The sequence below is a fragment of the Sminthopsis crassicaudata genome, chromosome 1 (genome assembly GCF_048593235.1).
Source record: "Sminthopsis crassicaudata isolate SCR6 chromosome 1, ASM4859323v1, whole genome shotgun sequence".
NCBI classification, from domain to species: domain Eukaryota; kingdom Metazoa; phylum Chordata; class Mammalia; order Dasyuromorphia; family Dasyuridae; genus Sminthopsis; species Sminthopsis crassicaudata.
Genome location: NC_133617.1, coordinates 682,062,788 through 682,206,966, shown reverse-complemented (window position 1 = coordinate 682,206,966; position 144,179 = coordinate 682,062,788).

Sequence of the window (144,179 nt, the reverse complement as noted above, 5' to 3'; positions counted from 1 at the left end):
TGTGGGAAACCAGGTTTCCAGAGTCTGGAGAATCAGGTGGGTGAGACCAAGTGGCCCCTCAAAGGTCAGAGAAATGCAGAATACTTATTACATCATTCCCCCCTCAAGCAGTCACCTCAAATTCATTTACGGCAAAGAGACGAAAAGATCTCATCTTCTGGGTCTGCTTCAAGCTGACAAGGGCTCTAGAGCTTTCCTTATATTCAATGGGGTTTAGGCCAGGAGGGAAGTATGAGATCTGAAGGTGGCTGCAACATCTAGGGAATGTTTGGTGCCCAAGTCAGTTGTCCCATGATCTTCAGACTGAACAAGTAGTTGGAAGTTCGTAGCTTGGAATCTGGAGGAAACAAATCTCACAAGCAGGTTAAGAGTGGGGTGACATCCTGGGTGGAGATGGTGACATTTGGGAATGGGGCCTTTGCAAATAATGCAAATAATGTGGGCTACCTTGGGGATGATGATAGCTCACCGAACTATCCTGAATGAACCTACTGCCCAATGAGCTCCCTAGCCTGAAAGGCTAAGAAGGAGTTAACACCCTACTGGCAGGGCCCATAGAGTGACATCAAGAAAAGCCAATGAGAAAATGCTCGGAGCAAAGTTCTCATCCTTGGAGTGGGAAAAAGTATGGAAGAAGATTAGAGTGAGAGAAAGGAGGGTGAAATTGTCTGTATCCTTCAAAGTGAATTCAGCGGTCTAAAGAGTACCTTCAGGTCCTCTATGAAATCACAAGAATATTCTAAAATATCTGAAGGATATGTAATAGAAGCAGAATTTTGAATTCAAGAAATATGAGTCCAAATGGGGAATCTTTCCAGTTTGACTGACTCTGGAGTAGTTAGAATGACTTTATAATGTCATTTTCACTTTATACTCAGAGGGTTAGCACCTTGAGGTTTCTGATATTTCAAGAACCATGTCCCCTGGATTTACAGGGGAGGCAGTCAGAGTCTGAGCATTTGTAGGTTTAGGGAGATACTCATTTGAGTATTCAGAAAGGGCTTTTTGGACTGCACTTGAAATTCCTTAAAGAGCTGATAAGTATTGGAAGCTACAAGTTTTATTTGGACTGTGGCAATTCTTTGTATATACCTATTGAATATGCTGAATCATATATTATATTTATATATCCTGGATAATAAGTAAGAGTTAGAATGATTGCATACAATTCATTCTGCTGAGTGGACTTAAAAGGAGTTCTGACTACTATCTTTATAGTTAAGTCATGAGAGTATGCAACATAAATGTTATGTTTGCATGCATCTGTAAAGATAGTTGGTCCTTTAAGAGGAGCCTTAGGAACCTTTTCTTCAAAAATCCATTGCCAATTATGTAATAGCTGGGTTATCTTTAATGGAGACCCCTGTGTAAAATTTGAAGCTATGGCCAATAAAATTTGCCACTCTGGAATGGTTTCACAGCATACATTAATTTGTGCATTGGTTAAAAAAAGAAGAAAAAAAAAGATGTATATCTTGTCAGGTCTTATCCCAGATGATTGTACTGCTCAATTAATAACCTTTAATAAAATTCTAGCCACAAGCACTGGATAAGGAGTAAGGTTTTGTTCTGGTTGTGCTGGGAAGTTCACCCACTCTATCACACTATCTCCTTGATGAAGGATTGCTGTGGGTGCCTCTTTTTTAGCAAAAACTGTTATTTCCAAGGGTTTATGAGTGACTCTTTCAACCACATTGGATAAAGTTAGTTCAACTTCTCACAAAGCCTCTTGAGGTTCTTTTGTAAGCTGGCATGGTGAGTATAAAGCACTCTCTCCCCTTAAACTGTCATGTAATGGTTGCAATTGATAAGTAGTCAAGCCTAACACTGGATGCACCCATTGGATATAGTCCAATTTCTGAAAGTCATTTAAGGTGTTTATCGTCTCTGTTCTTAAGGTAAATTTTTGTACTGTAAGCACCTTAGGGTATACTTCATGTCCTAAATATTGAAAAGGAGCTTACCTTTGATTTTTTTCTGGAGCTATATGCAATTTGTATTTCCTTAGTGTTTCTATGGTCTTTTGTAGACATGCTTGTAACATTTGTTTCTCAGGTGCACATCCCAATATATGATCCATCTAATGTAATGACATTACTTTTAGAAAAGTTTTCCTTACTGGAGTAAGAGCAGCAGCAGCATACATTTGAAACGTAGTAGGGTTGTTTTTCACTCCCTGTGGCAAAACTGTCCATTCATATCTTTTAGAGGGCTCAGCTAAGTTAATGCTGGGCTCTGAAAAGGCAAACCTTTTGATATCCTCCTTATCTAGAGGGATAAAATAGAAACAATCCTTAATGTCTATAACCCAAAGAGACCAATCTCTAGACAACTGAGTAAGAGATGGAAGTCCAGGCTGAAGAGTTCCCATAGTTTCCATCTATACATTTACTTTTCTTAAATCAGTCAACATCCTCCATCTTCCTGGTTGATAAGTCACACATTGTCTACTTGTATTAGTGACTGGGATATTATCTACACATTCCCCAGTTTCCCAAATCAGTGTATGGATGAATACTGTTTTATAAATATTCTGAAAAGGTGAAATGGTCAAGCCTACTTGCCTGGAGGCAAGGGATCCATTGGCTGGAGAGGAACAGATTTCACCTTTCCAGGTGTTATCTCAGTAGTCCCACCTGCATACAACTCTATTCTCCCCAATTGTAATCCCTTTCTCCCATCAGATTGCTTCTTGGCTGATTGGTCATGTCTGAGTACTGAACTTCTAAAGACTCTTTGAGTGTAGCATTGACTGCCATCATGCCCCAAGTATTTTCTGTTTTGGTCCCTGGGCCTGGGCTCCCCCCCCCCCCCCATCACATTTCCCTGAATCAATCCACATTCAGAGCCCAATGGAAGCCTCTGTTTCATTTTGAACATGGTGTTTTGGGTCTTGTTCTCCCTCTTTGTTTTCTCACTCTGTTTTTGCCAACATTGAGCTTTCAAACACCCTACTTTACCATACTGAAAGCATTGATGAGTCTCTCTGGAAGTCCCTTGCTAAAAGGGACCCTGTCTTCCTATGTTTGGATCTTGGGAAGTCTCCAACATAGCCTGGTTATAAAATGTATTTGTGCCTATAGTGTCTTATGATCTCCTCTAAAGGAGCATCCTTGTGTAGTCCTAGTATAATTCTTTTACAAACTTCATTAGCATTTTATTTAGCAAGTTGCCTTATCATAATTTCTGTTGCTGCATTTTCACCAATGGATTTGAATGACAGCTGACTGCAGACATTCCACAAAATCAGCAAAGGGTTCATTTGGACCTTGTGCTATTTTTGTGAAGGCTTCTCCTCTGTCCTGTTTACCTGGGATAAAGTCCCATGCTTTGATAACAGTAGAAGCAATGTGCTCATATGCTGATATGGGGTATTAATCTGTGCTGACATGCCTACATAAGAACTTACACCTGTTAGTTGATCACAACTGATTGGTGTATTAACTCCAGTTTGTCTATTTCATTGGGCTTGTATCCTACAGAATTCACTATATTCAGAAAGCCACAACAAGTTTTGTCCAGGTTCTAAGCATGTCCTTCCCATGGATTTCTAGTAACTAGGAGTTAAAATTTCATAAGCCAAATTCTGTAATAACATCTTAACAAAAGATGATATAGCCCCATAAAAAGTACAAGTTTTTTTCAGGTCTTTGATGATTTTTAGAATAAAAGGATTGCATCTTTTTCTTTCTTGACCTGAAGAGTTAAGCTGTTCTATCACAGGATAGATTTCTATTCTCATATCAGCTATATTCGGCCCTTCCTCTTTGGCTTTAAGTAGTGCCTTTTTCAATCGAGTCATAGGAGGGGGTGATTGCCAGGAGGGAGGTGCTGGTGATATCAGTGCTCTTTCCACTCCTCCTCCTCCCTCTACCCAGGAAGGTGAAGTTGATGGGGAAGGGCCAAGAGCCTGCCTGTGTGTAAGCAGATTTGAAGCTGGGCTGTAAAAGTGAGAATCACCATGCCTTTCAAGTTCACTTAACTCCTCATGCCCTCTGAAGATATTTGAACTACCTTCTCTAGTCTCTTCTTCTTTCTCCTCATACTTCCTCATCTGGCTGTTGTTAAAACTTTTTTTTCTAAAGCTTGCAGGATTCTTTAAGGCCAATTGTATCATGTTGTGATATAGAATGCTTCCTTAGAAATTGAATCAGTACCTTTATCATTTTAATATTCCAATTCTACCACTTTCCAATTATCTGCCTCTATTTCTTCCTTGAAGAACCAAGGGGACGTGCATTCTAGTGTATACACAAGTCTATCAATCTGCTCCCAAGTTACAAGCAAACCTTGCCTCTTTATTAGTATAAGTATACTTTCTATAGAGCTCCCTCAGGGTGGGGGTGGGAGTGAGGTGGGGGAGAATATTTTCCTAATATCTGCACCATTTCAGCTAGAAAACAAAATTTACTAGTTTAGCTTTTAACAAAGTTAAGTTCCCTGTTTGTCTATTAAAATACTCACTCTATTTCCTGATCACAGGGAATTCTTCAGTGAAATTAGGGACCTTGCTCCACATACTGGGCACCAAATGTAAAGTATGGGCTAGCTCCCTGAAGGGCCTTAGGGTCAGTCAGAGTCAGGATAAATTAAAGTACTTGGTCTTTAGGGGGAGAAGTGAAAGATCTCTCCTGGATTCTGGAGTGTGAAGTCACCAATCTCTCTTTTCCTCTTCCTGATGCCAAGTGCCCCTGGTCTCTCTGCCTCCACGCTCCAATCCTTGCCTATGATTATCTTAACACCAAACATTCAATAAGCACCAAATGTGAGAAGAGCCATTTATCCAAATATATGTTAACGTAATTATTATTTCACATCTAATAGGTCATTAGCCTTAAGTGTGTTGTTGACTAATTCAAGCATACCTTTTTGGCGTTTCAGCACTCTACAGTAGTGAGCAAAAGAAAGCTTGACCAAAGCCCAAAATCCTGTTGAAGGGCAGGGAATTTGTGGGAGCAACATGTCCCCTGTGGGTAGTCTCCACTCCACTGCCCCTCCTGGTGCACTTGCAGCAAGGACTGGAGGTGGGGAGAGTGAAGGGAGGGGTCTTCCTCCAAGGAAAATTTAAAGCTTGATGGCTCTGTCCATTACACCTGAAGCACAAACTCCTATAGTTCCCAGGTATGAAAGCAACTTAAAATTTTGGACTGTTCTCCATTTCTTATTTTAACTTTAGTTTTTCAAATATTGAACCATTCCTGGTTCATTACAAGTAGAAATCTTACTTGATCATGGTGTATTAATCTGCTGATGACTTTCTGTAATGTTTTTGCCATTATTTTATTTAAGATTTTTGCATCAATATTCATTAGGGAGATTGGTCTATAATTTTCTTTCTCTGTTTTCATCCTACCTGGTTTAATTATCAGTATCATGTCTGTGTCATAAAAGGAATTTGGTAGGAGTCCTTCATTCCCTATTTTTTCAAATGATTTATATAATATTGGGGTTAATCTTTAAATGTTTGGTAGAATTCACATTAAATCCATCTGGTCCTGGGGACTTTTTCTTTTTAATATATATATACATATATATATATATATATATATATATATATATATATATATATATATGTATATATACATATATATATACATATATATATATATACATATATATACATATATATATATGCATATATATATATGTATATATATATATATATATATACTTATTATAGCTTTTTATTTACAAAATATATGCATAGGTAATTTTTCAGCATTGACAACTGTCAAACCTTTTATTACAACTTTTCCCCTCCTTCCCCCCATCCCTTCCCCCAGATGGCAGGTTGACCAATACATATTAAATATGTTAAAGTATAAGTTAAATACAATATATGCATACATGTGGGGACTTTTTCTTAGGAATTTAATTATTAGCATGTTCTATTTCTTTTTTTTTAAATGGGACTATTTAAGTAATTTACTTCATCCTCTGTTAATCTGGACAATCTATATCTTTTTAGGTATTCCTCCATTTCAGAGAGAGACAGAAAAAGAGAAAAACCTCGATACAAAGGAGAAGACCTAAGAACAAAATCTGCAGGAATCATTGGATTCCCTAACACAAGATGAGACTATTGCAAGACTTGAAAACCAGAAAGAATCACTGGATTCCTTGAGATGAAAAATTATTGATGGGACTATTTCAGGACTTCAAATCTTGCAGGAATTGTTGGATTCTTGGCACATGAACTAATGGACAATAGATTCCTTTTCGACTATTTCTAGGACTTAAGGACATGTATAAATCTTCATGTGCTTCATGTTATTTGTTACATCGCTACTAGCCTGTGCTATATTGCTATATGCTTATGTAATTTATGTAATTATGTGTAATACCTCCCATATTGATGGATGGATGTATACCTGTTTTAAAAGTGAATGCCTTTAGAAACCCGCTAATCTGATTTTATTTCCCATTTCCTTTGGTGTTTTCATCTCCTTTCCTGAAATGTCAGGGAGGGCATGATCACCTTCTTTTTTGGGGTTCTCACCTCCTTGAGAAGTCAGGGAGGTCATGATAACATATATTCTAAATCAAAAGAAAGCAGGAGATGTTAAGATTCTTACAAGGTACCAAGACAGTAGAATTGATAGATACAATAATCTAATTTAGCATGGTTCAATATGATGGATCTGATCCTACAAGGAGATGTTATGGGCCAGAACTTGAAACAAGGTTCTAAGTGGAATTGATGAGATAATGATTCTCTAATTTACATGTACTTAGTACTTACTATAATGCCACAAGATTCACACCTTTAAGAGAGCATATATAAGGAAGAACTATCAAGGCCACTAATGGACAAGCCTTAGAGTCAATTCTCTATATATTTTGGAAATGAGCCCTTTCTCAGAACCTTTGACTGTAAAATGGGTAGCAATTTTAATGGAAAAATACAACACAACATGTAAAACAAAGGGATTGTTCACAAAAGTACAGTGAGAGAAGAATATGAACCAAAACTAGAGTTCCCTTAGGGTGGGTCATTTTTCAAGAGCAAATATCTTATCACTACTGCTTCAAAACACAGTGCAGAAACTTAGGAATATTTTATACATATAAAATTTTATATATATATATATATATATATATATATATATATATATATATATATATATATATATATATATATATATACATACACATATACACAACACACATATATATGTGTACATGTATATATGTGTGTACATGTATATGTGTATGTGACTATATTATATTCAATTATATACATGGTGTGTGTGATTATAGGTGTATGTATGTATCTTTATCACTATGCATATATCATCTTAGAACATATCTCTGTAGCATATATGTTTATTCCCAGGGCTTCAGTTCTACTTTTATTAATAATAGTGAAAAATAATAACAATGCCAATTATATACTACTTAATGATTGGAAAAGAAATTTGCAATCATTATCTTATTTGATCTTGAAAACAGCATTGGAATATGTTCCATTATTATCTCCACTAACAAAAAGGAAACTGCAAATGTTTAGTGACATGCTCAGAGTCACACAGTTAATATATCTGAGTTTGAACTCAAGTCTTTTAGGCTTTTCATCTGTAATATTTAAAAAAATTAAGGAGAGGAATGTTGATAGTAAAAAATAATATATATTTGTCAATGGAAAGAGTTGACCAGATGACAGAGTGGAATACAGAGACTGGACAGAAGATAAAACTCAAACCTTATATTCTGGATGCTTCAAATTCTTGAATGATACAGAGAGAATAAAGAATGAACAAGCAAAGGCATGACATATGAATCATAAAATACAAATCAGAATGGACAAAAGGAAAAGAAATATTGAGGGAGAAAAAGAAAAGAAGTACATTTTAAGACAAAAAAATAAGAAAAGTACTACAAAAAAGAGTTTGAAAGAAAGAGGTGACAGATGACTATGGACTACTAATTTACACAGGGAAAAAGAAGGGATAAATAAAATTAATAAGTAAACAAAAATAAATTAAAATGAGAAATGATGTATTTAAGAACATGATATAAATTGGAATATGAAAAATAGTCAAGCCAAATGAATGTCAATAAAGGTAATTTATAGGGACAAAGGACCATGAAGTTGACAATAAAAAGCTCAATACAAAATAAATAAAAATACAAGCCAAACAATTATTTTAAATGTAACTGGACTAAATAATCCAATAAAACAAATTAGAGAGTTAAAATTGATGAAAACAAAAGCCAATTTATTATATACAAGAAACAACTACTTAAAGAAATAGTGTTGTGCATAAAAATAATCTAACAAAGGACATATAATTGAATGAAGCACAAGTAAAATTTGCAATGTGTCTGGTATATCCCAAAATATAATAATTGTGCATAACCTATGAAATAAAGCAAAATAATTCTAAGTGTTAATAGAATTAAAAAGGGAAATATTTAGTGAACCAAATGCAATGAATCAATTTCAAGATAAAATAGAAATATTCAAATTGATCTGCTATCTGAATACATGAAGGATAAATATACTAGATTACTAATAGGCATAAGCATTAATTGATGGTGACTTAATTTTCACTTAACAACTGGACAAATCTAGTGAAAAGTTTAAAAGAAATGACTTCATATAACTAAATTAAGTTTGAGAATTCAGAGCTAAGAAGTTTATGGTATATTATGAATGAAACATTAAAGAATATTTGTATTCTCATTACTGCCATTTATAAACATTAAACATGTACTAAGGCACAGAAGAATCATAAATACATGTAAAAAGTTGAAAATTTAATATATCTTTAAGAAATCTTGAGAATAAAATAATTGCAATTATCCAGAACACAAGAAAAAGATATAAACTTGAATGAAAACATAAAAAACATATGTAGCATTAAATATATAAAAGAATAAATCATACAAATAATATCTGCTTAAAAGGGAATGAGAAAATAAAGCATTTCTTTAATAAAGTTAAAGCAATCCCAAAGGAAAATTATATAACAAGTGATCTTACTTGAACAAACTAGAAATTAGTATAATTAATTTAAAATGACAAAATCAAAACTTTTAAGTTTCTACTCTGTGTCAGGCTAAGTGCAAGATGCAAAGAAATAAAAGAAAGCATCATAGTGTCTACACAATTTAGTGGAGGAGAAAGTGTAAAAAGAAAACAAAAAGAAGAGGGGAATTTACCATGGGAATTATTATGTAGTCTTGCAGCCAGGATGGCTGAGGAGGTATGATTTTGATTTGAATTCATATTACAGAATGATAAATTTATGGAAATTATCATATCTAAGAAAACCGAGATGTAGGAAATGATAAGGATAATTCCCTGAATTTTTCTTAAATTATAGAGGATAAGAGAAAAGCTCACACATGTCCATGTTTAGCCTCTCCAAAATAGGAAGGGAAGAATGCCAAGGGCAGGGTGAGATGAGAGTTTCAAAGTTGGTTTAATGTTTATTAAGATGTATTTCCGATGAAGATGAAGTTGAGAAAGTTATTAAAATTTAATTAAAAACAAACAAAAGTAGATGTAAACTAAAACACAAAAGCAGAAATGAAAAAAAGTAATAAAGAACTGTAGAATTAGTAAAACTGAAAACTAAATATTTTTAAAAGATTAACAAAATAATGTGATGCAAAAAGGACAAGGTTTAATAGATAGTTAATATGATATGATGAGAAAAAGATAAAATCTGATGTTAGAGAAAAAACAAAAATGTAAAAATACTCCCTAAAAATGTAAATCCCTTAAATTCTAATTGAGCAAAATAATTAATAGAACCTACTCTGTCATATGTCATCAAAACTAAGGATTTCAAAAAATAGAAAGACATAAAATATAACACACAAATTAAAATTATAGAAAATAAGTCTTATAGTTCCTATACAGGAATTACTATATAAATTTAAGGACCATGCATAAGTGAAATGGCAGGGCAATTCTCCAAGAGCCTCCATAGCTGTGAATTATAACATCTGAAGAAGTTGCAAAGCAGTCTTTGCTAATGCAGATGCTCCTTGTGGATGGGGAATAAATAAATTGGAGGCAAGAGAGAAGAGGAGAGAGGTTGGACAATGCAACTGCCTCTCAGTAGAGAGGTCAGAAAATGCAACTGTCTCTCAGTCTCCTTGTTTCATCATTATCCGCTCAAATGAAGAAATCCATTCTAAGGTCTGAGTTAGACCTCCAGCAATCACTGACAGGTGGCTCCTGTATCACAACAATATAATGTTAACTAATTTCCAAAAATAACATAAGATTATTGCTGAGGTAGTACAAAAATATCAATGGGTTTTCAGGTTAATTCTATAAAAAATTGTCTATTTATTCTATTCAGGATGACTTCTGCAAAGACATAGAGATGGGACATGAAAAACCAAGATCTTGCAATAGTAAGTAGTTACATTTTAATAGACCATAAATGGCCTCCCACCATTTTCATTTTCCACAAATTCTCTGAAAAAAATATGTCATTATCTTGGGTGAAATTATTAATTGTGTCTATAATTTGCTGTTTCACCCAGTCATTTTTTAAGATGAGATTATTCAGTTTCCAATTACTTTTTGGTTTCTTTATCCCTAACTTCTTATTGAATATAGGCTTTATTGCATTGTGATCTGAGAAGAAGGCATTTATTATTTCTGCCTTCCTACATTTAATTTTGAGGTCTTTATGTCCTAATATATGGTCAATTTTTGTATAGGATCCATGAACTGCTGAGAAGATAGTATATTCCTTTCTATTGCCATTCAGTTTTCTCCAAAGGTCTATCATACCTAGTTTTTCTAATGTTCTATTTACTTTTTAAATTTCTTTCTTATTTGTTTTGTGGTTTGATTTGTCTAAATCTGAGAGTGCAAGGTTGAGATCTCCCACTATTATAGTTTTACTGTCTATTTCTTCTTGCAAGTCTCTTAACTTTTCCTTTAGAAAGTTAGATGCTATACCACTTGGTGCATATATGTTTAGTATCGATATGGCTTCATTATTTATGCTACCTTTCAGCAGGATATAGTTTCCTTCCTTATCTCTTTTAATTAGCTCAACTTCTGCTTTTGCTTGATCTGAGATAAGGATAGCTACCCCTGCTTTTTTGGCTTTACCTGAAGCATAATAGATTCTGTTCCAACTTTTTGGCTTTACTCTGTATGTATCTCCATGCTTTAAGTGTGTTTCCTGTAAACAACATATTGTAGGGTTCTGATTTTTTATCCAGTCTGCTATCTGTCTCCATTTGATGGGAGCATTCATGCCATTCACATTTACAGTTAAAATTACTAATTCTGTATTTCCTGCCATCATATTATCCCCAGATTATGCTTTTTCCCTTGACCCCCCCTGAACCCCTTCCCCGATATTTAATTTATAGAACCCACTTGTGAGGCGCAGCCCTCCCTTTTTTTAGTATCCCTCCCCCCTCCCTCCAAGTCCCTTCCCTTATTCTCATTTTCCTTTTTCCCTTTTACTCTCTCCCCTTTTAATGAGGTCAGAGAGAATTCTCTGAAAAACAAATATGTCAATTATTTACTCTTTGAGCCTCTTCTGATGAGAGTAAGATTCACACAATGTTTCTCCCCCTCTCTAAATTCCCTCAGATATGGTATATTTTCTATGCCTTTTTCCTGGGATGTAGTTTCCCTCTTTTTATCACTCCTTCCCCTTTTTCTGATGCTACCCCCTTCCCTTTACTACACCCCCCCCTTTTTTATATCAGTGAAATCAAATTATTCATGCGTACTTTCTATATATATCCACAACAGAGTTACAGTTCTCGAGGGTTCTGTGTACCTTTTTCTGTTTCTCTTCAGTCTTATGGATGTAGATCATATTTTTTGTTTAAGTCTGGTTTATTTCTTAGAAACATATGGAATTCCTCTATTTCATTGAATGACCATCTTCTTCCATGGAAAAAAGATGCTAAACTTAGCTGGGTAGTTTATTCTTGGTAGCAATCCTTGATCTTTTGCCTTTCAGAATAACAGGTTCCAGTTCATTTGATCTTTTAATGTGGAGGCAGCCAGATCTTGAGTGACTCTTATTGTGGCACCTTGGTATTTAAATTTTTTTTTTCTAGCTGCTTGCAAGATTTTCTCCTTTGTGTGGTAATTCTACAGCTTAGCCACAATAATCCGTGGTGTTCTTTTTTTTAGGGTCTATTTCAGAAGGAGTTTGATGAATTCTTTCGACGTCTATTTTCCCTTCTGTTTCTATTATCTCTGGACAGTTCTCTTTGATAATTTCCTGTAAAATAGAATCGAGGCTTTTTTTTGGTCATAGTTTTTGGGACATCCAATGATCCTCAGATTATCTCTCCTAGATCTCTTTTCTAGGTCTATAGATTTTCCCAGTAAGTATTTGACGTTTTTCTCCAGCTTTTCATTTTTTTTTTTTTTTCTTTTTGTTTTGTTTGACTGATTCTTGGGTTCTCAATGAATCATTCATTTCTATTTGTTCCATCCTGAATTTTAAGGAGTTATTTTCTTCATTCACAGTTTTTAGTTCTCTTTGTATATGCCCAATTTCGTTTTTAAATGAATTATTTTGCTCTATTGACTTTTTTCCATTTCCCTAAGTTTTTTTTAGAGAATTATTTTCTTTTTCTGATTCAGAAACCCTATTTTCTTGAGATTTTTTTTATCTTTTCCAATTCAGAAATCCCTCTTTCCTGTGATTTTTTTAACCTTTTCTAATTCACAAATTTTGTTTCCCTGCATCTTCTGTGAATTCTTTATTTTTTCCAACTCCAATTTCAGAACGTTGTTATTCTCTATCATAGCTTCACTTTCCTTTCCCCATTTTTCTTCAAACTCTCTTAATTTTTTAATAGTCTCTTCTAGGAGAGAGTTATGTGATGGGGGGAAGGAATCATTCCCCTTTAGGCTGTTATCTGCTGACTCTCTGCTATTAAATTCCTCAGGGTTGGATACCCACTCTTTCTCTGTGTAGAAAGAATCGATCATTCTTCTTGGCTTTTTACTCATATTTTAAAAATCTTTTGGGGGTCTGTCCTTGGGGCAGGAAATTATTTATTTATTTCTTTACCAGCTTCCTCCCAGACCGGATGGATGCAGCGGCTCCTGGGCCTGAGTTGAGAGAGAGCTCTGGGAGAGAGTTCCCCACCCCATCCCTGGAAGTGCCTCAGAGGTGATTAGCATGGCAGTGCTTTGAAGCCGCTGTGTGTCCTAGCGAGTTCCCTGAGGTTTAAGACTGAACAGTAAAGGTGACACAAATCCCAGCCAATGTGTCCCCTGGGGTGTGGATGTCAGCAGCTGATGTGAAAAGCCCCTGTGCTCAAACTGGAAGTGTCTGCCCAGAAACCACGGTCCTTATTTCAAAGGTTCCGCTTCCCTGGGACTTTTGTGGCTGAGTTTTACAGCCTCCAGCTGAGCAAGGCACTATTTGTTGCTGTGGAAGGAAGAAAGGGAGAGAGGAAGGGAGGAAGGAAAGAAATAGAAGTAAATGAGAGAAGGATAAATAAGAAAGGAAGGAAGGAAGAAAAGAAGAAAGGGAAGGAGGCAAGGAAGGAAGTGAAAGAGGCAAGAAAGAAAGAAAAAAGGGAGGAAAGGAGGAAAGATAAAATGGCAGGAGGGAGTAAGGAAAGAAAAAAGGAACAAAAGAAGGGAGGAAGGAAGAAAGAAAAAAAATTACAGTCAGGAAATTTGAGTTTAAATTTGTGACTTGTCTACTGTGTGGCTGTTTCCTCATTTATTTGAAATTGATGATCAATTATCTTTCAGTTTTAACTCCATAATTCCATTATGCTACTTATATGATCTTTTTGATTATATACAGTGATATATATATATATATATATATATATATATATATATACATATATATATATATATGTATATATATATATATATATATATACATATATATATATATATATGTAATTTGCTGTCCCTTTAAATTTTGTTTTTAAATCTTCTATGAATAGAGAGAAAAATAGCCTCCAAAGCATTTACTCTCTAAATAAGTGTTTTTTCAAAATAATTGTAGATGCTAAGATTTCTATGTGACAAGCTGTTATATATTGGAGATATAGGGACACCAAATTTTTGTGATATTGAGATGAATGTAATTCATTTCATTATTGAAATATGATCATATAATCACTAATATGCTGAGGTGGATTTGAAGTGAGATTCAGAAATTCATTTGAGGTAGATAGGAGATGAGATATAAAGGTTAAAGGAAAGATTTCAAAACTGTAGCATCTAAATTCAATGTTGGAAATGATAAATACCAGAGTTGGCTAAATACAAAAGAATTAATTGAACAAAAATTGTAAGTAGATAATGAGAAAAGTCACAATAAAATAAAACTATTTTGGACACTGCTTGGTGAGATATAAGTATATATCAACTCAAAATTGGAAGAATCTATTCAATACAGAAACTCATTTCTTACCATTTTCAAATAGTTCCCAACAGGAAGTATAAATGCAGGTTTACAGTTTAATTCGTGTTAGTTGTATTGACAACAAGGAATTTCCTCACTCAGGCACTGCCTTACAATATAATTTCTGGATGTGCTCATTCTCTGTCATGGATACTGAGGGCATTAATGGGGAAGGGTGACTGAGAATTATTTTTGTATAATAATTTATTATAATAATAATTATTATTACTATATTTGTTTTAATACCTGTAGTAATATTATCATTATTCCCTTCTTCCTTATAGCTAAAAGTGGCTATATTTAAGGTCTAAAATTATTATTTTTAGCAACTACATAAATAGAAATGTATTGATGGGAGTTCAGGAATTATAATACTTGAAGAAAAAATATATTACTGCAATAGGGTTATCTGTATGATCATGAGAAAATTTGAGGATAATCACATAAGTGGGATTTTGCTCTAGGAACCTTTAATTGCTAGTGTGAGAGTTCTTTGGAAAAAGTGCTTCAACTTACAGTGAGTAAGTAGCCACATGCTTATGTGAAAGGTATAAGTTGCTACATATTATGGACAAACTATCCCAAAGACATGATACATACAAAAAACCTGATAATGATTTGTTAAGAAGATAATATTGTCTGGATGCTATGTTAACTCTACATCAAACACAGGTATTACATTGTTCTTTCTTAGCAAGGCTATGGTACAACTTCGTAGGAACTTTTTCATCCATACCTGTGAATTTTAAAGGATTTTTCACCTTCTTTTCTTGACCAATATCTTATCTAGACATAATTCTCTGAAAATGTGTGTGTGAGGAGAAGACAGATGAATTCCTTAGCTTGCTCTTACCATCTGCTGTATTGAATAAATATTGCTTCATATTATATGCTACTTGGCTCCAAATGTCTCTCCAAGAAAACACTGATAACTGACTCAATTTAATTCAATACATTTCAATACACATTCAACATTTATCAAGCATACATATGTTGGGTCCTAGGCTAAATTCTCAAAATAAAACTATCTTTTCCTTCACATAATTTGCATTCTACAGGAAATCAAATATGTGTAAATAATACAATATATATAAAATAAGTTTAAAAAATATTACTTGGATAGATATGAAGGGCATCACAACAAAAGTGATCAATCGTATATTGCAGCACATGAACAATTCTATAATGTAAGTTAGGAATTCTACTAGATTTACAATAGTCAAAAATATAGCATGTTACAGTATATAACTTTCAAAATTTGGAATCTGGATGACTTGAATTTAAAACCTGCTTTTGGTGTTTTTTAGATATACCACTGAGCAAGTGGTTTCTAAACATCTATAAAATCACAAACATAACGATAATAATTTCTTAACAACATTATTGTGAGATTCAAATGATACGTTTGTCATTATCTAAATTTAGCCAATTAAATGTCTATTTCTAACTGGCTATTTGAAACCCATGTATATAACCCCACCACCTAATGGAAAGTAAATTTGTTAATTCATTCACATGTGTTATAATCAGAAGATCATTATCGTTACTGATTTGGAGAAAAAGTGAAACTTAGAACTTGTGTGTTTTAGCTTTTATATTTTGCATTAGGAAACCATGGCTCAGATAAATGGCTTGCCTAAGGTCACACAAACAATAAATGCCAGAGCAGGACTTGAAATTAATTCTCTTCTCTGGACTATATGACCTTAGAGACTCACAAATACAACTAACTTATAAAGTATAAAGAAATAGACCTTTAAGAGTAAGAGTGGGATGACTAATGTACTTCTGAATTAATATAGGTAGAAATCACAAGAACTAGCTTCAAATCTAGCACTGATGATCTGTCCAATGATTGAGTGCAAATGTGTGTTTTCAACAATATCTTTTGTTAGGTCAAGCCTGAAGGCAATTTTGTCTTTTATTACAGAAGTACTAAATTAAAAACAATACTTTTCAGCTCCAATTTTAGCTTTGTATTAGTAGGTATTAGTGAAATGTTAAACTAAAAGATTCTTAAAGAGGATCCCATATAGCATTTTGAAGCAATGGTTCAATATTGAGGAAATGTTATTGAGGCTTTTCTATCAGACCAACAAATCAAAGGCAAGTCATTTGTTGAGATTACTCAGTATTAATCATCTGCCTTTAAGCTTAATGAAATATTGGTTACTGGAGCAATGGAAGCAATATTGAAACAGACAAAGTGAAACTGTCACACTATATCAGATCTCTAATTCTAAGATCCTTTTAAGCCAGAATTAAAAATGAGTTTGACTTCCGTGAAAAAAAAAGTAGAAAGTTTAGTTTATAGTTTTCAATATTAATAAAAACTTTATATTATTTTATTTTGTTTTTATATATTCAGCAATATCTATGCTGACAATGAAAATTACATCCATTCTTTAATATAATGATGATTTCAACCATCATATTCGCATAATTAATATTAAATTTAGTCATTTTTCAAGTCTATTGAACCATATTGAATTTATAAGTAAGGTTTCTTTTATATACAAAGATATTTTATACTAAGTCTTAGTTAATGCAACCTTTAGCTCTTCTACCAAAATAAATTAATATATAACTTCATTTATTAGTTTATTGTGGGAGCAATGAAAAAATACAGAAATTTTCATTGTGTAACTTAAATCCCAAAAAGCAAAAAGAAGAACATTGGCACTACTTAGTTATAAGGGTTGTCACAAAGATGAGAAACTTAATTCTTATTTTCTAGGCAGAAATTCCACTTCAATCCCTCTGCACAGACACAAAGCACCTTTTAAATAACAATGTATTTTGCCTGAGAAAGTCATCACAGAACCAAACCTCAGAGGCTATTTAATTCAATTCATATTACAATTAAGATTTATCACAATTTTAGAACTAAGAAGAGCCTTAAAGATCATCTGGAATAATTTACTCACCTTATAGACTGGAAACTTGAGATGGAGAAGTGAAAAGTCCAAGATTACAGAGCTAATTAATTAATTCATTTCAATTCATTTGACTCATTATTGAATAAGAATTTATTTGCACTGCATTATATTGTCCTATAACGTATTTCCTATAGTTAGTTATTATCTAGCTAAAACTCCCAGTTTGGAGTAAACTTTTATTTTTGTGGGCAGCTGCTACCACTTTGAGATAGGTCTAATTGTGACTTGTTTTTGCTCTCAGATGGAATCTTGTTCTATATGAGCTGTAGCCATTGATCCTGGTATATTTTAAAGGCATTTTAAAAAGTCTAAATTAATGGGATTTGAGGAATTTATTAGTTAACAAACATTTGTTACATATTCACCTTGTTCCAGGCACTGTGATAAGCCCTAGAAATAAAGAAGCAAAATATAGTCTGTTCCCTTGAGAAACTCATAGTCTAATGGGATAAGAACAAAAATATGCAAACACACACAAACACAAACTTTATATAGAATAAATAAAAAATAAATAAGGAAGAAAAGTACTGAATTGACAGGAATTAAGAATGTTCTCTAAGGAGATAGGACTTAAAGAAAGCTAGAGAGGAAAGAAGACAGAGAATGAAGAGGGAGATCATTACATATATAGAGCATTACCAGATAAAATACTCAGAATTGGACAGTGTACTGTCTTACTTATAAAAGAGCAAAGTGGATATTATCATTAGATTGAGGAGTACATGGTGAGGAGTAAGGTATAAGAAAATTGGTAGTGTAGGAGCCAGCTAAGTTTAAAGGACTGTGAATGACAAATAGAATTTTTTTTTTTTTATAGAGTGATATAGATTGAATGATGTGTGTGTGTGTGTGTGTGTGTGTGTGTGTGTGTGTATCTAATAGTAACCAAAAACAGACCAATGTTAATTTGGAAAGAAATATTTAGTATAATTCCTTTAGAAGCTTTGCTGGACAGGCAGAGCCAAGATGACAGAAAGTAGACAGGTCTTTATCTCAGCTCTTACTAGCTTCCCTCAGATCAGCACCACATCTGGCCTCCTAATTGGTTTTGGAGTGACAGAATGCATAAATATTTGGAGTGTAATAAGTTTCAAGTAGAAAAATATATATTTTTATTATTATAGCTTTTTGTTTACAAGATATATAAATGGGTAATTTTTCAGCAAAGACAATTGCAAAACCTTTTGTTCCAACTTTTTCCCTCCTTCCTCCCACCCCCTCCCCCATATGGCAGGTAGATCAATATATATTAAATATGTTAAAGTATATGTTAAATACAATATATGTATACATATTCATATAGTTATTTCATCAGAAAATAATTTGAAATAACTTCTGTTTCAATCAGGCACAGGTGTAGCAAGCAGAGTGCAGGCACAGTGCAGAGACCCAGGGTAGTGTTGTGTCTACTGCTGGGAATCTATCAGGTAGCTCTTAGCCAAAATACAGCAGTGTTACCTACTTAGTCTTAGGTTGGAAGTGAGTGGATCAGCATACTAACTGTGAGACAATCAACACAACTACAAAAGGCAAATAGTGTGCACTGAACCCCAGAATAACATGGAATTTAGTCATGCCCACTCAGAAGGAAGTCAGCAGCACTAGCCACAGGACACCATGAAGCCACTATCACCTGTAGAGAAAGCTTGCGATATTCTCTCCTTTGCCCTAAGAGCAGACCTCAACCACTAAAATGAGCTAAATAGGAAAAAAAACTGACTATAGATAGCTTTTTATGGAGACAGAGAAGAACAGATATCAAACCTCAAGGACCTAAAGGCAAATCATCTCTAGATGAAGTCTCAAAGACTGATATGAATTGATCTTCCTCACTGAGTTCTTTTTGAAGAATTAAAAAAGGATCTTAAAAGAGAGTTACAAGAAAAATGGATAAAAATAAATTTGTAGGAGAGTTTGTAAAGGGAAAAACAGAAATTATCTGAAGATAACTGACAGGAGCTAAGGTAGCAGAGAGTAGAGGTGTCTCTATGTGACCTCCTTCAAGCTTCCCTTAAATCAACAGTAGATTAAGCCTCTGAACTACTTTTGCAGTGACAGAACCCACAAATATTTGGAGTACAACAGATTTTCAGAAGAATATACTTTGGAAGAACTTCAGAAAAGTTCTGTTTCATTTTGGCAGGGGGAGAGGCTGCTGAGCCTAGACCACAGCTCAGGGACCCAAGCACCAGGAGCTGGTGTGGGGAGCCAGGGTATTGTAGCTTCCACATCAGGGAATCTATAGCAAGGCTCTTAGGCTCTCTGTCCTGGTTACAAGCCAGTGGTTCAGTAGATTTCCTCCAATAAATAAAGGGCAAATTGTGAGCCTTTGGACCCCAGAAACCCAGAAAAATGGGACCTGGACAATCAACCTGGCACCAGAAGTCAGTCAGAAATACTGGCCCCATGGCAAACTAAAGTGGGTGTAATCCCCTTTGTCTTAAGAATAAACTTAAACACTTAACAAAATGAGCAAAAAAGTAAAAAGAAGTCTGATTATAGATAGGTTTTATGGAAAGAAAGAAGAAAGACCTAAAACCCTGAGGTTCCCAAAGGCAAACCAGCTCCAGATGAAGCCCCAGGAATTGATATGAATTGGTCCCCATTTCCCAAGTCCCTCATGGAAAAAAACAAAAATGATCTTAAAAGCAGAAGAAAACTGGGGGAAGAAAATGAGATCTTTGCAAGAGGATATAAAAAAGAAAAAAGCCAGAAATTATCTGAAGAAAACTCCTTAAATAATAGATTTGATGAAAAAAGAAAAGCTTACAACTCCTTACAAAAATATATGAAAAAGAAATCAATTCATAGAAAAAAAAAAAAAAACATAATTTGTGAAATGGAAAAATGCAATGAATAGAACAACTCATTGAAAAATTCAGTTGACCAAATACAAAAAGAGCTAAAAATGGTAACTAAAGAAACTAATCATTAAAAATTGGAATTGAACAAATGGAAATGAATGATTCAATGAGTCATTAAAAATCAAACAAAGCCAAAAAAATAGAAGTAAATATAAAATACTTCAATGGCAAAACAACAGATTTGGGAAAATAGATCTAGAAGAGACAATATGAGAATCATTGGACTTCCTGAAACCTATGATAAAAAAAGACCCTAGAAATTGTCTTTCAGGAAATCATCAAAGAAAACTAAATATTTACATAGAATTAAATAGAATAGAATTAAAATATATATGATTACTTCAATAGATCCAGAAAATTCATTTGATAAAATCCAACACCCCTTCCCATTAAAAAACACTAGATTATATAGTACTACAGGAAGTTTTCCTTAAAATGAATAGTAACATCTATTTAAATATATAAATTCTCTTTGTATCTCTTGCTGTTGCATTTTGTTGGTGATATATAAAAATGCTGAGGATTTATGTGGATTTATTTTGTATCCTGCAACTTTGCTAAAATTCTGAATTATTTCTAATAGCTTTTTAGCAGAGTCTTTGGGGTTCTCTAAGTATACCATCATGTCATCTGCAAAGAGTGATAGTTTGATTTCCTCATTTCCTACTCTAATTCCTTGAATCTCTTTCTCAGCTCTTATTGCCGAGGCTAGTGTCAGAATTAGTAATTGCAACTGCAGATGTGAATGGGATGAACTCTGTCATAAAGTAGAGGTGGATAGCAGACTGGATCAAAAGTCAGAACCCTACAATATGTTGTTTACAGGAAACCTATTTAAAGCAGGGAGATACATACAAAGTAAAGGTAAAAGGTTGGAGCAGAATCTATTATGCTTCAGGTGAAGTAAAAAAAAAAAAAAGCAGGGGTAGCCATTCTTATCTCACATGAAGCAAAATAAAAAAAATTGATCTAATTAAAAGAGATAAGGAAGGAAACTATATTTTGCTAAAGGGTAGCAAAGGCAATGAAGCAATATCAATACATATACACCAAGCAGTATGGCATCTATTATATATGCACTCTTTATGTATCATAACAGACAACAGAGTTCTTTTCATTTTACCTTTTACCTTTCACCTTCTCTTAAATTACATAGTTAGAGGTAACATTTTTTGTTCAGCTCTGTGTTTTTTTTTCATCAGAAAGAAATGGAATTCATCTGTTTCCTTGAATGTTCATCCTTCTTCCTGGAATGAAAATGCTCAGTTTAGATAGGGAATTTATTCTTGGCTGCATTCCAAGTTCGTTTGCCTTTTTGCAATATCAAATTCCAGGCCCTTCTATCCTGTTAGGTCCTGGATAATCCTTATTGTGGCTCCTACGTATTTTTAAAAAATTGTTTTTCCTTTTTTTCTGGCTGCTTGCAATATTTGTATGTTGGTTAAAGAATTCTGAAATTTAGCCACAATTTTCCTTGGAGTTTTATTTAGTGGTCTCTTTCAGGAAGTGTTCTGTGAATTCTTTAAATGGCTATTTTACCTTCTGATTTTATGACATCAGGGCAAGTAGTTTTGATGATTTCCTAAAAAATAGTGTTTAGGCTCTTCCTGGTTTTCAGGAAGTCCAATAATCATTAGATTGTCTCTCCTACATCTATTTTTCAGGTCAGTTGTTTTTCCAAGTAAGTATTTTACATTTTATTTTATTCATTTTTTTTCCTTAACTGATTCTTGATGTCTCATTGAGTTAATCATTTCCATTTGTTCAATTCTGATTTTTAGTGAATTATTTTCTTCATTTGCTTTTTGTACTTCTTTTTGTATTTGTCCAATAGAATTTACTTATTTTTTCTTTTCTTCTTCTTAGAGCTTTTTATTTACAAAACATATGTATGGATACTTTTTTCAACATTGAGCCTTGAAAAACCTTTTGTAAAAAATTTTCCTCTTCTCTTCCCCCCCCCTTCCATAACTGTAAGGTAGTCCGATACATATTAAATGTGTTAAAATACATGTTAAATACAATATATGTATACATATTTACATAGTTATCTTGCTGCACAAGAAAAATCAGATCAAGAAGAAAGAAAAAAAAAACTGAGAAAGAAAACAAAATGGAAGTGAAGCAAATAACAATAGAGAGTCTGGGAAGAGATCTGCTGTGTCTACTCAAATCTCTCAGACAGATTCTTCTTCCTGTAGAAAACCATTGTCTCCAAGCAGTTGCCGTTAATTCTTGTCCAGAGAAGTGACTTCCCTTCCTGCAGAGAGCCCCGTCAGGCCTGATGTAATGCAGAGACTTCTCCTATCTCTGGAGTAGTGTCCTCTTTTATCCTCCCAGAGAATGGGCGTGGGATAATGCAAGGGCTTCTGGGAAGAACCACTTCAACCAATGAGCTTGCTCCTTCTAGGATTCCTAAGGTGTAAACTCCCTTTACAGGTCTGAGCCAGAGAACTGTCAAGTCAACCTGAGTTCTCACTTTGTAATTGTCTAGACAACCTGATTTCTCACCTATTAATCCTAACATCTCCCCCTTTCTTTTGATTTAGAACATAGGATAGTCATGACCTTGAAACATAAATCCATCAATATGGGAGGCGTTACACATAATTACATAGATTACATAAGCACATAGTAACATAATACATGCTAGAAGTATATAACAAATAACATGATCAAATAATCATAAATTGAAAATTTATAAATGTCCATAAGTCCATTGTCCATTAGTCTCATCTTGTGTGAGGACGTCCAATGATTCCTGCTGGTTTTTAAAGTTCTTTAACAGTCTTCTTATTATCCATGCTCTTTCAGTGTCAGATGTTTCTTAGGTTTTCTCCTTTATTTTGAGGTCTTTCTCTTTTTCTGTCTCTCTCTGATGGACAAGGCGAATACGACTCGTTGGCACCCATCTGATTCCTTCTCCTGCTGAAGAAATACAAGCAAACCCTCTCCCCCAGGCAGTTAATCTATCTGGTCCCTTCCATTCACCACTTTCTGGGTCTCTCCACATCACCTGGCGATTATCTAAGGACAGTGGAGCTGCTGGCACTGGACACTGCCCTTCTGGTGGGTTATAAAACCTGTCTGCCGGAGCCAGTGCATCTTGGTCAAAAATTAGAAAATTAATGGTATAGAGAACTAAATTTAGAAGTTCCCTAGGGCTACCTGTGGCTCCCCCTTTCTTTTGTTTTTGGAGGAGTGTCTTAATATCTCTGTTTCTTCTCTCTACTATTGCCTGCCCTTGAGGATTAAAGGGTATGCCCGTGGTATGTAAAATGTTATACTGTGCACAAAAGTGTGTAAAATGTTTGGACGTATATGCAGGTCCATTGTCTGTTTTTATTGCTTGTGGCACACCCATAATTGCAAATGCTTGTATAAGGAATTCAGTGACCACTCGGGCTGTCTCTTTTGCTGCTGGCATTGCAAATGTGAATCCTGAAAAGGTGTCTACCACGACATGAATAAAAGATAGACGACCAAAAGATTTATAATGGGTCACATCCATTTGCCAGATTTCATTGGGTCTCAAACCACGAGGATTCTTCCCTGGAGGGAGTGTAGGAGCGTGGAAGGGAAGACAAGCTGTACAGCTTTTTACTATGCTCCTAGCTTCCTCAGCTTCATCTCTTGTGATTCCAAATTGTAAACGTAAAGCTCGAGCAGCCTGATGATATTTAGAATGAGATTCTTGTGCTTCCTGAAATAAAGGACTACTGGCTAACATGGTTAGAAGGCTATCTGCCTTTGAATTTCCATCAAAAATAGGACCTGGGAGTCCACTATGTGAGTGGACATGCAAGATATAAATCTTGCTTGGATGTTTTCTCACTTAATCTTGACAGTCAACCTGAGTTCTCACCTTGTAATTGTCCAGACAACCTACCTGAGTTCTCACCTAGTAATACTAACAGAAACAATTCAAAACCTTTGCAAAGTTTCAGATTAAAAAATAAATCCACATAAATCATCAGCTTTTTTTTTCCTGAGGCAATTGGAGTTAAATGACTTGTGAGCTAGGAAGTGTTAAGTGTAAGACCAGATTTGAACTTATGTACCATTGACTTCAGAGCTGTTGTTCCACCCACTGTGCCACTTAGCTGCCCAACATCAGTATTTTTATGTTACCAACAAAATCCATCAACAAGAGACACAAACAGAAATTCTGTAGATGACATAAAATATTTTGGAGTCTCCCTACCAAGGCAAAGTTAAGCACTATATGAAGACAGTTAAAAAACACTTTCCACACCAAAAAAGTTAGATCTAATCAAATATGAAGTTCTCATAAGTAGGCTTAGTTAGTACAATAAAAATGACAATTCTAATTAAATTTATTTATTTGTTCAGTGTCATAATCAAATTCCCCAAGAAATTATTTTTTCAAAATTAGAAAAAAAATAATAACAAAATTTATTTGGAAGGACAAGTCAAGAATTTCAAGGGAATTAATAATAAAAATGCCAAATGAAGCTGGCCTGTCTGTGCCAGACCTGAAAGTATATTATAAAGCAACAATTATCAAAATTATATTGTACAAAGGGGCAGCTAGGTGGCACAGTGGATAAAGCACCAGCCTTGAATTCAGGAGGACCCAAGTTCAAATCTCGTCTCAGACACTTAACACTTCCTAGCTGTGTGACCCTGGGCAAGTCACTTAACCCCAGCCTCAAAAAAAATATTGTACTGACTAAGAAATAGAGTAGTTGATCAGTGGAATAGGTTAGGTTCAAAAGACACAATAGTCAATGACTAATCTAGTGGTTGATAAACTCAAAGACCCCATCTTCCGGGAAAAAAAAAATAACAACTCACTATTTGACAAAAGTTGCTGGGAAATTGGAAATTAATATGGCATAAACTAGGCATTGGCTCACACCTAATATCCTATAACAAGATAAGGTCAAAAATGGGTTCACTATTTAGACAGAAAGAGTAATATTATAAGCAAACTAGAAAGAAGGAATTTGTGGACAAAGAACTAAAATACATTATGGAATGAAATGGAATTCCATTATGGAATTGAATGAAAAATAATTATCATTTTAGCAATTAAAAAAAGTTTTGCACAAACAAAAGCCAATGCAGAAAAATTGGAAGAGAAGCAATAAACTGTGGGATTTACATCCAAATGTTATGATAAAAGTCTCATTGCTAAAATATATAGAGAACTGGCTCAAATTTATAGGAATTCATGTCATTTTTCCAACTGATAAATGGTCAAAGAATATTAATTTTCAGATGAAGAAATGAAACAATTTATAAGCATATGAAAAAAGCTCTAAATCTCTATTGATTAGGGAAATACAAATTAAAACAGCTATGTGATACTACTATCTGTAACATTTTCTTGTCTCCAGAAACTGGTAATCCCTCTCTGGGAGGAGAAGATCTGCTGTCTCAACTAAATCCCAAACTAGACTGTCTACTTCTTCCTCCAGAGAGCCGACCCAATTCTGTCCTAGAGTAGACTCCCCCAGACCCAATGTTGCCCTCCTTTTATCCTCCCAGAGAATGGGCATGTGAGAACTCAACTGGTCCTGGGGAAATACTTCAACCATTGAACTTCCTCCTCTTAAAGGTGTAAACTTATTTTAAACATGTAAACTACACCTCAGAATTTCAAATGTGTAAACTCCCTCTAAAGGCCTGAACCAAAGGTGTGAACTCCGAGCCAGAGAACTGTCCAGACAACCTGAGTTCTCACCTTGTAATCCTAACATCTCCCCTTTCTTTTGATTTAGATCATGACCTTGAAACATAAATCCATCAATATGGGAGGTTTTATACATAATTACATAAATTACACAAACACATAGTAACATAGTAACATAACACATACTAGAAGTATATAACAAATAACATGATCAAATAATCATAAATTGAGAATTTATAAATGTCCATAAGCCCATTGTCCATTAGTCTCATCTTGTGTGAGGAAATCCAATGATTCCTGCTGGTTTTAAAGTTCTTTAACAGTCTTCTTATTAGCCATGCTCTTTCAGTGTCAGATGTTTCTTAGATCTTCTCCTTTGTTTTGAGGTTTTTCTCTTTTTCTGTCTCCATCTGAAGAAATACAAGCAAACTCTCTCTCACAGGCAGTTAACCTATCTAATTTCCTTCTATTTACCACTTTCTAAATATCTTCTCATCATCTGCCAATTACATTGGAGTTGTTTGCACTGGACAGAGCCCTGTTGGTTTAAAAGGCCTGTATTCTCCTCAAGTGAAATCCATTTTTGCAATCTAATTGCCTTTTGGCTGACTGATTAGGTAATCCCTTTCTTCCATGTGATTGCTTTTTGGCTGATAGATCACATCAGAGTCCTGACTTCTAAAGGCTCTTTGAGTATAACCTCAGTTGCAATCATGCCCCACCTATCCTTTGATTGGTACCTTGGAGCAGGGCCCCACTTCTCATTTCCCTGGGTCATTCTACATTCTGAGGCCCAGTGAAAGCCTTTGTGACATTTTGGACATGGAGTTTTAGGTCTTCTTTCACCCTGTCTTCTCACTCTATCTCCATATCTACACTGAGCTCTTACATATCCAATTTTTCCACATTGGAAACATCAACGAATTTATCAAGAAGTCCTTTGTCAAGAGAGACTCTGTCTTTCCATGTTCATCATAATCTGGGTATAAAAAGCATTTGTTCCTACTGTAGCACAGCATTTTATGATCTCCTCTAAAGATGCATCTTTGTCTAGTCCCCATATAATTCTTTTGCAAATCTCATTGGCATTTTCCTTAGCCAGATGTCTGGTCATTATTTCTGTAGCTAACTCACCTTGTAATCCTAACAACTATCCATCTCTCAGATTGGCTAAAATTTCAGATGATTAATATTAGAGGGGATGTGGGAAAACTGGGACACTAATCCATGGTTTGTTGTGTTGTGAACTGATCCAATGATTCTGGAGAGCAATCTGAAATTATTCCCAAAAGGCTATCAAATGGCGCATAGCCTATGATACAGCAATGTTTCTATTGGGCTTGTATTTCAAAGAGAACATTAGAAAAGGGAAGAGTACCCACATATGCAAAAATGTTTGTAGCCGGGACCTGTGCCAAAATGTTTGTGGAAGCTCTTTTTGTTGTAGCTAGAATCTGGAAGATGAATGCATGTCCATCAATTGGAGAATGGTTGGGTAAATTATGGTATATGAAGGTTATGGAATATTATTGCTCTGTAAGAAATGACCAACAGGAGGAATACAGAGAGGCTTGGAGAGACTTAACATTAACTGATGCTGAGTGAAATGAATAGAACCAGAAGATCGCTGTACACTTCAATGCTGTATGAAAATGTATTCTGATGGAAGTGGATATCTTCAACATAAAAAGATCCAATTCACTTCCAGTTGATCAATGATGGACAGAAATAACTACACCCAGAGAAGGAACACTGGGAAGTGAATGTAAATTGTTAGCACTACTGTCTATCTACCCAGGTTACTTATACCTTTGGAATCTAATACTTAATGTGCAACAAGAAAATGGTATTTACACACATATATTGTATCTAGGTTATATTGTAACACATGTAAAATGTATGGGATTACCTGTCATTGGGGGAGAGAGTGGAGGGAGGGGAGGATAATTTGGAAAAAATGAATACAAGGGATAATGTTATTAAAAAATTGCTCATGCATATATACTGTGGAAAAAAATTCTAAATAAAAAAAAATAAAGTGCTTAGAATAGTGAAAAAATGTTTGTAGCCACCCTTTTTATAGTGGCAAGGAACTGGCAACTAAGTGGATGCCCATCAACTGGAGAATGGTTGAATTAAGTTATGGTAGTGGATGTTATGGAATATTATTGTTTTATAAGAAACTATCAGCAGGATGATTTTAGAGAGGCCTGGAAATACTCACATAACTTGTTGCTAACTGAAGTGAGTAAATCCAGGAAAATATTATACATAGCAACAGCAAGATTATAAGATAATCAGTTCTGATGAAAGTACGTTTTTTCAACAAGTTGATTCATGCCAGTTCCAATTGTTTTGCCATGAAGAAAAAGCCATATGCACCCAGAGAGAGGACTGTGGGCAAGATAATATTTTCACTTTTTTCTGGTTGTTTGATTGCATTTTTTCTCATTTTTACCTTTTTGATCTGATTTTTCTTGTGTAGCATGATATTCGTGGAAATATGTGTAGAAGAATTCTGCATGTTTACATATATTAAATTACTTATTGTCAAGAGTAGGGAGTGGGGTCAAGGGGGAAGAAAAAAAATTGGAAGATAAGATTTTGTAAGGGGAGAGGTTGAAAATCATCTATGCATATTTTTTGTTTGTTTTTGTTGTTTTTGTATGTATATCTTTTTTGATTTTATAATTATAACATTTATATGCATAGGTAATTTTTTACAACATTATCCCTTATACTCCCTTCTGTTCCAAATTTTTCCCCTCCTTCCCTTCACCCCCTCCCCTAGATAGCAGGAATTCCCATACATATTAAATATGTCATAGTATATCCTAGGTACAATATATATGTGCAGAACCGAATTTTGTTGTTGTTATTGTTACAAAGGAAGAATTGGATTCAGAAGGTAAAAGTAATCTGGGGAGAAAAACAAAAAAAATGCTAACAGTTTATACTCATTTCCCAGTGTTCCTTTTCTGGGTAAAGCTGATTCTGTCCATCATTGATCAATTGAAATTGGATTAGCTCTTCTCTATGTTAAAGATATCCACTTCCATCAGCATACATCCTGATACAGTATCATTTTTGAAGTGTATAATGATCTCCTAGTTCTGCTCGTTTCACTCAGCATCAGTTGATGTAAGTCTCTCCAAGCCTCTATGTGTTCATCCTGTTGGTCATTTCTTACAGAACAATAAAATTCCATAATATTCATGTACCACAATTTGCCCAACCATTCTCCAACTGATGGGCATCCAGTTTCTAGCCACTACAAAAAGGGCTATGCCTATGTTTTGAAAATAAAAAAGCTTTAATTAAAAAAAAATAATATCTGTTGGCTCTCTATTTTTTAATGTTTTTACTAGTTACTGGAATAAATCATAGACTGAATACTTAAGAAAGTTGTCAAATGAACAAAGTTCAGCGAGGTAGCTGTTAGAATAAATGACAAAATCAATATCTAAAATGGTTCTGGCAGCCTAGAAGAATGGCCTGAATAAAAACATGAAAATTAATAGTTGTAAGTAAAAATAAATTATAATTCCTCTGTTCAAAGGCCTTACACTTTACTATGGGTAAGGGATTTTTAAGCAACTAAGATTATATATGATAATTTGAAGAGTGGATATTGAAGGGTAATCACCCATAAAATATATATATATATATATATATATATATATATATATATATATATATATGTATATATAATTCAGCTTAGAAAGGGTCTTGCTTGCTCATTTCCATCCTGTTAGTCAGAGCCAGGCCTATACTCCAGATATCCTATCTTCCAATTGTCAGGACTTTTTTGTTATGTCAAATTGTCTTTTAGATTCCTTTATGGGAGACTCTATGTCTGGTTCACTTTCATTGCTGTCTTCTGAAAGTTTCGCACCTTGGCTGATACACAGTGGATGATTAATAAACCCTTGCTAATTGATCAGCTTACAACACAAAAAGGAAATACATTGCTTTACAGAATGAATAATTTATAGAATGAGATACTGGTGTAAAGCATATTATAGACAAATTAGAGATTAGGCATGCTGGAACAAACTTTGTTAGACAAAGCTACAATTTCTATATGGATAGTTGTTAATTGTATTATTTAATTAATTATACACTTTTAAGAAGATTGTAAGACATATTACTAGTATTTATGGAGAAAGAGAGAGACAGAGACAGAGACAGAGAAATCAAGAGAGATATAACAGAGACCCAGAGACATAGAGAGACAAAGACTGTGAGAGACAGAGTGAGAGAGAAAGAAAGAGATAGAAATAAAGAGACAGATGGAGAAACAGAAACAAAGACAGAGACAGAGAAACAGAAATAGAGAAAAGAGAGAGGAAGATGGAAGTGGGAAAGGGAAATAGATTGAGAAAAGGAAAAGGAAAAGAGGAACATTATCATATTGCTTTCTGTAGTTTATTCTTATTTTTAAACAGTAACGCATACTATTGATATTGTGAATCTTGTCATTTTTAATAATCAAATGGAGGAGAATGCCTTATGAGTAAGAAGTTTTAATTCAAAGTTTTTGACTAAAACAAAAATATAATGAAATGTTGCAAATCTTCCAAAGCATTAGAATTAAATTCACAAAAACATAGATTACCACTCAAAAAGAGTGGTAGACACTATCTATTCCATTCTCATATTCTACAGATGAACTGAGGTAAATGAAGATAAATGAGTTGGTCAAGGTCATACATGTCTACATATTTACTTACATATCTAGTTATGGAATTATATATCTAATTACTCCAAGTTCAGCATTCGTTCTACAATACCACACTGTTTGTTTTGTAGAACATCAGTTTCTTGATAACAAAAGTGATAAACTCAATGTCTTAGTCTTCTAAGATTAAAATGGTTTCCTATAACTTTATTAAGTCTAGTATGTATAATGTATATACATAAAATTTTATATTGAATAATGGGAAAATAATCTATCCATCTATCCATTTCTCTGTCATCATTGACATTATTAACATCATTATCTTTCTGTCTGTCTCTTTCTCCCCTAACCATATACTTATTGTCATGTTTTATGAGTGTTTTTCTGTAAAAACTAGAACTTAAATTTTTGGTTATGCATATAGCACAATTATTGCAGCTTCCATTATTTCTATCTGTTGTTACTAAAAGTATACATATATACATACATAAATAATCATAAATAAAAGCATTTTAAAACATTGAAAGTTATTTTATTGTTAAGGTGAAAAGGCACTCATTGTAATAATTAATTTTATTTCTTGAGATCTGTAAACCATTTGTTCCATATTTTCAAGTCTACATCATGGAGTAAATTATTATTTCTGTAGAATCTGATGTGATAAAGAGGCTATGTATCATCCATGGTTGAAACAGCACCTACCAAAACAAACCATATTGTTAATTGTGCATCCAATTACTTCCTATCTAGTCCATCTATTTCTGGAAATACCTCTGACACTTTGACATGCAAGGGAAAGGCATACTGTCAGGATAAAAAGCTCAAAGGAGAAAGCTCTTTGTGTTTCTAATTCTAACACACATCAGAATTCTAAAGAAGCTTCCAAAAGTTCCACAGGGAAAGATATATCAAATATTATAATTAAAATGCAGAAAGTTTGGATGGCCCTGGGAAAGGAAGTTTTTTCATCTGTACCATATATTTCACTCAAATCACAAAAATGCTGGTCAGGTTACATAACTCTTTCATAAATGAGCTGACTGATACTGGGCAAGTCACGTCATATCTTTGTTTCTTTTTCCAGAATCAGAGGCAATTCTTGATAGCAGGTAAAAGTCTGGGTTTGTTATGAAAAGGAATGACTTTAAAATGCTAACTCTGATGCCTATTGGTTTTGTGAATATGAGGCAATTAATTGAATTTCTCTGAGACCCAGTTTCCTCATTTGTAAAAAATGAGGTATTATTCAACTGTTAGCTTGTTTGCATTTCTTCATGTACAATAGTCAACATCCTCTTTTATGTGATATATTCATTAGTACTGATGAAACTAAGGAGGAAGGATACATACAGACAGTGACAGAGGACAAAGGCAAGCAGAAAGGTACCAAGAGAAAGACAGAGACACTTACAATTATAAATCCTTATCCCTGCAAAACAACAAAATATAAGAAAGGAAACTATATCTACTTCATTATCTATGTAGCCTTTTAGCAAGATGTAGTTTCCCTCTTTATCTATTTTAATTACATCTACTCAAGAAATTAAAGAAAAAAAAACAATGCCATCTTTTAATTAACCATATAATTATAATATGAATAATTTGTTCTTATTCCTCTTGTTGTTTCACTCATTAATTTTTAAGGATTAGATTATTTAGTTTCTAATTAATATACATAGACAGAATTAATTATTACATCCAAGAGAATGACAATAATGAGACAAGATACCCAAATTTATGGGAGACAGCCAAAGTAGATCTTAGGTGAAGTTGTTTATAATTACATACTTACTTTAACCAAACAGAGAAAGAGAAGATCAATGGATTGAGCATACAACTAAAAAAGATAGAAAAAAATTAAGCAGCCAATTAAATACTAAATTTGAAATTCTGAAAATGGAAGGGGAAAATAATAAAATTTAAAGTAAGAAAATTATTGAGTTAATAAACAAAACTAAAAGTTGATTTTATGAAAACAACAACAACAACAACAAAGTATATAAACCTTTAGTGAATTTGATTAGAAAAAGAAAAGAAAGCTTCCACCAGTAGACCCAAGATGGCAAAGTAAAGCCAAGAAGATACTACTATTCAGCCAATTTCACTCAAAAAACACATGAAATCAGTCTTCTGAACAGAGTCTGACTTAATGAAACCCCCTTCCTGTTCAAGGTAGAATGACAAAACTTCAAGAAAAGTCAGTCTCATTGGGGTGAAAAGGGTGTTCAGCCCAGGGCAGAGAGACTCTGGGAAAGCTGGTGAGAGAATTTTAATCATAACAAATTAGCAACTGATAACCTCAGTCCTGGCTCAGCAGAGAAGCAGATCAGTGTGATAGCTTTTACTCCCAGCTTGGAAGATAAACTCTGGTCAATAAGGCTGTTTCCTAAATATACAACCCTTAGTAAATCTGATTTAAAAAAAAGAAAAAGAAAGAGGAAAAACAAATTGTTAGTCTCGAAAATGAAAGGGGAGAACTTGCCATTAATGAAGAAGAACATAGAGCAATAATTAGGAGTTACTTTGCCCAACTTTATTCCAAGAAATTTGATAACTTAAGTGAAATGGAAGAATACCTTCAAAAATATAGCTTGTGCAGATTAACAGAGGAAGAAGTAAATAGTCTAAACATTCCCATTTTAGAAAAAGAAATAGAACAAGCTATTAACCAACTCCCTAATGAAAAATCCCCAGGACCAAATGGATTTACAAGAGAATTCTACCAAACATTTAAAGAACAATGAACCCCAACGTTATATAAACTATTTGAAAAAATAGGGATTGAAGGAATCCTACCAAATTCTTTTTATGACAAAAACACGGGACTGATACCTAAACAAGCTAGGTTGAAAACAGAGAAAGAACACTATAGACCAATCTCCCTAATGAATATTGATGTTAAATCTTAAATAAAATATTAGCAAAAAGAATACAAAAAATCATCTCCAGGATAATACACTATGACCAACTAAGATTTATAGCAAGAATAGAGGGCTGGTCCAATATTAGGAAAACTATTAGCATAACTGATTATATCAATAAACAAATTAATAAAAAACATATGATCATCTCAATAGATGCAGAAAAAAACATTTGATAAAATCCAACATCCATTCCTACTGAAAACACTTGAGAGGATAGGAATAAATGGACTTTTCCTTAAAATAGTCAGGAGCATATATTTAAACTGTCAATAATCATCATATATAATGGGGAAAAACTGGAACCTTTCCCAGTAAGATCAGGAGTGAAACAAGGGTTGCTCACTATCACAATTATTATTCAATATTGTATTAGAAATGCTAGCCTCAGTAATAAGAGTTGAGAAAGAGATTAAAGGAAATAGAGTAGGTAATGAGGAAACCAAACTATCACTCTTTGCAGATATGATAGTATACTTAGAGAACACCAGAGATTCTTATAAAAAGTTATTAGAAATAATTTATAACTTTAACAAAGTTGCAGAATACAAAATAAATCCACATAAATCCTCAGCATTTTTATACATTACCAACAAAATTCAACAGTAAGAGATACAAATAGAAATTCCATTCAAAACAACTGGTAATAGCATAAAATTTTGGGGAATCTATATATCAAAGGAAAGTCAGGAATTATATGAGCAAAATCATAAAACACTTTTCACACAAACAAAGCCAGATCTAAATAATTGGAAACATATTAAATGCTCTTGGATAGGCCGAGTGAATATAATAAAGATGACAATATTCACTAAACTAATCTATTTATTTAGTGCCATATCAATCAGATTACCAAGAAACTATTTCAATGACCTAGGAAAAATAACAACAAAATTTATATGGAAGAACAAATGGTCAAGAATTTCAAGGGAATTAATGAAAAAAAAATCAAATGAAGGTGGCCCAGCTGTACCTGATCTAAAACTGTATTATAAAGCAGCAGTCAACAAAACCATTTGGTATTAGCTAAGAAATTGATTAGTTGATAGAGGAATAGGTCAGATTCACAAGACATAATAGTCAAAAACTATAACAATCTAATGTTTGAGAAACTCAAAGATCCTAACTTTTGGGATAAGAATTCATTATTTGCAAAAACTGCTGGGAAAACTGGAAATTAGTATGGCAGGCATGGACCTACACTTAACACCATATATCAAGATAAGATCAAAAGGGGTCCATGATTTAGGCATAAAGAACAAGATCATAAATAAAATAGAGAAACATAGGATAGTTTACCTCTCAGTCTTGTGGAGGAGGAAGGAATTTGAATTTCTCAAAACTGCTGGAAAAATTGGAAACTAGTATGGCAGAAACTAAACATTAAACCATACCTAACACTGTATATCAAGATAAGGTTGAAACAGGTTCATGATATAGACAAAAAGAGTGATATTATAAGCAAATCAGAAGTACATAGGAAACCTCTCAGATCTGTAAAGGAGCAAAGAATTTGTGATCATTTTTGCATTTAAGGGTACTGATAAAGGCCTCATTTCCAACACACATAAAGAATTGACTCAAGTTTATAAGAATTCAAGCCATTCTCCAATTGATAAATGATAAAAGAATAGCAATTAACAGTTTCAAATGAATAAATTGAAACCATTTCTAGCCATGTGAAATACTGTTCTAAATCACTATTGATCACAGAAATGTAAGTTAAGACAACTCTGAGATACCACTACACACCTGTCAGACTGACTAGGGACAAAGATAATGACAAATGTTTGAGGGGAGGAGGGAATACTGGGACATCAATATATTGTTGGTAGAGTTGTGAACTGATCCAACCATTCTGAAGAGCAATTTGGAACTATGCCCAAAAAGCACTCAAACTGTGCATACCTTTTGATCCATCAATTTTTCTACTGGACTTATATCCCAGGGATATCTTAAAAGAGGGAAAGGGACCCACATATCCAAAAATGTTTGTAGCAGCCTTTTTCATAGTAGCAAGAAACTGTTAATTGAGCGTAGGCCCATCCTTGGGACAATGGCTGAATAAGTTATGGTATGTGAGTATTATGGAATATCATCGTTATATAAGAAATGATCAGCAGAATGATTTCAGAGAGACATACATGAACTGATGCTAAGTGAAATGAGCAGAACTAGGAGATCATTGTACATGGCAACAACCATATTATATGATAGTTAATTCTGATGTCTGTGACTCCAACAATGAGGTAATTCAAACAAATTCCAATGATCTTGTGATAAAAAGGTGCCATCTACACCAAGAGAGAGGACTATGAGACCTGAATGTATTTCACAACATAGCATCTTCACTCCTTTTGTTGTTGTTTGCTTGCATTTTATTTTCTTTCTCATTTTTACCTGTTTTATTTGATTTTTCTTTTGTAGCAAGATAATTGTATAAATATGAATGCATATATTGTATTTAACATAAAAAAATCAACTCTACAGAACACTTTTCATACAGCACCATGAGGTCAGTATTGCAAGTATGATACTTTTCTGGAATAAGGAAACTTGTTTCTCAAAAAAGTTAGTTTATGAACAAACAGATTTGGGATTCAAATCTATTTCAATCTTGAGGCTATTCTCAGAACCATTATTTTTGTCCTTGGTATCTATTTTTCAAATTTTGCAATTACTGTAGGTGGAGCCAAGATAGTAGAATTAAGGAAGGAACTTGCCCAAAGTCTCCTCCAAACCATTCCAAATACCTTTAAAAATGACTCTAAGCATATTTTAGAACATGAGAACTCACAAAAAATTGAAGTAGAACAATATTCTAGCTCTGGATATCTCAGAAGGTCAGTAATAAAGTGTTAGGCCCCTGAGTGGGAGCAGCACCATACTAACACAAGCCAATGAAGCATAGCCCCCTCCCTAGCAAACAGGCATGGGAACTTGGGGCCTATGAATCCATGCCAGCAGCAAGTTTCAACACCTCTGAGCCTACAGTCATCCAGGAGTAATTTGAAGGCTTTCTGGAATTGTTTGTCATACTAGGGTGTGAGGGGAGTCCCAGTAAATTAGGAGCTCATCTTGAGAGCCATTCAATTAGCAGCATCGGCAGAAGAAACAGCAGCAGCCATGACAATAATGTTGGTGGCTTCTGTAGCTCTCAGCTCACAGACAATAAGGGGCTCAGACAGCTGGTCAGAAGGAGATTTCAATGGTCTCTTCGCTTAGCATTAAGGCCTGGCTCTATTGCTTTGTCAATACTCAGATCTGAGTTGCAGTGCTGCCTAAAGTTCCATTTCAAGATTTAATACTAGCATATTAGAACTTATAGACAGAATAAATCAGGAATCTTTTTAAAAGTTCCAGGGCAAAAAGAGTACTTATGTTCATTTACACATTACAGTATATACCAGGAGAATATTAAATACACTATTTCTTTGATCATACCACCTTGGAAGAACTGAAAACTTACAGGTCCTTAGAAGGATTTCTGAAAGCAGCTACACAAAACCCCTGAAGCTTGAAACATTGCACTCTCCACTTTGGAAACAGAACCCTACATTAACAAAGAGTTGAAAACCAAGCAATAGGCTAAAGAAATGATCAAACAACAGGAAAATATTCTAACCATAGGAAATTACTGTGGTGACAAGAAAGATAAAAACACATAATCAGAAGATAACAAAATTAAATCTCCCATAACAATGCCTCCAATAAAAATCAGAATGGGCCTCAGACCATGGAAGAGCTCAAAAAAAATTGAAAATCAAATGATAGGGGGCGGAGCCAAAGTGGAGCAAAAGGCACACCCGATTTTTAAGCTCCTCTCATGCCCTCACTACCAATCTTTTAATTCACCCTAAAAAATAGCACTTGACTGGTGAAATTCATGAAGATTAAAGGTACAACGACTTACCAGCTGGAGATAATCTGGAGGACTGCCAGATCAGGTTTGTTCTGAGGGCTGGAAACACCAGCAGCAGTCGGGGATATAGGAAAGACTGGCATCCTGAGTGGACCAGGGTCGAGGTAGCCTCTGTGTCTAGAAAAATAATAGAAACGACTCTGCCATAGGCTGATTGCTTTGTCTTGATTATAAAGCAGTGGATCAGCAGAGAGATTAGAGCCAGAGGTACAGGGTATTCTAAAAATACCAGAACCTAACAGGATCAGTCTGTATCCACCCTGAACTGGAAGTGACTCAGCATAGACCAACACAACTGTGCAGCTGCATTCATGCGCCAGGGCAATTGCAAATCTACACAGCAGGGGACTGCATCCTGGGGCAGGCTCTAATCTGCACAGAGTGGGGCTTGGCCTTGGGCAATAGAACTTCCCCAGCACCACTGTGAGTCCTTAGGCAGAGCTACTTCCAGTGCCTTGGGGGACTATTTGCTGGGCAACTGCTAATATCCACAGCCCCACAGCTGGCTTTGGCTTAGGACAATGACACTTTAATTGCTCAGCCCCTTGCCTCAGGGTAGTCGTTAATCCACACATCAGGGTTCTTTGCAGGGCACTGCCACAGTTCGGCTTTGCAGGCCAGAGTCATTTCCTTTGGGGAACTATTTCCCAGAGCACTCCTGTGGTTGGCCACTCTTTGTAGCTGGTTGGCAGATGGTCCATACACCAATCCCTGTTCTGCAGAGGAAGCTGGTAACCTCCTGGCCCTGAAGACAGACCCTACAGGCTTTAAAAGATGAGTAAAAAAAAATCAAAAGGATGATCAATAGTTTCATTATAGGAAGAGAACAGATATTCAACCCTGAGGAGAGTAATAACAGACAGTCTCCAGGCAACTCTTGGTCCCCAGTACAAAAGTCTCTCTTAGAAGAGACTGTTAAAAATCTTAAAAGAGAGCTAGAAGAAAAATGAGGAAAGGAAAGAGAAACTATGCAAGAGAGTAACAACTTCCTGTAATGTGAATTGGAAAAGGAAAAAAAAAAAAACTTTCAGGAAGTGCAGAGAAACAGAATTTGTGAATTGGAAAATGTAAAGAACTCCCAGGAAAGTAGGATTTGTGAATCGGGGGAAAAATAGTGAAATGGAAAAAAAAAATCCATAGAATAAAACAACTCACTTAAAAATTCAATTAGGCATATACAAAAAGAAGTAAAAAAAGCTAATGAAGAAAATAACTCATTAAAAAATCAGAACTGAACAAATGGAAATAAATGATTCATTGAGACACTAAGAATCAGTGAAGCAAAAACAAAAAATGAAAAAAATAGAAAGAAACATTAAATATCTACTTGAAAAATCAACAAACCTGGAAAACAGATCTAAGAGAGATAATCTGAGAATTATTGGACTTCCTGAAAATTATGATGAAAAAAAGAGCCTAGATACTATATTACTGGAAATCATCAAAGAGAACTGCCCAGAGGTAATAGAACCAAAAGGTAAAATAGGCATTGAAAGAATTCATCGAACACCTTCTGCAAAAACTCCAAGAAATATTGAGGCCAAATTTCAGAACTATCAGACTAAGGAAAAAATATTGCAAACAGCCAGGAAAAAAAACAATTTAAATACCGAGGTGCCAAAATAAGAGTCACTCAAGATCTGGCTGCCTCTACATTAAAGAATCACAGGGCCTGGAATCTGATATTCCTAAAAGCAAAAGAACTTGGAATGCAGCCAAGAATGAATTACCCAGATAAGCTGAGCATTTTCTTCCACGGAAGAAGATGGATATTTAATGAAACAGATGAAGTCCATTTGTTTCTAAGGAAAAAAAAAAAACAGATCTAAACAAAAAAAATTTGATCTCCAACCATAGGATTAAAGAGAAGCAGAAAAAGTTAAAAGGAACTTTTGAGAACTGTATTTCTATTGTGGATATACATAAAGACCACATGTATAATTTTATTTTACTGATATAAAAAAGGGAAGTAGAAATGGAAAGGGGATAGTGTCAGAATAAGGGAAAAGGGGAGATAAGAAGTGGGGAACTATATCCCACAAAGAGGCAAAGGAAACCTATCATATCTGAGGGAATTTAGAGAGGGGGAGGAACACAGTATGAATCTTACTTTCATCAGGTTGTCTCAAAGAGAAAATAATTGACATATTTGTTTTAAAGAGAATTATCTCTCACCTCATTTAAAAGTGGGAGAAAAAAAGTGAAAAGAAAAAGAGTAATAAGGGAAGGGAACAAGAAAGGGAAGGGATTTAAAGGGAGGAAAGAAGGATACTAAAGAGGGAGGGCTACGTGACACAAGTGGAGCCCATATGTTTAATACTGGGAAGGAGTTCAGGGGGGGCAAGAAAAAAAGGCATAATCTGGGGATAATATGATGGCAGAAAATACAGAATTAGTAATTTTAACTGTAAATGTGAATGGGAAAAACTCTCCCATTAAGCAGGGGAGGATAACAGATCGCACCAAAAGTCAGAACCCTACAATGTGCTGTTTACCAAAAACACATTTAAAGCAGGGAGATATATACAGAGTAAAGGCAAAAGGCTGGAGCAGAATCTATTATGCTTCAGGTGAAGTAAAAAAAGCAGGGGTAGCCATCCTTATCTCAGATCAAGCAAAAGCTAAAACTGATCTAATTAAAACAGATAAGGAAGGAAACTCTATCCTGCTAAAGGGTAGCTATAATAGTGAGAGATCTCAACATTGCATTCTCAGAATTAGATAAATCAAACCACAAAACAAATAAGAAAGAAATTAAAGAGGTAAGTAGAATATTAGAAAAATTAGGTATGATAGATCTTTGGAGAAAACTGAATGGTGATAGAAAGGATTATACTTTCTTCTCAGCAGTTCATGGAACCTATATAAAAATTGACCATACATTAGAACATTAAAAACCTCAAAATTAAATGCAGGAAGGCAGAAATAGTGAATGTTTTCTTTTCAGATCATGATGCAATAAAAACTACATTCAACAAAAAATTAGGGGTAAATAGATCACAATGTAATGGGAAACTAAATAATCTTATCTTAAAGAATGATTGGGTGAAACTGCAAATTATAGACACAATGAATAATTTCACTCAAGATAATGACAATGATGAGATATCATACCAAAATCTGCAGGATGCAACTAAAGCAGTAATAAGGGGAAATTTTATGTGTTTAGAGGCTTACTTGAATAAAATATAGAAAGAAAAGATCAATGAATTGGGCTTGCAACTTAAAAAAGGTAGAAAAAGATCAAATTAAAAATCCCCAATTAAATACTAAACTTGAAATTATACAATTAAAAGGATAAATTAATAATATTGCAAGTAAAAAATCTATTGAATTAATAAATAAAACTAAGAGTTGGTTTTATGAAAAAAAAACCAAACAATAAAATAGATAAACCTTTGGTAAATCTGATCAGAAAAAGGAAAGAGGAAAATCAAATTGTTAGTCTTAAAAATGAAAAGGGAGAACTTTCCACCAATGAAGAAGAAATTAGAGCAATAATAAGGAGTTACTTTGATCAACTTTATGCCAATAAATTTGATAGCATAAGTAAAATGTATGGCTACCTCCAAAAATATAGGCTTCCCAGATTAACAGAGGAGGAGGTAAATTGCTTAAATAGTCCCATTTCAGAAAAAGAAATAGAAGAAGCTATTAATCATCTCCCTAAAAAAAAAGCCCCAGGACCATATGGATTTACATGTGAATTCTACCAAACATTTAAAGAACAATTAGCCCCAATGTTATATAAAATATTTGAAAAAATAGGAAGTTAAGGAGTCCTTCCAAATTCCTTTTATGACACAGACATGGTACTGATACCTAAACCAGGTAGTTTAAAGCTGAGAAAGCAAACTATAGACTGATCTCCTTAATGAATATTGATGCTAAAATCTTAAATAAGATATTATCAAAAAGACTACAGAAAATTATCCCCAGGATAATACACCATGATCAAATAAAATTTATACCAGGAATGAAGGGCTGCTTCAATATTAGGAAAACTATCAGTATAATTGGCCATATTACCAACCAAATTAACAAAAACCATATGATCATTTCAATAGATGCAGAAAAAGCACTTGATGAAATCCAACATCCATCCCTATTAAAAACCCTTGAGAATATAGGAATAAATGGCCTTTTCCTTAAAATAATTAGTAACATCAATTTAAAGCCATCAGTAACCATCATATTTAATAGGGATAAACTTGAAGCATTCCTAATAAGATCAGAAGTGAAACAAGGTTGCCCACTATCACCATTACTATTCAATATTGTATTAGAGATGCTAGCTTTGGCAATAAGAAATGAGAAAGAAATTAAAGGAATTAAAGTATGTAATGAAGAAACAAAATTACTGCTCTTTGCAGATGATATGATGGTATACTTAGAGAACCCCAGGGATTCTACTAAAAAGATATTAGAAATAATTGACATCTTTATCAAAGTTGCAGGATACAAAATAAGCCCACATAAATCATCAGCATTCTTATATGTTGTAAAGGGCTAGAACTGAGCAAATGCACTTGGATAATGGAGCATGTGAGACTAGTTGCCAATTGGACAATTCTCTATTAACATGTTTGAAGGTTGACCCTCCCCAACTATTCTGTGCTGGCTTGATTGGTGGGACAAAGAAGGGAAAGTGACTAGTGTAGGTGGAGTAGGAGAAGAAAATTGAGGCATTCAACTGGTGGTGGAGAGAAAGGAAGGTGGTGTGGAGATCGCTAGATTTAATCCCCTGACATGGACCCCAAAAGACCAAGAATAAAGATTTTTGGTGATCTTGACTCTGGTTGATTTCTGGGCAGACAAAGTTCCACCAATACGTCACTAACAAAATCCAACAGTTGGAGCTACAAAGAGAAATTCCATTTAAAGTAATTACTGATAGTATAAAATATTTAGGAATCTATCTGCCAGGGGAAAATCAGAAATTATATGAGCAAAACTACAAAACACTTTCTACACAAATAATGTCAGATTTAACCAATTGGAAAAAATATTAAATGCTCTTGGGTTGGGTGAGCAAATATAATAAAGATGACAATACTACCTAAACTAATCTATTTATTTAGCGCTATACCAATCCAACTCCAAAAAAGCTATTTTAATGACCTAGAAAAAATAACAACAAAGTTCATATAGAAAAACAAAAGGTCAAGAATTTCAAGGGAGTTAATGAAAAAAAAAATCAAATGAAGGTGGTCTAGATGTTCCAGATCTAAAATTATATTATAAAGCAGTGATTACCAAAAGCATTTGGTATTGGCTAAGAAATAGACTAATGGATCAGTGCAATAGGTTAGGTTCAAAGGAAAAAAAAAAACAGCCAATAACTTCAATAATCTAATGTTTGACAAACCCAAAGACCCCAGCTTTTGGGATAAGAACTCACCGTTTGACAAAAATTGCTGGGAAAATTGGAAATTAATATGACAGAAACTAGGCATTGACCCACACTTAACACTATACACCAACCTCAGGTCAAACTAGGTTCACAACCTAGGCATAAAGAATGAGATTATAAATAAATTAGAAGAGCATAGGATAGTTTACCTTTCAGAGCTGTGGAAAAGGAAGGAATTCATGACCAAAGAAGAATTAAAGGTCATTATTGATAACAAAATAGAGAAATTTGATTATATCAAATTTAAAAGGTTTTTATACACCCAAAACTAATGCAGACAAGATTAGAAGGGAAAACATTTTTACAGTCAAAGGCTGTGATAAAGGCCTCATTTCCAAAATATATAGAGAATTGACTTTAATTTATAAGAAATCAAGTCATTCTCCAATTGATAAATTGTCAAAGGATATGAAAAGACAATTCTCAGACAAAGAAATTGAAACTATTTCTAGACATATGAAAAGATGCTCCAAGTCACTATTAATCAGAGAAATGCATATTAAGACAAATCTGAGATATCACTACATAACTGTCAGATTGGCTAGAATGACAGGGAAAGATAATGCAGAATGTTGGAGGTGATGTAGGAAAACATCCTGATAGAGACACTGATACATTATTGGTGGAATTGTGAATACATCCAGCCATTCTGAAGAGCAATTTAGAACTATGCTCAAACTGTGCATATCCTTTGATCCAGCAGTGTTACTACTGGGCTTATATCCCAAAGAGATTTTAAAGAAGGGAAAGGGACCTGTATGTGCAAGAATGTTTGTGGCAGCCCTCTTTGTAGTGGCCAGAAACTGGAAACTGAGTGGATGCTCATCAATTGGAGAATGGCTATATAAATTGTGGTATATGAAAATTATGGAATATTATTATTCTGTAAGAAATGATCAACAGGATGATTTCAGAAAGGCTTGGAGAGACATGAACTGATGTTGAGTGAAATGAGCAGGACTAGGAGATCATTATATACTTCAACAACAATACTATCTGATGATCAATTCTGATGGATGAGGCACTTTCCAACAATGAAATGAGCCAAATCAGTTCCAAGAGAGCAGTAATGAATTGAACCAGCTACACCCAGTAAAAGAACTCTGGAAACTGACTATGAACCACTACATCGAATTCCCAATCACTATATTTTTGTCTACCTACATTTTTTACTTCCTTCACACGCTAATTGTATACTGTTTCAAAGTCCGATTCTTTTTGTACAGCAAAATAACAGTTTGGACATGTATAAATATATTGTATTTAACTTAAACTTTCACATATTTAACACATATTTCCCCCTGCCATCTGGGAAAAGGCGTGAGGAGAAGGAGGGGAAAAGTTGAAACAAAAGGTTTTAGAATTGTCAATGCTGGAAAATTACCTATGCATAAAATTTTTGTAAAAAAAAAGAAAAAAAAAAGAAAAAAGAAAAAAAGGCAACCATTGGCCTTATATCCACATGCAAAAAAGAAAAGAGAATCAAGTGAGAGAGGTAAAAGTAAAAGTGGGAAACAAAATGATAGTGGTACAAAAGTAAATACAAAAAGTGAATGAGGAGGTCTTAAAAAGCAAAATTGACAAATGGGTAAGGAGCTATAATATCTTACTGAGGAAAATAATTCCTTAAAAATTAGAATTGAACAAAGGGAAGCTAATGACTTTATGACAAATTGAGAAAATATAGAACAAAACCAAAATAATGAAAAATAGAAATAAAACAAAATCAAAATAAGGAAAAAAAAAACAATGTGAAATACCTCACTGAAAAAATAACACTCCTGGAAAATAACCTAGGAGAGATAATTGAAAAAATATTGAAATACCTGAAAGTCATGATTTAAAAAGAGCTTAAACACCATCTTTCAAAAAATTCTCAAGGAAAACTGTTCTGATGTTCCAGAACCAATGGGTAAAATCAAAATCAAAAGAATCTGTCAATGACCTTTTGAATGGGAACCCAGGATGAAAACTCCCAGGAATATTATACTCAAATTCTAGAATCACCAAGTGAAGGAGAAAATATTGCAAGGTTCCAGAAAGAAATAATCCAAGTATACTGGAGTCATGGTCATGATAACACAAGTCTTAATAGCTTCTACCTTTAAAGATTGTAAAGCTTAGAAGTTGATATTCTGGAGAGCAATGGAACTAGGATTACAACCAAGAATACTTGCATAACTGAGTAGTTTCAAGTATTCATGATGGAAAGAATAGAACTCACTAGAAAATTTGACTTTCAGATATGGGAATCAGGAGAAGCAAAAGGGAGAAATCAGAAAAGGGAAATCATTAGATACTTAATAAGCTTAAATCTGTTTACATTCCTACATAGAAGAATGATATTTGTAACATATAAGAACTTTCATATTATTAGGTCAGTTAGAAAGAGTATATATAAATAGAGGACACTGGTGTGAGTTGAATATATAAAGTGATACTCTCTAAAAATAAAATTAATATGTGGGAAAATAATGTACTGAGAGAAAGGGAAACAGGTATAACTTATCTCTCATAAAAGAGGCAAAGAAAAGCTTTTACAATAAAGGAAAAAAATAAAGAGGGGAAGAGAGTGAATTAATGTATCTCATCAGAATTTGCTCAAATAAGAAATAACATACACTCACTATCAGTAGAGAAATCTGTTTTACCCTCCAGGAAAGTAAGAGAAGCAAGAAGGGTGGTAGGAGAAAGGGCATACTGGGAAAGAAGGCAACCAGAACCAAAACACTTTTGAAAACGGACAGGATGAAAAGAGAGAGAAAATAGAATAAATAGGGGGAAATATAATTAGTTTTAATAATTGTGAAAATAATTTTGAAGCAAATTGCTTTGATGAAGGCTTCATTTCTCAAATCTATAGAGAACTGCTTTAAGCTTATTTTACAAAGAGCCATTCCACAATTTATATATGATCAAAAGATTTGAACAATGTCCAAAGGGGTATGAAATCATGCATGTTTTTTCCCTAACAATACAACTATATGGCTTATATCCCAAAAATGATTAAAATTTTTATCTACCTTCTATTTTTCTTCAGGTGACTTATTGTTAAGCATTTTAATGATTTTAAACTATCTCTTAAAAAACTGTTGTTAATTTTAATGTTTGTTTATATCACAGACATGCTATAAGTAAATTTTTTATTGTTTTATTATTTCTCTAGAATAGTTTCTCTATTATATTAATATAATGGAAAATACATAGAGGCAGATGAAACTTAATTTTGTGGCATGTGTCCATTTATTTTCCCCAGAAATCTAGTTGTTAAATATTTTCTGTAGAGCACAGATAGTGGGGGAACTCTAGATAAGGTATAAGGACCCTTAGCCCAGAGAGAACCTGCTGTGAGGAATGTAGAAGACCCTTACTCAAAACGACTACTCAGAGATCACTCAGTAGAAGGCAGAAAAGTTGTTTATTGAAAACCTCAGGAGGATGAGCCATCCCATTGTGAGATAAGAAAGAGAAAGCTTGTGGTAGGAGGGCTAAAGAAGTAGTAAAGATACATAGCTTTTATACAAGAAATTGCATCACAAGGAAGAGAGCACTGAGAAGGGAAGGGAAGCCATCTAATTGGTTGTTGCTATTTGGAGAGATTGGAATAGGAGGTTTCTGTTACAAAGGATTACATCATGGGTTGGGGAACATTAAGAAATAGATACCAAAGGCAAATTAGAACAGAACATTTTCAGTTTCCCTGATTCTGAGAGGAAACATCTATCAGAACTTCAAATGTCAGATAGCTGAGCTGACAGCATTTAATAATCTAAAATATTGATAACATTGAACAAGGATAAATGTCATCATTTCTGGTTAAATAAATATATCTAAAGTTTAAGTAAATATTGGCTAACACACACCATACTTATGTAGATCACAGAGACATAGAAATAATGAAAAATACAAAAAATAATTTAAACATTCCTCTAAGTTCTTCACTTTATCTCTCCATTCCACACACTGCTGACAATGTCTGAGCTGCCCATTTCCCTTTGGTGCCTCTCACTTTTTCTTAGAAGTCAAGGAGGGCATGACCATCTGTGTTCTACTTGAAGCAAGAGATACAGTAAGCAGCCATTTACATATCAGTAGCAGGATACCTATAGTTAACACAGGGGTAGTGTGCTGTGATGATGTGGTTATATAATGATTCTATAGTTGGCACATGCTCAGTGTGCTATAGTGATTTAATCCTACTAAGGTATTTAAGGGGTGAGAAGACTTGAAATAAATGGACTCCATCTTTGACCAGCCTCCTGGGTACCGGCTTCACCACTCCTCCACTAAGACCAAGAATTTAGGCTGGTCCTGAGATCTTCCAGAGAGCTAGTCCAGATGGTATATTTTGGCACTCCAGCACGGGGGCCCTAGAAAGCATAGTATATTTTAGCACCCCAATTTTGGGGCTCTAGAAAGCACACTACAATTTGCTAATACCTTCTGTATATTGTTCATTCCAATGAGAAACAAAAGCAATATTCATATCAGAATATACTACAGTTTTCAAGGACAGAAAGATTAAAAAGTGGATGAGTCCAGAACTCAGGTCCCAAAGCTTGATATAATTAGGATAGCTGAGTGCCAGTTGTGAAGTCAGAAAAATCAGTTCAAATCTAACTTTAAACATGTGTGGTTCTGGGTAAGTCACTTAATCATTATTGGCCTTGGTTTTCTCAACTGTATGTGATTAATAATATCTATGTTCCAGGGTCATTGTAAAGATTAGATGGTATGATAACTGTAAAATAGCGTAGTCCCCAGCAAATAATAAATAAATAATAAATGTCATATACCCATATGTTCCTTAGCTTTCTTCATCATCATCATCATCATCTCCATCATCACTTAGATATTTGCTGAAGCATTCTCTCTACCTAAAGCAGATTAATTAATAATTTCTTTACATGCTAAAATATTAAAAGTGAAAGAAACAAGTTTGAAAAAGAGGAAAGAATTCAATTATTATTTTGTTCTCATTAACAAGGAGATACTGATTTCATGGATTTATCCAAGTAATAAAGGGGACATAAGAAAACCAAAAGTTAGTCTTTATTAGAATGTTAATAACTCAAAGGAGCAATTAGCAATTTCCTCATAGACTAAAATATGTGAAGTTATGATATCTGTGACAGTGTCAGTGAGATTTGGAAGATTTTAGAGAATGGGAAATGTTTCCACAGAATTGAGGAAAGACAAATATCTACATTTGTTCAAATAAAAGAAAGGTTTAGAATCAATAAATCACAAGCCAGTGAAATTGGCTTCAATATCTGGCAAAATCCTATAATGTAGTTTAAAAGAGTTGATTATTTAATATTAAGAAAAGGAAGCAATGAATTCAGAGTTGATATGATTACTCAAAATAGTTCATTGCTCTTCTTAGGAAAGGATTCTCTTTGTGAAAAAGTTTACGGAATAAATGGACAAAGATGATTCAGAGATATTCTTTATTTATAAATAATTTGACAGTACTGTTCTTGGAGGAAAAATAGGAAGTATATAGCCTAAAGAAAAGTAGTTATCTGGATTTTAAATCAATTCTATATGTCCTAATGATCCTAAGTTCAATCTTAACTTCAAGGCAGGTGCCTAGTCAGGAAATGAATGGATTGGAACTTCATTCTGTAATGTTTTATATTTCATCAATCACTTGAATAAAATCATGGAAGTCTTATCAAATACATATATCTCTCATAAAACTGGGGGTACTGAGTAATGAGGCAGAATCCACATTTCCAATGACAGGCGATATCTTTAATAATGAAAAAATATGAATAATTTAAATTCTCAGACATTGGTTTGAAAATTCAACTTCATAAAGCTAGAAATCAGTTCATCTGAAAAATTGCATTAGTCAAGTGATAGTTTTTAGGTTAATATGTAAATAAGAAATTCAGTCATGTTATATTAAGGAAAGCCTCACATACAAGAAGAGATTTGTATTTTCTATACTACTTGACTCTAACTGGATCATATCTGGTTGTTTTGTTAAGTTCTAGATAACATATTTTATTTACAAATTTAAAAATGTACAGATAAAGACAGCAAGAAGCTTTGGAAGCTAAGCATAAGAATAATTTTGAAATAGTAATTGTTAAGCATAGAGAAACAGATGAATATATTATCTAGCTACTTCTCTATACTATATGTGTTGCACTAATTTTTGGAATTAAAATGTATATCCTAACTCAAATCTATATCAAATCACATTGTATTATTATCTGTTCATATATTTAGTTAATTGAAACAATTTTTGTTCTTCATTTTCTCATTCAATATATATTTTTCCTTCCATCTTCTTGTCATCTGCATATTTTGGGTGCTTTATGCCTTAATAAAAAATACTGACCAATCTGTAACTAGAAAAAAAAAACTTAGTATATGAGATTCAGTTGAAAGAACCGGGAATATTTAACATTAAAGGGGAAAAACAACCTTTAAATATTTAAAAAATTGTCACCTCAATTCATGATTAAACTTCTTCTTTTGTCTTAAACAAACTATGGAGTGCATGGGAAGAGCCAAAATAGTGGAGTAGAAAAGTCTTTGAGTTTTTCCTGGCTTCCCTCAGTATCAATAACAGATCAAGCCTCTGAATGAATTTAGGGATGACAAAACCCACAAATATTTGTAGTGTAACAAATTTCCAGCAGAAGACATCTTGAAAGGACTTCAGCATGCAGTTCAGTGCAGGGAGACCCAGGGAAGAGAGGCCCTGTGTGGGGAATCTAATGGGAGGCTCTTAGCTAAAAATAGCAGTATTGGCTACTCTGTGCTGATTCAGAAGCCAGTGTATTAACATACTGTGAGATCTCCAATGCAACTACAGAAGGCAAACACTGAGCCCCTAAACCAGCAAGCAATAAAACAAACAGCACCAGTTGAAAGTCATCCTTAGTGCCCTGTCTGTAAACCTATATAGGACAATCTCCACTTTGCACTAGGAGAAAAAAAGCAAAAAGAGTTCTGACTATAGATAGCTATTATGGAGACAGGGAAGATCAGAACTCAAACCCTGAGGACATTAAAGACCAAACATGTCCAGATGAAGCTCGAAGTGGGACATGAACTGGACTCCAATTCAAGTGGCTCCCTTGTAAAAATTCAAAAACAATCTTAAAAGATAGAAGAAAAATGTAGAAATAAAATGAGTATTTTGGAAAATAAAACACAGATATTGTTTGAAGAAACCAATTCCTTAAAAATATACTTAATGAAATGGAAAACTATACTGAAGAAAACAATTCCTTGAAAAGTAGAGTTGTTGAAATAGAAAAAGTGAAAAACTCCATAAAATAGAATTGGTGAAATGAAAAAATTCAAATGGAACAATCCGACTCTTTAAAAATTAAATTGCCCTTATGTAAAAGGAGATAAAAAAGGTAACTGAAGAAAATAATTCACTAATAATTGGAATTGAACAAATGGAAGTGCATGATTCAATGAGACATAAAAAAAGCAAAATAAATGAAAAAATAGAAGAAACTGTAAAATATCTCATTGACAAAAAACAAACAAACAAACAAAAAAAAACAAAAACCTGAAATACAACAGATTCAGGAGAGAAATCTAAGAATTATTAAACTACCTGAAAACCACAATGAACAAAATGAGCCTCAACAACATCTTTCAGGAAATCATCAAGGAAAACTTCCCTAATATCCTATAAGCAGAGGGGAAAATTGTCATTGAAAGAATCCACTGATCACCTCCTCAAAGAGACCTCAAAATGAAAATTCCAAAGAATATTTTAGCTAAATTCCAGAATTATAAGAAAATATTCCAAGCAGCCAGAAAGAAATAATTCAAACATCACAATCAGGGTTACCAAGGACCTAGCAATGTTCACTTTAGAAAATCAAAATGTCTTGGAATATGATGTTCCAGAAGGCAAAGGAAGTTAGACTGCAGAAAGAATCAATTACTAAGCAGTATATTTCAGGGGAAAGGATGGACATTCAAAGAAATAGGGGGTTTTAACTTATTTTTATGAAAAAACCAGAGCTGAACAATTTGATTTTCAAATGCAGAACTCAAGAGAAGCACAAGGGAAGAAAAAAAATTTTGTCACAAACACCATTTCATATAACAATTGATATTAAGAATATATTTACAAAGTTCATTTTTTCAATATATAAACTTTATTTCAGCCAATAGATTTCCTTTTAAAATTTTATTAAAGCTTTTTTATTTATAAAACATATTCATGGGTAATTTTTCAACATGGACCCTTGCAAAGCCTTTTGTTCTAAATTATCCCTTCCTTCCTCCCAATCCCTCCAAGAGATTGCAGGTTGTTTATATATATACATATATATGGTTATTTTGCTGTCAATGTATATGTTAAATCCAATACATGTATACATAGTTATATGGTTATCTTGTTGAACAAGAAAAATCAGAGCAAGAAGGAAAAACAAAACTGAGAAAGAAAACAAAATGCAACCAAACCACAGAAAGAGTGAAAATACATGTGCTCAGCACTCAGTTCCCATGGTCCTCTCTAGGTGTAGATGTCTCTTTTCATCACCAAACAATTAGAACTGGTTTAAATCACATCATTATTGAAAAAAATCATGTCCATCAAAATTTATAATTGTATAGTTATTATAGAGTCATTGTATAGATCTGGCCTATTATGGGCCAGAACTTGAAACAAAGTGCTAAGTCAGTGGAATTGATAGAGACAATGGTTGTTTAGCATGGTGCTTAAGTTACTTACTATAGTTCTACAAGATTTACACCTTTGATAATAGAGCATATAAGTTCAGATAAACTCAGCCAGAATCAGAACTGGAAGCCGTCTGAGACCATGGTCATGGTCCTCCTGCCTCCCCCACAGAAACCAAGACACATTCAGGAGGACCTCAAGAAGCTGGCAGAACAAGAGAACACAAAGGACTGGTGGCAGGAGCTCAAGCTCTCAGAACCAAGGAAAGAGATAGGCCTCTAAGAAAACTAAATTGGCCCCAGGAAAGGAGGTAAGACTTTGAAGAAGATAATAAAGGATTTGAACTTTCAGATTCTTCTTGTGCAGCAAAATAATTGTATGGGCATGTATACATATATTGTATTTAACATATACTTTAAACATATTTAACATGTATTGGTCTACACGCCATCTGGAGGAAGGAATGGGGGAAAGGAGAGGAAAAGTTGGAACAAAAGGTTTTGCAATTGTCAATGCTGAAAAATTACCCATGCATACATGTTTTAAATAAAAATCTATAATAAAAAAAGGATTTGGACTTTAACACCTGGCTGTACTTGTGGTGATTACTAAACTGAAATGAAGGCTGCTTGAAGAGCCCTCAAGAAAACTGAACCGAGAGAACATTACAGTTGCCATGTATAATGATCTCCTGGTTCTGCTCATTTTACTTAGCATCAGTTCATGTATGTCTCTCCAGGCCTCTCTGAAATCATCCTGTTGGTCATTTCTTATATAACAATAATATTCTATAACATTCATATACCACAATTTATTCAGCCACTCCCCAGCTAATGGGTATCCCCTTAGTTTCCAGTTTCTTGCCACTACAAAAAGGGCTGCCACAAACATTGTTATATATGCGGGTCCCTTTCCCTCTTTAATATCTCTTTGGGATATATGCCCAGTAGTAACACTGCGGGATCAAAGAGTTTGCACAGTTTGATAAATTTTTGAGTATAGTCCCAGATTGCTCTTTTTTTTTTAATTTTCAAAATCTGACTTTCTGGGAGGTACATTCTTTTTATTTTTTTTTCCACAGTATATATGCGTGAGTATTTTTTTATAATATTATCCCTTGTTTTCATTTTTCCAAATTATCCTCCCCCTCCCTCCACACCCTCCCCCCTATGACAGGCAATCCCATATATTTTACATATGTTACAATACAACCCAGATACAATATATGTGTAGAAATACAATTTTCTTGTTGCACATTAAGTATTAGATTCCGAAGGTATAAATAACCTGGGTAGATAGACAGTAGTGCTAACAATTTACATTCACTTCCCAGTGTTCCTTCTCAGGGTGTAGTTATTTCTGTCCATCATTGATCAACTGGAAGTGAGTTGGATCTTCTTTATGTTGAAGATATCCACATCCATCAGAATACCTCTTCATACAGCATTGAAGTGTACAGCAATCTTCTGGTTCTGTTCATTTCACTCAGCATCAGTTGATGTAAGTCTCTCCAAGCCTCTCTGTATTCCTCCTGCTGGTCATTTCTTACAGAGATATAATATTCCATAACCTTCATATACCATAATTTACCCAACCATTCTCCAATTGATGGACATACATTCATCTTCCAGTTTCTAGCTACTACAAAAAGAGCTGCCACAAACATATTGGCACATACAGGTCCCTTTCCACTCTTTAGTATTTCTTTGGGATATAAGCCCAATAACAAGAATGCTGGGTCAAAGGGTATGCACAAGTTGATAACTTTTTGGGCATAGTTCCAAATTGCTCTCCAGAATGGCTGGATTCTTTCACAACTCCACCAACAATGTATCAGTGTCCCAGTTTTCCCACATCCCCTCCAACATTCATCATTATTTGTTCCTGTCATCTTAGCCAATCTGACAGGTGAGTAGTGGTATCTCAGAGTTGTCTTAGTTTGCATTTCTCTGATCAGTAGTGATTTGGAACACTTTTTCATATGAGTGGATATATTTCAATTTCATCATCTGAGAATTGTCTCTTCATATCCTTTGACCATTTATCAATTGGAGAATGATTTGATTTCTTATAAATTAGGGTCAGTTCTCTATATATTTTGGAAATGAAACCTTTGTCAGAACCTTTCCTTTTAAAAATATTTCCCCAATTTGTTACTTCCCTTCTAATCTTGTTTGCATTAGTATTGTTTGTACAGAAACTTTTTAGTTTGATGTAATCAAAATCTTCTATTTTATGATCAATAATGATCTCTAGTTCTCTTCTGGTCATAAATTCCTTCCTCCTCCATGGGTCTGAGAGGTAGACCATTTTCTGTTTCTCTAATCTATTTATTATCTCATTCTTTATGCCTAAATCATGGACCCATTTTGATCTTATCTTGGTATATGGTATTAAGTGTGGATCCATATCTAATTTCTGCCATACTAATTTCCAGTTTTCCCAACAGTTTTTTTTTTTGAAATAATGAATTTTTATCCCTAATGTTGGTATCTTTGGGTTTGTCAAAGATTAGATTGCTATAAATGTACCCTTTTTTGTCCTTTGTATCTAATCTGTTCCACTGATCTACCGGTCTATTTCTTAGCCAATACCAAATGGTTGTGGTGACTGCTGCTATATAACATAGCTTTAGATCAGGTACACTTAGACCACCTTCCTCTGACTTTCTTTTCATTAGTTCCATTGTAATTCTCGACCTTTTATTCTTCCATATGAATTTTGTTGTTATTTTTTCTAGGTCATTAAAATAGGTTCTTGGGAGTCTGATTGGTATAGCCCTAAATAAATAGATTAGTTTGGGGAGTATTGTCATCTTTATTATATTCGCTCAGCCTATCCAAGAGCACTGAATGTCTTTCCAATTATTTAAATCTGACTTTATTTTTGTGGCAAGTGTTTCATAATTTTTTCTCATATAATTCCTGACTATTCTTTGGTAGATGAATTCCCAAATACTTTATACTCTCAACATTTGTTTGGAATGGAATTTCTCTTTGTATCTCTTGCTGTTGCATTTTGTTGGTGATATATAAAAATGCTGAGGATTTATATGGATTTATTTTGTGTCCTGAAACTTTGCTAAAATTCTGAATTATTTCTAATAGCTTTTTAGCAGAGTCTTTGGGGTTCTCTAAGTATACCATCATGTCATCTGCAAAGAGTGATAGTTTGATTTCCTCATTTCCTATTCTAATTCCTCGAATCTCTTTCTTGGCTCTTATTGCCGAGGCTAGCATTTTTAGTACTATATTGAATACTAATGGTGATAGTGGGCAACCTTGTTTCACTCCTGATCTTACTGGGAAAGGTTCCAGTTTATCTCCATTGCATATTATGCTTACTAACAGTCATAAATATATGCTCCTGATTATTTTAAGGAATAGTCCATTTATTCCTACACTCTCAAGAGTTTTTAGTAGGAATGGATGTTGGATTTTGTCAAATGCTTTTTCTGCATCTATTGAGATGATCATATGGTTTTTATTAATTTGATTATTAATATGGTTAATTATAATAATAGTTATCCTAATATTAAACCAGCCCTGCATTCCTGGTATAAATCCTACTTTATCATAGTGTATTATCCTGGGGATGATTTTCTGAAGTCTTTTGGCTAATATATTATTTAAGATTTTAGCATCAATATTCATTAAGGAAATTGGTCTATAATTTTCTTTCTCCGTTTTTGATCGACCTGGTTTAGGTATCAGTACCATGTCTGTGTCATAAAAGGAGTTTGGTAGGACTCCTTCATTCACCTATTTTTTCAAATAGTTTATATAGCGTTGGGGCTAATTGTTCTTTAAGTGTTTTGTAGAATTCACATGTATATCCATCTGGTCCTGGGAATTTTTTCCTGGGGAGTTGATTAATAGCTTGTTCTATTTCTTTTTCTGAAATAGATTTATTTAACCAATTTATCTCCTCCTCTATTAATCTAGGAAGCCTATATTTTTGGAGTAAGTCATCCATTTCACTTAAGCTATCAAATTTATTGGCATAAAGTTGGGCAAAGTAACTCCTTATTATTTCTCTAATTTCCTCTTCATTGGTGGAAAGATCCCCCTTTTCATTTGTAAGACTAACAATTTGATTTTCCTCTTTCTTTTTTCTGATCAGATTTACCAAACATTTATATAAATATAAATATAAAAAAATATTATTGGCTTTTTCATAAAACCAACTCTTGGTTTTATTTATTAATTCAATAGTTTTTTTTTTTACTTTCAATATTATTGATTTCTCCTTTTAATTTTTGTATTTCAAGTTTAATTTTTAGTTGGGGGTTTTTAATTAGGTCTTTTTCTAGCTTTTTAAGTTGCAGACACAATTTGTTAATCTTCTCTTTCTCCATTTTCTTCAAATAAGCTTCTAAAGATATAAAATTTCCCATTATTACCACTTTAGCTGCATCCCACAGATTTTGGTATGATGTCTCATCATTGTCATTATCTTGGGTGAAATTATTGTTTCTATAATTTGCTGTTTCAACCAGTCATTCTTTAAGATGAGATTATTCAGTTTCCAATTACTTTTTGGTTTCTTTATCCCTAACTTCTTATTGAATGTAGGTTTTATTGCATTGTGATCTGAGAAGAAGGCATTTATTATTTCTGCCTTCCTACATTTAATTTTGAGGTCTTTATGTCCTAATATATGGTCAATTTTTGTATAGGATCCATGAACTGCTGAGAAGATAGTATATTCCTTTGTATTGCCATTCAGTTTTCTCCAAAGGTCTATCATACCTAGTTTTTCTAATGTTCTTTTTACTTTTTAAATTTCTTTCTTATTTGTTTTGTGGTTTGATTTGTCTAAATCTGAGAGTGCAAGGTTGAGATCTCCCACTATTATAGTTTTACTGTCTATTTCTTCTTGCAAGTCTCTTAACTTTTCCTTTAGAAAGTTAGATGCTATACCACTTGGTGCATATATGTTTAGTATTGATATGGCTTCATTATTTATGCTACCTTTCAGCAGGATATAGTTTCCTTCCTTATCTTTTTTAATTAGATCAACTTCTGCTTTTGCTTCATCTGAGATAAGGATAGCTACCCCTGCTTTTTTGGCTTTACCTGAAGCATAATAGATTCTGTTCCAACCTTTTAGCTTTACTCTGTATGTATCTCCCTGCTTTAAGTGTGTTTCCTGTAAACAACATATTGTAGGGTTCTGATTTTTTATCTAGTCTGCTATCTGTCTCCATTTGATGGGAGCGTTCATCCCATTCACATTTACAGTTAAAATTACTAATTCTGTATTTCCTGCCATCATATTATCCCCAGATTATGCTTTTTCCCTTGACCCCCCCTGAACCCCTTCCCCGATATTTAATTTATAGAACCCACTTGTGAGGCGCAGCCCTCCCTTTTTTTAGTATCCCTCCCCCCTCCCTCCAAGTCCCTTCCCTTATTCTCATTTTCCTTTTTCCCTTTTACTCTCTCCCCTTTTAATGAGGTCAGAGAGAATTCTCTGAAAAACAAATATGTCAATTATTTACTCTTTGAGCCTCTTCTGATGAGAGTAAGATTCACACAATGTTTCTCCCCCTCTCTAAATTCCCTCAGATATGGTATATTTTCTATGCCTTTTTCCTGGGATGCAGTTTCCCTCTTTTTATCACTCCTTCCCCTTTTTCTGATGCTACCCCCTTCCCTTTACTACACCCCCCCTTTTTTATATCAGTGAAATCAAATTATTCACGCGTACTTTCTATATATCCACAACAGAGTTACAGTTCTCAAGAGTTCTGTGTACCTTTTTCTGTTTCTCTTCAGTCTTGTGGATGTAGATCATATTTTTTGTTTAAGTCTGGTTTATTTCTTAGCAACATATGGAATTCCTCTATTTCATTGAATGACCATCTTCTTCCATGGAAAACGATGCTAAACTTAGCTGGGTAGTTTATTCTTGGTTGCAATCTTGATCTTTTGCCTTTCAGAATAACAGGTTCCAGGTCATTTGATCTTTTAATGTGGAGGCAGCCAGATCTTGAGTGACCCTTATTGTGGCACCTTGGTATTTAAATTGTTTTTTTTTCTAGCTGCTTGCAAGATTTTCTCCTTTGTGTGGTAATTCTACAGCTTAGCCACAATAATCCGTGGTGTTCTTTTTTTTTAGGGTCTATTTCAGAAGGAGTTTGATGAATTCTTTTGACGTCTATTTTCCCTTCTGTTTCTATTATCTCTGGACAGTTCTCTTTGATAATTTCCTGTAAGAAATTTTTTTTTGGTCATAGTTTTTGGGATATCCAATGATCCTCAGATTATCTCTCCTAGATCTATTTTCTAGGTCTATAGATTTTCCCAGTAAGTATTTGACTTTTTCTCCAGCTCTTTTTTTTTTTTTTTTTGTTTGACTGATTCTTGGGTTCTCAATGAATCATTCATTTCTATTTGTTTCATCCTGAATTTTAAGGAGTTATTTTCTTCATTCACAGTTTTTAGTTCTCTTTGTATATGCCCAATTTTGCTTTTAAATGAATTATTTTGCTCTATTTACTTTTTTTCCATTTCCCTAAGTTTTTTTTTTAGAGAAGTATTTTCTTTTTTCCAATTCAGAAATCCTATTTTCTTGAGATTTTTTTTTTATCTATTCCAATTCAGAAATCCCTCTTTCCTGTGATTTTTTAACCTTTTCTATTTCACAAAATTTGTTTCCCTGCATCTTCTGTGAATTCTTTATTTTTTCCAACTCCAATTTCAGAACGTTGTTATTCTCTATCATAGCTTCTCTTTCCTTTCCCCATTTTTCTTCAAACTCTCTTAATTTTTTAATAGTCTCTTCTAGGAGAGAGTTATGTGATGGGGGGAAGGAATCATTCCCCTTTAGGCTGTTATCTGCTGACTCTCTGCTATTAACTTCCTCGGGGTTGGATACCCACTCTTTCTCTGTGTAGAAAGAATCGATCGTTCTTCTTGGCTTTTTACTCATATTTAAAAATCTTTTGGGGGTTTGTCCTTGGGGTAGGAAATTATTTATTTATTTCTTTAACAGCTTCCTCCCAGACCGGATGGATGCAGCGGCTCCTGGGCCTGAGCTGAGAGAGAGCTCTGGGAGAGAGTTCCCCACCCCTCCCTGGAAGTGCCTCAGAGGTGATTAGCATGGCAGTGCTTTGAAGCTGCTGTGTGTCCTAGCAACTTCCCTAAGGTTTAAGCCTGAATAGTAAAGGTGACACAAAGCCCAGCCAATGTGTCCCCTGGGGCATGGATGTCAGCAGCTGTTGTGACCCTGTGCTCAAACTGGAAGTGTCTGCCCAGAAACTGTGGTCCCTATTTCAAAGGTTCCACTTCCCTGGGACTTTTGTGGCTGAGTTCCACAGCCTCCAGCTGAGCAAGGCACTATATTGCCTTGGGCCGTGTCCCCCTGCTTTTCAATCTCTTAACTTCTCCCAGGTGACATCCCGGACAGCTTAAGTCGGCCACACCCACAGTGCAGAGATCTGTTGAGTCACTTCTAGATTGGGGTGGTTCTAGTATCTGGATTTATATTTTAAAGTGGCTTGATTTCTCTTCTGAACTACTGTTTTATAAGCAGAGAAGAGCTAGCAGCCTGTTCCAGATTCTTCTATCTCAGTGGCTTCTCTGATCCCAGAGCCCTTCCCAGTGTGATTGGTGCAGTATGCTAGCACCCAGATGTCTGTGGTGGCCTCTTTTTTTTTTTTTTCCTCCCCTGGGAATTGACATTTTCTGTTGAAACTCGAGTTTCTCTTCAGCTGGTAAGTCGTGCTTCCAGTCCTTGTGGTTTCTATCAGTCCAGCGCTATTTTTGAGACTGATTTAACTAATTGGTAATGAGGGAAGAAGGGAGCTCACAAATTTGTGTGTATCTTCTCTGCCATCTTGGCTCTGCCCCTCTATATTGCTCTTCAGAATAGTTGGATTTGTTCACAATTCCACCAACAATGAATCAGTATACCAGTTTTCCCAGATCCCCTCCAACATTTCTCATTATCTTTTCTGTCATCTTAGGCAATCTCAGAGGTGTGTTGTGGTTTTTCTGAGTTGTCTTAATTTGCATTTCTCTGATCAATAGTAATTCAGAGCTTTTCATATGATTGGAAATAGTTTTAATATCTTTATCTGAAATTTTCTTTTCATATCTTTTGGCCATTTATCAATTGGAGAATGGCTAAAATTCTTATAATTTTGAGTCATTTCTCTATATATTTTAGAAACAATGCCTTTATCAGAACTTCTGAATATTTTCTCAGTTTATTGCTTCCCTTCTAATCTTGTCTGCATTAGTTTTGTTGTACAAAACCTTTTTAACTTAATATAATCAAATTATCTATTTTGTGATCAATAATGATCTCCACTTCTTCCTTGTTCACAAATTCCTTCCTCCTCCATATATCTGAGAGATAAACTATCCTATATTCTTCAAATTTGGAAAAAAACAAACAAACAAACTATGTTTTAAAGGTTAATTTTTTTACATTTCTACATGAGAGGATGATTGGTGTAACTCTTGAGACTTCTTTCTTTGTTAGGGTTAAACTTAAGCATAAGTATAATTTGACTTTGTTGTGGTGATATAAAAAATGAACTCAGAAGAGATAATAACAGAGAAGCACATTTAAAATTGATATAAGGAATAAATTTTTGGTAATTAGATTTGTCTCAACGTGGACTGAAAATTATTAGTTGACCTCTCTTCAAAATTCTTCTATCAAAATTTAGATACTGACTTTTCTGTCATATTGTAAAAGAAATTTATATTTAGATATGAATTTAGCTAAATGAACTTTAAGATTCTTTGGGGTATGAAATTGGATGACGGTTTGATTTTTAAATAATTAAATTTGTAGATACTTCCAAAATCATTAAATATAAGAATTATCAACATATTTGCAGAAATCCAAAAGTAAATACTAACTGGTTTAGGTGAAAACACTGTCCCTGGTCACAGTAGTCTTAAAGCAAAAGATAAGGGAGCATTTTTGTGAAAGGGAAACTTACAGACAGAAATATTTATAGTTTATGAACTGTTATTTGGATTAAATGTCCAATGAAATTCCTCTCGGATCTTAGATTTTGTGACTCCATGTGTACACATATAACTGGTTAATGTATATATGTAATTAATTTAAGACATTATTTATTTACAGAAATAAGTGGAATGATTTAAAATAAATGACAGTCATATGAAATCAGAATTATTAGCATTGTATCTAATTGTAAATATATTATGAAAATGTCTTTAAAATGGATATCTCAGATGAAATATTTCAGGGTTTTAACAAATGATTGATATAGAGCAAGTAAGAAACTACCTGGGGAAAAATGATATTCAACAAAGATAGATGGAATTAATCTACAGAGAAAGATTAAGAGAGTGAAGATGAATACCCTCTCTTAGCTTTCATATATATTTTTAATTCAGTAGTTTTATAGGTGCCAAAATGATCTACCATAACTATTAATACTATGTCGATGAGGTCTTGTGAGAACAACCTGAAAAAACTTTTTTCACGTCACAAGAAAGGAAGAGCCTTAAAATGATTAAGGGGCATAGAAACAGCACATCTGAGGAAGGTTTAAGTGAGCTGAGGTTGGTTTTTCTTGGAGAAGAGAGGAGAAGAACAAACAACTTAATAGATGCCTTATAATATACAGGGGTTGTAGCAAGAGGAGTATTCTGACCAATTCTCAGCCACACAGATGACAGAAGAATAAATGTGTATAAACATCTATGAGAACAATAAGATTAAATATGAGATGTATTTTTCTTTTTGGCAATAGATCAATTAAACATTGCCCCTTTATCCTGTGGGAGGGTTTAGAGTATTTTTTTCTAGCCATTAAAAAATCAAAATTAACAAGAGGTCTACCAAAAATTTTAAATACACTTTTATTGAAGACAGATGTTTGGATTGATTGGCCTCTTAAAAAAATGTTTCTAATGTATGAAGGTGAAGGTGATATTTATTAACTTTGATTCAACCCAACAATAAAGGGAAAAAAAAACAAAATAAATATCTGTGATGGGTAGGGATGTGGTTCCAATAACAGTAGAGCTATGGAATAATAGGCAAGTAATCATTTTTAGAATCAAGACTAACTGATTTTGAATTCCATTACTGGTGCTTATTAGCATGACTATCCCAAATGAACTATCCTTTATGGGTCTTATAAAAGTAACCAAACTTGCTAAAGTAGAAATGCATTGTAATTGTTATTGAAATTTCTGCCACTAGGAGCTCTTCAGATTGGCGAGAAGAAAAATCAGGTCAAAAAGGAAAAAAAAAACTGAGAAAGTAAACAAAATGAAAGCAAATAATAAAAAATAAAATAAGTGAAACTACTATGTTGTGATCCACCCTCTATCCTCACTATCTTCTCTGTGAGTGCAGATGGTTCTCTTCATCATAAGATCATTGCAACTGACCTTACTCACCTTGCTGTTGAAAAGAGCCATAGCCAACAGAATTAATCATTGTATAATCTTGTTGCTGTGTATAATGATCTCCTGGTTTTACTCACTTCAATTAGCATCAGTGCATGGAAGTCTCTCCAAGTCTCTCTGAAATCATTCTGTTGGTCATTTCTTATAGAAAAATAATATTCTATAACATGCATATAATATAAGTTATTCAGCCATTCTCCAACTGATGAGCATCTACTCAGTTTCTAGTATCTTGTTATTACAAAAAAGGGCTCCTTCGAACATTATTTTACATATGAGTCCTTTTCCCTTTTTAAGATCTCCTTACTTTATGTAGTGGCTGTGTGATTATGATCAGTTTACTTAATCTCTCAGTGATTAAGAAAATACTCACCAAAGCTATATTTCAGAAAAATTTAGACTTGCAGATGACATTTCCTTATTTGAAGTTCTCTACAAAGATAAAAATCATAGTTCTAGATGAAAAATAAAATAGGTTAATTATCTATGGTGATTTTAAACTTATTGTGTTTTTTCTTCTTGTCTACCTTAACTTTATTCATTCTTGTTGTTACTTCACTGATTCCATGATTTTTATCACTGCATTTGGTCTTAGCCAAAGCATAGTAGTATGTGACAATTCTATGTTTTTATTTAATCATTTGAGAATTGCTATGGCTAGTAGGGATGGAATAAAGCTGGCAGAGTTAAGCAAACAGCCAAATTTCCCCAACATTCTCCTCCAAAAACTTTAATACAATTCCTTAAATTCAATTCTGGAGTGGATAAGCCAACTAACAAGTCTCACTGAGATATTTTCCCAGACCAATATAATTTAGGATGTTAGAAGGAGAGGTCTGAAATATTGAATTAGAGGCTGGGCAAGTATCTACATGAGGGCAACAACACCTCTGGGCAATAGCAGCAGAATATCTCAAATTGGAGATTATAAGGGTACTAGGCAACTAATTAAAAATAAACTTTAGAAGGCCCTTAAGTCATCCCTGCTTATAGGAAAGGAAATTGCTTGACAACTTCATTGTTTTACCACTTCTGGATCACAATTCCAGGGCACAAAGGAATGCTTACTCTTTCAAGAGAGCAAGGACTTTGGGAAATGTGATCACTTTATGTCCTATAGAAGTCTTGAGGAGCAGTAATGCTTTCAGTTGTGAGGAAGCATGGGCCCTAAGAAGCAGTATGGCTTGCTGAGAGAGTAGGAATCCTGTGGAGAAGCATTACTTCTATGTAGAAAGGAGCACGAACCATGAGGAGAAATATCATTTCTTGATCAAGGGAATGGGATCCCTGAAAAGAAGAATCTCTCCTAATTCAAGGATGCAAGAACCATGAGGAATAGTATGATATGGTTTAGTAACCATGAAGAAAAGTATGACTATTCCATGAGGAATAGTATGTCTCTAAAGAGAAGCTACCAAATATCTCCCTAGATCATATCATCTTGGAAGCACACCAAACTTCAAACAGTTTTCAGAAGAGGAATTCAAAACTATTTATAGTAATATAAAAAAAAAAGTTCAAAATTACTATTGAATAGAAAAAATACAAATTAAACAACTCTGAAGTACCACCTCAATCTGATTAATTGGCTTACATTACAGGGGAAAAAATGTAAGTAATAAATACTGGAGGTAATTTAGAAACATTGAAACACTATGCCTTAGTTAGTGGAATTGAGAACTGTTCTAAATAATTTGGAGAAACTTTTGGAACTATGCCCCAAAGATATAAAACTGTGTATAATTTTTGACCCATGAATATCACTATTAAGTTGGTATGGCAAAGATGTCAAAGAAAAAAAAGGGTCACTTCCTCCTTCTTTCCTTTCTCTTTTCATCCCTTTCTTTCTTCACTCCCTCACTTCCTTCCTTTCTTCCTTCCTTCCTTCCTTCCTTCCTTTTTCTGTTGTCCCACCAATGATTATTCATAACATTATTTTGATATCATTCAACAAATCAGTATTCTCCACATATGCAAATTTCCTTCTATTGTTTAAAATGAAGTCATCAGAGCGTTTCCTCTAGTCATTTTAAGTTTCAAATATTCTCTTTCTTTTCTTCTTCAATGTGATTATTTTCAGTTGTACTATCAAGATTTCATTTATAATTCATATGGATACCATCTGAACCTTCTTCTCTTTCAGATTCCTGAAGTTTTGGTGAACAGTTTTCTTAAAGTCTATAAAACATGTCTGACAATTCTTTCTTTCTTTTTTTTCCTTGATGATTATAAATCCTAATATGACACTGTCACTTTATTCCAACCTTCCTATCCCTTCCACTTTGCCAAATAGTCAGAATTAAGCTCAGAGCTGTCGTCATTCTTTCTTTGCTTACTACATATACTGAAGGATGAAATTGTCAGCAAGTCTTTTTTTAAAATTAATTATATCATTATAATTTTGACAGTACATATGCATGGGTGATTTTTTTTTACAACATTATCCCTTGTATTCACTTTTCCAACTTTTCCCCTCCCTCCCTCTACTCCCTCCCCTTGATGACAGGCAATCCCATATATTTTACATATGTTACAATATAACCTAGATATAATATATGTGTGTAAATACCATTTTCTTGTTGCACATTAAGTATTAGATTCCGAAGGTATAAGTAACCTGGGTAGATAGACAGTAGTGCTAACAATTTACTTTCACTTCCCAGTGTTCCTTCTCTGGGGTAAGCTGTTTCTGTCCATCATTGATCAACTGGAAGTGAGTTGGATCTTCTTTATGTTGAAGATATCCACTTCCATCAGAATATATCTTCATACAGTATTGTTGTTGAAGTGTATAGTGATCTTCTGGTTCTGCTCATTTCACTCAGCATCAGTTGATGTAAGTCTCTCCAAGCCTCTCTGTATTCCTCCTGCTGGTCATTTCTTACAGAGCAATAATATTCCATAACCTTCATATACCATAATTTACCCAACCATTCTCCAATTGATGGGCATCCATTCAACTTCCAGTTTATAGCTAGTACAAAAAGAGCTGCCACAAACATTTTGGCACATACAGGTCCCTTTCCCCTTCTCAGTATTTCTTTGGGATATAAGCACAATAGCAGCAATGTTGGATCAAAGGGTATGCACAGTTTGATAACTTTTTGGGCATAGTTCCAAATTGCTCTCCAGAATGGCTGGATTATTTCACAACTCCACCAGCAATGTATTAGTGTCCCAGTTTTCCCACATCCCCTCCAACATTCATCATTAAAATCTTCTATTTTGTGATCAATAATGATCTCTAGTTCACCTTTGGTCATAAATTCCTTCCTCCTCCACAAGTCTGAGAGGTAAAATAACCTATGTTCCTCTAATCTATTTATGATCTCATTCTTTATGCCTAAATCATGCACCCATTTTGATCTTATCTTGGTATATGGTGTTAAGTGTGGGTCCATATCTAATTTCTGCCATACTAATTTCCAGTTTTCCCAATAGTTTTTTTCAAATAATGAATTCTTATCCCAAAAGTTGGTATCTTTCGGTTTGTCAAACACCAGATTGCTATACTTGTACACTATTTTGTCCTGTGAATCTAAGCTGTTCCACTGATCAACTAGTCTATTTCTTAGCCAATACCAAATGGTTTTGGTCACTGCTGCTTTATAATATAGATTTAGATCAGGTATAGCTAGGCCATCTTCATCTGATTTTTATTTTTTCATTAATTCCCTTGAGATTCTCCACCTTTTGTTCTTCCACATGGATTTTGTTGTTATTTTTTCTAGGTCATTAAAATAGTTTCTTGGGAGTCTGATTGGTATAGCACTAAATAAGTAGATTACTTTAGGAAGTATTGTTATATTTATTATATTCTCTCAGCCAATCCAAGAGCACTTAATGTCTTTCAACTTATTTATATCGGACTTTATTTTTGTGACAAATATTTTGTAATTTTGCTCATATAATTCCTGACTTTTCTTTGGTAGATGGATTCCCAAATATTTTATACTCTTGACAGTTGTTTTGAATGGAATTTCTCTTTGTATCTTTTGCTGTTGCACTTTGTTGGTGATATATAAAAATATTGAGGATTTATGTGCATTTATTTTGTATCCAGCAACTTTGCTAAAATTGTGAATTATTTCTAATAACTTTTTATTAGAATCTCTGGGGTTCTGTAAGTATATCATCATATCATCTGCAAAGAGTGATACTTTGATTTCCTCATTACCTATTCTTATTCCTTTGAGCTCTTTCTCAACTCTTATTGCCGAGGCTAGGATTTCTAATACAATATTGAGTAGTAATGGTGATAGTGGACAACCTTGTTTCACTCCTAATCTTACTGGGAAAGGTTCCAATTTATCTCCATTACATATCATGCTTACTGACGGTTTTAAATATATGCTCCTGACTATTTTAAGGAATCGTCCATTTATTCCTATACTCTCAAGAGTTTTTAGTAGGAATGGATGTTGGATTTTATTAAATGCTTTTTCTGCATCTATTAAGTTGATCATGTGGTTTTTGTTAATTTCATTATTAATATGGTCAATTATACTAATAGTTTTCCTAATATTAAACCACCCCTGAATTCCTGTTATAAATCCTACTTGATCATAGTGTATTATCCTGGGGTTGATTTTCTGAAATCTTTTTGCTAATATCTTATTTAAGATTTTAGCATCAATATGCATTAAGGAGATTAGTCTGTAGTTTTATTTCTCAGTTTTCGATCGACCTGGTTTAGGTATTAGTACCATGTCTGTGTCAAAAAAGGAGTTTGGTAGGACTTCTTCATCCCCTATTTTTTCAAATAGTTTATATAACACTGGGGCTAATTATTCTTTAAATGTTTGGTAGAATTCACATGTAAATCCATCTGGTCTGGGGGATTTTTTCTTGGGGAGTTGATTAATAGCTTGTTCTATTTCTTTTTCTGAAATAGGATGGTTAACCAATTTACTTCCTCCTCTGTTAATCTAGGAAACCCATATTTTTGGAGGTAGTCATCCATTTCACTTAAGCTATCAAATTTATTGGCATAAAGTTGGGCAAAGTAACTCTTTCTTATTGCTCTAATTTCCTCTTCATTGGTGGAAAGATCCCTCTTTTCATTTTTAAGACTAACAATTTGATTTTCCTCTTTCCTTTTTCTGATCATATTTGCCAAAGTTTAATCTATTTTATTGGCTTTTTCATAAAACCAACTCTTAGTTTTATTTATTAATTCAGTAGTTTTTTACTTTCAATATTATTGATTTCTCCTTTTAAATTTTAGAATTTCAAGTTTACTATTCAGTTGGGGGGTTTTAATTTGTTCCTTTTGTAGCTTTTTAAGTTACAAGCCCAATTCATTGCTCTTCTCTTTCTTATGTTATTTAAGTAAGCCTCTAAATATATATAAAAATTCCCCTTATTCCTGCTTTAGCTACATACCACAAATTTTGGTATGATGTTTCATCATTGTTATTATTTTGGGTGATATTACTAATTGTTTCTATAATTTGCTGTTTCTCCCAATCATTCTTTAAAATGAGATTATTTAGTTTCCAATTACTTTTTTGTCTGTTTACCCCTAACTTCTTGTTGAATGTAGTATTTATTGAATTGTGATCTGAGAAGAACTATTTCTGTCTTCCTGCATTGAATTTTAAGATCTTCATTATCCTAATATATGGTCAATTTTTGTATAGGTTCCATGAACTGTTGAGAAGAAAGTATACTCCTTTCTATCACCTGTTTTCTCCAAAGATCTATCATACCTAAATTTTCTAATGTTCGATTTACCTTCTTAATTTCTTTTTTATTTGTTTTGTGGTTTGATTTATCTGGTTCTGAAAGTACAAGGTTGACATTTCCTACTATTATAGTTTTGCTGTCTATTTCTTCTTGCAACTCTTTTAACTTCTCCTTTAGGAAGTTACATGATATACCACTTGCTGCATACATGCTTAGTATTGTTATGGCTTCATTTTCTATACTACCCTTTAGCAGGATATATTTTCCTTCCTTATTTCTTTTTATTTTATTTTATTTTTTTTGAGGCTAGGGTTAAGTGACTTGCCCAGGATCACATAGCTACCTTATCTCTTTTATTAGATCAATTTCTGCTTTTGCTTGATCTGAGATAAGGATGGCTACCCCTGCTTTTTTGGCTTCACCTGAAGCATAATAGATTCTGCTTCAGCCTTTTACCTTTACTCTGTAAGTATCTCCCTGCTTTAAATATGTTTCCTGGAAGCAACATATTATAGGGTTCTGACTTTTGATCCAGTCTGCTATATGCCTCCATTTAATGGGAGAGTTCATCCTAATCACATTTCCAGTTAAAAGTACTAATTCTGTATTTCTTGACATCATATTATCCCCAGATTATGCTTTTTTCCCCCTAGTCCCCCCTGAACCCCTTCCCCTGTTTTAAACTTATGGGCCCCACTTGTGTCACACAGCCCTCTCTTTTTAGTATTCCTCCCCACTCCTTTTACCCTTCCCTTATTACTCTTTTCCTTTTCCCTTTTCCTCTCCCTCCCTTTTAATGAGGTGAGAGAGAATTCTCTGAAAAAAAAATATGTCAATTAACTCTTTGAGCCTACTCTGATGAGAATAAGATTCACACAATGTTCCCCCCTCCTCTAAATTCCCTCAGATATGATAAATTTTCTTTGCCTCTTCCTGAGATGTAGTTTCCTTTTTTTATCTCCCCTTTCCCCATTTTCTGATACTATCCCCTTTTCCTTTCTACTTCCCCTTTTTATGTTGTATCAGTAAAATCAAATTATATATGTGGATTTTCTGTATATCCACAACAGCAATACAGTTCTTAAAAGTTCCTTTTACCTTTTTCTGCTTCTCTTGAGTCTTGTGGTTGGAAAGAAATTTTTTTGTTTAGATCTGTTTTTTTCTTAGAAACAAATGGAATTCATCTGTTTCATTAAATGTCCATCTTCTCCCATGGAAGAACATGCTAAACTTAACTGGGTAGTTTTTCTTGGCTGCATTACAAGTTATTTTTCCTTTGGGAATGTCAGATTCCAGGCCCTTTGATCCTTTAATGTGGAGGCAGCCAGATCTTGGGTGATCCTTATTGTGGCACCTTGATATTTGAATTGGTTTTTTTCCTGGCTGCTTATAATATTTTTTTCTTAGTCTGATAGTTCTGCAACTTAGCCACAATATTCCATGGAGTTTTATTTTAGGATCTTTTTCAGAAGGTGTTAGTTCACTTTCAGTTTTGGGTAGTTTTTTTTTTTTTTTTTAAGTGGCTTTGATTTCCCAGCTAGTCTGCTGTTTTACAAGCAGAGTAGAGCTATCAGTCTATTCTAGATTCCTCTGTCTCAGTAGCTTTTCTAACCCCAGAGGCCTCCCCAGCCCATTTGGCACAATATGCTAGCCTTTAGTCTATCACTATCTGCTGCTGGTCTTTTTCTCCACCCCTCTGGACCAGCCTTTTCTGATGAAATTCCAGATTATCTTTGGCTGGTAAGTTGTGCTTCTAATCTTTTTGATTTTTACCAGTCCAACATTATTTTTGAGGCTGAGTTAAATAGTTGGTATTGAGGGTAAGAGGGGTTTAGAAATTTGCATGTATTTTCTCTGCCATCTTGGCTCTGCCCAGCAAGTCTTGAATTTTAGTGGCATTTGTCTTTCACATATAGGTGAGTAGTTCATATGCTTTGTCACTCTTAGGGCTTATCTCTATGTAGGTTTTTAATGGGTATTAGGAAGGCATTCAATCAGTCTCATAGTAAATTAAATTAAACTTAACAAATAATTTACAAAGTAATTATTTATAACCTACTCTGTGAAAAAATCTACTATTAACCAGATATTCCAAAACAAGCACAAACAATATATTCTGTCCCTCATGAAAATGGTAATCTACTATAGGATAAAATATATAAATGAAAAAAATACTGATTTATGTCAGGATTCTTAAAAGGTGCTAAGTCACTGGAATGAATAAACAATAATTATCTAATTTAGCATGGTTCAGTATGATTGATCTGACGCTACAAGGAGATGGTATGGGCCAGAATTTGAAACAAGGTACTGAGTGGAATTGAGGAGACAATGGTTAAATCTAATTTAACATTGATTTAATCCTATAACAAATAATGTTTTCCTCGTGATATAATCTTTGGCATATACTTAGTGTGGAACATATAATCCAGAAGCTCTCAGAACTTTAGGAGAACTTCAGGGAAATTTGGGAGAGGACTTTCTGAGGAACTTCAGGAGATTCAGAGTCAAGATTCATTTCCCACTTTCACCTTTGTGTTGGCTGGAGACATTGGAAAGATAAGAGAATGAAGCTGGAAGAGAAAAATAACTAGCAACAAGAGCTCTCAGGAACCAAGGAGAGAGGAAGGCCTCCAGAAAACTAGCCAAGCCACAAGTGAAAAATATAAGATTTTGGAAGAAACAATAAGGAATTTGGACTTTAACTCCTGGCTGCACTTGGAATTATTGAACACAACTGAAACTAAGGATGCCTCTAGAAGCCCTCCAAAAAACCTGCTCTCAGAGAATGGTTACAATTTTGACAAAAGAACATTACATTTTGGTGCCTAACGTGGGACTCAGCTAGTTTTTTGGAGGCCTTCTTCTCCTGACAAGTTAGGGCAAGGAAAAAGCTTGCTTTCCTTTCCATGCTTCTACACTCCCTCCAGGGAAAAACCCTCGTGGTTTGAGACCCAATAAATCTGGCACATGGATGTGACCAACTATAAATCTTTTGGTCATCTGTCTTTTATCCATGTTGTGGTAGATATCTTTTCAGGATTCACTTTTGGAATGCCAACAACAAAAGACACAGCCCAAATTGTCACTGAATTCCTTATTCAAGCATTTGCAATTATGGATGTATCACAAGGAATATAAACAGATAATGGACCTGTATATACTTCTAAACATGTTGCACACTTTTGTGCACAGCATAAAATTTTACACACCACTGGTATACCTTTTAATCCTCAAGGTCAGGCAATAGTAGAGAGAAGAAACAGAGACATTAAAACACTCCTCCAAAAACAAAAGAAAAGGGGAGCCAAAGATAACCCTAGAGAACTTCTAAATTTACTTCTCTATACTGCTGATTTATAAAATTTTGACAAAGATGCACTGGCTTGTGCAGACAAGTTTTATAACTCACCAGAAGGACAGTGTCCAGTATGAGCAGCTCCACTATCTTTAGATAATCACCAGGTGATGTGGAGAGACCCAGAAAGTGGCGAATGGAAGGGACCAGATAGGTTAACTGCTTGGGGGAGAGAGCTTGCTTGTATTTCTTCAGATGGATAAGGAATCAGATGGGTGCCAACAAGTTGTATTCATCTTGTCCATCAGAGAGAAACAAGAAAGAGAAAAATCTCAAAAAAAGGAGAAGAGCTAAGAAACATTTGACAGTGAAAGAGCATGATAAAGACTGTTGCAGGAATTGAAAACCAGCAGTAATCATTTGATTCCCTAACACAAGATGAGACTATTGCAGAACTGCAGGAATTATTGGGTTCCTGGCACATGAACTAATGGACAATGGATTCCTTTTGGACTATTTCTAGGACTTATGGATATGTTATGTGTTATGTTACTTTGTGCTTATGTAATTTATGTAATTATGTGTAATGCCTCCCATATTGATGGATTTATTGAGCCCTTTCAGAAACCCACTAATCTGATTTGATTTGTCATTTCCTTTGATGTTTTCATCTCCCTGAAAAATCAGGGAGGGTGAGACCACCTCTTTTTTTGATGTTTTCACTTCTTTTTTGAGCAGTCATGGAAAGAGTGATCACCTTCTTTTTGGGGATTCTTACCTCCTTGATAAGTCAGGGAGGTCATGACCACCCTATGTTCTAAATCAAAAGAAAGGGGGAGATGTTAGGATTCTTACAAGGTTCTAAGTCATTGGAATGAATAGAGACAATAGTTATCTAATTTAGCATGGTTCAGTATGATTGATCTGACTCTACAAGGAGATGGAATGGGCCAGAATTTGAAACAAGGTACTGAGTGGAATTGAGGAGACAACTGTTAATCTACTTTAGCATTGATTTAATCCTACAAAAATAATGGCTTCCTCATGATATAATCTTTGGTGTATACTCAGTGTGGAACATTTAAGTGATAAACTCTCAGAACTTCGGGAGAACTTTAGGGAACTTTGGGAGAGGACTTCCATAGGAACCTTGGGAGATTCAGAGCCAAGATTCATTTCCTACTTCCACCTTTGTGCTGGCTGGAGACATTGGAAAGATAAGAGGCTGAAGCTGGCAGAGAAAAAGAACTAGCAACAAGAGCTCTCAGGAACCAGGGAGAGAGGAAGGCCTTCAGAAAACTAGCCAAGCCACAAGTGAAGGAGATAAGATTTTGGAAGAGACAATAAAGGATTTGGACTTTAACTCCTGCCTGTATTTGGGATTATTGAACAGAACTGAAACTAAGGCTGCCTCCAGAAGCCCTCCAAGAAACTCACTCCCAGAAAACAGTTACAATTTAGACAAAAGAACATTACAAATTTGTAAAGGGAGACTAACTCATTTTCCTCTTCTTCCCTTCCTCTTCTCTCTCTACATCCCTTTATATCTTTCTCTCCCTCTTTATGAATTTTTCTCTGTGTCTCTGTCTCTCCATTATATGCCTGTACTTTACATAGAATCTGCACTGGTATGTGAAATGTTGTATCTTTTGACAAGGAGTTGTTTTTTTTTTTTGTTTTTTTTTTTTTGTTTGTTTTTTGACATACTAATAATAAAGTGCAATAGATGGACAATGTGGCCATTTCAAAGAGACCTCAATATTTAAAAGTCTAAAGAAAGGTCTCAAGCCTATTAAATAGATTCTTTATGGAGGAATTTTAAGAAAACATAGTGTATACTAGCATCATTTAAACAATGTAGATGAAATTATTTGGCCCTCACACAACAATGAGGTAATGGAACTATTGAAGTTCTAAGCATTTTTTCCTAATTCCTGAGTTCTCAATTTTCAGCATCTCATGGGAGGAAAGGGTCTTGCTACTTATGTCTTTATATTCTGAGGATCTCATATGGTGCAGGGCATATAGTAATAAGCATTTAGCAAATACTTATTGACCTGAATTGAATCAAATAGAATTTGTATGTAAGAGAATTTCCTGCTTATTCTTTTCATTTATATTCTCCTAGGAATTCTTAGGGACCTTTTCCATCATTATTCTTTCTTCTAAATCCTAGATAGGATATATGCTATTCTTTTACTTTCTGAGATTTTTTTTTCTCCATTTTTCCCTTATTTTCAAGTCAAAACTAGCATTCTTATACTAGTAACCCTTGAATTAAACATTTTCTTCCTAGTTCAAATGGGATTTAGATTACACTGGGGCCATTCCCCCAACTATTTAAGCTTGCCTCCTCATCATTGTAATGGGAATACTATTACTTAAACTACTCCTTACCTCTGAGAATAAGGGCTATGTGGGAACCAACCTTGAAACATTTTAAACAATGGATTATGAAGCCACATCTTATATTTTTTGTCTGTTTACCTGTCTTATTTTCTGTTTCAAAGCACAACCTTCCATCGATTGCTTTGGAAAGATAAGACTACACACATCCTTCTATTCTGTCTCCAACAATCCTGGACTTCTTCAAAATTCAATTCAGGTGCCACTTCCTGTGCGGATCATTATTATATCTTATTTTTACTTCTCTCTCCTTTCTCAAATTACATAATATTTACATATATATTTTGTGTTATATCCTCCAATTAGAATAATTATTGTTATTGTTATTAAAACCAACATTTTTATAATGTTTAGGTTTGCAAGTCACTTTGTACCTGATAACTTATTCAATGAACACAAAACTTTGTAAGATAGAAGTTATTTATTATCATTTATTATATTTTATTTATTTTATTATATATTTGTTATATTTTTTATCATTTTACATATGATAAAATTAATACTGAAAGAGATGCTGTTCCCATAGCATGGAACTATTTGAGATAAGATTTGAATAGGGTTCTAAATTTGCTCTAAATTCCTTCTTCAGTAAAAACATCTTTAGTTGGAAATGAGAATGAGTGGTAATTATCTCTCATTCCTAAAAAAGATGCTTGTCAGGAAGATTTCTACCCTATTTTATAGGTAATAATGAAAAAAAAGTATTTTGGCATTATTTTGGCATTTTCACAATCCACCAGGTATTTCACTGAGAAGATAGAATTGCAGAAGAGATCTGATAATGGCAGAGAGTGGGAGTAACAATGTCTAGAGCAACATAAAACCTAGAAAGATATGGGGCTACAAAATGTAGTTCCTAAAGCGAAAAAATGCTGGTGTAAAGCTCACACTCAGTGCAATGTTTCTAAATGATGGACGATAAAGTGTGCTAAAGTTTGAATCCATGGAAATGGCAATCCTCCCCACCCCAGCTTATGCAGAAGCTGTACCAAAGTGACATCTCTACATCTCTGACTTGAATGCCAAGACCATGCTAATTGGATATGAGATAGGATTAATGGATTCATTATTCTATTTATCCATGCACATGTATAACTTTTTTTTCCAGTTTCCCAAGAGATGATGATGATAATGATGACAATGATGAGGATGAGGATGATGAAAGTGATGAAGTTTATGTAAAAAGCTCACCATATGTCAAGTATTATTATACTGAATATTTTAACAAGCATTTTTCCTCCCTTTGACTCACTCAAAACTTGTGGGAGACAGATGTTATCATTATCTCCATTTGAAAATTAAGAAAACTAGGGGACAGAGCTACTATGGCAAAGATTAGATAGTCTTTGCCTGAGTTCTTCCTGGCTTGCTTCGATCAACACAAGACCAAGCCTCTGAACTGGTTTTGGGATGAAAGAACCCACAAATATTTGGAGTGTAACAAATCTCCTGCAGAAGATTTTGTGGAAGAACTTCAGTAAATATCAGGCAGAGAGTGTGGAGGTGGCCCAGCACAGGTGTAGTGCAGAGAACCAAGGTTTCTGTGTACTCAGAGAATCCACTGGAAAAGATCTTAGTCAAAATATAGCAGCATTGGCTCCTCAGTCCTGTTTCACAAGACAGTGGATCATGAACTGATGCTAGGTGAAATGAGCAGAACCAGGAGACCATTATACACAGCAACAACAAGACTATACAATGATAATTCTGATGGACATGGCTCTTCTCAACAGTGAGTTGATTAAAATCAGTTCCAATTGTACAGTAATGAAGAGAGCCATATATACCAGAAAGGGAACTGAATGTGGACCACAATATAGCATTTTCACTCTTTCTATTATTGTTTGCTTCCATTTTTGTTTTCCTTCTCAGTTTTTTTTCCTAGATCATATTTTTCTTGTGCAGCAAGATAACTGTATAAATATTTATGCATATATTAGACTTAACATATAATTTAACATATTTAACATGTATTGAACTACCTGCCATCTAGGGGAGGGGGTGAGGGGAAAGAGGGACAATTTGGAACAGAAGATTTTGCAAGAGTCAATGATGAAAAAAATTACCCATGTGTATGTTTTATAAATAAAAAGATATAATAAAAAATAATAACAAAACCAGTGAATCAGCAGACTAGCTATGAGATCTCCAATGCAACTACAGAAGGCAAATAATGAAGTCCTGGAATCCAGCATAACAGGGGACTTGACTACATCTAATATGGGAAGGAAACCAGCAGTACCCATACCCAGGGCAGAAGCCTGTAAAGGAAGTTTGAGACAATCTCCTCTTTGCTTTAAGAGCATACCTCAAACTATAAAAATTGGCAAAAAACTAAAAGAACTCTGACCATAGATATATTTTATGGACAAAGGGAAGAACAGAACTCAAACCCTGAGGACATCAAAGGTAAAATATCTCCCGATGAAGCCTCAAAATGCTATGAGGTGATTATTATTTCACAAGGCTTTCTCTTGGAAGAATTCATAAAGGATCATAAAAGAGAGTTAGACATGTGAGGGATGTAGAAGACCCTTACCCAAAATGATTACTCAGAGATCACTCAGTAGAAGGCAGAAAAGTTGTTTATTGAAAACCTCCAGAGGATGAGCCATCCCATTGAGAGATAAGAAAGTGAAAGCTCCTGGCAGGAGGGCTAAAGAAATAGTAAAGATACATAGCTTTTATACAATAGATTACATCACAAGGAAGAGAGCATTGAGAAGGGGAAGGGGAAGCATCTAATTGATTGTTGCTATTTGGAGAGATTGGAATGGAAGGTTTCTGTTTCCCTGAAATCTCCTGATTTCTAGGAAACAGAAAAATCAGACCTTCAGGCTTAATCAAGCAGATAGTGGTCCAGCTAATAGACTAAATATCAATAAATGTCAAATACTGATAAATGTCATCAGATCAGGTTAAGTAAATATATTTATAGGTGGCCAAGGCAGGAAAGTTTAAAAAGCACAGAAATTATCTGAAGAAATCTCCTTAAAAAAAGATTTGGTAAAATGGAAAAAGAAAACAACTTCCTGAAAAATATAATTTTTGAAATAGAAACAAATCCAATAAACAAAACAACTCATTTAAAGCTTTAATTGACCAAAAAAAGGAAATAAAAAGCTAACTGCAAAAAATAATTCACTAAAAAATTAGAATTTAACAAATGAGACATCAAGAATTAATCAAACAAACCCTCCAAAAAGGAAGTAGTAGAAAATATAAAAGAACTTGTATATTTAAAAATAAAAAAAACTGACTTGGAAAATATTCAGAAGGGACAAGCTAAAAATTTCTGAACTACCTGAAAAGCATGATGAAAAAAAGTGCTCAGACAAGATCTTTCAAGAAATCATCAAAGAAAACTGATCTGATATCCTAGAAGCAGAAAGTAAAATAACCATTAAAGGAATCCATCAATCACCTCCTGAAAGAGCCAAAATGAAATCTCCAAGGAATATTGTAGCTAAATTCTAGAATTGAAACATCAAGTAAAAAATGCGGTAAGTGATGATGTTATTCCCAGTACAGAGAATTTTGGGAACCTATTCTGGTCAGCAGAGAGGTTCAACATGAAAGAATTCACCGACCCAATGAGTTTAAGTGGCAAAAAAAGGGAGTTAATTGTTGGCACTGCAGGAGTCAGCTTTTGCTAGGAAGACTGATTTTCCAGTGGCAAAGTCCTGGCAGAGAGATAAACAAGGAGTGTAGAGAAATCCTGGCAGAGAGATAAAAAGGGATTAATGCTGAGAAGAGCCTGTCTTCACAACAGTTAGGGACCCTTGTAGGCAGATACGCTAAGAGAGTGAGGTTCCTTGATATGGAATGATCCTATTTTTGGACCTTTGCAAAGAAATGAGCCCAAAGTTGCCCTTTAAAAGAAAATTGAGACTGAAGTTTCAATTAAATGAGATTACTGCCCTCAGGCCTAGATTTCCAGTAGAATGAGACCACATACTGGGAGTGGTCCTGAGCCAATTTTCAGCTGAATAGAGCTCAATAGAAAGATCATGTCTAGATCTCCAGCTAAGTGAGACCACTTAAGTTCCCTCTTAGTAGGAGTGATTCTGGATTCAACTAGTCCCACAAAGATAACAGAATGAAACCACTTTATCTTGGTTCTCTGAGGTAGGTATGAGTTCTAGTAGGGTTTCTCTACATCCCCCCAAAAAAAGTCAGGATAGTTTCAGGTTTCCCCCAACGACAATCAACCAGAAGAAACAATTCACATATTGAGGATCCACAATCAGGATCACCCAGGACCTATCAATTTCCACTTTAATGGATTGAAGGGCTTGGAATTTAATATCACAAAGGGTAAAGAAGTTGAATTGCAGCCAAGAATTAAGTATTAAGCAAAATTAAGCATTATTTTTCAAGGAAAAAGAAGCAAATTCAATAAAATAGGTGAATTTATTTTTTATTAGAATACCAGAGCTGAACAGAAAACTTGATCTTCAAATTTAGAACTCAAGAGAATCATTAAAAGGTAAAAGGAAAAGAAGAAAAACTATTTTAAAGGTTAAAAAGTTTACTTCCTTTTTTGGGAGGTTGATATGTTTAACTCCTGAGAACTATATCTTTGTTAGAGGTGTGCTTAGAAGGCATAGGTATAATTTGACTTTTTTTGTGATTATATAAGAAACTAGAAGTGCAAAAGAAATTGTGTTAAAAGAAGAGGAAGAGGAGTTAAAATGGGGTAAACTATATCACACGAAGAGGTTAAAAAGACCTCTTACAATTGAGGAAAAGAAAGGAAGAGGATGAGCATTGTGTGAATCCTAATGTCATCAATATATAGCGCAAATATAGCGCAAAGAGAAAATATCAGACATATTTAGTTTAATAGAAAAAAATTGCTTCACCCCTTAGTGAAGTACAAAGAAAAAGGAATAAGAAAGAAAGGAGAGTCTGTAAAAAGGAAGTGCTGTTTGAAGGAGGTCATGGTCAGAATCAAATCACTGGGGAGGAGGGAAAGGAGGAAAGGAATGAGAAAAGTGTAACTTGGTGAAATAAGAGGGTGGGAAACACAGAGTTAGCAATTTTAATTCTGAATGTGAATGAGATCACTTCTCCCATATAATGGAAGCATATAGAAGACTGGATTAAAAGCTAGAATCCTATATTATGTTGTTTACAGGAAACATATATAAACCAACAAAATAGATAAACCTTTAATTAATTTGATTAGAAAAAGGAAAATATATATATATATATATATATATATATATATATATATATATATATATATATCTCAAATTGTTAGTTTTAAAATGAAAAATAACTTTCCATCAATGAAAAGGAAATTTAAGCAAAAATAAGGAACTATTTTGCCCAACTGTATGTCAATAATTTGATAATCTTAGTGAAATGGATGAATACTTACCAAAAATATTGATCACCAAGATTAAGTAGGAAATAAATTACTTAAATCATCCCATTTTTGAAAACAGGAATTGAACAAGCTATTAAGCAAGTCCCTAAGAACAAATCTCCAGGGCCAGATGGATTTGCATATGAATTGTATCAAACATTTAAAGAATAATTAATTCCAATACTATGCAAACTATTTGAAAAAATAGGACAATGAGTCCTACCAAATTCCTTTTATGACACAAATATGGTATTGATGCCTAAACCAGGGTCAAAATAGAGAAAGAAAATTATAGACTAATTTCCCTAATGAAAAGTGATGCAAATGTCTTAAGCAAAATATTATCAAAGAGATTACAACAAATTATCACCAGGATAATACACTAAGAACAAATAGGATTTATACTAGGAATGCAGGGCTGGTTCAATATTAGGAAAATTTTTAGAATAATTGACTATATCAATAACCAAACTAATAGAATTCATGATTATCTCAATAGATTAAAAAAATTGACAAAATCCAATACCTATCCCTATTACAAACAGTAGACTGCAAAAGAATACATGGAGTTTACTTTAAAATAATCAGTAGCATCTATTTAAAATCATCAGCAAGCATCATATGCAATGAGGATAAACCAGAATGATTCTCAATAAGATCATGGGTAAAACAATATTGCCCACTATTATCATTACTATTCAATATTGTATTAAAAATGTTAGCTTTTGCAATAAGAAGAAAAAGATTAAAATAATTAGAATAGGTAATGCGGAAACAGAATTATCATTCTTAACATATATTATGGTATACTTAGAGAATCTTAGAGAATCAACTAAAAAAAATAGAAACAATTAACAACTTTTAGCAAAGTTGCAGGATACAAAATGAATACATATAAATCATCAGCATTTCTGCATAAACAAATTCCAGCCACAAGAGATACAAAGAGAAATCCCATTAAAAAAAAAAAGCCATAGATTCCACAAAATATTTGGGAGTCTACCTGGCAAAACAATCTCAGGAACCATTTCCTTTCCATGCAAATAAAGTCAGATCAAATTAATTTGAAAAATATCAAGTGCTCATGAGTAGGCTGAATTAATATAATAAAAATGATAATTCCACCTTAATTAATCTACTTATTTTGTGCAATGCCAAATCACACTCCCAAGAAATTATTTTATAAAACTAGAAAAAATTATAACAAAGTTAATTTGGAAGAACAACATGCTCTAGTTGTACCAGATCTAAAATTCGATTATAAAGCAGCAGTCATCAAGACCATTTTGTACTGTCTAAGAAATAAAGTAGTGAATCAGTGAAATATTTAGTTTACAAGACACAATAGTCAATAACTATAATAATTTAATGTTTGATACACCCAAAGACCCCAATTTCTGGGATAATAACTCATTATTTGACAAAAAATGCTGGGAAACTTAGAAATTATTACATCATATAAGGCATTGATAGCATACCTAACAACCTAAAGCAAGATAAGGTCGAAATAGGTTCATGATTTAGATATTGTGACACTACAAACAAATTAGAAGACAAAGGATGGTCTACCTCTAAGATCTGTGAAAAAGGAAGAAATTTGTTAGCAAAGAAAAACTAGGCAAAAAATGGATAATTTTGATTATAAGAAGTTAAAAAGTTTTGTACAAACAAAATCAATGTAGAGAAGATTAGAGTAGAAGAAAACTGCAAAAAATTATATCCAAGGCTTCTGATAAAGCTCTCATTTCTAAAATATATAGAAAATTAAATTAAATTCATAAGAATATAAGCCATTCTCTAATTGATATATGGTCAAAAGATATGAAGATATAATTTTTTCAGATGAAATTAAAATAATTTCTAGTCAGGGGCAGCTAGGTGGCACAGTTGATAGAGCACCAGCTTTGAATTCAGGAGGACCTGAATTCAAATCTGGGCTCAGACACTTAACACTTCCTAGCTGTGTGACTCTGGGCAAGTCACTTAACTCCAGCCTCGGGGGGAGGGGGGAATTCTAGTCATATGAAAAAATGCTCTAAATCACTATTGGTAAGAGAAATGCAAATTAAAACAATTCTGTTTTACACACACCCCCCATACTGGTGAAAATGACAGGAAATTATAATGATGAATTTTGGAAGGTGTGTGAAAAACTTGACACTAGTTCATTCTAGTTGGAATTGTGAACTGATCAAATCATTCTGAAGAGCAATTTTGAACTATGACCAAAAGGTTATCAAACTGTCCATACCCTTTGATCCAGCAGTGTCTCTACTATGCCTGTATCCTAAAGAGATCATAAAAAATGGAAAAGGACCATGCTTGTACCATGTATGCATTCAGCAGATGTTTTGTCTTCCTTTAAAGTGTATTTAATAGTTACAGCAATTGATACATCATTAATATGCTTAAAAATAGATCTCTCTGTGTCTCTATTTATCCATCTATCTAATTTTGTGTCTATAAGCCTTTTTGTTATATTTCTCATTAGATCTTCCAATCCTAAGCCATAACTTAAATACTATTGTGCTTTTTATAATAGCTAAAAAATTTGAGATTTAGAAAACTGAAGAGACTTTCTGATGTTCTAAGAATGAGGAAGAGATCCCATACTCTGGTTCAGATCTCCTGCTTCCAAGTTATTTTTCTTGTCCTGGAAAAATCTGATATTTGTCAGCTTTAGAACAGTGTCAAATATGCATTAGTGAATATGGCTTAGTTATATGAACTAAACAAAAATTTCCTTCTAGTGCAATTAAAAGCTTTGAAAATTAGGAGTAACAGATAGTTCTGAATTATGATAAAAAGAGCTTAGAAGAAGATCACATTTACATTAAAAATTAAAATTACAGGGCAGAGCCAAGATGGTGGAGAAGATACACACGAATTTGTAAGCTTCCTTCTTCCCTCATTACCAATTAGTTAAATCAGCCTCAAAAATAGCGCTGGACTGATAGAAACCACAAGGATTGGAAGCACAATGTACCAGCTGAAGAGAATCTGGAGTTTCAACAGAAAAGGTCAGTTCCAAGGGGAGGAAGAAAAAAGGCCAGCACAGATGGTTAGGTGCTAGCACACTGTGGCGATCAGGCTGGAGAGAATTCTGGGATCAGAGAAGCTACTGAGATAGAGGAATCTGGCACAAGCTGTTAGCTCTTCTCTGCTTATAAAACAGCAGTTCAGAAGAGAAATTAAGCCACTTTAAAATATAAAGCCAGATACTAGAACCACCCCAATCTGGAAGAGATCTAACAGATCTCGGCATGGCTGTGCAGCCGCTTTCTGCTGTAAGGGCTTCACCTTAGGGTAGTTAAGAGCCTGAACAGTGGGGACACAGCCTGAGGCAACATCTAATCCACATAGTGCCAGGATTGGCCAGAGGCTGTGGAACTCAGCCACAGAAGTCCCAGAGAAACAGAACCTTTGAAATAGGGACCAAGGTTTCCAGGCAATCACTTACAGTTTGAGCACAGGGGCTTTTCACATCAGCTACTGATAACCACGCCCCACAGGACACATTGGCTGGTGTTAGGTTCTTACTAAGTGCTAAGTTGGTACTTAACAATTCTCTAGTTCCAGCCTTTCCTGGCAGTTTGACTTGTGAATTCCTAAGGAAGAGGTTGCATGCTTGGGAGGAGCAAGCTCATTGGTTGAAGTGGTTCTTCCCAGAAGCCCTTGCATTATCCCACGCCCATTCTCTGGGAGGATAAAAGAGGACAGCACTCCAGAAAGAGGAAGTCTCTGCATTACATCAGGCTTGATAGGGCTCTCTGCAGGAAGGGATGTCACTTCTCTGGACAAGAGTTAACGGCAACTGCCTGGAGACAACAGTTCTCTACAGGAAGAAGAATCTGTCTGAGAGATTTGAGTAAACACAGCAGATCTCTTCCCAGAGAGCGATCCGGCAGCTTCTGGAGACAACAGCACGATACAGGCTGGGCATTGTGTCTCTTTTACTGTTCAGTCTTAAACCTCAAGGAAGTCTCTAGGACATGCAGCGTCCTTCACTGGGCAACCCTCACAGCACAGTCTTACTAATCACCTCTAAGGCACTTCCAGGGAGGGGGAGGGGAACTCTCTCCCAGAGATATCTCTTAGATCAGACATAGGAGCTGCTGCATCCATCCAGTCTGGGAGGAAGCTGATAAATAAATAAATAAATAAACTTCTTATCACAAGGGCAGGCCCCAAAATATTTTTAACCATGAGTAAAAAGCTGAAGAGAACCATTGATTCCTTCTACACAGAGAAAGAGTTGGTATCCAACCCCGGGGAAGTTAATAGCAGAGAGTCAGCAGATAACAGCCTAAAGTCGAATGATACCTACCCCCATCACATAACTCTCTCCCAGAAGAGACTATTAAAAAGTTAAGAGAGTTTGTAGAAAAATAGGGAAAGGAAGGAGAAGCTATGATAGAGAATAACAACATTCTGAAATTTGAGTTGGAAAAAATAAAGAATTCACAGGAGATGCAGGGAAACAAAATTTGTGAATTAGAACAGGTTAAAAAATCACAGGAAAGTAGGATTTCTGAATTGAAAAAGATAAAAAAGTCTCAAGAAAGTAGGGTTTCTGAACTGGAAAAAAAGAATAACTCAAAAAAAATAGAAAAATGGAAAAAATTCAATAGAGCAAAATAATTTGTTTAAAAGCTCAATTGAGCATATACAAAATGAACTAAAAATGTGAATGAAGAAAATAACTCCTTAAAAATCAAGACAGAACAAATAGAAATGAATGATTCCTTGAGAACCCAAGAATCAGTCAAACAAAACAAACAAACAAACAAACAAACAAAACAAAACAGAAAAGCTGGAGAATAATGTCAAATACTTACTGGGAGAATCTATAGACCTGGAAAAAAGATCTAGGGGAAATAATCTGAGGATCATTGGACTTCCCGAAAACTATGACCAAAAAAAAAAAAAGAGTCTACATTCTATTTTACAGGAAATCATCAAAGAGATAATAAAAACTGAAGGGAAAATAGGCATTGAAAGAATTAATCGAATACCTTCTGAAAAAGATCCTAAAAAAAGAACTCCACAGAATATTGTGGCTAAGCTGCAGAACTATCAAGCAAAGGAAAAATATTGCAAGCAGCTAGAAAAAAGCAATTCAAATATCAAGGTCCACAATAAGGGTCACTCAAGATCTGGCTGCCTCCACATTAAAAGATCGAAGGGCCTGGAAACTGATATTCCAAAAGGCAAAAGATCAAGGATTACAACCAAGAATAAACTATCCAGCTAAGTTTAGCATTTTCTTCCATTGAAGAAGATGTTCATTTAATGAAACAGAGGAATTCCATTTGTTTTTAAGAAAAAAAAACAGATTTAAACAAAAAAATTTATCTACATCTTCAAGACTGAAGAGAAACAGAAAAAGGCAAAAAGAACTCTTGAGAACTGTATCTCTATTGTGGATATATAGAAAGTCTGCATGGACAATTTGATTTTACTGATATTAAAAAAATATATATCTTTTGAGGCTTATTTGAACAAAATAGAGAAAGAGAAGGCTAATGAATTGGGCCTGCAACTTAAAAAGCTAGAAAAAGAACAAATTAAAAACTCCCAACCAAAAATCAAACTTGAAATACAAAAATTAAAAGGAGAAATTAATAATATTGAAAGTAAAAAACAAAAACAAAAACAAAAATCTATTGAATTAATAAATAAAACCAAGAGTTGGTTTTATGAAAAACCCAATAAAATATATTAAAACTTTGGTAAATCAGATCAGAAAAAGGAAAGAGGAAAATCAAATTGTTAGTCTTACAAATGAAAAGGGAGATCTTTCCACCAATGAAGAGGAAATTGGAGAAATAATAAGGAATTACTTTGCCCAACTTTATGCTAATGAATTTGATAACTTAAGGAAATGGATGACTTCCTCCAAAAATATAGGCTTCCTAGATTAACAGAGGAGGAGATAAATTGCTTAAATAGTCCCATTTCAGAAAAAGAAATAGAACAAGCTATTAATCAACTCCCCAGGAAAAAATTCCCAGGACCAGATGGATTTACATGTGAATTCTACCAAACATTTAAGGAACAATTAGCCCCAATGTTATATAAACTATTTGAAAAAATAGGGGATGAAGTAGTACTACCAAACTCCTTTTATGACACAGACTTGGTACTGATACCTAAAGCAGGTATATTGAAAACTGAGAAAGAAAACTATAGACCAATTTCCTTAATGAATATTGATGCTAAAATCTTAAATAAGATATTAGCAAAAAGACTTCAGAAAATCATCCCCAGCATAATACACTATGATCAAGTAGGATTTATACAAGGAATGAAGGGCTGGCTTGATATTAGGAAAACTATTAGTATAATTGACTGTATTAATAATCAAATTAATAAAAACCATATGATCATCTCAATAGATGCAGAAAAAGCATTAATAAAATCCAACATCCATTCCTACTAAAAACTCTTGAGAGTATAGGAATAAATAGACTATTCCTTAGAATAATCAGGAGCATATATTTACGACTGTCAGTAAGCATAATATGAAATGGAGATAAACTGGAACCTTTCCCAGTAAGATCAGGAATGAAACAAGGTTGCCCTAGGTTAACACCATTACTATTCAATATAGTACTAGAAACGCTAGCCTTGGCAATAAGAGCCGAGAAAGAGATACAAGGAATTAGAGTAGGAAATGAGGAAATCATACTATCACTCTTTGCAGTTGACTTGATGGTATACTTAGAGAACCCCAAAGACTCTGGTAAAAAGCTATTAGAAATAATTCAGAATTTTGGCAAAGTTGCAGGATACAAAATAAATCCACATAAATCCTCAGCATTTTTATATATCACCAACAAAATGCAACAGCAAGAGATACAAAGAGAAATTCCCTTCCAAACAAATTTTGAGAGTATAAAATATTTGGGAATCCATCTACCAAAGAAAAGTAAGGAATTATATGAGCAAAATTATGAAACACTTGCCACAAAAATAAAGTCAGATTTAAATAATTGGAAAGACATTGAGTGCTCTTGGATAGGCTGAGCAAATATAATTAAGATGACAATACTCCCCAAACTAATCTATTTATTTAATGCTATACCAATCAGACTCTCAAGAAACTATTTTAATGACCTAGAAAAAATAACAACAAAATTCATATGCAAGAATAATAGGTCGAGAATTGCAAGGGAACTAATGAAAAAAAGTCAGAGGAAGGTGGTCTAGGTGTACCTGATCTAAAGCTATGTTATATAGCAGCAGTCACCAAAACCATTTGGTATTGGCTAAGAAATAGACTAGTTGATCAGTGGAACATATTAGGTACAAAGGACAAAAAAGGGTACATCTATAGCAATCTAGTCTTTGAGAAACCCAAAGATACCAACATTAGGGATAAAAATTCATTATTTGAAAAAAAACTGTTGGGAAAACTGGAAATTAGTATGGCAGAAATTAGATATGGATCTACACTTAACACTATATACCAAGATAAGATCAAAATGGGTCCACGATTTAGGCATAAAGAATGAGATCATAAATAGATTAGAGGAACCTCTCAAACCTGTGGAAGAGGAAGGAATTTATAACCAGAGAAGAAATAGAGATCATTATTGATCACAAAATAGAAGATTTTGATTACATCAAACTAAAAAGTTTCTGTACAAACAATACAAATGCAAACAAGATTAGAAGGGAAGTAACAAATTGGGAAAATATGTTTACAGTTAAAGATTCTGACAAAGGTCTCATTTCCAAAATATATAGAGAACTGACCCTAATTTATAAGAAATCAAACCATTCTCCAATTGATAAATGGTCAAAGAATATGAACAGACAATTCTCAGATGATGAAATTGAAATTATATCCACTCATATGAAGGAGTGTTCCAAATCACTACTGATCAGAGAAATGCAAATTAAGACAACTCTGAGATACCACTACACACCTGTCAGATTGGCTAAGATGACAGAAACTAATAATGATGAATGTTGGAGGGGATGTGGGAAAACTGGGAAACTAATACATTCCTGGTGGAGTTGCAAATGAGTCCAGCTATTCTGGAGAGCAATTTGGAACTATGCCCAAAATGTTATCAAACTGTGCATAACCTTTGACCCAGCATTGCTGCTATTGGGCTTATATCAAAAAGAAATCCTGAGGAGGGGAAAGGGACCTCTATGTGCCAAAATGTTTGTGGCAGCTCTTTTCATAGTGGCTAGAAACTGGAAGATGAATGGATGTCCATCAATTGGAGAATTGTTGGGTAAATTATGGTATATGAAGGTTATGAAATATTATTGCTTTGTAAGAAATGAGCAGCAGGATGAAAATAGAGAGGCTTGGAGAGACTTACATCAACTGATGCTGAGTGAAATGTATAGAACCAGAAGATCGCTGTACACTTCAATACTGTATAAAGATGTATTCTGATGGAAGTGGATATCTTCAACATAAAGAAGATCCAACTCACTTCCAGTTGATCAATGATGGACAGAAACAACTACACCCAGAGAAGGAACACTGGGAAGGGAATGTAAATTGTTAGCACTACTGTCTATCTACCCAGGTTACTTATACCTTCAGAATCTAATACTTAACGTGCAATAAGAAAATTGTATTTACACATATAGTGTATGTAGGTTATACTGTAACACATGTAAAATGTATGGGATTGCCTGTCATCTAGGGGAGGGAGTAGAGGGAGGGAGGGGATAATTTGGAAAAATGAATACAAGGGATAATGTTATAAAAAAAATTACTCATGCATATATACTGTCAAAAATTTCATAATTATATAAAAAAAAGCTTAAAAGACAGATAGATAGTATAGTAGATAGTGAGCAAGATTTGAAGTCAGGAGAACTTAGGTTCAAATGTAGCAGACACTTAATTTTTACTAGCTTTGTGACCCTAGGTAAGCCACTTACCCCAGTTGCTTCAAAAAGCACATGAGAAGGTATAAAAAGGGAACAGGCAGGCTTTTTGAAGAAATAATTTTGAAGAAATATTTTTTTCAATTCACATTATTTTATTAATCTCTGTACTACTGTCCATTCCCTTTAACTTTAACAAATAATAAATAATAATTTATAAATAAATAACGCAAAAATAAATCTCAAATAATTAAAATTACATGCATACTAAATTTTTATTACAAAATACTATCTACTAGAGTAAAAAATAATCAAAATATATAAAAGAAAAATAAAAACTCAGAAAACCAGTATGTACTCAGTATAATTCAAGATATTGGTAAGAAATATAATTTTAAATTAATCTTTCTTGGAAGCTATAACAGATAAGAACACTGTAGTAGAATTTTTTCTTCCACTCTTAATTTTGATATTTTCACTCATTTTCTTTTTTGTTTTTCTGTTCTTAAGTAGTAGCCTGAATAAATTTCCAACTATTGAGAATTTGAATAATATATAATATTGTCTTCCTGTAGTTTAAATGGAGAATAATCTGTGAGAAATACTAAAAGAACCAAATTGCTACAAATTTATGTCAAATGCCCCCATTGTCCTTTTCATTATCTTAATGTAGCAGTTGTGGAAATGAAAACTAATTTCAACACATATTCTTCCTACAAGTTGCACATATTTTATAGGTTGGATAGAATACAATGTCACACACACAACCACACACACACACACACACACACACACACACACACACACACAGATGAGACCAACATAGAGATAGAAACCAAGGGAAAATGGAGAGAGAGAGAGAGACAGAGACAGAAACACAGAGATAGACAGAGACAAAGACAGAGAGACAGAAAGATGGAGAGACTCAGGGACAGACAAAGAGACAGAGACAAAGACAGAGCTAGAGACAGAGAAAGGGATAAAATCAGAGACAAAAAGAGAGGGAGATGGAGAGAGAGGGTGAGGGAGGCAAAAAGGAAGGCAGGAGGAGGAAGGAAGAGAGGATGAGAGGGAAGGAGTGAGAGAAAGAGATTTAAAGGGGCTTTTTACTGAAGAAAAAACTTTCTCATTTAAAATATACTGCAATTCTTCATAGAAGAGTTTTATTGACCTTCTTTTTTCAAGTCAAAAGGTTGGTCTACAAATTTACATTATGTGCAAAAGCTATTGAGAAATTTTTGTGCCTCTGCATAAAGGATTTTACTAAGATTATGTTGACAGGACAAGCAGAGAGATTAGAGTACAAAAACATTTAGTCTGTAATTATCCTGATCTACTTTGGAAAACAACATGTTCCTGAGCCATGCATTAGGACCTGTCTTTGCTTTCCAGAAAGAATATCTAAAACAAGTCCTTTTCAAAGCAATTGTTCACCTTTCCCAGAATTCTCTTACTTTGTCCTGGCATAGCTGAGATGCAGGGAAAAAAATAAGCTGCCTTAAAGTAAAAATAAGATGTAATCTGTGTCCCTTACACTATTCAACCTCAAACAAACCTTCTTCCTTACTTTTATTCTCTTACAAGAATGGAGATTTTTATCATCATTTATCTTCTTCAGCTAAGAAGATAAAATTCAGGGATATAGGAAAGCACATATAAAAGATGTGTAGATCACCTTTCTGAATGATTTGGACCTTTTAAGTCTTCATCTTCCTAAAATGAAGATTCAGTGAAACTATATGAAAAAGGATTGATAAAGTTATAGCAAAATGCTTAATGGAGAGATTGTAAATTATTTCTAATTTCTTTCACTGAAAAAAGTAAAGAGAAATGTAGGAAGAGCTGGCTATGTAATAACAAATACATTAAAAATTCTAAAAATTATTTCCATAGATTAAAATTCATTAGATCACCAGAGACAATGTGTTAACCCTTTCTCCCTTCATTTATCCTTGATGTTTAATCACATTTAACAGGAACCACTTATGAACATGGGATCATTCATTCTTTCAGTAAGAAAGTAAATATCCACTATTTGACATGTATTGAGAAGATAGAGATAAAACCAAAATTGTTCTTGGTCTCAGGAAGCAAACACATTCTTTTAAGACAAATGTAAATAAATATAAAACAAATTTGAAGCAAATAAAATAATTTCTCGATAATAGGCCAGATGTCTAATAGTAGGGAAAAGTTGAGCAGAAGGAGGATACTCTTTGAGAGGAGAGTAAAGAGGATGTGAATTTCATTTATAGTAGAACATCTCTTCAACACATGAACATGTGACATTAAGTACACAAGGAAGACAAAGTAGGTTTGTTTGGCTAGGATGTAGAATTCATGGTACAATATGCAATAAGTCTTCAAAAAGATAATGGAGTCAAATTGTGTTGAGCTTTAAATATCATCAATTTTTTTGTAATGCCTGTTCATAGGTATACCCCATTTCCAAGTGACTTCTAAAAGTTTAGAAGAGACTTCTAAAAGCTTCTTAAATTATACTTTTAAATTAAAAATGAATCCTATTGTTAGGGGAATATTAAGTCATGTTTTTGTCTCTTAGGATTATATCTAAATCATGCTAAGTATATGATATTAATAGGTATGTCTGGCAGATGGAATGTTAGGTGTTTTCTTTTTATTTGTAATTTTTTAAATTAAAGCTTTTTATTTTCAAAACATATGCATGGGTAATTTTCAGCATTCCCCTTTGCAAAATCTTGCGTTTCAAATATTTCCCTCCTTCTCTCACCTCCTCCCATTGATGGCAAGTAATCTAATATATATTAAACATGTGCAATTCTTCTATACATATTTCCATAATTATCATCTGTACAATAAAAACCAGATCAAAAAAAGAAAAAGAAAATGAAATGCAAGCAAACAACAACAAAAAGAGTGAATGTACTATATTGTGATTCACACTCAGTGCCCACATTCCTCTTCATCACAAAATCATTGGAACTGGCCTAAATCATTTCATTGCAAAAGAGAGCCACATCCATAAGAATTTATCATTGTATGATATTGCTATTGTCATGTATAATGATTTCCTAATTCTGTTCATTTGACTTAAAACGAGTTAGTGTAAATTTCTTCAGGACTCTCAGAAATCATCCTGCTGATCATTTCTTATAGAATGATAATATACTACAACTTTCATATATCATAAATTATTTTTATTCTTCAACTGTTGGGCATCTACTCAGTTTTCTGTTTCTTGCCACTACAAAAAGGGCTGCCATAAACATTTTTGCATATGAGATTTCCTTTCCATCCGTTATGATCTCTTTGGGACATAAACCAAGTAGAAACATTGCTGGATCAAAGGGTATGCAGTTTAATTGCCCTTTGGACACAGAATGTTTGGATCCTTCACAAGTCCACCAAAATTGTATTAATGTCCCTGTATTCCCACATCCTCTCCAACATTTGTCACTACCTTTTCCTGTCATTTTAATCAATCTGAGAGGTATGTAATGGTATTTCAGAGTTGTCTTAATTTGCATTTCTGTGATCAATAGTGAGTTAGAACACCCTTTCTTAAGGGTGTTAATTAAATTAATTTAGTAAGGGTTTTAATTTCTTGATCTGAAAATTGTCTGTTTATATTCTTTGACTATTTATGAATTGGAGAAAGGTTTAAATTCTTACAAATTTGAGTAAATTGTCTATATATGTTTTAAATGGGGACTTCATTAGATGTTTCATTACGAATGAATGAGTTTGGGGGGGTGGATCCAAGATGGCAGAGACGGCACATGTTTCTCTCTGATCTTCTTTACAACCCTAACAATAATTATGAAATCCAGTCTCTGAATTAACTATGGAAGGATAGAACCCACAAATATTGGGAATGCAACAAATTATCAGCAGAAGATAATTTTAAAGATTGCCAAATAAAGTTATGTTTCAATTGAAAACAGGAGAGAGGCAGCCATGGTAACTAGTTCAAACACCAGTGCAGACAGCTCAGAGTTCTGGGGCAGAGAATTGACAGGAAGAAACATATCTGAAAAGAAATGGGAGAGAGGCAGTAAGGCACAAACAGCTGACCACAAACACCAGTGCAGACAGAGCAGTGCCCTGGAGCAGAGCAATCTCAGTGTGGTGGTGCAGCCTCCATGGGGCAGAGAGTTTGTGGGAGGAAGTGGACTAGAGAAGGTCTGTTTCTATGGGAAGCAGGAGAGAGACATAGCAAGGCGCCAGGCAGCTGACTACAAACACCAGCAGGGACTGCTCAGAGTCACAGAGAAGCACAGTCTCAGGGTGGCTGAGCAGACTCTGACTACAAACAAGGCAGACATCACACAGAGCCCCGGGGCATTGCTAACAACTCCATGTGGCAGAGCCAGCAGCAGAAGTGAATCAGCATTGACCACATTGGAAAACCTCTCCCACCCTAAAGGCAGACATTAACAACTTAAAAAAAAATGAATAAAAATGTATAGAGGATGTTAACAATTGACAGCTTTTATGGCTAAGGAAAAGAACGGATTTCAAAACCTGAGGAGACAAAAGGCAGATTGTCTCCAGATGAAGTTTCAAGGGGTAAAATGACCTGCTTCCACAGCATGACTGTACTTCTAGGGCAGAGCCATTTCTAGTCCATGTGGGACTATTTGCTGGTCAGCTGCTAATACCCACAGCCCCACAGCGGGCTTTGGTTTGGGGCAGTGACACTTTAACTGCACAGTCTCTAGCCCCAGGGCAGTCACTGATCCACACTGCAGGGTTCTTCACTGGGCACTTCCATATCTTTGCTGTGAAATCAGGTCTAAATCACTTCTGGTGGGGGTGGGGAATTCTTTCCCAGAGCACTCAGTACCTGGCCACTCTGTGTAGCCAGCTGATACTTAACCCTGCTTTACAGAGGAAGCTGGCAAAATCCTTGCCCTGAGGGCAGACCCTAAGGGCTTTTAAAATGAGTAAAAAAAACAAAAGGACAATCAATAGCTTCTATATAGAAAGAGAACAAGTTCTCAACCCCAGGAAGAGACTAATAGTAAACAGCCTCCAGACAATACCCAAATAATGTTCTCCTAGAAGAGACTATTAAAAATCTCAAAAGAGAGAAGAAAAATGGGGAAAGGAAAGAGAAGCTATGCAAGAGAGTAACAACTTCCTGAAAAGTGAGTTGGAAAAGATAAAGAATTCCCAAGAAAGTAGGATTTGTGAAGTGAAAAAAGAAAATAACTGACTAAAAAAAATAGCGAAATGGAAAAAATTCCATGGAGCAAAACAACTCATTTAAAAACTCAATTGGTCATATATAAAAAGAAGTTAAAAAGCTAATAAAGAAAATAACACATTAAAAATCAGAACAGAACAAATTGAAATGAATGATTAATTGAGACATCAAAAATCAGTCAAGCAAAAACAAAAAAAAATGAAGAATTAGAGAAAAATAGCAACAGACCTGGAAAATAGACCTAGGAGAGACAATCTGAGGACTAGTGGACTTCCTGAAAATTATGATGAAAAAAAAGAGCCTAGATACTATTTTACAGGAAATAGTCAAAGAGAACTGTTTGGATGTAATAGATTTAGAAGGTAAAATAGGCATTGAAAGAATTCATCAAAAACCTTCTGAAAAAGACCCTAAAAAAACCCCAAAAAACAAAAAACAAAACAAAAACAACTCCACACACAGACTATTGTGACCAAATTTCAGAACTCTCAGACTAAGGAAAAAATATTACAAGAGCCAAAAAAAAAAAAAAAAAAAAAAAAAAAAAAAAAAAAAAAAAAAAAATTCAAATACTGAGGTGCTACAATAAGGATCACTCAAGGTCTGGCTGCCTCCACATTAAAGGATCAAAGGGCCTGGAATCTGATGTTCCCAAAGGAAAAGAACTGGGAATGCAGCCAAGAATAAACTACCCAGCTAACGTGAGCATTTTCTTCCATGGAAGAAGATGGACATTGAATGAAACAGATGAATTCCAATTATTTCCAAGGAAAAAGCCAGATTCAAACAAAAAAAAAATTGATCTCCAAACATTGGACCCAAGAGAAGGAGAAAAAGGTAAAAGGAACTCTTGAGAACTATATTTCTGTTGTGGGTATACATAAAGACTACATTTATAATTTGATTTTACCAATATAACATAAAAAAGGGAAGTAGAAATGGAAAGGGGATAGTGTCAGAATAATGGAAAAGAGGAGATAAAAAGATGGGAACTATATCCCACAACGAGGCAAGGAAACATATCATGTCTGAGGAAATTTTGAGAGGGGTAAGAACATTTTGTGAATCTTACTCTCATTAGAGTTGGATCAAAGAGAAAATAATTAATATATTTGTTTTACAGAGACCTTTCTCTCACCTAATTAAAAAGGGGGAGAGGAAAAGGAAAAAGGAAAAGAGTAATAAGGGAAGGGTATAAGAAATGGGAAGAGATTCAAATGGGGGAGGAAGGATACTAAAAAGGGTGAGCAGCATGACACAAGTAGGGTCCATAAGTTTAACACTGGGAAAGAGGGTTGGGGAGCAAGAAAAGAAAAGCATAATCTGGGGATAATAAGATGGCAGGAAATACAGAATTAGTAATTTTAACCATACATATGAATGGGATGAACTCTCCTATAAATTGGAAGCAGATAGCAGACTGGAGCAAATGTCAGAATCCTACAATATGCTGTTTACAAGAAACACATTTAAAGCAGGGAGATACATACAGAGTAAAGGTAAAAGGCTGAAGCAGAATCTACTACAGGTGAAAAAAGCAGGGGTAGCCATCCTTATCTCAGACCAAGCAAAAGAAAAAATTGATCTAAATAAAAGAGATTAAGAAGGTAACTATATCTTACTAAAGGATAGCACAGACAATGAAGCAATATTGATACTAAACATATATGAACCAAATGGTATAACATCTTCCTCAAGGAGAAGTTAAGAGAGTTGCAAGAAGAAATAGACAGAAAAACTATAATAGTGGGAGATCTCAACCTTGCACTCTCAGAACTAGATAAATCAAACCACAAAACAAATAAGAAAGAAATTAATGAAATTCTGGCCAAGATGGCGGCATGGAGGCAGACAGCTGCTTGAGCTCCGTATTTTCTCTCAGGACTTACTTCATGACAAGCCTCAGAATTAATGCTTGACTAGAAAAGAAACCCACAAATAATCACCAAGAGACAACATCCTTGAAATTCGCCAGAGAAGGTCTGTGTTTGCTCGGGGGAGGGTCAAACAGACTGGGCACAAACTGAGAGCAGGCAAGCCACAACAAGACAGACAGCTCACACAGCTCAGACCAGAGGGGGGAGGGGTACGACCTCTGACTTTTTTGCTAAAAGACTTTTATCCCAGTGTGGATATTCCATCTTGGCAGCAAGACAGGAGCAGCAAAGAGGGTGTAAACACCGGAGGTAAAGATTAAAACCCCGGAAAGCTACCATCTCTCGGAACCCAGCCACCACCAACCCCCACTTGGAGTGACTCAGCACGTTCTCAGAGCCTGAGAGCGCAGATGCAGCACAACCATAGCTGTTGTGTTAGTGGTTCTCTGCTGCCCTACCCTAAGTCTGTAGAGGAAGCCCATTAACACCATCCAGCCCCATTCCCCCAAAAACAGACCAATTGTTTCTCTTGTCAATTTGTTTTCTTCCATTCCGCTCTTGACAAAATGAGCAAAAAATTTAAAAGGGCTCTAACCATTGACAGCTTTTGTATGGAGAGAAAACAGACTTCAAATACTGAGGAGACTAAAAGCAGATTGTCTCCAGAGGAATCCCCTAAGGGGGATATGATCTGCTCCTCAATACAAAAAAATCTCAAAAAGGAAATCAAAAAGGCTCTCACAAGAGAGCTAGAAGAGAAATGGGAAAAGGAAAGGGAAGCTTGGAAAGAGAGCCTGAAGAAGTCATGCAGAGTGGATAAAGAGATCAAGTCATTGAGAAATAAAATTAGTGAATTAGAAAAGACAAACAACTCCAAGGAAAACAGGATTAGTGAGCTGGAAAAGGTAAACAACTCCAAGGAAAACAGGATTAATGAGCTGGATAAAGAAATCAGCTCTCTAAAAAATAAAATGGATAAAATGGAAAAAAATTCCATAGAAGATAAAAACACAATTGGACAATTACAAATATATATATATATATATATATAGTGAGTGAAGAAAATACATCATTGAAAATTAGACTTGAACAAGTAGAAATGAATGACTCAAGGAGAAACCAAGAGGTAGTCAAGCAAAACCAGAGAAATGAAGCAATTGAAAAGAATGTCAAGTACCTTATTAGAAAGACAACAGACCTGGAAAACGGATCCAGGAGAGACAATTTGAGAATAATCAGACTCCCTGAAAAATGTGAGGAAAAAAAGAGCTTGGACACTATTTTCGAGGAAATTATCAAAGAGAACTGCCCAGACGTTTTAGAAACAGAGGGTAAAATAAACATTGAAAAAATTCATTGATCACCTACTGAAAGGGACCCTAAAATCAAAACACCAAGAAATATAGTGGCCAAGTTCAAGAACCATCAGACAAAGGAAAAAAATATTGGAAGCTGCTAGAAAAAAGCAATTCAGATATGGAGGAGTCACAATAAGGATAACCCAGGATCTAGCAGCATCCACATTAAAAGAACGCAGGGCCTGGAACATGATATTCCAAAAGGCTAAGGAACTTGGTATGCAGCCAAGAATAACTTACCTAGCAAGAATGAGCATCGTTTTCCAGGGAAGAAGGTGGACATTTAATGAAATAAATGAATTCCATCTATTTTTGATGAAAAAACCAGACCTACATAAAAGGTTTGATTTTCAAATACAGAACTCAAGAGATTTCTAAAAAGGTAAAAAGAAATCTTGAGAACTATACTTCTGTCAAAAAATATGTGAAGAACATATGTACAATTTGTCTTAGAAACTAGAGGTGGAAAGGAGATTATATCATAAAAAAGTGTAAAGTGGTGGTACTACATCTCATGAAGAGGCAAAGATAACCTATTATATCTGAGAGAAAGAAAGGAGGGAGATGAACATCGTGTGTATCAATAGACATATTCGATTTATGGTGAAACTTCTTCCACTTCATTGAAAAGTGAAAGGGAAGGAGTAAGCTGAGGGGAAGGGAATACAGTAATTTCGAGGAAAAGGGGTAAAATAAGGGGAGGATCTTTAAGGTGCGGGAGGGATCCTAAAAAGGGAGGGCTGTGAAAAGCAAGTGGTGTTCACCAGTTTAATACTGGATAGGAGGGTAAAAGGGAAGGAAAGGGCTAAAGCATAAGCAGGGCTTAATAGGATGACAAGCAATATAGAATTTGTCCTTCTAACCATAAATGTGAATGGGGCAAACTGCCTAATAAAGAGGAAGCAGTTAGCAGACCAGATTAAAAGTCAGAATCCTACTATATGTTGTTTACAGGAAACACACCTGAAACAGGGTGAGACATTCAAACTAAAAGTAAAAGGGTGGAGCAGAATCTATTATGCTTCAGGCAAAACCAAAAAAGCAGGTGTAGCCATCCTCATCTCAGATCAAGCAAAAACAAAAATGGATCTAATTAAAAGAGATAAGGAAGGGCATTATATCCTGCTAAAGGGCAGCATCAATAATGAAGCAGTATCAATATTAAACATATATGCACCAAGTGGTGCAGCATCTAATTTCTTAAAAGAGAAATTAAGAGAGCTGCAAGAGGAAATAGATAACAAAACTATAATAGCGGGAGATCTCAACCTTGCACTCTCAGAATTAGATAAATCAAACCACAAAATAAATAAGAAAGAAATCAAAGAGGTAAATAGAATACTAGAAAAGTTTGATATGATAGATCTTTGGAGAAAGCTAAATGGAGACAGAAAGGAATATACTTTCTTCTCAGCAGTTCATGGAACCTATACAAAAATTGATCATATACTAGGGCATAAAACCCTCAAAATCAAATGCAGTAAGGCAGAAATAGTAAATGCATCCTTTTCAGACAATAATGCAATCAAAATAACATTTAATAAAAAGCCAGGGGAAAATAGACCAAAAAATAATTGGAAACTAAATAATCTTATACTAAAGAATGATTGGGTAAAACAGCAAATCATAGACATAATTAATAACTTCACCCAAGAAAATGACAATAATGAGATATCATACCAAAATGTGTGGTATACAGCCAAAGCAGTAATAAGGGGAAGTTTTATATCTCTACAGGCCTACTTGCATAAAATAGAGAAAGAGAGGGCCAACGAATTGGGCTTACAACTAAAATTGCTAGAAAAGGAACAAATTAAAAACCCCCAGACAAACACAAAACTTGAAATTTAAAAAATAAAACGTGAGATTAATAAAATTGAAAGTAAAAAAAACTATTGAATTAATTAATAAAACCAAAAGTTGGTTCTATGAGAAAACCAACAAAATAGACAAACCCTTAGTAAACCTGATTAAAAAAGGAAAGAGAAAAAGCAAATGATAGTCTTGAAAATGAAAAGGGTGAACTCACCACTAATGAGGAGGAAATTAGAACAATAGTTAGGAGCTACTTTGCTCAACTTTATGCCGATAAATTCGATAACTTAAATGAAATGGAAGAATACCTTCAAAAATATAGCTTGCCCAGATTAACAGAGGAAGAAGTAAGTAGTCTAAATAGTCCCATCTCAGAAAAAGAAATAGACCAAGCTATTAACCAACTTCCTAAGAAAAAGTCCCCAGGACCAGATGGATTTACATGTGAATTCTACAAAACATTTAAAGAACAAGTAACTCCAATGCTATGTAAACTATTTGAAAAAATAGGGATTGAAGGAGTCCTACCAAATTCCTTCTATGACACAGACATGGTACTGATACCTAAACCAGGTAGATCGAAAACTGAGAAAGAAAACTATAGACCAATTTCCTTAATGAATATTGATGCTAAAATCTTAAATAAGATATTAGCAAATAGACTTCAGAAAATCATCCCCAGGATAATACACTATGACCAAGTGGGATTTATACCAGGAATGCAGGGCTGGTTTAATATTAGGAAAACTATTAGTATAATTGACCATATTAATAATCAAATTAATAAAAAACATATGATCATCTCAATAGATGCATAAAAAGCATTTGATAAAATCCAACATCCATTCCTACTAAAAACGCTTGAGAGTATAGGAATAAATGGACTATATATATTCCTTAAAATAATAAGGAGCATATATTTAAAACCTTCAGTAAACATCATATGTAATGGTGATAAATTAGAACCTTTCCCTGTAAGATCAGGAGTGAAACAAGGTTGCCCACTATCACCATTACTATTCAATATAGTACTAGAAACTCTAGCCTTGGCAATAAGAGCCGAGAAAGAGATTCAAGGAATTAGAGTAGGAAATGAAGAAATCAAATTGTCACTTTTCACAGATGACATGATGGTATACTTAGAGAACCCCAAAGACTCTGCTAAAAAGCTATTAGAAATAATTCAGAATTTTAGCAAAGTCGCAGGATACAAAATAAATCCACATAAATCCTCAGGATTTTTATACATTACCAACACAATCCAACAGCAAGAGATACAAAGAGAAATTCCATTCAAAATAACAGTCGATAGTATAAAATATTTGGGAATATATCTACCAAAGGAGAGTCAGGAATTATAGGAGCAAAATTACAAAACACTTGCCACAAAAATAAAGTCAGATTTAAATAATTGGAAAGACATTCAGTGTTCTTGGACAGGGCGAGCGAATATAATAAAGATGACAATACTCCCCAAACTAATCTATTTATTTAGTGCTATACCAATCAGACTCCCAAGAAACTATTTTAATGACCTAGAAAAAATAACAACAAAATTCATATGGAAGAATAAAAGGTCGAGAATTGCAAGGGAACTAATGAAAAAAAAGTCAGAGGAAGGTGGTCTAAGTGTACCTGATTTAAAGCTATATTATAAAGCAACAGTCACCAAAACCATTTGGTATTGGCTAAGAAATAGACTAGTTGATCAGTGGCATAGGTTAGGTTCACAGGGCAAGATCATGAATAAAATAGCAATCTAATCTTTGACAAACCCAAAGATCCCAAATTTTGAGATAAGAATTCATTATTTGACAAAAACTGCTGGGAAAACTGGAAATTAGTATGGCAGAAACTAGGCATGGACCCACATTTAACACCACATACTAAGATTAGATCAAAATGGGTCCAAGATTTAGGCATAAAGAATGAAATCATAAATAAATTGGAGGAACATGGGATGGTTTACCTCTCAGACTTGTGGAGGAAGAAGGAGTTTGTGTCCAAGGGAGAACTAGAGACCATTATTGATCACAAAATAGAACATTTTGATTACACCAAATTAAAAAGTTTCTGCACAAACAAAACTAATGCAAACAAGATTAGAAGGGAAGTAACAAATTGGGAAAACATTTTTACAGTTAAAGGTTCTGATAAAGGCCTCATCTCAAAAATATACAGAGAATTGACTTTAATTTATAAGAAATCAAGCCATTCTCCAATTGATAAATGGTCAAAGGATATGAACAATTTTCAGATGATGAAATTAAAACTATTTCCACTCATGAAAGAGTGTTCCAAATCACTATTGATCAGAGAAATGCAAATTAAGACAACTCTGAGGTATCATTACACACCTGTCAGATTGGCTAAGATGACAGGAACAAATAACGATGAATGTTGGAGGGGCTGTGGGAAAACTGGGACACTGATGCATTGTTGGTGGAGTTGTGAAAGAATCCAACCATTCTGGAGAGCAATCTGGAATTATGCCCAAAAAGTTATCAAAATGTGCATACCCTTTGACCCAGCCATACTACTACTGGGCTTATACCCCAAGGAACTACTAAAGAAAGGAAAGGGACCTGTATGTGCCAAAATGTTTGTGGCAGCCCTTTTCATAGTGGCTAGAAGCTGGAAGATGAATGGATGTCTATCAATTGGAGAATGGTTGGATAAACTATGGTATATGAATGTTATGGAATATTATTGTTCTATAAGAAATGACCAACAGGAGAAATACAGAGAGCCTTGCAGAGACTTACATCAATTTATGCTGAGTGAAATGAGCAGAACCAGAAGATCATTATACACTTCAACAATGATACTGTATGAGGATGTATGCTGATGGAAGTGGATTTCTTCAACATAGAGAAGAGCTAATCTAATTCCCGTTGATTAATGATGGACAGAACCAGCTACATCCAGAAAAGGAACACTGGGAAATGAATGTAAACTGTTATTTTCACCTTCTGAATCCAATTCTTCCTGTGCAACAAAAAATTTGGTTCTACACACATATATTGTATCTAGACTATACTGCAATATATTTAACATATATAAGACTGCTTGCCATCTGGGGGAGGAGGGTGGGGGAGGAAGGGAAAAAATCTGAATAGAAGTAAGTGCAAGGGATAATGTTGTAAAAAATTACTCATGCATATGTACTGTCAAAAATGTTATAATTATAAAATAAAATAAAAATTAAAAAAAAGAGAGAGAGAGAAAAAAAGAATGATTGGGTAAAATCATAGACATAATTGATAACTTCACCCAAGAAAATGACAATAATGAGACATCATACCAAAATGTGTGGGATACAGCCAAAGCAGTAATAAGGGGAAGTTTTATATCTCTACAGGCCTACTTGCATAAAATAGAGAAAGAGAGTGCCAACGAATTGGGCTTACAACTAAAATTACTAGAAAAGGAACATATTAAAAACCCCCAGACAAACACAAAACTTGAAATTCAAAAAATAAAAGGTGAGATTAATAAAATTGAAAGTAAAAATACTATTGAATTAATTAATAAAACTAAGAGTTGGTTCTATGAATAAACCAACAATATAGACAAACCCTTAGTAAACCTGATTAAAAAAAGGAAAGACAAAAAGCAAATTGTTAGTATTGAAAATGAAAAGGGAGAAATCACTACTAATGAAGAGGAAATTAGAACAATAGTTAGGAGCTACTTTGCTCAACTTTATGCCAATAAATTTGATAACTGAAATGAAATGGAAGAATACCTTCCAAAATATAGCTTACCCAGATTAACAGAGGAAGAAGTAAGTAGTCCAAATAGTCCCATCTCAGAAAAAGAAATAGACCAAGCTATTAACAAACTTCCTAAGAAAAAATCCCCAGGAGCAGGTGGATTTACAAGTGAATTCTACAAAACATTTAAAGAATAAGTAACTCCAATGCTATATAAACTATTTGAAAAATAGGGATTGAAGGAGTCCTAGCAAATTCCTTGTATGACACAGACATGGTAATGATACCTAAACCAGGTAGATCGGAAACTGAGAAAGAAAACTATAGACCAATTTCCTTAATGAACATTGATGCTAAAATCTTAAACAAGATATTAGCAAAAAGACTTCAGAAAATCATCCCCAGGATAATATACTATGACCAAGTGGCATTTATGCCAGGAATGCAGGGCTGGTTTAATATTAGGAAAACTATTAGTATAATTGACCACATTAATAATCAAATTAATAAAAACCTTATGATCATCTCAATAGATGCAGAAAAAGAATTTGATAAAATCCAACATCCATTCCTGTATTATAAAGCAACAGTCACCAAAACCATTTGGTATTGGCTAAGAAACAGACTAGTTGATCAGTGGCATAGGTTAATTTCACAGGACAAGATAGTGAATAAAAATAGCAATCTAGTGTTTGATAAACCCAAAGATCCCATCTTTTGGCATAAGAATTCATTATTTGACAAAAACTGATGGTAAAACTGGAAATTATTATGGCAGAAACTAGGCATGGACCCACATTTAACACCACATACTAAGGTAAGATCAAAATGGGTCCAAGATTTAGGCATAAAGAACGAAATCATAAATAAATTGGAGGAACATGGGATGGTTTACCTCTCAGACTTGTGGAGGAAGAAGGAGTTTGTGTCCAAGGGAAAACTAGAGACCATTATTGATCACAAAATAGAACATTTTGATTACACCAAATTAAAAAGTTTCTGCACAAACAAAACTAATGCAAACAAGATTAGAAGGGAAGTAACAAATTGGGAAAACATTTTTACAGTTAAAGATTCTGATAAAGGCCTCATCTCAAAAATATACAGAGAATTGACTTTAATTTATAAGAAATCAAGCCATTCTTCAATTGATAAATGGTCAAAGGATATGAACAGACAATTTTCAGATGATGAAATTGAAACTATATCCACTCATATGAATGACTGTTCTAAATCACTACTGATCAGAGAAATGCAAATTAAGACAACTCTGAGATATCATTACACACCTGTCAGATTGGCTAAGATGACAGGAACTAATAAGGATGAATGTTGGAGGGGCTGTGGGAAAACTGGGACACATGCATTTTTGGTGGAGTTGTGAAAGAATCCAACCATTCTGGAAGGCAATCTGGAGTTATGCCCAAAAAGTTATCAAAATGTGCATACCCTTTGACCCAGTAGTGCTAGTACTGGGCTTATATCCCAAGGAAATACTAAAGAAGGGAAAGGTTCCTGAATGTGCCAAAATGTTTGTGACAGCTCTTTTTGTTGTAGCTAGAAACTGGAAGTTGAATGGATGCCCATCAATTGGAGAATGGTTGGGTAAATTATGGTATATGAATGTTATGGAATATTATTGTTCTGTAAGAAATAACCAACTGGAGGAATACAGAGAGGCTTGGAGAGACTTACATCAACTGATGCTGAGTGAAATGAGCAGAACTAAGGGATAATTATACACTTCAACAATGATACTGTATGAGGATGTATTCTGATGGAAGTGGATATCTTCAACATAGAGAAGAGCTAATCCAATTCCAATTGATCAATGATGGACAGAATCAGCTACACCCAGAAAAGGAACACTGGGAAATGAGTGTAAACTGAGAGCATTGTTTTTTTTTTTTTTCTTTTTTTTTCTTTTTTTTTTGTTTTGTTTTGTTTTGTTTCTCTTCTCAGATGATTTTTACCTTGCGAATACAATCCTTCCTTTGCAAGAACAACAACAACAAAATGCAGTTCTGCACATATATATTGTACCTAGGATATACTATAAGATATTTAATATGTATGGGAATGCCTGCCATCTAGGAGAAGGGGTGGAGGGAAGGAGGGGAAAAACTTAGAACAAAAGGGAGTACAAGGGATAATGTTGTAAAAAAATTACCTATGCATATGTACTGCCAAAGAAAATGTTATAATTATAAAATTAATAAAAAAAATAAAAGGAATAGCATGTTGTAGATGGTAAAAAAAGAAATTAAGGAGGTAAATAGAATATTAGAAAAATTAGGTATGATCAATCTTTGGAGAAAACTGAATGGAGACAGAAAGGTGTATACTTCTTCTCAACTGTTCATGGAACTTATACAAAAAATGACCATCTATTAGGACATAAAGATCTCAAAATTAAATTCAGGAATGCAGAAATAGCAAATGCTTTCTTTTCAGATCACGATGCAATAAAAACTACATTCAACAAAAGTTAGGGTTAAATAGACCAAAAATAATTGGAAACTAAATAATCTCATCTTAAAGAATGATTGGGTGAAACAGCAAATTATAGACAACATTAATAATTTCATTCAAGATAATTACAATGATGAGACATCATAGCAAAATTTGTGACATGCAGAGAAAGCGGTAATAAGGGGAAATTTTATATCTTTAGAGGCTTACTTTAAGAAAATAGAGTAAGAGAAGATCAATGAATTGGGCTTGCAACTTACAAAGCTAGAAAAAGACCAAATTAAAAACCCCCAATCAAATATTAAACTTGAAAATATAAAATTAAAAAGAAAAATTAATAATATTGAAATTTTTTAAATCTATTGAATTAATAAATAAAATTAATAGTTGGTTTTATGAAAAAAACCAGTAAAATAAATAAACCTCTGGTAAATCTGATTAGAAAAAGGAGAAAGGAAAATCAATTTATTAGTCTTAAAAATGAAAAGGGAGAACTTTCTACCCATAAAGAGGAAATTAGATAAATAATAAATTGAAACTATTTCTAGCCATATGAAAAGATGCTCCAAGACATTGTTAATCAGAGAAATGCAAATTAAGACAACTCTGAGATAACACTATACAACTGTCAGATTGGCTATACTGACAGGGAAAGAAAATGCACAAAGTTGGAAGGGATGTGGGAAAACAGGGACACTGATATATTGTTGGTGTAATTGTGAACACATCCAGCCCTTCTGGAGAGCAATTTGGAACTATGCTCAAAAAGTTATCCAACTGTGCATACCCTTTGACCCAGCATTGTTACTACTGGGCTTATATCCCAAAGACATCTTAAAGAAGGGCAAGGTACCTATATGTTCAAGAATGTTTGTGGCAGCCCTCTTTGTAGTGGCCAGAAACTGGAAACTAAGTGGATGCCCATCAATTGGAGAATGGCTGAATAAATTGTGGTATATGAATATTATGGAATATTATTGTTCTGTAAGAAATCACCAACAGGATGATTTCAGGAAGGCTTGGAGAGACTTACATGATCTGATGATGAATGAAATGAGCAGGACCAGGAGATTGATGTATACTTCAACAACAATACTATGATGATCAATTCTGATGGATTTGGCTATCTTTAACAATGATATGAACCAAATCAGATCCAATTGAGCAGTAATGAACTGAACCAGCTACACCCAGCAAAAGAACTCTGGGAGATGACTATGAACCACTACTAGAATTCCCAATTCCTTTATTTTTGTCTGCCAGCATTTTTGATTTCCTTCATAGGCTAATTGTACAGTATTTCAAAGTCTGATTCTTTTTGTACAGCAAAACAACTGTTTGGACATTTATACATATCTTGTATTTAATTTATACTTTAACATGTAACATGTATTGGTCAACCTGCCATCTGGGGGAGAGGAGTAGAGGAAAGAGGGGGGAAATTAGAACAAAAGCCTGGCAATTGTCAGTGTTGTAAAATTACCTATGTGTATATTTTGTAAATAAAAGCTATAACAAATAAAGAAGTAACCTGGTCCCCATCACACAGGCCTCTCCTAGAATAATTCAGAAAGGATCTTAAAAGAGAGGTAAAGGAAAAATGGGGAAAGGAAATGAAAATCTTGCAAGAGAGTTTGGAAAAGGCAAGACAAAGTAGACATAGTGAAATGGAAAAATCATATAACTCATTAAAACATAGATTTCATAAACTGTAAAAATGAAGCAACTCCCAGAAAAACAGAATTTGTGAAACAGAAAAAGGAAATAACTCCTTAAAAACCAGAATTTGTGAGATGGAAAAAAAATTATAGAACAAAACAACTCATTCAAAAATTCAATTAAATAAATAAAAAAAAAGTAAAAAAGTAAATGAAGAAAATACACTAAAATTCAAATTAACAAAATGGAAATTAATGATTCAATAAGGTAACAAGAAGCAGTCAAACAAAAACAATAAAAAAAGAAAAAATAGAAAAAAAAGTAAAATACCTAATGGGGTAAACAACCAACCTAGAAAATAGATCTAAAAGAGACAATCTAAGTATTATTCCACTCCCTGAAATGCATGACAACAAAAAGAGCCTAGACACTATTTTTCAGGAAATCATCAAAGACAACTGCACAGATGTCATAGAATCAAAAGGTAAAATAGACATTGAAAGAATTCATTGATCACTTACAGAAAGAGATCCCAAAATTAAAACTCCAAGAAATATTGTAGCTAAATTCCAGACCAAGGAAAAATACTACAATTCAAATACTGAGGAGCCACAGTAAGGATCACTCAGGATCTAGCAGCTTCCATATTAGTGATCAAATGGCTGGAATCTGGCTTTCCAAAAGGCAAAAGTTTTAACTTACTCAGTCAAACTGAAAATTTTCTTCCAAGAAGGAAGATGGATATTCAATGAAATAGATGAATTCCATTCATTTTTGATGAAAAAAATAGAACTAAACAAAAAGTTTAATCTCCAAATATAGGACTCAAGAGAGTCATAAAAAAGTAAAAATAACTCTTGAGAACTATATTTCTGTTATGCATATACATAAAGAGTACATGCATAATTTAGTTTATTGATATAATATAAAAAGGATCTCAAAGTAGAAAGGAAATTGTACCAGAAAAAAGGAAAAGTGAAGGTACTACATCTCATAAAGAGGCAAAGGAAAGCCATTTTATTTGAGGGAAAGAAGAGAGGGGGATGAACTTAGTGTGAATCTTACTCTCATCAGAATTGGCTCAAAGAGAAAATATTATACATATTTGATTTACAGAGAAACTTCCCCCACCTCATTGAAAAATGGGAAGGGAAAAGTGAAAAGGGAAGGGGTGGGTTTAATAGAAAGCAATACAGAGATTGAAAGAGAAATATTTAAAAACAGCAGAGAGACTTTAAGGGAGAGGGACGGATCTACAGAGGGAGGGCTGAATGAGGCAAGTGATGCCCACAAGTTTAATAGTGAAGAGGAGGGTAAGGGGGAAAGGAAAGAGAAAAGCATAATCTGAGGTTAACAAAATGGCAGGAAATACAGAATTAGTCATTTTAACCATAAATGTGAATGGGGTAAACTCCTTCACAAAGCTGAGGCAGAAAGCCAGATTAAAAGCCAGAATCTTACAATATTTTGTTTACAGGAAACACACTTGAAGCAGGGCAATACATACAGAGTTGAGATAAAAGGCTGGAGCAAAATCCACTCTGCTTAAGGTGAAGTAAAAAAAAAAAACAAACAAAAAACAAAAACAGGGGTAGCCATCCTGATCTCAGATCAAGCAAAAGGCAAAAGCAAAAATTGATCTAATTAAAAGAGATAAGAAAGGAAACTATATCTTGCTATCTTGCTAAATGGCAGCATAGATAATGAAGCAATATCAATACTAAATATATATGCACAAAGTGCTATAGAATGTAAATTTCTAAAAGACAAGTTAAGTGAGCTGCAAGAAGAAAGAGATAGCAAAACTATAACAGTGGGAAATCTCAAACTTTCATCCTCAGAACAAGATAAAGCAAACCACAAAATAAATAAAAAAAGAATTAAAGAGGTAAACAGAACACTACAAAAGGTAGGTGTGATTGATCTTTTGAGAAAACTAAAGGGAGACAGAAAGTAGTATACTTTCTCCTCAGCAGTTCATGTAACCTATACAAAAATTGACCATATGTTAGAACAAAAAGACCTCAAATTCAAATGCAGAAAGGCAGAAATAGTGAATGCATCCTTGTCAGATCACAATGCAATAAAAATTACATTCAATAAAATGTAAATGAGAAAAGAAATAAATAAATGAGAAAATAGACTAAAAATTAATTGGAAACTAAATACTCTCATCCTAAAGAACGAATGGGTAAAACAGTAAATCATAGACACAATTAATAAATTCACTGAAGAGAATGACAATAATGAGATGACATCAAAATATGTGGAATGCAGCCAAGAGGAAATAAAGGGAACTTTTATATCTTTAGAGGCCTACTTGCATAAATTAGAGAAAGAGAAAATCATTGAATTAGGCTTGCAAGTTAAAAAGCTAGGAAAAAAGAAAATTACAAACCCCCAATTAAACACTAAATTTGAAATTCTAAAAATAAACAGATGTCAATAAATTTTAAAGAAAATATATTGAATTAATAAATAAAACTGATAGTTGGTTCTCTCAAAAAAACAGCAAAATAGATAAATCCTTGGTAAATTTGATTAGAAAAAGGAAAGAGGAGCATCAAAGTGTTAGTCTGAAAATGAAAAAGGAATACATTCTACTAATGAAGAGGGCATTAGAGCAATAATTAGGTACTTTGCCTAGCTTTATGCCAATAAATGTGGTAACTTAAATGAAATGGATGAATACCTTCAAAAATATAGGTTGCCCAAATTAACAGAGGAAGATGTAAATTGGTTAAGTAATCCCATTTTAGAAAAAAAAGAATAGAACAAGCTATGAACAACCTAAGAAAAAAATATCCAGGATCAGGTGGATTTATATGTGAATTCTACCAAAAGTTTAAAGAACAATTAACTCCAATATTATATAATGAATTTGAAAAAATAGGGTTGAAGGAGTCCTACCAAATTCCTTTTATGATACCGACATTTACTGATACCTAAACCAGATAGGACAAAAACAGAGAAATAAAATTATAGACCAATCTCTCTAATTAACATTGATGCAAATATTTTAAATAAAATATTAGCAAAAAGATTACAGAAAATCATCACCAGGTTAGTACACCATGACCAGGTAGGATTTATACCAGGAATTCAGGGCAAGTTCAATATTAGGAAAACTATTAACATAATTGACTATATTAATAAGCAAATTAAGAAAAATCATATGATCATCTCAATAGATGAAGAAAAAGCATTTGATAAAATCCAACATCCATTCCTATTAAAAACACTGGAGAGTATAGGAATAAATCGACTTTTTCTTAAAATAGTCAGTAGTACTTCTTTAAAAGCATCAGTAAGCATCATATGTAATGGTGATAAACTGGAACCATCCCTACTAAAATCAAGTGTGAAACAAGATTGCCCATTATCACCATTACTATTTAATATTATGTTAGAAATGCTAGCTTCACCAATGGAAAAGAGATTAAAGTCATTAGAGTATGTATTGAAAAACCAAATTATCACTGTTGCAGATGATATGATGGTATACTTAGAGAACTGCACAGATCCTACTAAAATCTATTAGAAATAATCCACAATTTTAGAAAAGTTGCAGAACACAAAATAAACCCACATAAATCATCAGCATTTTTACACATCACTAACAAAATCCAACAGCAAAAGTTACAAAGATAAATTTCATTTAAAATAACTGTTGATAGTATAAAATATTTGGGAATCTATCTGCCAAGGGAAAATCAGAAAGTATATGAGCAAAACTACAAAACACTTTCCACACAAATAAAATAACATCTAAACAATTGTAAAAAATCGAGTGCTCTTGGATAGGTTGAGCAAATATAATAAAGATGGCAATACTACCTAATCTAATCTCTTTATTTAGTGCTATACTAATCAGACACCCAGGAAACTATTTTAATAATCTAGTAAAATGACAACAAAATTCATCTGGAAGAACAAAAGGTCAAGAATTTCAAGGGAACCAATGGAAAAAAAAATCAAATTAAGGTGGCCTAGCTGTATCAGATCTAATACTATATTATAAAGCAATAGTCACCAAAACCATTTGGTATTGGCTAAGAAATAGACTAGTTGGTAAGTGGAATAGGTTAGGTTCACAGGACGAAATAATCAATAATTATAGCAATCTAGTGTTTGACAAACCCAAAGAGTCTGACTTTTGGGATAAGAATGCACTATTTGACAAAAACTGCTGGGAAAAATTGGAATTTGTATGAATTTGTATGACTTTGACCCAAACTTAATACAGTACACCAAAATATGATCAAAATGGGTTCATGATCTAGGCATAAAGAATGCGATTATAAATGAAATATAAGAACAGAGGATAGTTTACCTCTCAGACCTGGGGAGGAGGAAGGAATTTGTGACCAAAGAAGAACTAGAGATCATTATTGATCACACAATAGAAAATTTTGATTATATCAAATTAAAAAGATTTTATACAAACAATACTAATGCAGACAAGATTGGAAGGGAAGCAATAAACTGGGAAAACATCTTTCCAGATAAAGGTTATGGCAAAGGCCTTATTTCCAAATTATATAAAAATTGACTCTAATTTATAAGAAATCAACTCATTCTCCAATTGATAAATGGTCAAAGGATATGAACAGACAATTTTCAGATGCTGAAATTGAAACTATTTCTACCCATAAGGAAAAGCTTTTCCAAATCATTATTTATCAGATAAATGCAAATTAAGACAACTCTGAGATATCTCTCACCTTTCAGATTGGGTAACATGACAAGAAAAGATAATGACTAAATGTTGGAGAGAATTTGGGAAAACTGGGAGACTGATATATTGTTGGTGGAACTGTGAATGTATCCAGCCACTCTGGAAAGCAATTTGGAACTATGCTCAAAAAGTTGTAAAACTGTGCATACTCTTTGATCCAGCAATGTTACTACTGGACATATATCCCAAAGAGGTATTAAAGAAGGAAAATGGACCTATATGTGCAAAAATGTTTGTTGCAGACCTTTTTATAGTGGCTAGAAACTGGAAATTGAATGGATGCCCATCAATTGGAGAATGGAAGAGTAAATTGAGTGTTATGGAATATTATTGTTCTATAAGAAATGGCCAGTAGGATGAATACAGAGAAGCTTGGAGGGACTTACATGAACTGATGCTAAGTGAAATTAGCAGAACCAGGAGATCATTATATACTTCAACAACAATACTATATGAGGATCAATTATGATGGAAGTAGCTATCTTCAATAATGAGAGGATCTAAATCAGTTCAGTAATGATCAGATCAGTAATGAAGAGAACCAGCTTCGTCCAGTGAAAGAACACAGGGAAATGTGTGTGGACCACAACATAGCATTTACACTCTTTTGTTATTGTTTGCTCGCATTTTTGTTTTTCTTTCCAAGTTATTTTTACTTTCTTTCTACATCCACATTTTTCTTGTGTAGCAAGACAACTGTATAAATATGTGTATATATAATATAATGTATATGTATATATATATATACATCTATATGTATATATATATATGTATAGTATTTAACATATACTTTAACATATTTAACATATATGGGACTACTCGCCATCTAGGGGAGAAGATAGAGGGAAGATAGGGAAAAGTTGAAACTGAAGTTTGTGCAAGAGTCAGTGTTGAAAAATTACCCATACATATGTTTTGTCAATGAAAAGCTGTAATAAAAAATAAATTAAAAGTGATTACAAATACACTGGAATATTGAAATATACAATAAAAATTCCCAATTCTAGAGTAAAAAAATACTCCTCCAAAGAAAGGGAGGAATCAGTTGAACTTTGGGTTCAGGTACAATATGTGACTTTAGGCAAGTCTCTATTTGCCTTATTTCCTTAACTGTAAGACATTGATAATAATAGCATCTACTTCCTGACATTGTTATAAGGATCAAATAAGATAATTACAAAGCACTTAATACAAATTTTGGCACATAGTGGATACATAATAACTATCTCCTTCCTTCCATTTCAGTTAGAAGAACCCTTTTAGAAGGGGCATTATTCCATATTTTCCCTCACTATTGTCACAAGTTTTGTTGTCAAATGTTTTCCCCCCTTACTACAATGCTCCTTGCTATATGTTTAATCCATCTCTTCTCTGTCTGATACTTCGGAGACTGAATTGGGAAATTGTAGGGAGCATTTATGTAGTGTTTTAAGCTCTGCAAAGCAGAGCTTATTTATTATATCATTTAATATAATATTTATTTATATTTGTTATATCATGTAATGCTCACAACACTGAAAGAAAAATACTAGTAAAATTTAATTAAAAAATGAGGAAAATAAGGCTGAAAAAGGTTAAATGACCTCTTAAAGAAATAGCTACTAACCATTCAGGTCAGTTTTTTTTCCTCTTTACTACGTGACCTAGTTGCCTAATTACTATTTTGTATATTGAAAATCCCTGGAAATTATCATTTTTGGTTATTTACATTTTCAGTCATTTATGGCTTTTCCATGAATCATTTCCATGCCTCTCATATTTTTCAACCCAGAACTGAGAATGTTATCACAAGAAAATCAGATGACTCCTGGATGTAGTATAACTGAGAATTATTTTCTAGTGACAATTTATTAAAGTTCATGATAGAATAAAAAAATCAGATCTATCTTCCATAAAATTTCTTAACTGACAAATGTTTGTTGGATCGAATTTTCTTTCCCTTAAAGACAAAATGATAGAATCAAAGGGTCTCAGAAATGGAAGGGGTGTCAGGAATGATGTATTCTAAGTCATTTACAGAAATGATTTATTGTTGTAAGATATCCAACCAGTAGTCATACTGTCTTTGGGAGAATAATTACAATAATAGGATACTCACTTTTTCTCATCTCATTTTTGTCTCATTTTCAAACTTTTCTTTGTATAGCATTCTAAAAGTGATTGCAATTCTTCCCCTTTTCTTTTTCATTTTGTGGTCAGTATTCCTATATCATCCTTGAATTTAATTTCCATTTACTCTTTCCCTATTTCAATATAATTTTGTTCCTTGCCATATATTATAATAACATGTAATTCTACAAAATTTTTAATAAGAATCTATAATTGACAACATAGCAGTAGATTTGATGGCCTGAACATACTATTGAATTTTAATGGAATCTTGACATTGAATGGCATACATAGAGAGAGAGTAAGGAAAAAAAAATCTCTGAGTAGTTTTTTGTGAGCTTAAGATATTTATACTTATATGTTAACATGTTTTCTAAGCATTTTCCTGAAGAAAGATCTTATACCAAGGATACATTTATTAGATTATTATTATTTTACATTTTTCCTTTTAAATAAGTTTCCTGGAATACATTAAAACATTTTATTACTCTCTTGAGAAACTATTTTCCTTTAATAAAGCCTCTTCCTTTTTCCCAAAATATTGTGGTTTTTTTTTAATAATTCCATCAAGCACATATATTTTAACTGGACTAAGCTTGACTCTCTTCATATGCTTTTAATAATTTTTCATCTAAAGGATCTTAGCATTCACTTTCTCACCTCTATTTAGTAATAATATTAGATGGAAAAATAAATATGGGGGGAGAGATTATTACTAATCCTCTCTAATTATATTTTTTCAATAGTAAATGACAGAAATAACTTAGGAAAATATCTAAGAAAAATAAAGAATTTGTTGAAGGATATAAAAGTAGTAAATGTCATATGAGTTAAATGCCAATCAAAGTTTTTTATGTGAATATTTTAATATATAATCCTCAGTTCAATAATTCATATATTGTTTTCTTATTATGAGTGATCAGGTTTGCTGGTCACTTTGATCTCTTTTTCTTGTCTTGATTCCATAATGAAATATCTGATTCAGTAGTAGTTTGTCTTCTTTTATCTTGTAAATGTTATATATATATATATATATATATATAAATAGATATATAAATAAATTTCTCTGAAGACAGTTGTCAAGATCCTCCTTAGTCTTTTCTTCTTGTTAAATATTAATGTGACATATATATTAAAATGCCCTTTCACTATCCTGAATGGCCTTCTTTGGACATTCTTTAGTGTATCAATGTTTTTTCAAAGATGTAAACTCACATTGTGACATTCTATTTTGCATAGTTCTAAATCTGACTGGATGAATACTGCTATATAAAAATGAATTTTACCATAGAACCTGAAGAAGAAATCTATGAATACAATAATGTAATTATCCATACAGAAAAACAAAGTGCATAAAAAATTCTTATTTCATAAACTATTATACAAAGACAGGGAGAAATTAAAGGTAAATAGGAGTCTGTGGGTCTTAGAAAAGAAAATATTATAGAGAAGATAAAATAATAGGGAATCACTTATGTATGTATGTATAAGCATTTGATTTGGCAAGGAGAAAGTTCTCCTCATTATTCAAAACAGTATAAATATAATTGCAGAAGAATTCCATGAGATGTTAACTGAGGAGAGAAGAGGAAGCTCTTGGATTCCCTTGCCTAGAGTAAAGAGAGATCTAGGAAAGGAGTTAGTAAAGATAATATAATAAAAATATCTATTTTTTGCTCAATAATAAATTCCATTTATTCTGTAGCAAAAAATTCCTTCCTTCTCTACAGATCTGAGAAGTAAACTACCCTTTGTTCTTCTTTCATATAATATCACTCTTTATTTCTATATTATCTTGGTAAATGATGTTAGGTGTGGGTCAATGCCTAGTTTCTGCCATAATACTTTCCAATTTTCCCAGCAGTTTTGGTCAAATGGTCAGTTCTTTTCTCAAAAGCTGGGGTCTTTGGGTTTGTCAAACACTAGATTACTATAGTCATTTACTATTTCATCCTGTGAACCTAATCTATTCCATAGGTTGACTATTTTATTTCTTAGCCAGTAACAAATGGTTTTGATGACTGTTACTTTTTAATAATAGTTTTAGATCTGGCACATTAAGGCACTTTCATTTGTATTTTTTTATTAATTTCCTTGAAATTTTTGACCTTTTGTTCTCCCAGATAAACTTTGTTATTATTTTTTCTATATCTGTAAAAATTTTCTTGGGAGTTTGTTTTGTATGGCACTACATAAATATATGAATTTCATAGTACTGTCACTTCTATTATATTTGCTTGGCCTACCCAAGATCACTTGATATTTTTCCAATTGATTAGATCTGACTTTATTTGTGTGGAAAATATTTTATACTTGTGTTCATGTAGTTCCTGACTTTACTTTGGCAGGTAGACTCACAAATATTTTATATCGTCTGCATTTATTTGAAATATAATTTCTGTTTGTATCTCTTGTTGGATATTCTTGGTAATATATAAAAATGCTGATGATTTATGTAGGATATAATATATCCTACAACTTTCCTAAAGTTGTGAATTGTTTCTAATAGTTTTTTATTTGATTCTCTAGACTTCTCTAACAGTACCATCATATCATAAAACAGTGATAATTTGTTTCCTCATTAACTACTCTAATTTTTTTCATCTCTTTTTCTTAAAACCCAATCACTCTTTCTCTCATTGATTGGCCAACAGTAGGTCACAGGTTAAGCCCATTTGGTCATTTTTTCAGCCTTGATTGACTCAGAGTGCATATAAATAGCGATTATTTCTATTTGGGATAAAAAACCCTGAGGGTCTTCCCCTCCAAGTTGGGATTTTTTTTTTTTACTAGATTGAAGCCATTCTTTGCTTCAATTCATATCTAGTCTTAATCAAATGGGCATTACCTCAGTCAAACTGAGATGTTAAAGTTCTTAGCTTAGAAAGATGGAGTTCTCCCACTGCATCCAGCACCATCTCTAGTCATTCTGATCTATATTTTGCCACTGGATTCAGATGTCTCTTGGGAAGAAAGTGAGGGTAATGATTTTGCACAGCTCCCCTTCACTGAAATCCAATTTACTTTGTGTGTTATGACATCATCAATCTGATAACCACTATTCATAACACTATGTAGGTGCCTTCATTGTATTACAGTAATATAAATTTCAAAAGCCAAAATAGACATTTAGGGTCCATGCACTCCAAAACTCACATTTAACAATGAAGAATGATATCCTGGAGGTGAAAATTCCTGTGGTTGATACTGGGGCTACCTCTCAACCAAGCTAGTTTCAGGGCATTAGGGAAATTAGGCGGAAGGTATTTATATTTCACAGGGTCCAAAATCTTTCCTCCTGATATCTGTTTTATAATCTTCAATTGTCCCAGGAGGACCAGTGTTCTGCTCTAACTCTTTTTTATTTTCATGTTGTATGTTCACCCTGACATGCTATTTTGTTTTGTTTGTAAAAGAGAGCTAAAGAGCTTGGAACTTTCTAACCTATGCCACCATCTTAGCAAAATTCTCTAGACAATTCAAATTTTATACTTAGGTCCACAGTATATATCATAATACCTCTCATTACTTGGTCACCCAAATGCATGTTTTTGTTGTTGTTGTTGTTTTGTTTTGTTTTTTGTTTTGTTTTTTAATTGAATCCAAAATGTAATCCATTCCCAAAATAAAGCCAAGGGAAAAGAAACAGGTATTAGTATGTTATATTGATGGGGGTTGAGGTCCCTTTAAGATTCCTTTCTAATTGCCCAACCCCCATGGCTGACTTTGATTCACAAATCCTGGTCAAAAGCACCCTTTTGAATATCTGGGCCCAGCCCCACTATCTGCTCAGCTTCCCCCAGCCCTCACCTGATCTGAGCTAACTGAAAAGCCCACCAAGAACTTGGGATACCACCCATCTCCTTTTAGGTATAAAAGGGCCAAATCAGAGCTCTCTCTTTGCAGGAGCCCTCCCCGCCAACACATGGTATCCTTCCTACCATGTAAGGGCTCCTGCCTGCCCAGTGGCCACCTTCGGCCCTGGCATCTTTCTAACTGAACTTTACTTCCAAATTTCTACAATAAACCTTTTATCTATCAATCTAGGTTTTCGGGCCTGTAAATTCATTTACAGGGGACACTGCATCTCATGGGATTAACTATGCGCCAACAAACGGGGTTCCCCCTTTCCTTTCCCTTATTATTATGAGAGATGAGAGAACTCATAATATCCAGCCTTAATGTCTTGATAGATTTCTTGCTAGAAAGTATGCCCATTTGTTGATATGTAGGAGTTTCAGAATAGAGTTGGAATAGAGAGTGAAAATATTGGAACAGTCACTATAGGAACAGATTAGAGATTAAGGCCCAAAAGAACAAAAGGGATATCAAACATCAGAAAAGAGCCAGTGAAAATTAGATATATTTTTATCTTGTCTATTAAGTTGAAAGAATTGTGTGACTTTCTCCAAAAGAAAAGCAAATACATGTTGGGGATGACTGAAGATTAAGGACTGACAAAGATAGAGGGATGTGAAAGAAAGTGATGAAAGGAATAAAAGGGAGTACATATTTAAACTGATTACCTGAATGCTCAATATGAAATGTGAAGGGGAAGTTAGAGAAGGGTGATGGAATAGGAAAATAAAACAGAGAAACTGAAAGTCATAATGAGAGATAAAGAATAGATTTTAAAGAATTAAGGTAGAAAGAGAGATGGAAAGGCAGGAGTTTTTATTCATATGAATGACACAACAAGCTTAAGACTGCAGTGCAATAATGTATGCCTCATCCACATTACTTTATAGATTCCTTTAATAGTGTATTGTCAAAGGAATATAATATCTTCTCTTAGTGGTTAAAAAGACTACCTTGCTTGACTTCAAGAATTGGACAGGATAATTAATTTTACTAATTTTTAACAAATTCACAATTCACTTTGTATTTAAAAATGTTAAAGCATCTCAGTTCAAAATAACCTCTCTTAATACCAAAACTAACTCCATGAATACACTTCAATGAAACAAACAATTAAATGAAGGATATTTGTATCAAAAAGTAAGCTTAATTGTATGGCTTGCAGTTATAGTAACCTGAAATTAGAAATGGAAGCAAACTATAGTTGCAGTGATCCATGGGAAATGATTTAACATGAAATTATTAAGTGCCTCTGACTAGTTGGCAAAGCATGAGTTTTTTACTTTGTCTATTCTGTTAAAATAAATGATGCATTGTGAAAATGCCAAACTAAATATGCAATTGGAAAATTGCCATTTCCTTAGATTTAACAGATCAATGAATAAATATAAATAGATGGTATTGATAATATGTTAATAGTGACCATTTATAGTAAAATATATTATTATTTTTGAATATTATTTGACAAAAATGGTTTAATTATTTAAAACACATAAAGACAAATAAGATCCCTTCAATTTTTCTGAATGGTAGTTTTCCTTTTCCTGAACCCTCTGTTCTGGTTAGAACCAATTTTCCATCAGGAGTGACTGCAAGTTGTCAATCTTCTATGAAATTGTGATGTTAAGAAAAAAAAAAGAAAAGAATCAATTGCAACTTTTCAGAAAAGAAAGTGGGAATTTCTTTAGCAAATGGACAATACCATGCATCTATGGGCTTTGTAAGAAACTGAACAAGTGCCTTAAGCTTCAAAATGCTTTAGTTTAAGTGAAGCAGCATCTATGTTAGAGATAGACACAGATAGTTGAAAAAGGGCTGGACAGAATGCCAGGAGTACCTGACTTTGAATTCAGTTTCTGACACTTCTAACCTCTGATTCTAAGAAAGTCCAGTATTTTAAATGTGGCTCAGTCTTTTCATATGTAAAATAGAAATAATAATAGCACCAGTCTTGCAGTGTTGTTGAGACAATCATATAAGAAAACATACATACTTTTCAAACTTAAAGTACTATTTAAATGTTATCTATCATTACTTTGGAAAAAGAAGTCACAATTATTGCTATTAGAAAATTGAAATGCAAATACTTCTTTAGAAGTTCATCCAGAATTTATTCTAGGCAATAATATGGGAAGAGTACTAATAAAATCACTTTATTCTCTTGCATGGTGCTCCCATTACTTTTTTTGGGGGGGGGGAGAGTAAAGACAAATTGGTCTTTTTGTCTCCATCTAAATCTTAATTTGCTTTAAAAAGAAAAGTAGACCCAAAGAAAATTGCAAAGTGCTATGTGTAGAACTATTTTGAAATAAACATACCTATGACTCTGCAGCATGTAATTTTTATTATTAAATTTTTTTATTTTCAATACATAGCTAATTTTTAATATTCAAAACATTGCAAAACCTTGTGTTCCAAATCTTTCCATTCCTTCTCACACTCCCATTTTTAGATGGCAAATAATCCAATATATGTTTCCTTCCCATAATTATCATGCTGCACAAGAAAAAATTAGATCAAAAAGGAAAAAAAAATGAGAATGAAAACAAAATGCAAGCAAACAACAACAAAAAATTGAAAATACTATATTGTGACCCACACTCAGTCCCCACATTCCTGTCTTTGGGTACAGATGATTCTTTTCACTATGAGCCCATTGGAACATCTCATTGCTGTCAAGAGTCACGTACATCGGAATTGATCATCCTATAATCTTGTTATTGTTGTGTACAATGATATCCTAATTTTGCTCATTTCCTTAACATCTGTTTTATAAGTCTCTCCAGGCCTCCCACAATTCATCCTGTTGATCATTTCTTATAAAACAATAATATTCTATAACATTCTTATACCATAACTTATTCAGCCATTCTCCAACTGATGGGCATCTACTCAGTTTCCAGTTTCTTGCCATGTAGCATGTATTCAGATGTATAACCTAAACTGTGTATGTGTCTTCCTCTGTGTATAATTATAAATATATGCATGTTTGTGTAAATGTATGTATTTTATGTATACATTTTGCAAAATTTGCAAATATGTAAGAAGTGGTCAGGATAGAATAGGAGGAACTGAACATACTAAATTGAGTTGAAAATGTTCAAGGGTTTGTAAATTATTTTAAACTTCTCTTTATGCCAAAGACCATCTGCTTAATACCAATGTTCTTCCAGGAATGATAAATGATTGTGAAGTATAGAACACTTTAGTTTATGAGAGATAGAAAGGGGAAAGTAGAAGCTCATGATGATAGGAGCAGGCTGCAATTCAATACCAAAAATTTGATACAAAAGAAGAGATGTAAAAAGATGGAATATTGGAATGAAAAATGTTGCCCTCTAACCAGATAATGAGAACTAACTAATCAACTGCCAGCATGTCTCACTAGGATTTCATGTGAAGGAAAATGCTTACCACACTGGGTGAATCCTGTGAACTGAATTGAGGGAGGAAATGATAATATAAATATGGTTAGATTCACTGAAGAATTAAAATATGTAACTATCCTGGTAAGCACATGACTTGGAATTAGAATATGTGAGTTCAATCTACAACCCTCCCAGTTATTAAGTGTTTGATATTGTATAACTCCCTTCTCTTTATCTCTCCTTCACCATTTAGAAAATAGGGATAATATTAATTTTCTTCTGTCAATCCAGTAGTCAGTTATATGTATTTAAGTCTTAACCATGTACCAGCCATTATGAGGACATAAAAATAAAGATAAAAATAGTCCTTTCCTCGAGAAGCTCTCAAGGTTGAGACTGGTGAAATAAAATCAAATATATTTTGAACTTCAAATGCCAATTGTTAGTATTGATTTAATATATATGCATGCATGCATATGTGTACACAGATGTTACATGGATGTATATATTTTTACACCCATATGTATGTATGTATTATATACATACATATATGTAAATGGTTACATAGATATATGTACATATACATACACACATATGAAAATTAGACTTCATTCTGTTGTATAAAATGTTTCAAAGAAATCTATTTCAAAGAGGATTTTAGTTTCAGTGATTTTAAAATGGGAGGGCAACAGAAACTCCCACATGGAGAAACTACCAATGCAGATTGGTATATTCTCTGTAACATAGACATTTAGTTAACTGAAACATTAAGAGATTAAATTATTTGCACAGATGCCAGAACCAGTATGTGTCAATGATGGGACTCAAGTCCATATTTTCTTGGCTTCAAGATCAGCTCTCTATGCACCATGCATATCATGGCTTTAATATTAATTATATTTTACATATATTAAGCATCTCTTTCCTCCCAACAAACATCATGACTATAAATCTTCTTATCATATATAATATATGTATATATATAATCACTTGTATACATAATACATATTATGTACACATTTTACATGCTATATACATAATGTTACATATTACATATATATCTATACATATTATACTTATGTTATACTGTTCATATCCATATAAATATTCTTATATAACAAATTATCAAACTGAGAATTAAAATAAAACATCAGAGTTAAAATTCAAATCCAAGTTTCCTGATAACCACATTGTTTTATGTTCAGATTAAGGCCTACTTTAGCTGAGGGGAAGGAAAAGTAATCATTAAAGAATACTTTATACATGACGTCGATTAGCATAACTTTTTTATGGTCATTACTTGTTTGGGCTTACTTCACTCCCATCTGCTTATTTTATTTGATGTTCTCAGTAATAAGTGATAGTCACTTGGGTCTCTCAGCCATCATCTGCACAAATAAAACCTGACATAGCTTTCATAAAAAATGTCAATAGTATATCAAATTCTCCCAACATAGTCCCCATGCAGCTGCATCAACTGACAGAAACAAAAATGCCTTCAACCATAATTTATACAGTCATAAATAGGATGAAATGTTCTTAAAAAAACAAGCTGTGATAACCTGTAAAAAATGACAAACCACCAGTGAGCTTCCTTTGGAACTCTCCTTAGCTTCTAGAAATTAGAAAAAATTTTCATTAGAAAAGTTGTTTCCAAATTCTGATTGGTCTAATGTATGAGGAAAGTCAGTATTTCTTTGTGAAAAAATTAAAAGTCAAAATTTTTCTCTTACTTTGAAACTGCATAGAAGTAGAATACAAGTAGAGAAAAAAATAGTATCCCTCTCTCTGATGCTGGATATAAAAAGTGGTGTGCTTTTTTCCCTAAGGAAGAGCTTGGGATCATTGAAAGTAATTCCTCAAATACAATTTACCTTGCTCTTTTCCTCCGACTCTAAAACTATATCACTGTCTAACTGAGGGCCTGGTCAAAGGTATTTCTGTTAATAGAACAAATTAACAAGTTTTACAAATATACCTATGTATCCTCCATTCTTAAAAAAAAAAATACCCTCATTTGATTCATCATCCATCCTTGATAGCTATTATCATATAACTTCCATCCATTCTGTGGCTACACTTCTTGAGAAAGCTATCTATAATACATGTTTCCACTTTCTTTTTGCTTACTCTCTTTTTATTTCCCTCTAGATTGGGTTTCTATCTCACCATTCTATCAAAACTAGTCATTCCAAAGTTACTATAATTTCTTAATTGCCAAGTCTAATGGAGTTTATTGAATACGTTTATTGAGCTTAGTTTTAGTCTGTTCCATTTATTAATTTCTCAATATTTTAACTAGCCCCAAATGTTTTTGAAGACTTTTTATTTTTAGAGGTTTGTAATCAGGAAGTATTCTTTCATTCTTTTTTTTTTTTTTTTGGTATTTCATTTGATATTCTGTATTTTTGTTTCTCCAAATATGTGAAGGACCTGTTCCTTTATTGTAACTTTAATGATTTCATGGTGTATTGACCTGGACCTGCAAGGACAATTTTAATTCCTTTTTTTTTTTTTTTTGTAAGATTAACCAATCTTACTTAGGAGTTACTTAGGAGTAGAGGAAAATGTTTAATCTTTTATCTTGTTAGTCATGTGAAATGAAACCTACCTGCCCTCTCTCACATATTTCTTAATTTTAAAATGGTAATTGTGACAACTTAATGGGTGGAAGCAAGATGGGAAAATAGAGAAAACACTATATATGCACTTTACCAATAGTCTTCTCAAATCAACTATAAATTTCTCAAATTGAATTCTGGGGAAGCAGAACCAACAAAAAGTTAAGGTGAGATTTTTTTTAAGTTGTTAAAGACAGTTTAAGAGATTTGGAGTCATTACAGTGAAGACTCCCTTATATCTTATATAGAAGCAAAATCATCTATACGCCTTTAAGGCAACAACAGTACCAGCACCTTCAGCAGTTCTCAAAACAGAGATGGTAAAAGGATCAAGCAACTGGTCAGAAAAAAATTACAAAGGCATCTTGTGCTAGCACAGAGCATAAAATCAATCATTGTTTATCAAATTTGTTATCTATCCACATTTATAGATCATAGTTCCAAGGTAGAAAGGAGTGTTTACTTTTCCAAGGAACAGAAAGTCTGAAGGGCACTAATTTTAGTCACTAGGGATCAAAAAATCTGGGGAGCAGTATTTCTTTCAGTCACTAGGGAGCAGGCACAAAACGAATAAAATAACTTAAAGTCAGATTAAGCCAGGGCCTCAAGGAGCATTAGTAAGTGGGGTCACTTTTCCTAATAAAAATACAGAGCACAGACAAGATATCAGTGACTATATGCTTCCTTGGTTCACACCCTATTGGAAGCACTGAAAACTTCTAAAACTTCAGAACTCACTTTGAAAACAGAAGTGCAATAAAGCTTGAAGCTTGGGATATTGAGGTGAAGTTTATAATAAAATTAAAAATTGAAAAATAAAATGGAAAATGAACAAACAACAATGACAAAAGCTGACAATAAACAAGTACCATAAAGGCAGTTTAAATCAAAATATAAACTCCAAAGAAAACAAAGTAAAAATGACTATGTGCAAAGTCTCAAATAAAAATGTTAACTGGACATAAGAATTTCTTAAAGAACCAGAAAAAAAGGTTTTAAAATCCAAATAAGAATTATAAAAGAAAAAAATGAGGGAAAAAGAGTAATTCAATAAAATTATGAAAAGAAAATGAGTAGTATTAATCTCTCATTCTTATTATCCTCTTTAATGAAATTATTGTTTCTATGATTTATTATTTAATTCTCTCATTCTTTAAGATTATGCTGTTTAATCTATAATTATCTTTTTCAATATTTTGAAAAATATTAAAGTAAACAGCACCTTTAAAAATAGGAGGAGAGAGGTGCCTGAGATTTGGCCTCCAGGCAGAATTCTGACAATAATAATAATATTAATAATAATAGTGCCTGGAGTATTATTACATATATTTCAGAATTAGACAAAAATAAAAATGAATAAGCAAGGGAGAAAGAACCTGATAATAGATATTGTATAATAGAATATCTGAATTCATATTCAGAAGAAGATAGTATTGTAATAAAATGACATTCCTCCCTCAAAAATCTTTATCAGATGATCACAAGCCCAAAAATAATTCATGTAAGCACATAAAAAAGGAATTCAAAAGGCAAATGAGATAGATTTTTAAAAATCTGAAAAAAAATAACTAATACAAAAATAAAAAAAAATTATGGAAAGATTAGAAAAATTCTTAAGAAAATAAACCCTTGCATACTAGAGTTGGATAAGGGGAAATGTGTGATATTTTAAAAATCTAAGAAATAATGAAATAAAATGAAAAAAATAGAAGAGAATATGAAACATCTCAATAGAATAATAAATGATCTAGAGATGTCAAGAAGAGACAATATGTTGAACCACCCAAAATTTATAATAAAAAAGAACCTTGATACAACATTATAATAAATAATTTAGCATATTTTTTCTAAAGTTCTAAAACAAGAGGGTAAAGGGAAAAGAAAAAAAAAAAAGTCCACACATCACATCATAAAAGAGGAACCCAGATGAAAACTTATAGGAATGTCATAGTCAAGTTTTAAAGTTCAGGAGAAAATTATACAAGCAACAACAAAAATACTATTCAAATATTATGGAGCTACAATAAAGTTGATACAAAATCCAACAGTATTTAAATGAAAAGTGCATAGGTTTTAAAATATATTTTAAAGAGCAAAAGAGCTAGGATTGTGATTATAAATAAATTACTCATTAAAATTAAAGTATAATCCTGAATTTTTTTTAAAGTACGCATCTAACAAACTGAGAGTCTTTCAGTATTTATAGCAAAAAGATCTGAACTCTTGAAACTCTTATATATGATCCAGACGAATATAAGGAAAACATTAAATATCATTTGTAAAGGACTCAACAAGGTCAAAACGTTACTTCTGTATGAAAATCAGTGTTCATAAAACTGTCCTCTTTTATTGTGTGATTCAAAAGAAAGGTTACAGCTAACCTGGATGATTCTTAAAAATACTGGGTAGGAGAGTAAAAAAGAATTTTATACAAATGAGGAACAACTATTACAAATGAAGTAGGTGGAATTATATAGCTGGTATTGCCGAATTCTTACTCTCATAGGATTTCACTTCATTGTTGAAAAAATCCATAAAGGAACATAGTTAGAAAAGGAACACATTTAGAAATGAATAAAGATCATCATAAATAAATGAGATGTCAAGGAGACATAAGGGAAATCATTTTTAAAAAGGTATGTAGATTAAAATTTTGGAGGGTAAGGGGAGAAAACCAAAAATGATTCTTTAAAAAGGTATAGATTAAAAAAGATAGTAGCTAGAACTATATGAGGAGAGATAGGTTTAAAAGGGCTGAAAAAATCAATAGTAATGAAATATAAGAAATATAAATATATTAATAGTAATTATAACTTTGAATATGTAGTGGCTGTCCTTTGTTTTCGAAGAGGATAAAAATGAAATCACTTTGTTAAAATCCGTGTCTGACTGGCTGATCACACATCAATACAAACTCAGAATGCTCTGCCACAGGTCAAACACAAATTGTCCATATGAACATTTATGATAGCTTCTCTAATTGTGCATGTTTGATGTTTCCTTTGGGTTAATTCAATTCTGCTTTGCTCATAGAACACAGCACATTCTCTGATAAGGACACACCATGATGCATTTATCTTTTGGCTGAGTAGATATTTGGGCTATCAGTGACCCCTTCATTGATTTCAGCTGAATGGTTTATATATTCCAATATGATTTCACTTATGCAAATGCTGAGAACAGAAATCTTGTGATCAATAGAAAAGTCACTATCTTCTAGGACTAGAATGCCTCCAATATTGAATAGTGAGATGTTAGAACCAAATATCTCATAGAATGAATTAATGTCCTAACCACCATGAAAAAAGATTGGGAAACTTGTGAAGAGTGGAACTAAATACAACAATATTTCTGTCCTTTTTGATGATGCCCCTATGGTCATGGTAGGAGTGAATCATGAAAAATATGATAATTATTTTTGGATTATCTATAGTCTTTCTTTCTTAACTACCTGTGTGACTCACTTGGCCAAAATCATTCATAACAATTTTGATATAGTGAAAAAATTCCACATAGATAGACTACAATCCATGCCATTACTGCTATGCAGAAGAGAATAGATTTCATTTCTGGCATGTTATGGCACTGTGGGCATGGTCCTAAAATAACATTTCTACTTCCACTAATGCTGCAATGGTTATAAGCAAGGCCATATCTAAGTTGAAAAGGAAACTCATAGGCATAAATTTCCATGTGCCTACTTCCAATGTATCTGTTGAGACATGAATTGCTTTCTGGAAAAAAATGAACAAATATAGTGAAATTAAGAAAGTTGTGAAGGGCATTTTTGCTATATGTTATCTTTGGTGTTCTACTACATAGTATGAACTTACCAGAGCATGAAAATCATGGGTTTGATATTCAATGTTGGACATTGAAATCTAGAGGGTAGTACTCATTCAGCAGCTGGAAGTAATTGACCTTACACCAAATGAACAAGTATATTTAGTCAAAATAGGAAGCTACTAGATATATTTCCCTGGAGGAAAGCATTTATTCCTTTCATGCTACTGTATGCTAAATGAGTGCCTTTGTACCCCAGATGCTGTAATGGGAATCATTAACCTAGGATTACATCCTTCCATTATTTTCAATTGAGTTTTTCTTTTAAAAAAAAAGTTGATTTAATGTCATCTTTTATATTGATTACCTTGGGGAGACAATTTGCTAGTTACAGGTCTGGTGAATGTAGATGAGCATAAATTAATATTTATAATGAATACAGTTTTGCAAATCTGCTTTCTATGCTTTTTGTTTAGTATTTTCCTTCCTCACCACCTTAGCATTTTAAAATTATAAACTTTACAGTGATATGTGGTAATATAGTTTTAAATTTCTGATCAATATCAGTATCTGCTACATGGAATACTAATAGAACATATGCAGTAAAATTGAAAAACAAAACAAAACCCTTTGATTTATGTCAATTAGTTGGTGTAGATATGAACTATGCCATTTCTGCTGTGAAATGGGACTGTACGTAACCAACATCATTCTGATTGAGAGATATTCCACACAGGAAATAGAGTATGACCTTTATTTGTTGGATGATAGATTTAAAAAAAATTCAGATTTAACACACTCATACTTTAACTAATGTATATATATATATATATATATATATATATATGTTTATATATATCTTACATATATATATATAAGTTTAAATATATTTATAATAGCAATATAGAAAGGAAATATTGATACCACAGAAGCATGAAATGTCCAATCTCCATAAATGAGAACAAGTTTGAAATTTGGAATGTTAGGAAAACTCATTATTCAACTACTTTGATTTAATTAATAGGAAAATATAAGGAAAATTTAATTTCTTGAAACAAAATAATAACTGCTATCAACTTCACATATCTTGTCATTTAATTGCTTATCAATCAGAAATGTGATGAGGTCAGAAATATATTAAAAGTCAGGGGATGTTAAAGGAAAGGCCTGAAGTTCTCTTAATATTAAGCAATCTTGGTAGGTTACCAATCTGAATAGGGTGATGACTTCATCTCTAGTTTGCAATCATCTGTAAAAACAAGTACTTTAGCAACTAATGAAGAAAGGGGCACAAATATGACCCAGCAAATAGCAAAATAGCATAGCAAGGTAAACAGGAACACAAACTTGAAATAAAGAAAACTCTGAAAAAGAAAATCAGAATTCTATTTGAAGACCAACTCATGATGTCATTATTAAAGACTGAAGTTGTAAGAAAATAATTATAAATTATGGATAAAATATTGGCATTACAGGCATGACAACCATTCTTCTGGCACTTTCTAGCTGTGTTATCCTTAGCAAGTCATTTAAACTCTAGATACTTCAAGTACCTAACTACAATTTATCTAAGCCAGAGTCATGTTGCCAATAGCAGATAATTCTGGCAAAATTGTAATTATAATGCAGTGTTAGGTTCTTACTAAGTGCTAATGAGATAATGGGATGATAGATTCTTACTAAGTGCTAAGTCAGTACTTAACAATTCTCTAGTTATGGCTTTTAAGGGGAGTTTTACCCCTTTGAACTTCTGGGGAGGACGTTACATGTTTAAGAGGAGCAAGTTCATTGGTTGAAGTATTTCTCCCACAAACCCCTGAGTTATTCCACGCCCATTCTCTGGGAGGATAAAAGAAGAAGTTAGAGTCTGGAAAGTGAGTTCTGGATTGGGTGAAGGAGAAGATGTCCCGTGCATTTGCAAGTGAAGAGGACAGAGAAAAAGATTCACAAAGAAAAGAAACCTCTTCCTAGAGAAGGATTACAACTGAGAGACGTTCAGAACTTTACAATGCAACTGCTTAATGAAAATATTAAGAAATAAATGAAAGCTCTGAAATAATAATTGAAACTCTGTGTTTTTTATCCAGAACATAGTAGACCATTACATATCAATTTTCAATGCAGTAGTACACAAACTACTTAATTTCTATCATTTCACATGTTTCATCTCCAACACTCCAATATCAAACTTATAAATAGCACAGAATCTTTTATTTTAAAATTCTTTGGAGGCTATGACCAAGGACACCATAGTAAAATATAAAGAACACGATTCGTATAGAATTAGTGAAAATAAAGATGAAAATGTTGGTTTAAGCTAGCTTATTAAATGTATTGAATATGAAATTTTGGAATTTATGTGGTAGCAATAGATAGTAATATATTGATGATGTTTAAGCAAGGTCAAGTTAGTTATTTTTTTGGATCTTTGTTAAGCTACTTATTTTTGCTTATACAAATATGGGGAAATTATTTAAATCTCATTTTCCTGACTTTGATATGACTTGAGAAATGTGCTTTAGGTGATCTTCTAAGATGACTTTCAGCTGTTAGGCCCACATTTTCATTCTAATTGAATAAAATTGATCTTAGAGTTAGTGCATTGGAGGAACAATAGTTACTTGAACATTTTTCAATAGGTTTATTTTATAGTTTATCTCTTCAATAAGGGAGAAAATTAGATTGAAAGCAATAATCAATAATAGTTAATAAATATTTATTAAGTATTGATTATGTATTAGGCACTACACTAAGCATCAAGGATAAAATTATAACTACAGAAAGGAAAGACATTTCATATCATTAAAGAGTTTATTTGTTTTCACAATATTCCTATGAAAAAATTTTATTTACAGAATATATATGAAATTGATTAAATATATAAAAATAAGAATTATTCCTAATAGATGATTATAAAAGAGTTGGAACAGGTAGATTACTAAGGAAGAAATCCATGTTATTAACAGTAATATAAAAATTGCTTCATATCAACAACAATGGGAAAGATATATATATATATATATATATATATATTTTAAAAAATAAGGGTGTTTAACAATTTTACATTTTTATTAAAGCTTTTTATTTTCAAAATATATATGGATGGGGGACAGGTAGGTAGAGCAGGGGATAATTTTTCTTTTTTTCTTTTTTTTTAAGTGATTTTTTATTAAGCATTTTTTATTAATTTTAATAATTACAACATTTTCTTTGGCAGTACATATGTATAGGTAATTTTTTTTACAACATTATCCCTTGTACTCCCTTCTGTTCCGAGTTTTTCCCCTCCTTCCTTCCACCCCCTCCCCTGGATGGCAGGCATTCCCATACATATTAAATATCTTATAGTATATCTTAAGTACAATATATATGTGCAGAACCAAATTTTGTTGTTGTTGTTGTTGTTGCAAAGGAAGGATTGTATTCACAAGGTAAAAATAATCTGGGAAGAGAAACAAAACAAAAACAAAAACAAAAACAAACAAAAAATGCTCACAGTTTACACTCATTTCCCAGTTCCTTTTCTGGATGTAGCTGATTCTGTCCATCATTGTTCAATTGGAATTCGATTAGCTCTTCTCTATGTTGAAGATATCCACTTCCATCAGAATACATCCTCATACAGTATCATTGTTGAAGTGTATAATGATCCCCTAGTTCTGCTCATTTCACTCAGCATCAGTTGATGTAAGTCTCTCCAAGCCTCTCTGTATTCCTCCTGCTGGTCATTTCTTACAGAACAATAATATTCCATAACATTTATTTACCATAATTTACTCAACCATTCTCCAATTGATGGACATCCATTCATTTTCCAGCTTCTAGCCACTATGAAAAGGGCTGCCACAAACATTTTGGCACATATAGGTCCCTTTTCCTTCTTTAGTATTTCCTTGGGATATAAGCCCAGTAGTAACAGTGCTGGGTCAAAGGGTATGCACATTTTGATAACTTTTTGGGCATAATTCCAGATTGCTCTCCAGAATGGTTGGATTCTTTCACAACTCCACCAACAATGCATTAGTGTCCCAGTTTTCCCACAGCCCCTCCAACATTCATCATTATTAGTTCCTGTTATCTTAGCCAATCTGACAGGTGTGTAATGATATCTCAGAGTTGTCTTAATTTGCATTTCTCTGCTCAATAGTGATTTGGAACACTCTTTCATATGAGTGGAAATAGTTTCAATTTCATCATCTGAAAATTGTCTGTTCATATCCTTTGACCATTTATCAATTGGAGAATGGCTTGATTTCTTATAAATTAAAGTCAATTCTCTGTATATTTTGGAGACGAGGCCTTTATCCGAACCTTTAACTGTAAAAATGTTTTCCCAATTTTTCCCTTCGAATCTTGTTTGCATTAGTTTTGTTTGTGCAGAAACATTTTAATTTGGTGTAATCAAAATTTTCTATTTTGTGATCAATAATGGTCTCTAGTTCTCCCTTGGACACAAACTCCTTCCTCCTCCACAATTTTTCAACATTGACTATTGCATAGCATTGTGTTCCCAATTTAATTCTCCTTCCCCACAACCTTCCCTATTTGACAAGCAATCTAATATATATTTTATATGCTAAAATACATGTTATGTCCAATATATGTAAACATATTTATATAATTATCTTTATACATAGAAAAATAGATAAAAATGAGAGAAAATGAGTAAGAAAACAAAATACAAGCAAACATCAAAAAGAGTGAGAATGCTATGTTATGATCCACTCAGTTCCCATAGTTCTCTCTCTGGGTTCAGATGGCTTTCTTCATCACAAGATTATTGGAACTGGCCTCAATCATCTATCTCATTGTTGGAAAGAGTCATTCATGTTCATCAGACTTTATCCTTGTGTAATATTTTGTTGCTGTGTACAATGATCTGCTGGTTCTGCTCATTTCACTTAGCATCAGTTTATGTAAGTCTCTTCAGACTTCTCTGAAATCATTGTGCTGATTGGTTCTTATATAACAATAATATTCCATAATATTTATATACCATAACTTATTCAGCCATCAATAGTGTTTTGGAAAATCTTTTCATATGACTAGAAATGATTTTAACTTCTTCATCTGAAAATTTCTGTTCAGATCCTTTGACCATTTATCAATTGGAGAATGGCTTGAATTTTTTTTTAATTTGAATCAATTCTCTATGTATTTTAGAAATGAGGCCTTTATCAGAACCCTGAAATGTAAAATGTTTTCCCAATTTATTTCTTCTTCCCTTCTCCTTTTTTTTTTCCTGAGGCAATTGGGGTTAAGTGACTTGACCAGGGTTACACAGGTAGAAAGTGTTAAATACCTGAGAGCAGTTTTGAACTCAGGTCCTCCAGACTTTAGGATTGGTATTGTATCCACTTCGCCACTTACCTGCTCCTATTTCTTCCCTTCTAATCTTATCTGGATTAGTTTTGTTTGTACAAAAGCTTTTTTAACTTAATATAATCAAAATTATCTGTTTGGTGTTTAATTATGAGTTCCAGTTTTCCTTGCTTTTCCACAGATCTGAGAAGTAAATTATCCTATGTTCATCTAATTTGGTTATAATATCACTCTTTTTTTCTAAATTGTGAACCCATTTAGATTTTATCTTGGTATGTGGTATTAGCTCAAATTTATTCCAAACTAGTTTCCAATTTTCCATCATATTTTGTCAAATAATAAGTCTTATCCCAAAACTTAATGAGTCTATGGATTTTGTCAAACACTACATTGCTATAGTTATTGCCTATTTTGTCCTGTGATCCTATCATATTCCATTGATTGACTACTCTATTTCTTAGCCAGTAACAAATGGTTTTCATGACCACTGCTTTATAATATGATTTTAGGTCTGGCAAAGCTCGGCCACCTACAATAGCATTTTTCAAAATTAATTCCTTTAATATTCTTGACCTTTTATTCTTCCAGATGAACTTCTAGATCTGGATGTATAAAATAATTTCTTTGGAGGTTGATTGATATGGCACTAAATAAGTAGATTAATTTAGGTAGCATTTTCACTTTTATTATATTCACATGGCCTATCCATGAGCACTTCATATTTTTCCAACTGATTAGGTCTGACTTTATTTGTGTGGAAAGTGTTTTATAGTTGTGTTTGCATAGTACCTGACTTTCCCTTAGCAGATAGATTCCTAAATATTTTACACTACGGACAGTTATTTTGAATAGGATATCTTCTTTTATCTCTTGTTGCTGGACTTTGTTGGTAATGTATAAAAATGCTGATCATTTATTTATTTTGTATTCTAAAATTTTGCTAAAGTTGTGAATTATTTCTAGTAATTTTAAGTTGATTCTCTAGGGTTTTTGAAGACTAGCATCATATCATCTTTGAAGAGTGATAATTGGGTTTCCTCATGACCACTCTAATTCCTTTAATCCCTTTTTCTTCATTTATTGCCAGTAATATCTATAATACAATATTGAATAGTAATGGTAATAGTGGATAACTTTATTTTGCTATTGATCTTATTGGGAATGGTTATAGTCTGTCTGTATTACATATTATGATTGCTGATAGTTTCAAATAGGTGTTACTGATCATTTTAAGAACAACTCCATTGAGATGTACATGAACTGATGCTGAGTGAAATGAACAGGACCAGGAGATCATTATATACTTCAACCACAATACTATATAATAATCAATTCTGATGGACATGGCCCTCTTCAACAATGAGATGAATCAAATCAGTTCCAATAGAGCAGTAATGAATTGAACCAGCTACACCCAGGGAAAGAACTCTGGGAGATGACTACGAATCACTATATAGAATTCCCAATCCCCCTATTTTGGTCCACCTGCATTTTTTTGATTTCCTTCATAAGCTAATTGTACACTATTTCAAATTCCAATTCTTTTTGTACAGCAAAATAACTGTATGAACAAGTATACATATATTGTATTTAACTTATATTTTAACATATTTAACATACATTGGTCAACCTGCCATGAGGGGGAAGGGATGGGGGGAAAGAGGAGAAAAGTTGGAATAAAAAGTTTTGCAATTGTCAATGCTGAAAAATTACCCATGCATATATCTTGTAAATAAAAAGCTATAATAAAAATATATCAAAAAAAAAGAACAACTCCATTTATTCCTATACTCTCTCATGTTTTTAATAGGAATAGGTGTTGGATTTTATCAAATTTTTTTCTGCATCTACTGAGATAATCATATGGCTTTTGTTAATTTGGTATTAATAGAGTTAATGATGCTAATAATTTTCCTAATAGTGAATTAACTCTGCATTCTTGATATAAATGCTATGGTGTATTATCCTGGAGATGATTTTCTGCAATCTCTTTGCTAATATTTTAGTTAACATTTTTTCATCAATATTCATTAGGGAGATTGGTCTATAAATTTCTTTCTCTGTTTTCACCCTACCTCGTTTAGGTATCAGTACTATGTCTTTGTCATAAAACAAATTTTGTAGGAGTCTTTCATTCCCTGTTTTTTCAAATAGTTTACATAATATTGGAGTTAATTGTTCTTTTAATGTTTGGTAGAATTTACATGTAAATCTATCTTGTCCTGGGCATTTTTTATTAGGGAGTTGATTAATAGCTTGTTCTATTTCTTTTTCTAAAATGGTCTATTTAGATAATTTATTTTCTCCTTTGTTAACCTGAGCAATCTGTATTTTTGGTAGGTATTCCTCTATTTTGTTTAGGTTATCAAATATATTCACATAAATTTGGGCAAAATAACGCCTAATTATTGCTCTAATTTCCTCTTCATTGGTGGAAAGTTTTCCCTTTCCATTTTTAAGACTAACAATTTGATTTTCCTCTTTATTTTTTGTAATCAAATTTACTAAAGGTTTATTTTTTCCATAAAACCATCTCTTAGTTTTATTTATTAATTCAAGTTATTTAAATTTCAATTTTTTAAATTTCTCTTTTTATTTTTAGAATTTTAAGTTTGGCGTTTGATTAGGAGTTTTTAATTTTTCTCTTTTTCTAGCTTTTTTACTTGCAAGCTGAATTAATTGATCTTCTCTTTATTTCATGCAAGTAAGCATCTAAAGATATAAAATTTTCTCTTATTACTGCTTTGGCTGCATCCCACAAACCTTGGTAAATTGTCTCATTTTGTCATTCTCTTGGATTAAATTATTAATTCTGTCTATGATTTGCTATTTCACCCATTCATTTTGTAAGATGAGATTATTTAGTTTTATTTTTGGTCTATTTTCTTCTGGCCTTTTATTGAATGTAATTTTTATTTCATCATGATCTGAAAAAATGCAATTACTATTTCTGACTTTCTGCATTTGATTTTGAGGTCTTTAGGTCCTAATATATGGTCAGTTTTTGTTTTATTTATCTCTTTAACTTATTATTTATTTTGTGTTTTGATTTATCTAGTTCTGAGAGAGCAAAATTGAGATCTTCCACTATTATAGTTTTGTTGTCTATTATCTGCTTGCATCTCTCTTAACTTCTCCTTAGGAATTTCCATGTTATATCACTTGATGCATATATATTTAATATTGATATTGCTTCATTATCTATGGTCCCCTTTAGCAAGATATAGTTTCCTTCCTTATTTCTTTTAATTAGATCAGTTTTTGCTTTTGCTTTATTTGAGATCAGAATGACTACCCCTGCTTTTTTTTTTTTTTTTTTTTTTTTTTTTTACTTTACCTGAAGCATAATAGATTCTGCTCCACTCTACCTTTACTTTATATGTATCACTATGCTTTAAGTGTGTTCCTTGTAAACAGCCTATTGCACCATTATGGCTTTTTATCCAATCTGCTGTTTCAGCTTTATGGGAGAATTCACCCCATTCACCTTTATGGGTAAAACTACTATTTCTGTATTTCCTGCCATTTTATTATCTTCAGATTATAATCTTCTCTTTCCTTTTCCCCTTCCCCTCTCTCCACTATTTAACTTATGAGTACCACTTGCCTCAACCAGCCCTCCCCTTTTCTTATACCCTCCCCCATACTATTTCTATTTTTTCTTCTATTTAGCCTGCCTCTTCTCTTTTTGCCTTTTCCCTCCCATTTTTCAATAAGAGAAGGTTCTTTGTAAACCAATTATGTTTAATATTTTCTCTTGACTCAAATCTGATGAGAGTAAGATTCATACAATGTTTATGCCCTTCACTTCTTTCCCTCAAATATAATAAGTTTGCTTTGCTTCTTTGTGAGATATGATTTCCTTCATTTTACCTCCACTTTTCCCTTTTTCTCAATAATGTCCTTTCCACCTCTATTTCCTTTTTATATTATAACAGTAAAATCAAATTATATATGAGATATATCTGTATACCTATAACAGAAATACAGTTCTCGAGAGTTCTTTTTAATTTTTATGATTCTTTTGAGTCCTATATTTGATCAAATTTTTTTTAGCTCTGGTCTTTTCATCAGAAATAAATGGAATCCACCTGTTTTCTTGAATGCGCATCTTTTTCCCTGGGAGAAAATGCTCAGTTTATCTAGGTAGTTTATTTTTGGCTGCATTTTATGTTCCTTTGTCTTTTGGAAAATCAGATTCCAGGCCCTTTGATTCTTTAAAGTGGAAGCTGCAAGGTCCTGGGTAATCCTTATTGTGGCTTTTCAGGATTTGAATTGTTTGTTTGTTTGTTTTCTGACTGCTTGTAATATTTTTTTTCTTGGTCTAATAGTTATGAAATTCAACTATGAAATTCCTTGAAGTTTTAATTTTAGGGTCTCTTTCAGGAGGTGTTTGTTGAATTCTTTCAATGACTATTTTACCTTCTGATTTTTATGATTTCCTGAAAAATAGTGGCTAGGCTCTTTTATTTATCATGGTTTTCAGTGAGTCCAATAATCCTTAGATTGTCTCTCCTAGATCTATTTCACAGGTCAGTTGTTTTCCCAAATAGGTATTTTACATTTGTTCTACTTTTTCTTTTTTTTTTTTCTTTTGGTTTTGCTTGAGTGATTCCTGATGTCTCATTGAATCATTCATTCCCATTTGTTCAGTCCTGATTTTTAGTGAATTATTTTCATCATTAATTTTTTAAAAATGTTTTTTGCTTCTTTTTGTATTTGTCCAATAGAGTTTTTAAATGAGTTGTTTTATTCTATGAATTTTTTTTTCCATTTCACAAATTCTGTTTTCCTGGGAGTTATTTACCTTTTAAATTTTGCAAATTCTGTTTTTTAGGGAGTTGTTTTCTTTTTCCATTCTATCAAATCTATCTTTTAATGACTTATATGCCTATTCCAAACCATCTTTCAAATTTTTCATTTCCTTTCCCATTTATTTTCTAGCTCTCTTTTAAAATAATTTTTAATTTCTTCTAGGAGAGCCTTGTGTAGGGACCACTTTATATCACCATTTGGGACTTCATCTAGAGACAATCTCCTTTTAGTCTCCTCAGGGTTTGAAAAGAGTTCTTGTCTTTCACCATAAAAACTGTCTATGGTCAGTGTTATCTTGGCCTTTTTACTCATTAAAAAAAAAAATTGGGATCTGCTTTTAGGGCAAAGGTGGTGGGTAGGGTTCCAAGCTTCCTCCACATGAGACAGTTAAGTAGCAGCAGCTGCATGCCAACTCACTCCTAGTGTGGGTTGGCATGCTCAGGTGCTGTGAGACTCTGGTGCTTAGGGGTTCACTATTTACCTTTTGTGTTTGTGTTGGATGTTTTATAACTTCTCTGCTGAACTATTAGCTTGCACAGTAGCCAACACTGCTATATTCTCCATTGCACCACCCTGTAGAGTATACTTCCTGCCGGGTCTGCATAGCATGTGTCTGTGCTTGGCCTGCTTGCACCTGGGTCACCTCCCTCTGTGCCCGACCAAAACAGACCTTTTCTGTCTATCTTCAAAATTATCTTCTGCTGGTAATTTGTTTCACTCCCAATAATCTTGGATTCTGCCAGTCCAGAATTAATTCAGAAGCTGGATTTGGTAATTAGCTGAGGATCATGGGAAAAGACACACAAAGTGTGTGTCCTCCACGATCTTAGCTCTGCCCCAAATCATCAAATCTTTTTAAGTTTTTTTTTTTTTTATAATTTCTGTTTTTCATTTTCCAAACACTCTTTCAAAAGATCTCATTTTCTTTGCCCATTTTTCTTCTGATTTTCATTGAATATCCTTTTTGAAATCTTTCAAGATACCCTTGTGAAATGGAAACCAGCTCATATCTTCTTTTAAGACTTCATTTGGAGTTGATTGGCCTTTAGGAAACTCAGGGTTTGAGGTCTCTTCTCTCTCTCTCTCTCTCCATAAAAGTTGATTATTGTCAGAGTTCTTTATACCTTTTTGTTCATTTTTTAAGGGTTGAAATATGTTCTTAAGGCAAAGGAGTGACATCTGCTTTAGTTTCCCAGGGACCTATGTTTCTGACTGACTTCTAGTGCTGGGTAATTAAAGTCTTGTGCTGAATTCTTCCAGTGCTCAATGGCTTACAATTTACTTTTTGTATTTGCTTTTGTATTTTTTTAATAGCAAATCTGCCAACACCTGCTTGTAAGCAGAATAGAAAAGCTTTAAAACCTCATTGAAGACTCCCCGGCAGATGCTGCAACACTCTGGCTCCCAGCTCTAGCTCCTTTTCTTGAGCTTCCTACAGTGTGGTTTAGGCTCAGCAGACTGTCACACTGCTCATTTGAAACATACCTACTCTGAAGTTCTTCCAAAGTATCTTACTATGGGAATGTGTTGTACTCCCAGATATTTGTGGTCTCTATCATCCAAAACCAGTTTAGAGTCTTAATCTATTGTTGGTTTGAGAGACGGTCAGAGGAGGTCACAGAAAGCTATGTCTGCTTTCTGCCATCTAGACTCCACTCCTAAGACTTAATTGATTTTTTAGAATTCTCTAAGTATACCATCATATCTTCTTTAAGAGTAATAATTTTGTTTCCTCAATTCCTACTCTAACTTCTTTAATCTATTTTTTTCTTATACTCAAGCTAACACTTTTAATACAATATTGAACAGTAATAATAATAATGGGCAATCTTGTTTTACCCCTGATCTTAATGTTGATAGTTCTATTTTGTCTCCATTACAAATGATGCTTGCCGATGCTTTTAAATAGATACTATTGATCTTTAAAAACAACAACAACAACAAAAACAAACTTTATTCTCATACTCTCAGCAGTTACTTTAAATGGAATTTCTCTTTGTATCTGTATCTGTTGGATTTTGTTAGTGATGTCTAAGAATGCTGATGATTTATGTGGATTTATTTTGTATCCTGCAACTTTGCTAAAGTTGTGGATTATTTCTAATAGCTTTTTAGTAGAATTTCTGGAGTTCTCTAAGTATACCATCATGTCATCTGCAAAGAGTGATAATTTGATTTTCTCATTACCTACTCTAATTCCTTTAATCTCTTTCTCAACTCTTATTGACAAAGCTAGCATTTCTAATACAATATTGAATAGTAATGATGATAGTGGGCAATCTTGTTTCATTCCTGATCTTATGGGGAATGGTTCCAGTTTATCCTCATTACATATGATGCCTACTGACGGCTTTAAATAGATGCTACTGACTATTTTAAGGAAAAGTCCATTTATTCCTATACTTTCTATTAATGTATTTAAGAGGAATGAGTTTTGAATTTCTCAAATGCTCTATTGAGATAATCTTAAGATTTTTGTTAGATTGTTTATTGATATAATCAATTATGCTAATAGTTTTACTAATATTGAACTAACCCTAAAGTCCTGGTATAAATCCTACTTGGTCATAGTGTATTATCCTGGGGATGATGTTCTGTCATTTCTTTGCTAATATTTTAATTAAGAATATTATTCTATAATTTTTATTTTTCTTTTATGCTCATTTTTTAAAGTTTGAGGTCTGCTCTTAAGGCATAGGGGTGACAGCCACTTTAGTTTGCCCTGGGATGGTTCTGCTGACTGACTTCTGATGCTGGGTAAGTGTAGCCAGGTCCTTCATTTTTCTGGGGTTCAGAGGCTCACTATGTATCCTCATGGAACTTTCATTCTGTGAGCATGTATATGCATAATTATAATGTAAACTGGAATATTATGGGAAAAATAACAGATACAGACACAAAGCTTTGACTAGTAAGAGAACACTTGTAGACCAAATAGATGGGAAGCTGCTTGAGTTGAGGAAGCAGTCATTCATCTGTACATGCCATTTTTACATAATGCTTATTTGAATTCCCCAAATTCTTGCCCTATTAGTCCTCCACTATTTCTCAGAAGGTCCACTTACTATTCCAGATCATTTCTCTTACTTCATTTAAACATGGGTTACCTCTTCTACTTACGCTGAATACAATAGATTGTTGCCACTATGTCATTTAAAATTCTCTTTAGCAACCACTACACATCTCTCAGATTAACTAAGATGACAGAAAAAATAATGATAAATATTGGAGGGATGTGGGCATACTAGTATAACAATACATTGCTGATGGAATTGTGAACAAATACAACCATCTTGGAACTCAAAGAATTATCAAAATGTACATACCCCTTTTTTTTCCAGCAGAGTCTCTACAGAGCCTATGTCCCAAAGAGATCATAAGAAAGGGAAAAGGGCCTTTATGTGCAAAAATGTTTGTAGCAGCCTTTTTTTTTTTTTTTTTTTTTTTTTTTTTTTTTTTTTGTAGTAGCAAGGAACTGGAACCTGGGGAATGGCTGAATAAGTTATGATATCTTATTGTTTTATAAAAAATGATCAGCAAAAAGCCTGAAAGTTACATGAACTGATGCTAAGTGAAGTGAGTAGAATCAAGAGAACACTTTACACAGTAACAGCAAGATTATGCAATGATCAGTTCTGATTGACTTGGCTCTTTTCAACAATGAGATGATTCAAACCAATTCCAATAGACTTGGGATGGAGAGAGCCATATCTGTATCCAGAGATAGGACTATGGGGACTGATTGTGGATCATAATATAGTCTTTTCACTTTTTTTGTTGTTATTTTATTTTCTTTCTAATTTTTTCTCCTTTTTATCTGATATTTCTTATGCAGCATGATAAATGTGGAAATATGCATAACAAAAATGTGCATATCTAACTTATATTGGATTACTTGATTTCTAGGGAGGAGGTGAGGGGAAGAAAGGGAGAAAAATTTGAAGCATAAGGTTTTTCAAGGGTGAATATTGAAAACTATTTTTCATATATTTTGAAAATAAAAATCTATTATTTAAAAAACAGACTCACTTTAAAGAAAACCTTATCTTCAAGGAATCTGTCAGTTTCTCTTCTACAATCATCCAGGGATCCAGGTGCAAAGGGAATAAGACAAATTCTTTCCCTGCTGTCTCTAAATAAATCATGGCTACATTGAAGTTAATTTGGAATGACTCAGAGAGACTAGCTAATAAGGTTCTTAGTAGTCAATCAAAGTTGAAAAGGATGTTTCATCAAAACAATCTTGTCACATTCTAGGCTCCTTTGTTAAGGCACTTCTGGCAGTTCCTCTTTTTTTCCCATTTCCTCACCCAGCAAACTTCCTTTCTAACATACTTTTTTTTTAAAACTTTAATCTCTAAAATACAAAGCTACAAGCTTCTAAGGACACCAGCCACTAATTATTTTTGCATCCACCATCCAGTTTTTAAGAGTTTTAACAGTCTTATTTCCTTACTGATACAGGAATGATTGTACATGATACAAGGATGATGCATATAATTAGATAGATTCTCATTTAGAAACTTAAAAAAAATAATTATCTAGACTCAGAAGAGCCTTGAACAGTATTTTTTCAATCTTATCTGTAGAGGATAACAAATGAACTCAGAGATGTGTGCAAAGTCACAGGACATATCTAGGATTAGAATCCAAATTTCATGACCAATAGACTACTGCACTTTCCAATAGAAAGTTGCTTGTCTAAAAATATGTTCCTGCCATCCTTTCCCTCTCCCCTTATAGTCTTCCATTCCTCACCTCTTCTCTCTCCACTTTTTCCTTCTCCTCTCTTTCTTTTTCCCCTTTTTCCTCTTTCCTTAACTTGCTGTATACTTTATGAAAAGGACAAGGAGATATTTAGCTTTCATATCCTCATTAATTGTCATGAACCATCTGTAAAAATCAATTAATTTTATTCTCTGTATCTTCTAAATAAAGGCTCTGTATCTAGTAAATAATGCAAAATATCAGCTGTATGTTGTATACTTTGTAATGATTTCATAAGTTGCAAGACTAATTTTGCCTTACAGTAACACTGTCCTGAAAATAATGTTCTTAATGAAAGTATACAGGGGAACAAGTACACAGAATATTTTACTATTTGTAGAAAAGGAATACCTCAAGATGTTAGTAAATCTCCAAGTTAAAAAATTTCTACACAAATCAGATTTAGAATCCTCTAAGCCCCTAACACAAATCACAATCATAATTTGGTATATATGAACACAGTGACCTATTTGTAGAATAAGTGCTGGATAAGGCAGAATTAAATGACTTGCTTAGGGTCACACAGCTAGTAAGTATCTGAGGCTACTTTGAGCTCAGAAATATGAATTTTCCTGACCTCAGGTTACTGCGCCATCTACCTCTATTATTTTAGCTTTGCTAAGAAATACTATCATACTCCAAATTTATAATTATCTGCTTGCTAATTATCCCTCAATTTCCCATTGGCATTTTTTTTTACTATATAAATTTTGGATCTAAGGGATTTGGTTAAATCATTAAAATGTCTAACATGAGAAGACATAGTTGAAGATAGAGGCATAGAGAATAACAGTACTTGGAATAACGATAAGAAAATGATAAGAAAAATGGTAAGAAAAATAGGATAACTTGAAGAGAATAGTGTCTCACTTAATTGTATTACTTTGAAATTTCTCTGATTAACTTTCCCACCATACCTCAAAGATAATTATTAAAATAGCCTTATCATTCTGTTAAATTTGATCAGTAGTATTTTGTCTCACTATCCTGTCTTTTAAGTTGGAAGGTGGGCCATGAACTCCCAATTTCTCTTCTCACTCTTTAACTTTACATTTATTTGTGTGTATGTGTGTATGTATTTATACACATATATTCATGTCTCTGACATACACACACACACATACACACACATATATATATATATATATAGTGTTTAATAAATATATGTTGATTGCATTTTTCCTTAATTGATTTATTGATACAAGTGATTCAATAAGTCATTATGATACTGAATCAGAAAGAAGAGGCTCTAAAACTTATTTTATCCAACTGATATCTAAACAGGAATCTCTTCTACAATATCCATGAAAAGTGGTAATTTAGCCTCCACTTGATGACCTCCAGTGACAAGGAAACATATAACCTACAAATAATATATATTTTCCCCTATTTATTTTTCTAGGTTTCTTTTGAGTTCTGTGTTTGTAGATTAAATTTTCTGTTTATTTCTGGTTTCTTCAATAGAAATGATTGAAAATCTTTTACATCATTCTTTGAGATTTCTTCTCAGCTTTCTGAATAGAAGCTCACAGAATGAAACCACTCACCAGCTCAATATAGACTGGAAAAACTTCAAGAAAGCTCAGTCTCACTGGGATAAAAAGGGTACTTAAGATAGCTCAGATAGACTCTAGGAAAACCAGTGAAAGGGTCTTACCCATAGCAAATCAGGAATTAAGACTCTCAGTATTAACTCAGTAGAGGAGCAAATCAGTAGGGCAGCTTCCAGTCTTAGCTCAGAAGGCAAACGCTGAGAAACCCAGCTGTTTCTTGAAAAGAGCAGGTAAAACTACAGGGGCAAACAAAAGGAGATTATGTGCTCAAACAGAAGGTTCAAAGATGTACAGGAATCTTGGGACAGTGCTCCCTTTAACATAGGAGCAGAATTCAACTATAAAAGTAAAAAAGAGGAAATACCAAAAGAAAAGGAAAGGAAATAAGCAAGAAACAGGAAAGAATCTTGGTCATAGAAAGCTACTCTGGTTACAAGGCAGACCAAAATACAAACTCAGATAAGGAAAGAATGTACCCAGAAGAAATCTCAAAGAATAATGTGAATTGGTCTCAAGCCCATAGAGACTTCTAAGAAGTTCTCATAAAAGACTTCAAAAGGCAAATAAGAAAGGTAGAAGAAAAAATGAGAAAGGGAATCAGAGGTATGCATGAGAGCATCAACAGCTTTAAAAAGAAGGGGGAAAAATGCCTGAAGAAAACACCTCCTTAAAAAAAAAAAAAATTAGCTAAATGGAAAAAAAAAAAAAGATACAAAATCTACACACATATATTAAAAAACTAGAACACAGCTAAAATTACAACCAAAAATTAACTACCCAATTAGACTCAGCATTATTTTTCGAGGAAGGCAAGGGCAATATAATGAAGTAAAAGATTTTCAGTCATTTCTATTGAAGAAAAAAGAACTAAACAGAAAATTTAATCTACAAACACAGAACTCAAAAGAAACATAGAAAAGCAAACAGGGGAAAATATATATTATTTATAGGTTATATTGTTTACATCCCTAGATGGGAAAACAATATCTGGAACTCTTGAGAACTGTATCTGCTGCTGGCACACATAGTGGGAGGCAACAAATAGACTGAGTTTGTGGTTCTGAATGGAGTCTAATGATGACATCAAAGAAAAACTGTTAAGGGATGGAAAATGGTATGTACTTGAAAAAGAGGAAAGGAGAAGTATAATGGGACAACCAATTCATATGTACAGGTACAAAAGGCCTACTACAATTGAGGGGGAAAAGATGAGTGAACATTTTCTGAAGCTTCCAGTTTTAGTTCTGAGGTAATAACTTAATCATTTGCTTGGGTATAAACACTTATCTAACCCTATAAAGAAATAGGAAGAGAAAGAGGAAAGAAAAGGGGGAGGGGGTAGACAGGAGAGCAGAAGCATTAGGTGAAAAGGCATGGGAAGGGAGAAAGGGGAGAAAGAAGATAATGTAGTGGGTGGAGTGGTTTAAAAACACTACTAAGAGGAGGGGGCAGAGGTAATAGATGATAAGGTAGGTGTAAGATAAGGAAAGGTGGGTAGAAAATATGACTAAGGAGAGGGTGGAGAGACAAAAATTATATTCAGAGTTGAAAATAGAACTTAGGAAAATACAGAGGTGGTAATTATAACTGAATTTGAATGGGGTGAACTCTCCTATAAAATGGAAATGAATAGCAGAGTGAATTTAAAAACAGAATCCTA